The sequence below is a fragment of the Diadema setosum genome, chromosome 6 (genome assembly GCF_964275005.1).
Source record: "Diadema setosum chromosome 6, eeDiaSeto1, whole genome shotgun sequence".
In the NCBI taxonomy this organism is placed as follows: Eukaryota; Metazoa; Echinodermata; class Echinoidea; order Diadematoida; family Diadematidae; genus Diadema; species Diadema setosum.
The window spans coordinates 23,509,685-23,653,863 of NC_092690.1; the positions used below are offsets into that span (position 1 = coordinate 23,509,685).

Here is a 144,179-nt window from a genome sequence, read left to right on the forward strand (position 1 = left end):
TATAATTGGGGAGATTTATCGACCACCCAGCTCAAACCCTGCTGAATTCTTAGAGTCATTTTGCGGCCTTATTTCAAGCAGTTATTTTGATAGTAAGACATGTTTTGTCATGGGTGACTTTAACCTCAATCTTCTTAATTACAACGATAATCTTATGTGCGCAGATTTTCTGAACCTTATGTTGTCGAAATCATTCATTCCCCTTATAAAAAAACCGACTCGAATAACCGATGATGTATCTACTCTTATTGATAACATTTTTGTAAATGACTTATTTTCTGACATCACATCTGGCATAATAGTTTCTGACGTCACTGATCATTTTCCAATCTATGCCCTTGTGTCAAATTTTATGACTGCTAATGTTTCTCACACCCACAATCCGGGTATTCGTGTAATGTCTGAGTCTAACCTTAATAAACTTAGGGAGAAATTAAGTTCAGAAGATTGGTCCACTGTATACTCTCAAAGCGATACTGATTTAGCATTTGAAAATTTTATGAATATTTTGACCACTAACTATGAATCTAGTGTTCCTCTTCAAAGACCTCACCATTCAAATTATAAAAAAGTACCTCGACAACCATGGGTAACAAAATCTCTACTCAGGTCCATTAACCGCAAGAATAGTCTTTTTTCATAAATATCGCAAAGATCCATGCCCTCAAAATAAATCAAGATATACTCGATATCGGAATATATTGACATCCTTAATACGTGTTGCTAAGCGGAATTATTTTTCGCGACAGTTTGTTAAATATAAACACGATGTGAAGAGTACGTGGAAGGTGATTAACGATACACTCAAATACAAAACCAATACTGATCTTCCCAAATATATTTCGGCGGACGGCCGGCAGATTAACGATCCGGTTAGCATGGCGGAATCTTTTAATAATTATTTCGCAAGTCTTGGTCCACATCTTGCCAGTAAAATCCCGAAATCCCCAACTGAATATCATAGATATTTAGGTAATAGGAATCCTCAATCAGTATTTTTTGAACCTATTGTTGAAGAAGAAATTGTTGATATCGTCAAGAATCTAAACGATAAAAAAAGTTCAGGATATGATGGAATTACAAATTTTCTTTTAAAAAATGTTTTGAATCAAATCATTTCTCCTTTAACATACATTTTTAATCAATCTCTAGTTAATGGTAAAGTCCCCAATAAAATGAAAGTTGCAAAAGTCGTCCCTATCTTTAAGAAGGGAAAGAAAGATTTGGTGAATAATTACCGACCAATTTCTCTATTGACTTCGATCTCTAAAATCCTTGAAAGGTTAGTTTACACGCGATTATTGAAATTTCTCACAAATCATAATATTTTATCAGATTCTCAGTTTGGTTTCAGAAAACATTATAATACAACCCATGCTTTACTCACTTTTATAGACAAGGTAGCTCATGCTATAGATAATTTTGAGCATACAATTGGAGTTTTTCTTGATTTCTCTAAAGCTTTTGATACGATAGATCACGAAATTTTATTTTCTAAACTGTATCATTATGGAATTCGCGGGCCACCTCTCGAATGGTTTAAGAGTTACTTAACTGATAGAAAGCAATTTGTTAACATTAACGGCTATGATTCGCAGTTAAAACTTATTTCATGTGGAGTCCCACAGGGCTCCCTCTTGGGCCCACTTTTATTTATTTTATACATAAATGACCTTCAAAAATCATCGCCAATTTTATCATTTATTTGTTTTGCTGATGACACAAGTTTGTTTTGTTCTCATCGAGACCCTAATACATTAATTGATATGATGAATACTGAGCTTAGGTCTGTGCAATCCTGGATTTATGCCAACAAATTATCCCTGAATATAGAAAAAACTTATTATATGGTATTCAGTAATTCTTTGAATGTTGTCCCACATGAGATCAAAATAAATGATATATGTTTAACGCAGGTCAATAACGCAAAGTTTTTAGGGCTTTGGATTGACCGAGAATTATCCTGGAAAACTCATATTAATTTTGTAAGTAAAATTTTGTCCAGAAATATTGGAATTTTAAACAAGCTTAAACATTTGTTCCCTGTTTATATTTTGCAGAGGATATATTCTTCTTTAATATCTCCACACTTTAATTATGGAATTTTGGCGTGGGGAAATGCAATCAATTTACTATTAGATTCCCTTCTTCGTAGTCAAAAGCGTGCAATAAGAATTATAAACCACGCCGGATATTTTGCTCATACCAACTGTTTTTTTCATCAAAACAGAATTCTGAAAATTCCAGACCTATTTCAGTATAATCTTGGAATTTTCATGTATAAACTAACAACTAATGAGTTACCACCCGTTTTTATTCACATGTTCAAAAGAAATCGCTCTATTCATTGCTACCCCACTCGTTAGAGTGACGCTTATCACCTTCCCCGTACTCGCACTATTTTTGCAAAGAAAACAATTATGTTTACTGGACCCAGATACTGGAATGACCTCCCTCAAGATATTACTTCTTCCTTATCCTTATTCACCTTCAAACGCAAACTAAAAAGGCTATTACTTAGTGGATACACACTACCCGGCTCTTAGCAACATTTTTTTTTTTAATACCCCCAGTCTTTTGTCTTTGTCTGCAGCTCCAAGTTATTTGACGATACCGTTATAGCACTTTTTGTGTGAGTGTGTGTGTGTAAACACGGCGAAATATGTACAGTCTCGTTTAAGCGATACTAAAGTATTCATGTGGTTCGATAGTTCGTTTTTAATACTGATTTTGCACTGGTACAATTTAAGTTGGTCGAGATAAACATGTCCGTTCTCCGTATAATTTCACGCCTATAAACTCGGGAACCTACAGTTTTTACGAGCATCTTTGCTTTTATGTAGGCCCCATCATATTTCTGACATTTATTTGTGATATCCTCAGATGAAAATGACCATTTATATTTGTGTGTAATGTTTGTTTGTCTTTTTTTTTCTTCAAACATAAGATATGGTTGTATATGTTTTGTACTTTTGTTTTATTGTCAATCATTTTGTAATCCCATCACTTAGAAATGGAAATATGAAATAAACTTGAAATTTGAAAAGGAAATACAAACTCTCATTAGTGTTTATCATTCAGTTTTTGCATTCACAGGATATTTTACTTAGGTTTAGGGGTGCTATTGTGATTCATCAGCTAATGAGAATACTCGGAAAGAAGGGAACACTCCCAATGAATAATTAGTAATTCACAGTCAGTGTTTAGGTGTCAAAATGTAGAATAAGGGAAAGTGACATGTTTGTAAAAAGAAAATGCAATACCCCACCATATTGCCTACACACAAAATGCATGTTTGAAGATCAATGATCAAGTACCTTAACATTCAAAAGAAACAACCTTTATGGCTTGCAATCAATTTTATTTTGTTTCAAACTACGCAGCAACTATAAGGCTTGCAGGGAATTAGATCAAAGACCACATTCCAGATCAAAGCACAGTATTAACTTCGATTATAAAATCGTCAAGAGCTTTTAGCGTTGTTTAGTGTCATTCATTTACATACATTTGAAATTCAATCCGGGATAATAGGTATACACCGCAGTGAATTGTTAACTTTTGAACAAAAGTTAAGTTTCTCCTTTTCTTTCAGCCAAAATGCTTGTTACATGTTTGTTAGTTCAGTCGTCTGCGACTTGATCAGCTGAAACGTGTTGACTGGTCTGTTTGATTAAACGGACATACTCTATAAATAACCACATGATCTAAAGAGTGTTGATGCAAAAACCGACAAGACAGATATCTCCATTTTTATCAGTTTGAGATGTTGGAGATTTAAGTTAAGGAAAACACAACAACAACAACAATAACAACAACAAAACGTGAAAAACATTAGTGTATAATAATTTCAATAATATCTTACAGAATCTTTCTCGCCATGTGACGAGTGTCGTAATTATTTTAAAGACTTGATTTTCTCTTTTTGGTGATGACCCTGTTTAAAAAAAAAATGCGTTTTTGCATCCAAACTCTTTAAATATGATATATATATATATATATATATATATATATATATATATACATACATCTTTCTCATATCTCTTATATTTACACACACACACATACACACACACATATATATATATATATATAATTCATATATATAATATTATATTGATGTATACGTATGCATTCATTTTCATATATGTGTGTGATACAATTTATGTGAAATTCATGCAAAATTTACTTGTGGTGTTTTTGATTAGATACTCATAAGTTTTAATCAAGTAGTTATGTCGCCTGTGCATTAGGTTGGCTCACCCCCTATATAAAGATAGTACACAGATGCGTACAAGCAGCTATGTGTGCTGACATGATGATATGTATCTGTGTCGTCGACCCAGGATGTCACGTGACCTACTAAATTTCCAATGGCGATGACGAACCTTCAAACCTTGATCATGGCACGGATGCCGGAACATTCTCTCTCTCGAAATAGGAAGAAATGCGAAAATATGCCCATTGTTTTCAGGAATGTACCGGGATCACAATATCACAAACAGCGTATTGTGTGGAGAATAATTATATTGTTAAGAAGTGTTTTTGTCTTAATTTCATCTTATAATAAGAGGCAAGTAATGCTTTACTATTGAATTCAGCTTATAAAGTGACATTACCTAAACGCTTACATGTCCATTGAATACACTAACAATGATAATAACAAAGGATGATGGTAACAATGTAATGAAAATAGTTAAGAATTGTAGCATTGTCCATTTCAAATGGAGACAGGGGCGCCAAGATGTCGTAAGATATGGCATTTTCAGACACGAATAAGACATTGACAAACACTTATTGTGATGATACAGTAGTGAGATACAATGTGTCTTTGTATTCTTACATGATCAACTTTGATCATTGCTGGTTGTTCCGCCCAGCACTCCAAGGGTTAAGATCCGTGCTATCACGTCGTCAACGTAGAGCCATTTAAGACACTGCAGCGGGCCGTGCGTGACTCCGGCACGTTCGCGGCATGCAGCGCCCCAGTCGCTTTCCCCCGCGTGTCGCCACGAAACGCCGATAAATACTTGATAACTAACTGCTGCTAAATTATTGATGCGCTTAACGCTCGCAGACTAAGGCGAGAAGCTTCGGGATCAGCCTCCGTTGGATCAAGAAGCTTCGGCTGTGCGTGGGTTCCCCTTTTTTCCCTGCATGACCTTTGATACAGGACTCAACACAGATGATTAATTACTGCTCAGATCACTTCACAAATGAAAGTAATGACACTAGAAGGGATCTTAAGGCCGAGGGATGTTATAAAGCTATCATGGTTGCTTATGAGCCATCGTCATGAGCAGATTAAGAAAAAGCCCTGCCGTTATCTCTTTGGTGTCAATGTAAAGGTTTGCTAATTGCTTTCACTTTCTTTTTTTTTTTTTTGGTAAAATATGTTCATGTATTGTATACTTTTTGTTTCATTTTCTTCGATTTTTTTATCTGCAAGATTTTACCACCGTGAAATGAGCAACCATCACTTCATATCAAATGGGTTAGTCAAATACCGGTTAGTGATTGGCTAAACACAGTCACGTGATGGAGGAACATTGGTTACGTTCGCCCATGGGAGAACATTTTTGTAATGTTCTCCCATATGGGGAAACATTTTCACATAACAAATGACAGAAGGACCTGCGCACAGTGAATTTGGCTCTGCGCGAGCGATCAAGTGTGCTGTGCTGTTGGTTGACGTTGACGTATTTGACGTATTTGACTCACCCATATAATATAACAGATGATGACTTTTGTTGTCGGGAACATGTACCAAACGTTCCACCCTCAGGGTTTGAAATGCCATTTCGGAAGGCTATAAGTCCCTCGACTTCGTCTCGGGACTTATAACCTCCCTCAATAGCATTTCAAAAACTTCGGGTGGAACATTCGGTATGTTCCCTCCCCCGCCAGTCATCGTCTATATAATGTTTATTGAGTTGAAAGATCGATGTGCCAAGGGTAGTTTTGGATTCAGTTGGTTTTAGTGTATAAGTTACTGCCCCAAAGTAGAATGTATTATGTGCGTAACACCATCTGGTGAACACACACACACACACAAAATAATATATAGACTCTTGTGTCATAAGATTTTATTTTCTTAATATCTTTAAGAAAATAATGCCTTACATAACGTTAGCCATAGTTTTGATTATGATAGACATCGAGAAAAAATTAATGAGCAAGTGAATGGAGGCTACGAGAGCCTGAGCTGACATTGACAACGAAAAACTAAACCTTTGTCAAAAATCAGTCTTCAATCAGCTGTCAATATTCTTTTTGCGTCTCTCTGTGTGTGCATTATAAACAGAATCCACCCAGATGAAATCGACAAGACGTTCTTATTTTTACTTGTTCTGGTTTGTTATGAGTTCCAGGAATTCTGGTCAGAGAGAGTGAATTTAAATGAGATAGAGAACAACAACAACAACAAAAGAAATCAATCTGTGAATAGATACGTGAACCAAACACAGACGAATATAGACATAGGTTATTAGTTTTATGTACATGCATGCAAACCGAAATGCAGAAAAGGATATATGAACGGAATGATAACAGTAAAGCAAAAAATCATAATATTAGTCTCATATATTCACATCTGCAATCCTCCTGAGATGGTTCAGTGGATATATTTCCTAGAAGATTACGTCTGAAAAATGACGGAATATCCTACTTCCTCGAATTCATACATAAAATTCATCTAAAATAGAAATACAATCACAATGCCGAAACAAGTGAAAGAACAACAACAAAAACATTTTACTTGTGTTTCTGATATGTCATGAAAACTGACTTACTGATCAAAATGAGATCTTGAAAAGTTAACTGTACAAAATACCTTGATAAAAAGCAACTCACCAAGTATCATCCCTACCTCCTATATCATTTCCCAAAAGCGCATAACATGACGGGCCAATTTCAAACAACAAAACGCTTGTGATTAGTATAGGTATTGTGTATAATTTCCGTTTAAAAAAAAACAAACAAACCTCAAAATTGCAAACTAAACGTGAACTCGAGGGAAGGTAGCAATGATGCTGAAACAGATACGTCCGGGGGATTGTAAAACGCAGCTTTGAGAAAACGGATTTGACACGATTTATAACAAACATACTGAAGTGAAACTGACAAATTCAATCAAATTCTCTTATTTTACCAAAAACAAAGGACCTTTTTTTTTTCTTTTTCTTTTTTTAAGACGCACTCCTGCACGTCACGTGTAGGAATCCCACACATTTAACATGCACTCGCACACATCACCATGTCTGGGATAAACTCAATGTATACGGCATGACTCATACATGCACTCTTTCCAGGAAACATTTACGGAATATTAACAAACTAAGTGGAAATCCGAAGTTGTCCTCAACCTTTGAACACTCACAGGTGGCCTATCTGTATTTTAAGTTAAGAGCAAAAAAAAAAAAAAAAAAAAGAAAAGAAAAGAAAACGAAAACGAAAAGAAAACAAACAAACAAAACAAAACAAAACAAAGCAAAACAAAACAAAACGAAACAAAACAAAACAAACAAAACAAAACAAACAAAAACAAAAGAATGCAAAACAAAAGAAAACAAAACCCCCAAATGTGCAGTACTGCGTGGGGAAGTGTCTTGGTCGTGGAGATGTCGTAGGTCTTGGTCGAAACGTGGTCTGGAGTATTGCATCCTTCGCTCTCAAACTGAGAGTCCAGGGTTCGAGTCACGCCAAGATACTTGGGCCCTGGAAAAACTTTTAAAGAAGAAATCCACTTCAAATTGTATCAATTTCATAAGAAAGAGGGAAAATCCCTTCGGAACCATGCAAAAGTGATCTAAATTAGAAAAGAAATAAGGAAGTTATGATATTTTGAAATTTCTTTTTTTTTTTCGGAAAACACTTCTTGACCAGTCGTTATGAATATTCAAATCAGCAAGTTGATGACATCATGCTTTCACAATTTCTAATTCATTATGTTCATATACAGAAATGACAAAAAATCATATATCAGCTGTATAAAAGCAAAACTTGTCTTAAAAAAAAAAAATCCGAGTTTCATAATATGATATGAAAAATTGTGAGGGCATGACATCATCAACTCACTCATTTGAATATTCATAAGGACAGGTCAAGAAATGTTTTCCGAAGAAATGTAGAGTTTCAAAATGTTATATCTTTCTTATTCCTTATCCTATTTTGTAATTTTTGGAACTTTCTGTTGGGAATTTCTTCTCTTTCTTGAAGAGTTTCGTTTGTTTGTTTGTTTGTTTGTTTGTTTGTTTGTTTGTTTGTTTGTTTGTTTGTTTGTTGTTGTTGTTGTTGTTGTTTTTTGGGGGGTGGATTTCCTCTTTAAGTCTCTGGAGACACAAAAGGTAGCGTAATCGTCATCAAGTTTAAGAGCACTTAGTTTCTTAGTTATTTAAGGGGGAGGTAATATGGCCATTTGAATCCCAATAACCAAAAACCTGACTTGCAGTCAAAATCACATTGAAACTGCAATCAATTAATCACATCAAGATAAGTGGCTATAAAGTGTTTTTGGCTGCAACTTATGACTGTCTTTTCTTTCACGCTTTAAATAATGCACTTATATATATATATACTCAAAACATTAAGAGGTTTTCAATTATCAAGCACCTACTGAGCATTATGAGTAGAATTCCATCTCACAAGGTGTAACCATAGTTCATTACGACATCATAGTCACGAGTCAATTTGAACGCTCCTTCATTGCTTACATAATGCTGGCAAACTATCACGTACACATCGTTTTGAATTTATTCATTTCCCCCCAAGACCCATTCCCCAAGTAAGTGATTTTGTCAAAATGTCACATTTATCATATACATCATATATCATTTTGATTTCACATATTTATTATTCCCTTATGTCTCAGTTGAAAGGGTAAGATGGTTTTCTTTCTCGGAATTACCTTTGACCGATGTCCAAAACAGCGTTGTCAGATAATGGTGTGCAATATTTCTATTCTATACTTTTGTCTGTTATTCAGTAGTCTGAAGTGCCAGTGTTATTCATGCAGGCGCAAAGGTACCCCTGAGTCCTTGTGATGAAACCCCACAGTTGCTTGAATGCAGTTTCAATGTCAGGTATTCTGGACAGAGGCGTCGAAGTAATATTCTCTGTCTCTAACCGCATCATCTAAGATGCCTCTCTTGTGTGCGCATCCGTCAGCTCCTTAGTTTCTTCCTTTCTGTAACCTTGCCCATTAGTCTCGCTCGCAGTCGACTCGTACGCCCGATTCCAACTGACGTGTCAAGCGCGCGTACGCTGGCTGCAGATTGGTGTCTACCTGCGCACGTTTCGCTGCGCAGTCGACCTACCCGCTCTTGTTTATCATCACTTTGCCGTAGCGCGCAAGAGGAAGAAACATAAACGAACTGCTACAAAGTGACATGTGGTCAAGCGGCAAACGATAACCGGCTTTTAATGAGACTAGCCTCTGGTGGTATCAATTCGTTCCCCCTTGGAGATACACGCTCACGCTAGTCCTTCTTCTGCTCCGTCCTTCTCGATACAGCCAACCGATAAACTCTGCTTACGAGGTTTGCATTTTGCCTCTCCCGGTAGTAGTTGGCTAAACTGGCTTTCCATCACGGTCAATCCTCCGATCATAACAATAAGCTACGTGTAACCTTGGCGTAAAGCGATGGGAGGAAAGCTCCCTTGAATTCGTTGTGTGCCTGAGAAGGATCTTTTGGAGGACTCTTTCTTTAGTGAGCTCCTAACATTGAAGACATTTAGTTTGGCACCGGTGAACTAACGTTGGAGTTGAAAAATCGGGAGCGCTTCGCAGGTGCATCGGAGAAGTAAGTGGTACATTTGTATTTCGATAGAACTTAGCTATCAAAAAACAACAAAACAAACGAAACTAAAAATAACGATTCTTGTCTTTTTAATCACTTTTGTACCGTCAAGTATTTGTCCTACAATACTCAGTCTACACAAACAGAAATGCGGGACCTGATAGTGCATCGGTCCTCGTCATTACTTTGAAGGATATCTAACTTTTTTTTTTGGTAGATTCTTATTACTATGTGCTATTTCCTCTATATTGAGGGTGATGAACAGGAACACACGTGTTGTCAGATTCGTAAGTTCCTTTTTTTTTTTTTGGTTGTTGCCATGGTAACGAATAATGATTAAAAAGAAAAATAGTATATGTTTCCGATTATACAGTATAGAAATTTGATTAAAATGACTAAATTTATGATTCAGAGTTGCCCGTTCTATTGGATTCTAATTCCTAGTCATACGAGGTCGCGGTGATATACTCAGAAATGATCATTGCCATGGTAACGCTTGCATATCATCCAGAAACTAACATGTATTAAAAATGATACAACGTGAAAACACAATAGTAGAGTCTGAGTTTGTCTGTTTTTAAGTTAAAACTTTGTTTGCCAACAAAATCCTGGTTAGGAATGTCATCAAGCCATGACCTATCATCTCAGAACACGGTTGTTGCTTTGGCAACGACTTCTTATAAATTGTATTGTGGGGAAAATTTTGAGCATTACTGTATCAAAACAAAACATCAACGACTAGGTACACAAAGTTCTGAACTGACGCTTTACAATAATATCCTAGAAGTATGTTTTTAAGGTCGCGATCATATCTCTAAAGCACCTGTATATTTCAAAGTCATAGTTGAAACTTATAAGTAGGTATATGCTTGGTTTGCGAAATCCATATTAACTGCATGTGCTACTGTAGTTCTAATGTACCCCATCCTCTTTGACACAATATCATCCAATATGTTCTCTTTTTGTTTTCAGTTCGCTATTCCGATAATTCATTATTCCGAAGGTTTGTTAATCCCAAAATGAATTCAAATTCGTCATTCCGGCAAATCGTCTATCCAAAAATGAAATATGGTTCGTTTGTACAAATCTTTATTTTTTTTTCATTTCTAACGAGCCATCGGAAAGCGAACATCATCCATTCTTTTTAACTAGGTGGTTGTGCTATCCTAATCTGTCCGTTTACTGTAAAACTTTGGGGGTATATTAGTATATATCTCAAAGATGTTGCCATTGCAGCAAATCCATTTAAGTAATGGAATTCTTCAAAGCAAGAAGGAAACAAATGTGTTTGTGTGAAATTTAGCAACACGAAAGCATACTGTTACTTGCGATGTTTAAACACAGTAAGTCTCCAATTTTATTTCTTTCAATTTAAGCAACGCGTCTGATTGCAATAAAAAATCTCATGTATGAAGAATCATGGTTACACTCGAAATTGGTAGCTGCCTTAGTGATATCTCAATTCTCAGAAAATAAGGTGTAATGATTTTGTCAAGCCGAAACAAAAATGAAATAGCAGTGTCTAGATATTTCTATTTCATTCTGAGAGCTTGATCTCCTGCTTGTTTAAAGTCCGATTTTGTTGTAGAAATTTTACTTTGCTATGTTTTTGAAACAATGGACAGGGATAGTACACTTTTGCATTTCCCCAACAGACACCTGCATACCTACGTGACTGAAGTTTAAGAAGAAGAAGGAAAACGACAACTTTGAAACGAAGCAACGCTAAAAAACAAAAAAAGAGAATCAGACAAAATGAATGTGTGGATTCTAGATTGGGCATACCTCTGTCTGTGTCTCGCATTTTATCGCGCTGTTGCAGGTAAGTTGATACATGCATTCATTATAAAAACACTAACCACCTTTTTGCATAATACTGATTCATGCAACGCATCATTTGTATAATACCCAGTCGTTCATTCATTCATTTTATTTTCATTTTCATTTCCATGGAACATGCATGGATGTACAATAGAATATTTAATATAACTTTGTATCACAAATAGGGAACGATTTCGAGTCATATACGCTAATCATGGGGTACATTGATTAAAGCTCCCCTTAACCTTATGTTATGCAAAACATTGATACAAATGTATTATGAGAATTCGATGTTAAATAAGAAACTTAACAATGAGAGAATATTGTCTTATGTCACAAAATTTGATGATGTTTGTAAGCATTCTACAATACGAGTATAGGTCCTACGAGTATAGTACAGCTGCAAGAAAGACGGATTCTGAATGGTAATCGGTAGCTGGTGTTTTTAATAGTCACATGTTCTTTACTATCATTTCCACAGCACGGCGTACCGATTAATTAATCAGCAATGAGTTTAATTCGTTGTTGATTTTTTTCTTCTTCTTCCATTCCCTGTTAAGCTAGTTTGCAATTTCAAAATGAACCGTAAATTTCCATGTAAAGCACAACGTCAATAACCACACAAAAGTGATCAATAAGTATCATGTTACGTATATATGTTATGCATTTAAATTTTGAATGCTCTGTTACAGGTACAGAACTTGATTATGATTCATATTATGTGATGATTATGCATCTTTATGTTTTTGATAATAGTCTATGATGTTACCAATTAATTACGCGTTATGAAGTCCACTTAGTTTTAGTGACTATTCTTGCCGAAACGGGAAACTCTTATACCAGATGTGCTGAATGCAAGATAATGCACATTGTTTTCATTAAGTCTATAAGATTATTTGCTAAAATCTGAAGCTTGCCATAATTTTGTTGTGTGTGAATACCAAAGTCGAAAAGTTGCTGTTTAAAGCTTTGAATACTTTTGTTCTCTTTTAATGAATTTACTGTACAGTATGGTATAGGCAAAACGGTCATGGCTAAATTCGAAAGGTTGAAACAGGTTTACCTTGATATTATGAAATCATAAGTTAGTATCATAACTTGGTATACTCTCTTTCATCAAAGAAGTAATCATGTCATTGCAATTATTTTCCCCATTCATCCTGATTAAAGCGTAGGATGTATAAACGAAGTTAGAGATATGAGAGTACAATCATTTAACCTAAACTTGTCGTAAACAAAATATTGCACTTTGAAGGGCTTTTTTTTTTTGCGTCTAATCCTGCTTTGTCACTGTTCATCAATCCGAAATAGATATGATTTCTTTTTTTTTTTGTGATCAGACACCGTAACCATCACTAACATGACAAAGTGATGCCCCTTTAGTTGATTTACAGGTAATCATTTATAGTGTTGTTTTCAATGCGCACTATAAAAGATACGCTATATCGTGGCTATAGGTACAGTGTAGGCCCTATTAACCAAATGTTATTCATAATAGACACATAAGGAAATACACAGCGCAAACTTCGTATGTACATGACACCACACACATAGACACACACACACACACACACACACACACACACACACACACAAACAAACAAACAAACAAGCATTCACCTGAATGTAAATACTGTTGTATTTATTTACCCCATCGGCCATTGGTTTCTTTCCGTTTCACTTCACTGTAAGTAACATTCATTCTGTTACATGATCTTCATATTTAGGTGATGTTGTTAGAAGCGGTCGAGTCCCATTCCGATCGAGTGCGACCTGATTGAGGTTAGCTTGAAATATATTCAAAACGTTGATGTTTTTACCTCTGAATGTATGTTTCTCTTTCCTAGGTAACCGCGCAGAGAAGGCAATTTAGATAGGATATACATAGTGTTCACATCCTTATCGATGGTAAAATTGGACAAAGACATGGTCCTAAAATGTAATAAAACACTCATTTGGTGCTTAAAACCTCCCACCCTTTCGGCAGAATACCCGGCGGCATTATGACACTGTATCATCCCGTGCAATCACCAAATCCTTCCTTGACACAGACATAGCAATAGACAGGAACACGCGGGAAAGACACTGAAAGGGGGGATAGCTACGGAAGAGAGAATATGCAAAAGACGCTACTGTCTATTACCATAATGCAGCCACGGGGATTTGGAGGGATAAAAGGAGCACGGATAATGTTACTAGACCTGATGGCAGATGATTCCATGCCCAATCCTGTGTCTCTCCTCTTCCTGTAGTATCTACTGTGAATATAGCCATAAAGACTGACACATTTTTTTTCTAGGGGGGGGGGGGGTAATTTGAAGGGTAACTTTACCGCGATGAAGGCAGGAAATATTTAAATCGAGGAAATATCTACCCCCTTTAAATCTGAAAGGATGATTTGGTCCACTCTTATAAAGGACATTGCTTCCTTCTCCCCTCCCTGACTAATAAATAGAAAGTAAACATAACTGTCATTAAAGGGATGATATAGTATTGGTGGAGATGAGGATTGAACTTTTAACCTTTTGCGAGATACCAAGAAACCACTTATGAAATAATATGAAGCATATACCATTCTAAGAGGAATTCAAAGTTTATTAGATGAAAATCGGTTTTGGAATAGTGAGACATCCAAAAACAAAGTAAAACAAAACAATCGTAATAAAAAATGGATCCCACCTTTATTAAGATTACTCTGTTTTGGGTATCTCAGCCATTTCAAAACACATTTTCATTAAATAAATGTTGAATTGCTCTTGGAGTTACACGGTCTTTCATATTTCACAAGAGCTTTTTCATTGTCTTACCAAAAAAGGAAAAAAATGAAGTTACGTCTTAACCAAACTATTCGATCCCTTTAATTTACTGAAGAAATTGACTCATCATTGTAATGCGAAACTGTCTCCTATCTAATGGGGCTTCTTTACGTGCCAAACGAAAAACGTGTTTGTAGCATACTTGTGATTTTCAATCATTATATCAATAAGAATGATAAAAATGATTTCTATCTCGAGGACATCGTAAAGTAGTGGTTATAACATCGCGATCTTGGTTTATTACACACAAGAAGTTAGAATGCAGGTAGGTATTTCTCCAGAAAGGAACTTTCTAATCCTGCCTGGTATGCTTGTGTTGAACTTAACAACTGAATCCATTCAATACCCATGTTCAATTAATTAAGTAATTTGATTTCATTTTTGTTAATTAAGAATGTGTGAAAGTGAACATTAGTACAAGTATCAACGAACAAAATATTAACGGAGCATAGTAAAAACAAACTTGAATAATCTCAATTTTCATGTGCTTCAAAAATTTATATTGTTTCAAAAGTTAGCAGAGCAATGGGGTGATCTGGGTGAATTTATATTCCTAGAATATGATTCAGCTTGCAATCTTTGAAATAACAAGACATGAATCCGTTACACGTGCAGACACTGGCATGTATGCATATTTAATCTCGTTACCATCTTTCATTCAACAACAATTCATGAATTCTTTATGAAAACATGCGCAAGAAATTAGGTTAGATAGATGGACATGATACTAAATGCATTTTTGAAAGCATTCCAATATATCGTAGTTATGGGAGACTTTGTCATTATGACAAATTATTAAAAATTATAACAAATGAACTGTGCAGCAGCAGTTCACTGACATTTTATTTTCTATTATCTGATATGGTAATCTAGGCATTTCACTTCTTCGCGTATTTATAGAAAAATATCTTGACAACTTAACAATAACAGATTTTTTAAAGATTTTGGAAACAAAATGCACTGAATGCGCATTTTCGGGTGACGTGGAGGGGGGGGGGGGGGCTTTTTTTCTCTCTCTCTCCTAGAAAGACTCTGCTGAGGAGAAAATAAACAGCAGATTTTGTGTTACGTACGGTTTAATGCAAAATTGAGGACAGCTAGGGACGTCATGATAGCTTAACACCGCTATTTTGAGATGATGATCAAGCACCATAATGCATTATGATGTTGACCTTTAGATGTCCATTATGTTTATAAAGGCTATGTTCTTACATGTTCTTGAATGGCCATTAACTATCTTGTTTCCCCTTGAGTCATTCAAGAATTTGATTATTTTTGTTATCACCGTTGAAATAATGATAATCAAAAAAGTCTCTTGGATTTACAAAGCATATTCAAGAAGGACCAAGCAGATACATCCCGAATATTCAAATAATATAGTATAAAGAGAGAGAGAGAGAGAGAGATAGATATAGATATAGATATAGATATAGATATAGATATAGATATAGATATAGATATAGATATAGATAATATAGATATAGATACAGATATAACATATTATGTCGTCGCACGTAAATAAGAAATTTTGTTCAATGAAACATGTAATAAGAAAATGTAAGAAAGAAAAGTGACTATACCTGGAGAATTACTGTGACAAAAAAAAAAAATACATTACGAAATAACATCAGCGCATCAAAGCAGCGAATTCCAATTATTTTGACAGTTTGCATTTGACACTTTTTCCGAGCAAATTAATTGCCCGATGAAATAGGTGAGACCATAGTGTCACCAGGGGAAATCAGAAATCACGAGTTGAATTTCTTGTAAAATCCCCTGCGTGTCACATTTTGACTTTTTGTCCATATATAGGTATACATTGTGTGTGAATTTTTGGGCATGTTTAACTCCTTGGTACAGAAATGGTTAATCGAGCTGACAGCATGTTTTAAGTCAGCAAACAGTCTGTAAAAAGGTCATGAAAGGTTGTGTCCGATTTCCATTTAAACCCTATGTAGCAATGAAGGTACAGTCATTAGATCACGCTGAAAAGATGAACAGAAGAGATGCAATTGCGAAACCTGCAGGGCAATTGGTATAAGCCTTTGTTTGGGGTGTTTTTACCTTTTTAGGAAATGGGAGCGGGTAGTCATGTAGCTTTCATAATGTATCATAATCATAAGGTTAGATATCGACGTTTCACCCAAATTGACTCTGGTGATTGCGTCGAATTGGACTTTTTTTTTCCGTCGAGCAACTGTCAAAACAGAGTTCGTAAACACAACGGTCCACGACGGAATTTGTTTATTCACCATGAATTGGCGCCGTGGATATTGTTCTACTGGTATTCATCAGCAAAGAGGAATATGGCGTACATTGGGACTTTTGACTCATTATTAGTAATGAAAATAGTGACAGTGTGTTTCCTTGAGGAAAAGAAAATATCTGGCACAGCTTTCCTCTCTGATAACATACACTTTTACCTATAATTACAGGTGTCTTTCTCAATATGGTTAATAACCTGAAAGAGCCGGCAATGATTTGTTATTGTAATGTAGTATCGCTGAAAGGATGGTGATTATTGCCAATGAGGGTGTGATGCATCAGTAAAACGTTTTGCGTCCTCTATGAAAATGTTTTCACGATATGGTCATTTGTGAAATTAACCATTTTATTGTGTGGCCACTAAAAGAGAGGAAGAGAAAGGGAAACAGATATATGATTCAGACAAAAAAGCGAACAAATGGAATGAAAGGAGTGTAGTCCCTAGATATATTTCTTTCTTTTTTTTCTAGATGCTTATACTTTGCTATGTGTATAATCCATTGAATGGTTATGTAACTCTGTTTTACATTTTTATTTTGATTGTACAAATACTCTTAAATTTTGTAGAAATCCTCAGATGGTACAGCTGATACAATGCAAAACTCAAGATGTGATATTGGTGCATTCATTTTGCGGTGTCTATGTACAAATTATACGTTTTGTGAAAGTTCCTCAGGAAATGCAGGACTTTGTCCTCGTAAACAGAGCTTTTACTTTACCTGGGAGTGGGGCACCCTTAACTTCCGTAATTCCATTCTTTTTTAAGGCAATAAAGTGAGGTATAATGCATTCTGAAATAATTACCATTGACACTTTGCCTTTACAACTCTCCTTAAACACGCAGTAACTGCAAAACGCAACTCACTTTAGGAGAATAATATACCGCCTTTTTGGCCAGAAAATTGCAGGAAGTTCTGCACATGCGCAAAGCATATTTACCTGGCGAGCTCGTTGGCACGGAACTTATAACCGTGTACCCCTTTTTTTGCCACCTGCAAGAAACCAGTGGTATTCTGAGGATTCTTCCGCGGTCTCGGCAGCGTCACTCGGGCAATTTTAACAATTCATAGAATACCTTTACGTGTTGACCAGGGGTGATATGCTCGTGAGCCAAAGTTGTCATCGAGGTAAAGAATTCTCCATCATCCACACGGCCGAGGGGCGACCATGGGGATGCTGGGAGGGAAAAATAAGATCTTCCAAATTCTTAACTCATTGCCTTCAGGAAACTGGCATGCAGTGCCTACAGTTTACTGCTGCTGATAGGAAATGACCACATCTCGGAAGAGATGGGTTAAAGCTTTACACCTGCAGACGGAGAACTGACAACGTACCTCTAACGATATACTGTCACATCTATAATGCTGACTTTTCTCATGACGTATTCTCTCACAATATCTGTCTTCTCAGCCACATAACTCACTTTTAAACGTGGGCAATGAATGTGAAGCAATCAGTTCACATTATCAGCGCCCCGAAGAAAAATGAAACTTGGCATTCCTTTAATGCCAAGTTAATTTTCTTAATTTTCATAATTTTCATAATTTTCATAATTTTCTTAAATTAATTTTCTTAATTTTCATAATGTTTTTACAAATTCTCAATTTGGGTTTCGTCAGAAACACAGTACCATTCATGCCCTTTTGAAGTTTATTGACCACGCCGCGCATACTATTGATAATCATTCTCATCTTATTGGTATCTTCCTGGACTTCTCCAAGGCCTTCGATACGATAAATCATGAAATTTTATTATATAAATTGTCTCATTATGGAATACGGGGGAAGGCCTTGGAGTGGTTCAGGAGTTACCTACAAAATCGAAAACAATATGTATCTCTGAACGGGAATGACTCAAATCTAGAATTTATTAAATGTGGCGTCCCACAGGGTAGCTTATTAGGACCTTTACTTTTTATCACTTATATTAATGACTTTTGTAGATCATCTTGATATACTCTCATTTATACTTTTTGCTGATGATTCCAACGTTTTCTTTTCTCACCGAAATCCAGATACTCTCGTACGCATTGTTAATTCCGAATTGAAAAAAGTTACTCAGTGGATAAGAGCTAATAAATTATCACTTAATCTCCAGAAAACTAAGTATATGCTTTTTAGCAATTCCGTAGAAGCTTTGCGCACAAATATCATTTTTGATGACACTCTGCTGGAACGTGTATCTCATATAAAATTCCTTGGTATCACAGTGGACAATAAACTTTCATGGAGACCGCACATTATTAACATTAGTACCATAATTTCTCGTAATATTGGTATCATAAATAGACTCAAGTCTCATATTCCAATGTCCTCTTTGTTGACCTTGTATTTTTCTCTAATTTTACCGTATCTTAATTACGGACTCCTAGCATGGGGTAGTGCCCATCAAACTTTACTAGATAAATTACTGTTACTGCAAAAAAAGGCACTTCGTATTATTTGTGGCGTCCCACCACGTTCCCATTCAGAGCCACTGTTTAATAAATATAAGATTTTGAAAATTAAAGATTTGTATTTTTTACAGCTTGGTCAGTTTATGTTTAATTACAATGCAAATGCACTTCCCAGTATTTTCAATTCAATGTTTCCACAGAACCAGTTTTTTCATAATTATCCCACTAGGCAATCTAATGAGTTTCATTTGCCCCTCCTGAGAACTTTATTAGCCCAGAGTACATTTATATACACCGGTCCTAGATTTTGGAATTCATTAAGCTGTGAAATAAAAAAATCCCCTTCTTTGCATTTTTTTAAGCGCAAGTTGAAATCATTTCTCTTAAATCCTCTCTGATATATTCTTTATTAGTTAGATCTCATCAACCTCAGGGTTCATCATCCATCCACCAATCTTTCGATCACTGGCTTCATTATTGCGTAATTGATTACGTGTTTTATTATGTAATAGCCATCAAATCCTTGCACAGCTGCGTCCAGTACCAGCCCTCTGAAGCACATTTTCAATCACCCCCTGTTCCATTTCCCTAGTTCAGCGTGTAGGCATTCTCTCTTTTTTCTTTTCCTTTCTCTCTCTCCATTCTTTCCGTCTTTTTTGTCAAGTCGTGTCATGTCTTTTGTATTTCTCCTGTCTTGTTCTGTTCTGTCGTAGTGTGATAAGTATTTGTAAATAAGTAATTCATAAGTTTGTTCATTTTTTGAGTGGTTCACAACATACAAGCTTGCTTTTTAGTGGACCTCTCAGTTCTTTTTTTTTTCTCAACTGAAGCATAACTTTGTACTTTTTTCCAGTATGTGTTCTTTCGTTTATCTGTATCATTTATCTTTTGCAAAGTCGAATGTTTATGTTTATGATGTAATTCCAAATTTATTATGTGTTATGTTTTGTTGGAAAAAGAAGAATGAAAAATAAATGAATTGAATTGAAAAAAAAAATGATATATTTCAAAATAACGTGGTAAGTCTTCCAACTCGGAATTAGAGCACGTTATTACAAGATTACCTATCTGTCTATCTATCTATCTATCTATCTATCTATCTTTCTATCTCTCTTGTCCTCCATTGAAATAATAATTATTCTTTAATTCCCAAGGAGAACTGGCTATGCAATTGAATAATGTATTCATTAAAGCTACGCATCGGCACTCCTTTTTTTTAACGTATATTGAGTCTTCCGATTTGGAATTAGAGCACGTTATTAAAAGATTAAAGATTACTACACATCGATCTATCTATCTATCTGTCTATTTGTCTGTCTACCTATCTCTCTCTCCCTCTTGTCCTACACTGAAATAATTCTTTACCTCCCAAGGAGAACAGGCACTGCAATTAGATAATGTATTCATTAAAGCTACACATCGGTATACTCGCCACTATTAGATAAGCAGTTTTCAGCAGCTATTTTTTTTGATACACTCTTTTTTATCAATCACGTACATCAAAAAAGCAAGGTTAACAAGGAAAACATTACTTTTTTGCTTTTGTATACAAGGTTGACTCTTAGATTTAAAAACGAGAACAAAAATTGAAACAACCAATTAAATGTTAAATTAAATTAAAAGAGGAGGAATGGGAGTTGCAACAAGAAAAACAAGATAAAATACACTCTTTTTTATCAATCACGTACATCAAAAAAGCAAGGTTAACAAGGAAAACATTACTTTTTTGCTTTTGTATACAAGGTTGACTCTTAGATTTAAAAACGAGAACAAAAATTGAAACAACCATGATAGTGGTGCTGTGCAGCAGTGAACATGGTTTTCATTTTGGGCTCTTGACAGATGTGTTTTAGTGCTCAAGATTTTACTCTTTCTTGGAAGAATTGAACATTTCAGTGGATATTCAGGGGTTTTCAGTACCTAGACAACCAGGATTGAGGAAAATTTATGCAGGATGACCAGTTGTTCAGCTTGATTTTATTGGATACTTTTCAACAACCTGTATGTATAATTGGCTATGCTGCTGTTACTACAGTCCCAGTCATTCCATTTTGTGTGAGGGTTGTGACTCCAACTGCCTAGCATGCAATGTGCTCTGGTGACTTGGTGTTTAATGTTGTGACCAGCTTTGTTATTGTTTGAATCATTATATGCATGGCTTATTGTATTGTATTTTGAGCTGACGTGTTGAATTCTTGGTTAGTTTTCAGCCATATTTGGTGGTGATTTTTGGCTGAATTTTGGGGCATTTAGGATCTACTGTCACAGTGTCAGTCAGTCTAGTCTCTCTGCTTCTGATTTGTGCTTGACCGAAGAAGTTTATTCAAGTTTCAATTAAGGATTGAGTAATAATTTGGTGATCAAATATGTCATCAGCTAAGGATGATTTGCGATATAGACCGCAAACGAGATCCTTATCAAGTAGTGCTGTTAATTCAGAGACTCAACCCAAAATCCTGAAAAGACCTGCTGACATGAAGGATGCTTCAACTGCTAGGACTTCGGGATCTTGCACGGATGCGGATAAGCCTGGCTTTTCTGGAAGTCCGGGTTCTATGTGTGGGGGAGCCTGTGAATTACAGCTCATCGGTGGGAATGACAGTATTGAATGTGAGCGATGTGAAAAATGGTTCTGTTTAAAGTGCAGTGCCCTGTCCTCTCAGGAATTTGGGTTATTCACTAAGGTGAATGCGGCTCACTGGTTCTGCCCATCATGCGAATCTAGGGCCCTGGAAGCCGTCAAAACGGACCAGATTGTTGAGGAACGGTGCAAGAAATTCCTTGGAGAAACACAGAGGAGACTTGAAAGACTGGAACAAATGAGTAGTGGTTGGTCTAAGGTGGAAGAGTTATGCAAGCGTCTGGAATCCGATATCAAAGAAATGAAGGTTGCACTGAAAGACAAGCAGAGAATGGAACCCAGTGATATTGCTCATGATGTCCTGGCCTCATCTGTCCAGTCAATCTTCCAAGATTGTGCTAAGGAAGAACGCGAAAAGGAAAAAAGAAAACATAACATAGTTGTGTATGGATTGGCAGAGTTTGAGTCAGAGGACGGTAAAGAGAGGCAGTACTACGACACAGCCTCTATCCGAGGGATGCTGGATTATCTTGAAATCGAAGAAGATGCAAAACGTGTTGCTAGGTTGGGAAGAAGGCAACTGGATTCGAGTAATACCAGTCCAAGACCAAGACCAGTGCTTGTGGAATTCTCAAACCCAGATTCCAGTGCTGAAGCAAGGAAGAAAGCTAGTAAGCTTCGTTTTGGACCAACTGACTACAAAGATCTCTATATCCAAGCTGACCTCACAAAGAAAGAACGTGCAGTAAGGAACGAACTTGTCAAGGAAATGAAAAGAAGGAAGAGCGAGGCTGACAACAACTGGATGATTCGTGGTGACAGATTGGTGAAGAGAAAGGATCCCTCAAATCAGCTAAACAAAAAAGGTAATCAGAAAGGCCCTCAGCCCTTTCAGGATGCCTAACATAGAAATCGACTCTGGAAACTCTTTACATGTAAATAGTAGTATTCGTGGAGGGCATTTGACTTGTATGTATAGCAATGTAGACTCTTTACCAAACAAGAAGTTAGAATTAGAAGCAAGAATTGCTGTACTAAACCCAGATGTCATTGCTCTAGTGGAGATACGTCCAAAGAACTTACTTCATTCAGTGGATGAATGTGAACTTATTATTAATGGATACAACATGTTTATGCCAGCAGAAAGTCAGAGAGGTGTTATATTGTACTGCAAAAAGAACTTACAGTCAAAACAAGTAGTTTTCAAAGACAGTGACTTCATGGAAAGCGTATGGTGTGTTATTTCATCAGGTTCAGAGTGTATTCTCTTTGGATGTGTTTACAGAAGCCCAAATAGTTCGGATGCAAACAATGAGGCTCTGTTGAAACTATTTTACGAGATAGAAAATTCATCTTATACTAACGTATTCATTGTTGGAGACTTTAATTTACCGAATGTAGATTGGAATATTCTATCCGTATCTGGAACTGGAAACAAATTTGCCAGGGACTTTGTGGAAGTTCTGCAGAATCTTTTTCTTTCGCAGCTAGTGGAAGAGCCCACTAGGATGAGAGACGGGCAGAAGTCCAACGTTCTAGATCTTGTCATAACGAACCAAGAGGATATGGTAGACTGTTTAGCAATATCACCACCGATTGGTAAAAGTGACCACATGGTGCTAGATTTTAGACTGCTTCTGCCTGGTGGTGTAACAAGCATCCCCGTAAAAGAACGCTTTGCATTCTTCAAAGAAGATTATGAGCGTATGAGGAAACATGTGAAAGATAATGATACATTTTCCGCAATGGTGCAGGACGATGATATCAACAGTGAAAATGATATTCTTGTTCATTGCTTGGAAGAGTTAACAGCTAAGTTTGTACCAAAGGTCAAAGCCAGGAATAATCAGCAACCACTATGGATGAATAACACTGTACGCCAAACAATCAAATGCAAGCATAAATCTTGGAACCGTTTTCAGAAGTCGAGAAGCGAGTCTGACAGAGCGTTATACAATAAAGCGAGAAATGAAGCAACTGAGAAAGTGAACCTTGCGAAGAAGTCATTTGAACATAAGTTGACCTCGCAAATAAAATCCAATCCGAAAAGTTTTTGGAGATATGTTCAGAGTAAAAACAAATTTCGGCACGGTATTGGTGACTTGGAGAAGCTGGACGGAACCATTGCTACCGTTGATGCTGATAAAGCAGAAACACTGAGCTCATTCTTTGCATCAGTCTTTACCAAGGAGGATGTAAGTTTTGTTCCATCCCTTGAACCTAGGATTTGTGACATGCAACTAGACACAGTCTGTTTGACTTACGAAAATGTCAAAAATGCTATCTTGAAATTGGACCAATCTAAATCTCCGGGACCTGACAATATTCACAATCGTATACTTCAAGAATTGGTGAATGAAATTTCCCAGCCACTTGCTCATCTGTTTAACAAATCTATGTTGGGTGGTGTGGTATGTGACTCGTGGAAGGAAGCCAACGTTACTCCAATTTTTTAAGAAAGGAGACAAAAAGAAGCCAGGAAATTATCGTCCAGTCAGCCTAACCAGTTCCCTTTCTAAGTTAATGGAGACCATTGTACGTGATGAAATTATCAAATACTTGAATGCGAACTCTCTCCTTACGGATGAGCAGTATGGATTTAGAGGAAGTAGATCGTGTGCAACACAGCTACTTAATGTGACTGAAACCTGGATGAAGGAGTTGGACATCCAGGGTAATATCGACTGCATCTACTTAGATTACAGCAAAGCCTTTGACAGTGTGCCACATGCTAGACTTCTGAACAAAGTAGAGGCGTACGGCATAACAGGGAATCTACATAAATGGATCAAATCTTTCCTGACTGGAAGAACCCAGCGGGTAGTTGTAAATGGTACCCCATCAAGTGCATCAGACGTTGTTAGCGGTGTACCTCAAGGAAGTGTATTGGGGCCAACATTGTTCTTGTTATATATAAATGACATTCCTGATATTATTTGTAACACTTCATCAGAAGTCAAGCTATTTGCAGATGATACGAAAATTTTCTCGCCAATTCGCTCTCCATTGGATGGTGAAAATCTACAAGCCGATCTGGCAAGACTCTTAAAATGGTCCCAACAGTGGCAACTACCATTTAATCAAGAGAAGTGCAAGGTCATCCACTATGGTCGAAGTAATCCTCGTTATAATTACTACATGTCAGACGAGAATACACCTATTCCTGCCGTCGAAATTGAGACAGACCTTGGCGTAATATTTGACAAACAATTGAAGTTTTCATATCATGTGGATAGTGTATGTGCTGCTGCAAATCGAAAGCTTGGGATCATCAATAGGACTTTTTTTCTAATTTGGACAGAACAGGCTTTATGCACTTATACAAAGCAATCGTCAGACCCGGGCTTGAGTACTGTTCAACTGTGTGGCATCCAGTGTTGAAAAAAGACATTACACAAATAGAAAAAGTGCAGCGTAGAGCAGCTCGCCAAATACAGATGCTACAACACCTGAGTTATGAGAAGAGATTACAACATCTCAAATTGCCATCTCTTGCCTACAGACGCCATAGAGCTGATATGATTCAGATGTACAAAATAATGCATGGCCTAGATGACCTTGATCCGGCACACTTCTTTGACCATCCAACTGATAGTAGAACCCGTGGCCATCGATATAGGATTGCCAAGAAGAGAGTTTACTCAAAGCTTAGACATGGATCCTTTTCTCAGAGATGTATTAACGAATGGAACAACCTCCCATCTGCTGTGGTGGAGAGTACATCAATTAACACTTTCAAGTCCAACTTGTCGAAATTCTGGTTGTTAAGAAAAGACCAATTTGACCCAGAAGAGTCCTTTGCCTGTCCATGTTCATCAACTGCTGTAGAGCGCCACTAGACTTGTGTCCTAATCTGGATTCTTCGTCCTGATGATAACGTCAACGAGAGGCAAATAAGTTATTAACTTTAAATGCCTACTTCCAAGGTATATTTCCAAGGTATAACCAATTAAATGTTAAATTAAATTAAAAGAGGAGGAATGGGAGTTGCAACAAGAGAAACAAGATAAAATGTCTACAACAAAGAAATATTAGAGAAGGGGTCATTGTTCTTTTAGTGTGATTGTTTATATTGCGTAGGAGTTGACTGCTAAACGAACACTTCTTGGGGTTTTTTTCCCAAGAATTATCAATTATGCACTTTCACTGAAAAAGGCTTACAAAGCTTCCTGCCGACAGACTTTATCGTTCCGCTGTTCCCATGGTAGTTGTTTTCTGCGCCTTATGACATTTTATCCTAATGATTTTTTTTTAATGATACTAATAAATCATGGTGTTCCGTTACTAACAGAGTAACAGTGCATTATACCGTTGTATTATTGAGATAATGTACACACTTACATTATCATTATTATGCTGTCAAGCGGCCATCTTTTGTATACAGCCACTTCCCATTATACTTGGGAAGAAATGATGTGTTTAATATCATGCATCATACCATGCATGGCAACGACTGTGTTGACCCTATGGGCAATTTTTCACTGCGTATTCCGGTCAGTGTAAACACTGACTGCCTGCATTTTAATCGTTACTACTCATTCTACAAGAGTTCGCATCTCGCATAACGGCTTCTGCAAAACGAAATTGATATTCCGAATTAAAACCCGAAATAAAAGAGGATATTGATATTCCGAATTAAAACCCGAAATAAAAGAGGACTACAGTGCATTGTGATAGCATTCATTCCTCGTGCATGACTGCATGTGCACTGCAAATGAAACCAATGAATGAAAATGTAATTTGCTGTCATGACACGTCAATTAAATACAAAACCTATCGATTGCAAATAATTTCCCATAATGTGTCAATAAATGATTATGTATCGTTATTATTAATATCTCTATTGATACCAATATCATGATTTTCATTATTTGATTTATTATGTGTGTGTGTGTGTCTGTCTGTCTGTGTGTACGTGAAGAGAAGAACAAAGCATAGAGAATACAGGGGGCTAAACAAGACTACGGTCTTCCTGAATCTAGGATAGGATTTTATGTCAATGCCTCTTTTTCATAAATATTCTTTGACGTTAGCCGAACAGAGTGCCTGTGGCATGGATTTTACTGATTTGTGCTGCAGTGTAGATGAAGAGAAATCGCAAAATTACATGACCAAAAATCTTCCGGCCTGTGTAAGGTGAGGCACCGACAGTGATGAGAAAATGCAATCATTTCTTTAAATTGTCAACCATTTGCTGAAAGGTTTCACAAAAAGAAAACTCATACAATAAATTATAGAGTGTCACGTTTGTTTATTTGATCTTACTTGGTCGAATTTTGCAAGGGACAAGAAGTTCTCGACAGGTACTTTACCATGTGAGTTCTCTCTGGGTAGAAGTGCGTGTATGTGTGTATGTTTGTGTGTGTTCGCGCGCGCGCATGTGCGTGTGCGTGTGTGTGTGTGTGTGTGTGTGTGTGTGTGTGTGTGTATGTATGTATGTACGTGAGGTTGTATTGGAAGTATTTTCTGATCGGACTAGCATCATAAAGTTCTTTGTACTTTAATGTTATCTGTCACGAATAAATGACTCGGTTGCTCAAAACATAGGCTAGAACTGTTTGAGGAAATCTTTTGGTGAAACTCCCGTGAACTTGTCCGTTTTCTCACTAAAGTGCAAAGGGAATACGCGGTATGTTTTCATACGCAAACAATTATTGCATGAGATGAAGTACTTTTTTTTTGTCGCTGATGGAAACATCGAAGGATAACGCTGCGTATACCATGTCCTTGTTTGATGCAAATTCCAGACATCGATTAATCAACACATTATGTTGTCTTTCCACAACCTGAACCTCGACTCATTCCCTGCAAACCGATCCCGTTATACCGTTTTCGACCCCATCTGTCACGTCTTTTATCCACCCCACCCCTACTTTGATAACCCCTCCCCCTTTCTATTGAATTCCTTTTAACCCAACCACCGTCACCACCCCCCCCCCCCCCGCATACACTTGATTCTCCCATCTCCCTCCCAACTTTGTCAGACCAGTTTAAGGGACGAATCATTATCGGCTCCACGGCTTTTACCGAGCCGATAAGCAACAGCAAGTGCGCCAATGTGGTCGCGATCTCCGACACCAACATGCCGGGATCGATGTACAGAAACTGTACGAACGCCCCGAAGTCTACGCCTCCAGGTAGGTACCAGCAGATCGCCCGATTCTCCGGCGGTCGTCCCCCAATGCAAACCCCCTTAACCCCTAGTCTGGTTTTTCACGATTTATTCTAATGAGAGTGACATTAAATCAGAAACTGTGGGAACTATACTAGAGACAAATAGATGCACAAAACAAACCGACAAAGATGAGTAAAGAAAGCCATTAACATGATACACCTTTAGATAATGCAGCTATAATGGTAATATAAAAATCGAGGTTCTTTTCTAAGAAGAAAAATGAAAGCTAATAATATGACAAGCCCTATCCACTTCATTCTCGATTTCTCTGAAATGTATACCGTGGGGAAAAAATATCATCGAAACCTAAAAGCATTCTAAAATTCAAAGAATTCATGAGAATGTCTCAAACATTCCGTAATTATATGTATGTTTATTGTTCTGTTTTATGTTTGTGTACTAGCATGTGGTTACTATTTGGCTGACAATGAAAACAAAGGCATGTAGAATAGTGCATCTATGCAACTAAAATATTCTTGTCGCTCTTGCAGAGGTGCATATTTCCTCCTTTGAAGTGACAAAAAGGAGGCTGCGACTACATCCCCCAATTTACATATCCGGCGTGTGCTGTCTTTGTGCTGTGTGGGGTGAACTCTTAGATGCTTAGATAATCAAATACGAACTCTTGCATATTGCACGCAAACAGACAAAAAAAAAAAAACTTTTTATTTTTTGGCATCATAAAAATAGAGAGACCATCGTCGTGTTTTATTTGTTATTGAGTGAGTTTTGGATCGTTAGCTCTTGTCAAGTGTGTGCATTTTATAACTACGAAGGGCATGTTTATGAAACCATATATATATATATATATATATATATATATATATATATATATATAGTGTGTGTGTGTGTGTGTGTGTGTGTGATATTTTTGTTTTTGTTTTCACGTACCATAGAAGGACATCGGTTGCAGTAACGCAGTGCATGTTCATGATTGTCTTTATTTCTTTTCTTTTTTTTATAAATGACAGCATAACAATTTAGCAAATGCTATCTATGACCGAGGTTTTTCATTTCGGTTTTTTTTTTGTGTGTGCTCAAGTGTGCTTTAGCACTGTTTAGAATACTTTCCACTGATGAACAAGAGCTTGTCTTTCATGTTTTAGTAACTATGGTCATGATGATTCAGTCGACAAAATCTTTTATTGTATCTTTCCACCCATTCGAGCACATAAAACGCTTTGTTTTGATTCAAACTTGTCAGTGATAAAAGGAGACAAAAATGCCGTAACTATGAAATTTTTACTCACAATCCGTTTGAAATTTATTTCTCACTACTTAAACACCATCCATCAAAATATCATCAATATAACTTTCGGATCTATTCAAGGATCATTATCATTTTGAATAGATTTTGAATCTTTGAACAGATTTTTAGATTTTTTTTTTTTCAATTCCGAAAGAATCTTTCAACTTTCAACTTTATTTTTTTTTTCGTTTCCATTAAATAAACAGCGAAAATTATATACAGTGTATTAACAGAACATATTTGTAATAATTTCAAAAACGTAAATTAACGAAATCTTGAAGAGCATTCCTACTTTTGCAAAGTATACATGGTCCTTCTGTTGTCTCATTCTTTAACAAACTTTCATTTTGAGGTGTATGAGGAGATAAATTGGAATTGTTCATCACACAAACAAATAAGCTAAATGAAAAAGAAACATCTGGTCATTTAGAATCTGTCACCACATTGATTGGGGTTTGAGGTTGCAAACTTCTTTTCAAGGTGAATCTTATCGTAGGTGATTATTGCGAGATCCGGTAATGAATTTTAAATTGCATAAACAGATACATTGTGAGAAACAATTAAATGCGAACATCATTTCCGACCTCTAGGTCAAGGGCAAGTTCCGCTGTTATACATCACACAAACAACAACGTATTTGTACGTCATAACTTTCTTTTGATAATATTGAAATACCTGATATATGAAATTTTGATAGAAAAAAAAAGAATTTACACATTTTCCTTTAACTTTGTTCAGCAAAGATGGTTAAAATCATACAAGTTTCATAATATGTTTATATAGATATAATTATGTATTCTGTATTTTTTTTTTAAAGAAGGTCTCTGAAACTTACCGCATAACCGTTATGGCAAAACAACTAATTTAACTGTTATCTTTCATAACTTTCTTTCGATGATATGAAAATGCGCGATATATGAATTTTTGGTAGAAAAGTACTTCTACAGATTTTTTTTTTTTTAAACTCCGCCCAGCAAAGATGAAAAAAAAAAGATAAAAGTTTCATATGTCTATATAGATATGTATCATATAATTATATTCTATAAAGAAGGTTTCTGAAAATTGCCGCATAACCGTTGTGGCAAAACAATTTAACTGTTTACCTATCGTAACTTTCTTTTTTATGATATTAAAATGTCTGATATAATTATATTAATGTTTGATAGAAAAACATAGAAAATTTAAGTTCTCTCAGCGAAGATGATCGATATTATGTAAGTTTTATATGTACTATGTATATATATGTTGTATATAAATATAATTGATATATCTTATAAAGAATGTTTCTGAACCTGGCCGCATAAATATTATGGCAAAACAATTAATTGTACCGTTCATCTATCATAACTTTCTTTTTCTGATATTAAAATGTTCGATATTTATGAATTTTTTATTTCAAAAAAATCACAGAAATGTTCTTTAACTTTGCTCAGCACATGTGATTAAAATCATATAAGTTTCATGATATGTTTTTATGGACATAATGTATTATATATTCTATTTTATAAAGGAGGTTTCTGAAACAGGCCACATGGCCGCTATGGCAAAACAATTAACTTAACCGTGCCTCTCAGTGTTGTTCGCTGCTCTGTATCCATGTGTTTGTTCGATATGTTAAACAGGAAACCATTATACCGGGAATGGTTACCCCTTGGGGGTCTTCAATTGTCGATTAGATCGAATGGAAGGCGCCACCAACACGCCCGTTACAAATGATCCTCTCTCAAACATTGATGACTCACTTAAAGTCATCGTATGTAAACAAATTTGAAGATATTCAAATTTAACCGTAAAACTAGCTCAAAAAGAGGATTCAACAAACAGATAATGCCAGTCTTCATATGCCTTGGCCAGACACTGTAATCTAAGTTGATCGTATAATGAGAGTACCAAGTAATTGAGAGGAATATGGCAAAGGTGTCCTACTAGTATGTCCTGGCTTTCAGTACACAGGAACGGAAGCACTGCCTGACTGTATTTTGCAACGAAGGCCAAGGAAAGGAAAGATACACTTAAATTTTGGAGTGTCCCCGGAGTGCTATAGCGGGCCCAGTTTCCCATACATTGTTAACTCCCGCCACCATTTTCCATAGTTACTAAACATGACGGAAAAAGAGAGAAGGTTAGAGAGAGGGGGATGGAGGAAAAAGGGAGATAACTCTCTCTGGAGTTAGCCGTGCATCTTTCGCCCCACACCGGATCTTCACCTTCAAGAGCCTGTGAATTATGCATGCGAAGAGGTTAATACGTTTGACGGTTCTTGCACTTTCGCCGCGGAAGCGTCAAATTCATTACGTCGAGTTGCGTCTGTAATTAATGCTTCGGGTGAAGAAGTAGAAAATGTGTTGCCTAGTTAACTGACAAAAATGTTTTACTTACTTTTGAATGATATCAACGCCAAACTCAGCAATGCAGAAATACGATTATATATGCCAGGCACGTCTTTGTCAGAGAATGATGCAAATGTAGCGATATTTTGTGACACCTGACTTTCGAAATTTGTCATAAAACCTTGGTACATGCATTTGAAATTTCTTAATACCATAATTTTTTTAATTCATTTCTTATAATTTTTGTGTCCTACTTGAACACTGAAGCAACCTCATAACTTAGTAGCAGTAGTTTTACTTTTTTACATAATTATTTGATTTAATTTGACATGTGAATTTGATATTCTGTTCCACAGCACCATAAATATTTTTTTTTTTTTTGGTAGAATAAGCGCTTCACGTGAGTCTACCTTTTATTATAATTTTTATTATCATCATCATTTTTAGAATAACTATTATTATTATTATTATTATTATTATTATTATCATCATTATTATTATTATTATTATTATTATTATTATTATTATTATTATTATCATTATTACTTAATGACGCATATTATTAGAATATATTTGAACTGACCCGTGACAATACCATTTCGGATGTGTATATGTCTTACATTGTTTCAATAGCTCTTCTTCGCTCCAGTGAATATGAAAGAAAAAGTTGACAAAACTCAACTTTACCATTAAAAGGAGCTTCAGGTTCCCACTTTGTGCCCTTGCCCTTACCGCGAGGGGCAATTCTAATGAAGGCGATGATTGTTTCTTAACAAACTCAAACAAACTGGCAGGTCTCATGGTCACAGATGGAAATGAGCACCCTCCTCTTCCTACGTCAATACGTGACCGGTGATTTTTTTATTTTTAATTATTATTTCAATCCCCCTTTCCAGATACATGGAGGGCATGATAAAAATGCGAATAATAATGACTTTGACTTGGACATTTTTGCTTCGATGGTTTTTGTTTAGAATATTTTGTTAAGCTTCCTCCACGACGGTTTGGGGGAAGTTATATGATTTCTGTGAACATCCTTCCTCGTTGCAACATCCAAGGTAATTAATCTGCAATGGATTGCGAAGACAGAATACGGATACTTCAGGGGAAAGGGTCCCCAAATAAAAACGTGGCTTGAGTGAATACATTGTACAACTATATTTGTAGACCACATCAATAAGAATTTTGGGAAAATTTGATAATCCATTCCAAAGTTATGACTTTTTAAAGTTTTAGTGCCGCTACAGCTGGATGAGAAGGCTACAACAGTTTGTGACAGTTTGTAGAACGGCGATATAGAAAAGATATTAAGAAATTTTTACAAAAATTAGATTTTTTTTTTAATGAAAAGTATTTATTCCTTTGACTTGTTGTTGACATAATGTATTAAGGGTAATATCATTCCACCTGCTTTCTAAAAGAGGTAAGACAATTGCTCTTTTGGTATACAGGGTGGAAAAATGAACTTTTGTAAAATTCTCTTTATATTTTCTTTATGTCGTTCTGCAGTACTGTCATCATCTGTTGTAGTATCCTTTAGAATTAATTTTGAGCCGATTTTCCAATTTTCCTTAAAATTTTGCTGATGTGCTCTGCTGATATTGCTGCATTCACTTAATCCACGTATTTATTTGTGTAATGTAATGACATTGTGTAATGTCATTTGGGCAAAACATGGCCACTCGGAAATCTGCTCAGCAATACTACACCGAAGGACGAATACTTTCACTTTTCGTCATTGAAACTGGATCTCTTTGTGGGGGAAAATGTCATGGTAATGGATATTTTGCCTACATAACGTAACTTTGCCCAAGGTTTGCCATTGTAACTGATATAGTTTATAAGTAGAGTTTATTTTCAGGTTTATTCCGGTTCCTGTGCCGGTTCACGGTCTCAGTTACGAGCACTCAAACAATAAGTACGGATAATGCAACGGTATCATTTAGAGTACGCACCATACATCTCAATAACTACAAGTATCACTGAAAGTTTAGAAATTGTGTGATAAGGAAAGCACGAGATATTACATTTTGAAGGTTGTCGAAAGCGCAGGTGTTTGGTAATGATAAGATCTTGTCGTCAAACTTGTGCAAAGCGCGTATACACGTATCAACTAAGTAGGCCCTACGGGTGCACGTCACGAGATCGATACCCACGAGGGACGAGTCATACAGCCCACGAGTCGTACAGAGCATGAGTCATACAGCCCGCGAGTTATACAGCCAACGAGTCATACAGCCCATGAGTTTGACGCTAAGCAAACATGGCCCACGAGGGGGTAAATCTCGAACTCGTCGGCTGCTGGATGTGTTACCTATAAAAAAAATGTTGAACTCGTGGGCGCTATTTGCGTCGTGTCAAATCGTGGGCTGTTTGATTCGTGGGCTGAATGACTCCTGGGTGTCGGTCTCGTGGGATGACCCCGGTCCTACGAATGGCAATACAATTATGGTCGCCTGATCTTGAATATAAATAGCTGAATGTAAAACGGTTGCATCATGAATTTGTAAGAGGGAATGAAAACGAGTAGGAGAAAATCGATGAAAAAGGGCAAAATGTGCTATGTATACGAGAGAGGAAGCATTTTTTTATTTGAGTTGCATGATATTCATACGAATATCGTCTTGCTGGGCGTTGAGATTGTTGTTATTCAAGATGATATTCCAGTACTCCCTTGTGGACCATATATTCTTGGCAACATTAGATACCCGCCTGCAAAACAACATGTTTACAATTCGGTGTATATCAGTGATAATAGGCTACCCGTTAATCTGTTGATATGACTTACACAGTGACCAAAAAACAAATGTTCTGATTCTTTGATCGCCCATCAGGGTATACTTGTTGTCATGCCATAATTATGTGTTTAAGCAACAAACAAATGTGAGTCAATGCTGATGAACCACGCCATTCATTCACATAAGAGCAGGAAATGAAACGAAACCAATATCCTGTCTGTATATACCTTCCGGGCACTTCCGGGGCAGCACTGTACAGTGGATCTACTTATGGGTTCTTATATTTTCAGCGCCGTTTAAGTAATTGCAAATGATAATACACCCTTGCTTACTGACTATATTAATGTCCAGCCCTAGATTGTTTGCATGACAAGAATACCAACAACCCCGAAAAAGAAGGGGTTTTGTTTATGTTAGATTAAACGCAATGATGATCTCCCTGAAATTATAGATAATTGAATGTGGGCGTTGTTTATAGGAAGGACACATTTTCTTTTGATAAAGGGACAGTGTTACCGACGTCGTATCTTCCAAGAAAGAGGTGCTGGTAGTTGGATGATAGGAACGCAGCATAACAGTTGCAGCATGACAGGTGCCCCTTAATGATGTCATTTTGGGCGCTGTTCATCTTGAATGTGGACGTTACTTACTGCGTTCATTATTTTTCTCAGCACCAAATATCATGAGCATGATTGCATAACACTGACCAGATCAACTCCAACCAAAAACTGCCAGTATTACTTCTCCAAGAAAGTGATCTTGAAGATGCAATACTGGAATAATGTGATTTAATTACTTAAAAAAAAAAAAAAATCACTGTAAAAGTTTTGAAGTGACACAAGGTGTACTAATTATAAGAATAATAAAAGACCCAATAGTTTTTTCGAAGAGATAAAAACAAAATCAACTTTTTGTGTAATTCGTGAAAGAGATAATAGTTTTGCAGGTTTTGATTTCTTTTCTTTTTTCATAACTCTTTTGAATTACCCTTGAAGGGCACGTACCCTGTAAGGGAAGGATTTTACCATAACTACATTTATTTAAACTAATTGACAGTCTTTTTACATATTTTGGTAAGTGTGTCCAAAGGGAGATATGCATTACCTATACTTGCAGCACTTTTTATATATGAATTGTTAAATTTTGTTAAGAGAATCTTTTGATGATTTCTTCTTCCGACTCGAGGTTTATCGTGTTTGTTACTTTTATACAAGATTTATTGCTTCAGAAATAAAAATATGACGACTTTTCAAATTTGTGAAAACATAGCTCTCCTCACGCAAAAAACAATGCACAAATTTCACCGAGAAATCCAACTGACCGCCCAGCAAATTGGTATTACGTCGAGACCACATTGTGAGTACAATCTCCGCTACTTCTATTGACGCGATAGAGACGCTTTTGGCTTTTTTTCCCTACCTGATCTTCTGTCTTTCCATCTTTTCGAACAGAGTCGAAATTGATTTCCTTTATACAAGTCGAGAAATAAATCTTATACTGACACTGAAAAAGATACGTTAAAGGCAAATAATTTGACTAACGAAAGCAATTGAATGGCAATATGTTCAAACCTCATTCATTTTTTATTTGTTCTTTTTTATTGTTTAGTTAATTTTCTTTTGCATGCTTGGTGTTTGTGTGCTCTCATTTCCCTTTCCTTTGCGTTTCTGAAGTGATTTCGAAGAAGACAAAAAAAAACCTCTTTTCGCTCTGCATGAAAAACACATTTTAAAATCTGATTATCTGCACGATAAGTTTGCTGTTTATATTTGAATTCTGAACTTCACCAGAATTTTCAATATTTGATCATTACCTCTTTGTTTTGCACCTTTTACCCCCTCAAACACTTGTCAAAACACATAAATCTCCACAGCCCCAATAATTCGTCGTTACTCGGGTAAGATGTCCATAAACTTCAAAGAAGTGTCTTATTATGAGTTACTGACGTACAACGTGTTGACCGTGCCTCATTTTACTCTCGCATATCTTCTGCTCGGACGCAATTTTGTTCAAAATGCCTCTTTCTTATCAAATTTGCATTCTTTGACGTGTATGCAAGAAGATGTTGTATTACATTGTGAATTAGACTGAAATATAACTGTGATTTTAAAAAGAGGATTTAGGTTAGCCGTTAAGCGTGAATTAGACCTCTAGATTCCGCAGACTAAAGCATCTCCAACTGCATTCCTCAGCAAGCTCTTTATCTTTTTTTTTCTTTCTCTCTCTCTCTCACATTGCAACTGTAATTTGTTTAGGAATCACAGGTTGTGCTCTAAGTTATTTAGCATGAAAACTATTACAATCTTCAGTATTCAGTATGATGTTTTGCATTATACAGAAATGCTATATTTTGTAGCATAGTCTCTATTTGCAGTAGTCTGAATGATTTTCTATATACACTCTGCATGCAGTGAATTGCAATGTCTTTCTTAGGTAAGGGTAGATTAAGTTAAAGCGTACAATAGTAATAATAATAGTAATGATACTAAAATAATACAATACTTGTATTTTTTTTCCAAATCCATTCTTGAGTACATTTAAACAACGTGAAAGTAAATCCTTTCAAAATGCCCATCTGGACAACACGGGTTTTATAAATAGCTGAAGTTGATTTGGCACTGATCTAAAAATGATTCATCTAAAATCACCTCTAATAAAATAAACTAGTCTCAAATATCGGTGAATTCCTGGTAAGTATCACAAAAGACTCATTTTATAATGTATGCAGAAGTTGGTCCCCTAATCTTTACTTATTCTGGTTTCTTGTTCATCTTCGATCGGAACATATCATTCGAACTACCGTTGCTGTTGTGTCATGGAATAGTACTCCTTTTCTTTTAAAGCACGATCTCGTCCCAAAGTTAGAAGTAATCGACTTTGTAATAGGTACTGTATAGAACATTTACTTTCTGAGCCGCCACTTTGTGATATCTAGGTGAATACTCAATGGAAGAGAAGTGATTACAAACGGAAAGTTACAAAAAGAAATGAGTATTGATATCCGCAAAAAGAGAAAAGAATATATATATATCGGTGAATTAGGTTTCTGGATGTATGATAAGAGTAACAGCATCAATCATCTTGACAGAAAAGGAGACATGACGAAAAAAAAAATCAATTTTATTTTTGATTTGTTGTCACTCTGGTCCACACTATGTGGTAATGAAATTTATCTAAGACTGTCAACGACTGTTGCACAGTTGCATCCGACAAACTCTGTCTCTTTGTGTTGCTCCAAAGTCTTAAAAGACTTACCCCATATATTTGGAACATAAAATCCCGTTTAGGTAGATTAAGATGACCCTGGCGTCCTGATGTGACATGTGCGTTTATGAGTGTAAATGCGTTTAGAATAGCCATACATTGGTTTACAAATACCGAGATCAGAGATACAAAAATTACTGCGCTCTTTGATATGTAGTTTGTGCGTGTAGAATGTGTCAATATCAGCAACATAAAAGGAACATTATACGCAGAGAAATTTCTGATACATTTTCGCGACTATCTCCAATTCTCTGCTTTCATACGTAACCAGGACACCATTTTGAAAGTGTAACAAGCTCAAAATACCGGTTCGCTTTCAAAGGTTTGTTAATGGCAAGCGGTGATCAATAATTTGATACATACGACCAATCAACGGCTAGGTGACAAGATATCAGAGGTGATAAATATAGATACAGCACAGGGGACCAACGGTAGACTCTGCGACGCCATGGCCTAACGCTAGAAAAGTGTGCATCCCCCCTTTTTTTCCCCTCCCTACTTTTTTTTTTCCCGCAGCTCCCGGAATGCCGTACTTCATCACGCACAACGTCCAGGTCATGATACGGGTCAACGAAGGGGCCAACGCCCTCCTGAAGTGCCGAGTAGCCGACGTGGGGGATAATCCTGTAATTTGGTACAAGCACAACAAAGGAAGAAGTAAGACAGTTGGCATAATATGCGTACTTTCTTCATCATATTATAGGCAATTCCATATCTCTCCCAGTTTTTCTGTCTGTTCGTCTGTTTTTGTCTGTCTGTCTTTCTCTCTGCTCAACTTTTTTTTTTTCACAAGGCAGTGTAATCAATCAAACTTTAGGAAATGTTTCCATCAGAGCGATTCGTCAATCGCAATGTTAGATACAGGCTTTTGTGGACATTACAGATTCATAATGATTATCTTTCTCGAGGAAGTGATCATGGCCTTTAACTTCCATAATGTTTTATAATCCATCGGACCCTTCATAACCTATCCCATACTCACACCCTACCGTGACAACAAAGAAGAACATGTACAACCTATATAACACAATTGTACCTGTTTGAGCGGATATCTGTAAAAGGCGTGTGGCCTTGCTTTCCTTCTTTTCCTCTTAAGAGAGGCATTTTGTGTTCTTCGGCTGCCCTTATTTCTTCCCCAAAGAGAAGAAGATAAAAAGTATCTCAACACAAAAAAGATAAAATGTGAAAACTCAATCATTTTACGACCACAAGAGGTACAATCCCGATTTCCTCATGTCATATCGATTTGACGATATAATAAAGAGAATCTTTATAATCAACGTGCAGCATTTCCATGTATTTTTTCCGTAATACTTCGCATTGTGTTTTAGTTATGTTTTTTGACGTCAAATATATAAGTGAACTATATTTGTTATACTTCTTTGTTTATGCTGTATTTCTTTTAAAGATGGGGTTAAACTTGAATTGAATTGAATTGAATTGAATTGAATTGAATTGAATTGAATTGAATTGAATTGAATTGAATTGAATTGAATTGAATTGTATTGAACTGAATTGAATCTTGGGACAGTAGGCATATCCATATTAAGAAAGGTAACATCAGAAAAATTATTGGGATATTACAATCTCCTTTGAAGCTATTTAGTCTCAAGTTGATGATGTGATCACGACTTAAACAACTTCTGCTTTTTCTTGATATCTAACAATCTTAATGGAAGAGGACAGTATTAAGGAAGAACTGCCTGTAAACTGCAGTATTCAGCGTATTTCGCATGTTCGTAATACAGCCTATGACCATTCCTGATAAAAATCTAGGTCAGTGTTTGTTATGGCGCCCAAATCAAACACTTAAATCAGTCAATGGTAATGTCTTGTATTTATTATCGACAATGTGTTTGATGTACTTCCGCATACTTTCAGGAAGAGTTCTTTCAGTGGGGGATCAGCTGCTCGACCCATCCGGGCGAATTTTCAAAGATGGAGACTTCTTCAACTCGAGCTTCGATCTGAGGCTAATCAACGTGCAGCGATCGGATGAGGACATGTACACGTGCACAATCAACACAAGTCCAAGCCCGACAGAGCTGAACTTCACGCTCAATGTATCGTGTAAGTGCACGCTCGCATAATATTCATAACCCGACTCTCGTTACGCATGATTTGGCCAACCGGCACGGACTCGTGAGGTGAAGGTAGGGCGGACTGGGTGTGAATGTTTGCATGCGTAGCTGTCCGCCGCATGTTTTATTGTGTGCGCGATATCTGTAAGTGATATTTCTGTTTGGTCCAATGTATATTCATTGACTTCGTAATAGATATCTGAGCGGTTTGCAAGTGTTGATAGACCCAAATATAAATCTTCTAGTGAAGTGTGGCGCCTTCGGGAAAACACTGGTTTCATATCTACCTTAGATGAAGTCATGTCTATACTACACGCAACGTATAGCATATAGGGGATATTGCCTCCGCCCACAGACAAAAGACAAAACAATCGTGTCCTTATTTTCTGGATGAATTATTCGTGACAATCGTGTAGTCACAGCGTATATCGAGATTTAAATAATGGGTGCAGTTTGACAGACATTTTAAACATTTTAGATCGCTACTCACAATGAATATGGCGAACATTGATGGCTTAAGAAGTGCCAGTGCTATCACAAGTTACCAAGGTATAAACGGAGTGTTGTGAGGCCCACCAAAACCCACCACAATCCCATTGCTCTCAACTGGCTGACGACTATTGTATGTTATAATTTCAGTGTATAAAAGTGACCATCTATATCTGAGAAAAAAAAAACAGACTCAAACGCATTTAATTACATAAGTGTGTATTATGACAATATACATTGTGTATACAGTATTTTGTATATGCATGATTACGCATTAGCTGGTTCAGGAAATACAGTAATGCATGCAACACGATACTGTATTATTACATAAACGTTTGATATATCATATATACAGTATGTGTAACAACTGCATATATAAACACTATTTATATAGAAGATAGCAGAAAGATAGAGGGAGAGCGAGGTAAAAAACCCCCCTGCGAATCATAATTTACCCTCGTTGCATACTTTATGTACGCTGACAACAAACGACATGCGGCGTGTGGGTATAAAGCTGACGTCACAAAGTCGCCCCCGTCTCAGTTGCCTCGTTCGGGGCAGGCCTTTAATGAACTTCACCCTTAACACCTCCGTGGGGACTACTTTTTGTCAGGGATGCCCCATTTGATGCTAGAACCGATACCCAGTGAATATCACCTTTGTGAAACCATCTCAGATAAGTCAGCCTAATACTGACAGCCTCGGTGAAATCTGCAGAAAGGTAGTTGTGTGACCGCTGCTATATGGCAAGAAAAAACGGAAGCAAAAGAAGGCAAGTTACATGGGCGAAAATCATTGTATTTATTGCTAATATTCTGTCAAATCTGTCAAAGTCATCATTTGAAGACTAAACAAACAAAAAGAATATTCATGATTATAATTTCGGTGAAGTGATCTAGTCCAAGCTCCAGTATAGAATGTAATTCCAATTCATGCGAGAAAAAAAAATACACATAATATTTAATCCAGACCTGAAAACTAATGATGATGAAATATATCAGGTTATGAACATCATTGTATATTACAAATTCGTCGGCTTTTCAAATTCACTGAATTGCGTTAAATGTCCATGGTAAACAAGTAAATGAGACAGAAAACTGCTACCTTCAGACGTTTTAATATCATAGAAAAATGTTAACGACAGAAGCATTCCAATGGCAATTTCACCAGATAAAAACCACTAAAAAAAAAAGATAAATGAATGAAGTTGACCTCCTGAGTGAACCTCCGGGCGTTTTTGTTTTCCAAATCGCAGGGTCTATTAGTGTGATGCCTCCATCGTAGCTGTAATTGGTATATCCATATAGGCAAAAGAACGTCAAACAAAAGGCACGTACTTTCCCTATGATACCCCCCCCCCACCCACCCACCTTTCAAAGGCAAATTCACGTTCGTTGCGTGCCAAGTGTTCTGGAACGGACTTCTGATTATATTGATATCTCCAAGGCTGACCGTTGTCTTTCGTCAGTCAGTGAATGAGCCCTGCGTATGAGAAGGTTGTTATAGTAGACTAATGCTAATTGCACGCCCCGGCTGATCTTGGTTGAGTTCCACTGACGCTTAATAGTAATTACGCAAAAGCACAAAAACTGTATTATAGTACTTCATACGACGTAATGGTAATCAACAATTAGAGGCTTGTGTAGATTGTAAGTATATACATTTATATATGTTTACATTATACGTATTATGTATATAATAGCCAATAAAGGCATATACCCAATTATATATAATAGAGAGAGAGAGAGAGGGAGAGAGATTGACCAACTATATCCCATACAGGCCTTCACACGAGAATCATTCTTCACAGGTTGAGTTTAACGCTCGAAATGACAGTATCCTTTACATGATTCCGTTTAAACGCACATTTACTTTCTATTCCATTCAAACCCATTATAACGTATTGAAATAAGAAGTGCGATCTTTAAAAGCTCATTATGCTTGTGATATTGTATAGGATAGGAAATCCTACACACACACACACACACACACACATACCCACACACAGAGAGAGAGAGAGAGAGAGAGAGAGAGAGAGAGAGACAGGTTTAAGAGGCGATTTTCCTGTAGGGCTTGTGATGTGATTGATCAGGTCAACTCTACAACACTTTGGTGCTCCCGATGTCTTCTCACAGATGCCAGCTTTCTTTATAAATTGGATATTTGGAAGGATAAAGTCAGGTATGATAAGTATCAGATTCTATTAAGTTGGTCTTTTTTTAGACTATCTAATGCTGTCACAAGTTTGTGTTCTCGGATCTCCATCCACGAGGCATTTTAGAAAGCGTGCTTGAAAACCTTGAAAGTACTATTTTTTGCCAATAGAATTTGCATCTTGCATTTTAAGCACGTTAAGTGTGATGGGTTATGAACATTCAATTTTACATGAGTTCAAGAATTCTCACCTTCACTACAAGCATTAGAATTAAATGCAGTCTTTTTGTGCGGTTTATGATGTCAGCTATCATTGTACGAAATCATATAATAATAGGGGTGTTTATGATGCAATTTACCACTCAGTCTGAGTGCTCAAATGGCATCATCACGATTATACGCAGGGCTCGACACTAACGGTGGCCCGGGGCCACCAAAAATAAAAGTTAGTGTGGAACCCTGTTATACGTATATATATATATATATATATATATATATATATATATATATACGATGAAGACAAACAAATTGACATAATGCATTAGAATCCAACTTCATTTATTTGTAAACCAAATTTTCGACCCTTGCACGGATCTTCCTCAGGGACTTCATTTATTTGTAAACCAAATTTTCGACCCTTGCACGGATCTTCCTCAGGGTAACCCTGAGGAAGATCCGTGCAAGGGTCGAAAATTTGGTTTACAAATAAATGAAGTTGGATTCTAATGCATTATGTCAATTTGTTTGTCTTCATCGTCTTCATGCTCTTATTCCAACACGCGGATAATAATACCATTATATATATATATATATATATATATATATATATATATATACATATATAATATACATACATAATAACATAATGATTATATGATTATATGTATGTTGATTATAAAATGCGTGTGTGTGTACAAATATTCCCAATAAAAGTTAAATGTATTATGATAAACATAATATATGTAATAACATATGTAGTATATGTTGTATATATATATATATATATGTATATATATATATATATATATATATATATACATATATATATATATATATATGCGTAGGTGTTCTGTACAAAAACGTAAACAAACAAGAAAAAGCAAGGAGAAAACGAAGCGGAAAATTGTGGAGAGTCTAGAGTTGAATGAGAAGAACTGACAGGCAGAAGCAGCCTAATATGGCGCCGTCAATATCTATCCCTGTTGGTTACACCTGCCGTACCTATCCAGCGTCAACAAAACACGACGTGCTGTATCTAGGACAATTACGCTCTTGTTGTCTCTTTACGAGCGTCATGCATTTGGTCTCGACGTGCTTTTAGCTCCTCGCGCATCCATTACAGTATTATGCAACTCTCTTGGTACAAAATAAAACTAAAAAGAATAAAGGTATAAGAAACGAGAGAATTATAACCGAGGGAGTACGCTCTACAACGAGTAATTTAATCGTTTATGATCTCTTCAAGGGTTGGGAGACGCACTTGGCGTTGGTTCTTTTGATCTTATATTAAAGCATTACATCCAAAGTGATCTAGTAATAGTGAAAGCGGGCACAACTTTTAAGTTAAGTTCGTTGTAACGCTATATCTATAGCCTGTATACATCAACTTCTTGCCAACGTTAGATATATTGTATGTAACACACGCGCCTTTGTTTCTTTAACTAGTAGATGTTTAATATGTGCATGTAAATATGCATAAATAAATGGATAAAACACAGCCCTGATTACCCAGAATAAAACTTGCATCCGTACTTGTCCTCCGTATTCTCTACATGTGTATTGCCCATAAATGATTATCTGCCCAATGATAATTTATGTATAATTTGTGTTGGATATCAAAATTAATTATCAAAATGTGCATAGCGTCATGGAAAATCGTGTTTCATGCCTCAGTTAAGTATATATTAAATGCGTTAGACTTCAGTGAACTTAGATACAGTCCGCGCCATTTTAAGCCCGTGAACATACCTGCAAATTTTTACGTAATTATCAAGGCTTAACTTCATTCTAATGTTTTATCAAATCATTTCATTTCCCTTATGTTTTGTTTTCTTACTTTTAAGTCACAGTATATACGTGGTATTTGACACTCTTTGTTGAACCTTCGAACTTTTACATAATCATCATGATTTGATTTTATTATCGATGTTTTATCAAATGATTGAATTTCCTATGCTTTTCTTTATTTTCATCAGGCCACCAAACTTCATTATCGGGCCACTAAAAAAAAAGGAAGAAAAAAAATCAATTTGATGATTTGGGTAGTCCGAACGGGCCACCGAACGAAAAAGTTAATGTCGCGTCTTGTCGTAAAAAAAAAAAAAAAAAATATATATATATATATATATATATATATATATATATATATATATATATTGTGTGTGTGTGTGTGTGTGTGGGTGTGTGTGTTTTTAAATGACTGGCATTGACAATCATACGGATTCATATGAATTATCAACATATTACGTGTATGCGATAATGGCATTGCAAAACATGCTGTTGTGTAGAAGTCTGGAATTTATATCTAATTTAATCTAGTTTAGTCGGAATCTAGCCTAAATCTAGTGTAAATAATTAAGTGTATATATTTCCTTGCGGTTCAGATCCGGCACTGGTCAGCAGCATTCTTCCCGATCAAGCCCCCTTCCGGCTGCCGGCGGAGCCGAACAAGGTCTTCTTCAACGAGTCGTCAAACGCCACACTGACCTGCCGAAGCAACGGGTCGCCACGCCCCACTGTCACTTGGTGGAAAAGGGACAGACCTACCAGGAACTCCAGAGTTTCCTCGCTTGTCAGGGCGATCGGTGAGTCATCTATCCGACTCCTGCTTAATTTCAGCAGTTTAATTCAATTCAATTATTTTTCTAATATCAATTAGAAGTCATTCAATTCAGTTCATTTATTTTCATTCGGCATAAATCAGAAATCACATCATAGGCATACATTCAACTGTACAAAGGATAAATGATAGTTTAACAAATGAAGATAATACATGCTTACCGGCAAAATACAAAGTTAAGTTTTGAGAAAAAAAAAGAAAAAAAAAAGCATGCTTGTATACTGTGAACCACTCACTTATGTAACATCTTACAATCCACAGTTATTATATTTTGTGATATCTCGTTCAAAGCATGTGTACCCATCCGTACTTCTATTTTAGTCATCAACCTTCATTCGTGCTTTGTATCATTAATCCACCAGTCGTTTAATTATGTTAATTGTTTTAACTGTTATGTTTTAATACTTATGAACATTTTTTTTTGCAGTATAATGTATATAATGTACTATGCATAATCACATCTGCAATACAGTAATGTTATAACATTTTACTTAAAGAATTTATTAAGTCATTGTAAGTAGAGGAACTATGTATAAAAGCCAAAAGCCACAATTTTTAAAATGCAAACTTATAAGATGCAGTCCATCTAGGGTTTGACCTTTGACAGGCCAATGGCCTTTTGTCATTCCCACACATCTGCTGCAGTTATTACTGTTTTACTGTGTTTATACCTCACTGTAACTGTCCTTGTACTGTTTATGCCTTGTTTTGTGTATATTTCTGTGTTCTGTTCTGTACATTTTATACATACATGTATGTCTATCATTGTTTGTTTTTTGAAAGATGTGAAATAAATTGAATTGAATTGAATTGAATGTTACGTTTTTCCCCGCATTTCAAGAATATAGATTTTCATCAATATGTTAGTCAAATAAAAAACATATACGCTTAGTCCCATGTATGTACCTGTCGTGGATGGCAATGTGTGCAAAAGCCAAATCATCTCTCCCTCTAACCACCCCCGCCCCTTACCCTCTTATCTCTGGTCATCCAAAATTAAAGAGGCAATGAAGGGGAAGGGAAGTGCTGATAGGAAGATAGAGATAACGAGAGAAAACAGAGGGGTAGATATAGAGAGATAGAGAGAGCATATAAAGTAAGAGAGAGAAAGCATATAAAGTAAGAGAGAGAGAGAAGTATATAAAGTAAGAGAGAGAAGCATATAAAGTAAGAGAGAGAAAGCATATAAAGTAAGAGAGAGAGAGAAGTATATAAAGTAAGAGAGAGAAGCATATGAAGTAAGAGAGAGAGAGAAGTATATAAAGTCAGAGAGAGAAGCATATAAAGTAAGAGAGAGAGAAGTATATAAAGTCAGAGAGAGAAGCATATGAAGTAAGAGAGAGAGAGAAGTATATAAAGTAAGAGAGAGAAGCATATGAAGTAAGAGAGAGAAGTATATAAAGTAAGAGAGAGAAGCATATAAAGTAAGAGAGAGAGAGAAGTATATAAAGTAAGAGAGAGAAAGCATATAAAGTAAGAGAGAGAGAGAGAAGTATATAAAGTCAGAGAGAGAAGCATATAAAGTAAGAGAGAGAGAGAAGTATATAAAGTCAGAGAGAGAAGCATATGAAGTAAGAGAGAGAGAGAAGTGCATAAAGTCAGAGAGAGAGAAGCATATAAAGTAAGAGAGAGAGAGAGAGAAGTATATAAAGTCAGAGAGAGAAGCAAATGAAGTAAGAGAGAGAGAGAGAAGTGCATAAAGTCAGAGAGAGAGAAGCATATAAAGTAAGAGAGAGAGAGAGAGAAGTATATAAAGTCAGAGAGAGAAGCATATGAAGTAAGAGAGAGAGAGAGAAGTATATAAAATAAGACAGATAAACACAGTGTGTGTCAAGGGAAGTATATAGCCGCGGGGAAGTCTTGAAAGTTAATGATACGGAGAGATTGGGAATCTCATCTGAAGCAAAGCATGAAAGATGGACCATTTATTTCAGGCAAAACCCTCTGTCACCATTAAATACCATAATTATCATGTTTTATGAACCTTTTCAGCCTCACGAAACTATGAAGAGGTGTAGAATAAAACCTGCTTTCATCGCAGAAAATAAGCGACAGCTTTTCTTACCACGGGAATATCAAGTCGAGATGCAACTTTTCTGTCATGTCAGTGCGTAACTTGAATTTGATTCTTAAAATGCTTGATGAAGGGTTTAAATGCAAAAAAAAAAAAAATAAATAAATAAATAACCCGACAAATCCATTTCTATCAGTATGATAAATCTGAGATTGAAGATGCCGAAAACAAAGTAAAGAATGAAATATGGTAATTTTGATATCTTCAAAAATCTTCCTTGTAATGCGATGAGTGTACTATGATTGAAAGTATCATTGATTTTATTTTCTCTATAATCAAATAGAGAAAAATTAAATCAGTGATAGGTAAAAGTAAGAATATGATCAAATTTTGATGATAAGATTTGAAAATGGAGTTTATATGTTTTTGAATTTATCAGCTACTTAAATACATGAGAGCTAGTCATATACATGAATGCACGTAAGAAATATTTTTTTTTGGCACAACTCTTTCTTGCATCCGTCTTCTTTTAATTAAGTGTATCGAAGTAAAGTTTTTCATCTCTCTTTTTAGTCCAAGGTTCATATTTTTTCTTAAACGGGATTACTTTTTCTTTTATCCAGTCTGAAATATAGTTCCACATGGTGTAAAACTAAAATGGTAGTAACGAAAGATAAATTGTCAAAATATGGCATTTATGATTTCTAGACGATTATAATCAGTCTGTAAAATCAAGCGTTCAAATCATTCGTTTAGTGATAGAAGCTCATTGTTTTAAGCCTGCACTGAGATCTTCATGTGGCATTAATGAGCAGCTGATGAATATATCATGGAGAATTCTTTGTGGGGGATGAACTTTTGCTAGAAGTTTTTTTTTTTTTTTTCATACATGTCGCTAAACATGTTGGACGCCTCATTAATCATCAATAAATCTTAAATAAAGATTCGCAGAAAATCTGAAGTATGAATATGGCCTTTCCGTTCTCACGTTATCACGTTGACACCCTCTTAATCGCAATAATGAGTCATCGGGCCTAACCTCCCACGTCCACCTCTCACCCCATTAAAGGGATGGTATAGTATTAATTGAGATGAGGATTCAGCTTTTGATGTTTACGAGATGCTCAGAAACCACTTTGTGAAATGTTAAAGAGCATACATTTCTGGGAGGAATTCAAAATTTATTTCATGAAAATCAAACCAAAGCGATCCTAATAAAAGATGGGTCGCATCTTTTGTAAGGATCGATTTGTTTTGGATATTTCAGCCACTTCAAAACTAAATTTCATCAAATAAACTTTGAATTCCTCTTAGAGATGTATGCTTTCCAATGATATTTCATAAAAGGGTTTTCATTTTGTCAAAGAAATCATCATAAAACAGTTGACAACCTGAAGCTCCATCTCAACCAAAACTGTATCATCCCTTTGAACTCCCACGCTCTGGATTATTCGCGTCAATGCTTAGCTTTCTCAAAACAAGAGCGGAAGAGGCAGGGAAACTAACACTTTAATTCTCCCTATACCCCCGATAGCTTGAAACTTTCGTCGAGGTTTTGACCTTTGACCCTTTACATTTTGGCGATACCATCGGCTTTTCGATATGCCATATCGGATATCAGGAACTTAGGGAGAATTCTGCGATTAGAAGTCCTTCATTTTCCCCTATTTACATATACAAAGACAATTTGACTATCCAGTCAATGATATAGAAACACGAAGTCTTTGCATGGGTTAATTGAATCAGACGCACATTAGGTCTATTAAAGAGCTTATAGAACTTCACTGATATATGATTTTTTTTTTTTTTTTGGATGTAAGACCCACAGCTAGAATCATTGATAAAGAATGATGTAAGCCAGTTAGGAAATTGATCATCGCTATGGCGTTATCGGGACAAAGCAAATATCTGTGATAAGAAGAAGGCGTTGGAGGCGCCCGTAGCCATCACACATGTCAAAAGTGCGACACTATTATAATCCGATGCCGCCAAAAATGAACGTGATGCGGGGGAAAAACATCTCAAAGCGGTTCCCGTCAGCCGCCCTTTTTCGTCACTATTCCTGGCACGTCGACGACTGAAACATAAGTTACCCCATCGCAGGCTCTCACCGCCGAGTCGGCTGTCTGGCCCCGGCGCGATAAATACTGATCCCGTGAAGATATCTCGCTCAGTTTTCTCTTGCGTTGATACGGTATAGAATATTCTAAGAACTTTATAGAGAAATATCATAACAACAAAGAGAACCCGGGCACAGAAAATGTACATTTAGAAAAAAATTGAAATTATAGGCTGTCAGAGGTCCCTGATGTTTTTAGGGCGGAAGAAATGAGGGGAGATCAAGATCAACAAGTGATATCAAATATCAAATTGGGAGACATAGGTAACACAAGGATAGCAATCCTCACAGGCATATTACACATACACACACACACACACACACACACACACACACACACACACACACACACACACAAAGACAGATCCAAGTAAAGTGCCAATTAAGCAATAATAGTAAATTATGTTGTATATGTAGAAGTGTTTAAGGAAGACAAAAATTCACCCCCACAAAAAACAACAACAACCAAATATATAGATAATAAAGCACACGCACATGCAAATATATAATTATATATATATATACATATATACATACATATATATATATATATATATATATATATATATATATATATATATATACAAGTCGTTATACAAATGCACTTCAGCGAAGCCAATTTCTGTCAGTGTTGGTGCGTTAATGTCAGAATTTAAACGGAACAAATATGGGGAGATAAGTTTAATTCTCCATTTATACCACTATGTATGCTTGTATGTGAGTTTGACTTCAGTTACACTACTGGTATATGAAGAGTTTTATCGCAAAGCGAATTAACTCCATTTCTGTCAAATTGAGATATTTGCAATAGAACCTGCTAAATACAGAATTAGACAGGAAAATATTTGAGATGTGAATTTTCTTCATTTTGTCTCCCTCTACTTAATTCTCTTGCTCTCAAGAAAATGTTTTATATAATTCTAATCACAATTTCAAGAAAATTACTTGTGATGTAATAAGTGAAGTATCATGGAGAAGATTCTATTTTGTCCTATGATAAATGATAAAGTTACTTTTTAAATGGTCAAATTTGGCGCTTAAGCCGTTCTTCGATCAAACTCATCATTTATCGGTAATCATCCAAACTTAATATGACTATCTTGCATCTCAATCTATCTCATTTCTTACATCGCTTATCCATCCTTGGGAAATAAACGCGCTCCCCTTTCTCATAACCACACCATCATCTACAGTGTAGTGCAAGTGCCAAAAGCAATTTGTGACGTCACCAAGGTCTCGTAGGTGTGAAATAGCGTTCAAGAAGGTTAGGTCATTTTTGCAATAAACAGCGTGTACGGGGGTGTAGGCCCTCCTTCATACACATAGCTGTTGATGTTCGATCACTGTATATCGCGTACACTATACTCTCATTATTACGTCATCACGGCACATTATCTACCGATTTTCTCCTGACGACTTTAAGAGCAAACTAAACGCCTGAAGAAAAAAAGAAAAGAAACGAAGTGTATCTACAAAACAGAACGAAAACTTCTTTAATGCACATTAGCAGCATACAGGTTTGACTATTAATGATCATGCAAACGGACACACATGGTATTGGAATTCGAGAGGAGTGAGAAAATATAGATATGACTACGTCAGTGGAAGACTTTGAAATGAGAGACACATTCTGCGTATCGTCATAACCGCAACGGGGAGTATATCATCGGCTATATACTATTCCAAGGTCACGGTCGAAGTGAGTGTGTGTCTTAACTTATTGCTATGTCTCGCAGCGAAAGGGGCATCTCCCTGAGGGCGCCTTTTACTTCACATATCGGTTTGAATAATGGATGAGAGATGGCAACTAGATGACTATGATTACTCCCTTAACAGAGGTCTGCAATTATCCTTAAAGGCGTTAGCCGTCTATTGGCAAATCCCCGGTCATCTTACGAATGACTGCACTATAATAATAACCAAAAAGAACGCTTGTGAGGTGTAAGATGGAATAGCCTGCCGGATAATGGAAGTTAAAGTCTTGTATTCAGTTTAGATAAATAAATGTATTTTTACCCTCGCAGAGTTACCATGGCTACAAATTACAACGAGAAACAGGACAGAAAAATATAAAACGCTGAGTACTTACTGGCATGTCGAAGTGTTGGTATCATAAAATGCTGGCGTAATGATTATATAGTTCTTACAACTACTATACAATGGCCGAATTCGACGCTAAGACATTAACGTATGTATTCTGTCCCAGTGTGTGTATTCTATTGTATAATTATGTGCCATTCGTCACTGCTGTACTTGAGCATCCATCTCAAATCAACTGTTGCAAAGAATAATGTTATATTAACGATGAAGTCATCATTCTGTGTGCAATAACGTGAGTTGATCCTTTCGCCAGAATCCGTCGTGACTTCATAAGGCAGGCTGCCCCCTTTAACGGACGATCCCTGGCTCTATCAAGGCAAGGAATCTTAAATTGAGGATAATATCGGCAGAATGTAGGAGGAGAAAAAATAGTTACCGCATCCCATGCATAATTTGGCGTGTAATCCACCCCGCCCGCTCAGGGGAAAACGCTCCTGCATTTTAAGTTCGCGACGCACTACTACTGGGAACAACATGTTATATAGTGAGCTTTTGTCAGACATAGTCCCATATTCAATGTCAAAAGGAGCTTACGACGTTTAAATGAAGTGTGAAGGGATGTAAAATGTATGCATACTGTTCACGCTGTGTGTTGGCATTGCGATTATCTTGACATCGTTAACACCCTCCGCTATGTGCCTAGGTCACGTTGTTACACTTATACTTTACCCCAAAGGTTACCAGACAAATTGCTTTAACATACATAAGTGTGTATACAGAGGTCAACAAACCTCATACGGTTAGTTTACCACACATAGGAGAATAATGTGACATTGATATTGATAGGAGGGGAGGGGAGGCGATACAGCTAGGTAAGGAATTACTCGGGTATAATTCGGACAACGATGTTAAAGAACGAAACCACAATATAAGAAACCAAAGACCAACAGATAGATTATGTACGTAGATGGGCAGACAACTCAATAGACAATCCAGGCAGCTCGGGAAAGATAATTGAAGAATGCACAGTCAAACCTGTCTATAGCGGCCACACAAGGGAGATGAAAAAATGGCCTTTATAGACAGGTGGTCATTGTAGAGACGTTTTTATTAAATGCTTTTCTTCTTTCGGAGGGAAATGTTTATAACGGTCGTATACGAGAGGTGGCCGCTATAGACAGGTGGTCGCTAAGACAGGTTTAACTGTAAAAGGAAACAAACGCCTGAAGAACTGTAGAGGAAAGGTACGAAAATAAAGTGAGACAGGAAGTGAGAAAAATAAGAAGAAGATTGAGGCCGCGGCGCTCAAAAATACTGCTGAGCTCACTTCGTACAAAAGAAATTGGAACGCTCAGGCTACATAACAGTTAATTACTTTTTTTTTCAGCAGTTGGAGGGAGGGGGCGGGGGTGTGTGAGGAGGAGGTCTAGGTCATTAACACGATTCCAGCAACTCTTCATTGAAATCCACCTTTTGCCGTGTAATTGCTCCCATCGCCATGCAGATATTCATCGTCGAAACTGGTCACTTCTTTTCCAGCTTAGGGTAATGATATGATGTGAGTTAGCGTGTCTATGTTTGCATAAATCCTGCTCGGAGTGTTGCGCGTCACACGATTAATAAAAGCAATGCAGGATATATCTCGCATTGTATTCAAGTGGTTTTCCATTGTATTAGACATCTTACTTAGATGAGCCAGAGCGCTGCCCAATAGTACGCCCCCTCTTTGGTAGTTAAAGACCTTGTCCTCGTTACATGAAGACGACCAACCCGGACAAAAAGGCGCCTTGTTTGGCACAAGACCAAATGACGTGAAAACGCGCCCAGCCCCAAGCTAAAAAGTACAAGTAGTAATTAAGTTTCAATCAAGGTCGCAACTGCTATAAAACAGAGTTCAAGGTTTACAGATGAAGGGCAAAGTCACGTGCCTTTCATGGGCTGAAATAGAATGCTTCCGGCAATGCATGAAGCATTACCGCCATTAAAATGACACACAACAAAGGCGATTCTGCCGTAAAAGAATAATTGTTGAGAAAATGCAAACCGGGTTCACACTGCTCATTCCGCGTGCAGCTCTGGCGTCGACGTACTGTAGAAAGCTATCGTGATAGATCATCGCGTATAGGCGAATATGTATGTAGACAGATTGATGGATATATAAGGAGATTTGTAGGTATAACGGTGGACAGAGACAAATGGGCGGATGAATGGAAATGGACACAAGGTAATAATAGGAAGAACGGTGACGAGATGGGATAGGATAATAAAACCCGGAAAATAGCAGTATGGAGAGTGGCACGTGGCACAGACAGAGGAAAACAGATGGACGTAGAGGGCGTTTCCTAGACAAAAGAGACCAGGTGGTAATGCGCAGGGAGGCTTCAAATAATGAAAAGAAAGACAACAACAACAACAACAAAATAATAGTGACAAGACAAAGTGCACAAGTACAGAGTATTGAAGTTGATAGAAGTATGGAAGGGGGAGGGCAATATCAGACTATCGGTCAGGAAAGCACTGTTTTAAAGTGGTTTACTATAGTGACGATTTTAATCAGTTGTCAATCTGGTAAAGTCTTGATTGATAGAAAAGCGCGCGAGCGCAGCAGGTTTCTTTGAAATTAAATTGTTTAATGAGACATTTCACCAGGTTACATCCGAAATGAGAATAAAGATCAAAGGTAATTAAAGGCGGTATTTAATTCACCCGTGTATAAGTATTCAGCGTACGTACTGGCATGTCGACACAACTCAGGAACAAGTTACGTGATTGCTAGATCACCGGAAGAAAATCGTCATATTCTTGGCTCTTTACTGTGACTCTATAACATTTGCAAAAAAAAAAATAATAATGAATAAAAAATAAAAAATAAAAAAATGTTGTTGTCTTATTCCGAAATATCTGTATGCGTTTATAAAGGTTATCAGTTTTTGCCTTTTTTTTATTATTATTATTATTCTTCGTCGGGGGGAAAGTCGTGTCCTGTGAACTTATTGAGGGCAGGTGCAATTTCTAGCGTTGGTGCATGGAATTAGCCCGTGTCACTGCTAAGTGGCGTACTCGAAGCACCCCTTTAATTCATAATGAGTCCAGATGCTTCCACGTTGGTTCTGACGGAGAATAGAAATTAAAAGCAGGCTCTGTGCACGCTTGTGGTTGCTGGGAGAAAAAGGCGCCTCCAGAACACAATGAATAAATGATCATCGATGGTGACACGTGTGAGTAGCGCAGACCTCCCAGCGCGCCGATCCCGTACTGCCGGGCGCGTCTCCCCTGGTGCGTGGCGAAGCGATGCCTCGTTTATCAGTGAGCCAATGTCAGAGTGTGTAGCCGTATAAAGGAAGCGAGCGAATCTAAGTGGTAAATAAATGAAGTCACTCCAATTTTTGTTGAGTCTCTTTTCCTCCCTGTCAACAGATTGAGATTTTTGCTTGTGATAAACAGTAAAGCTCCCAATACGCCCGTGAGCAAAACCAAACTGGGGTCAGATAATATATATTGGGGTAAACAGCTTCGAAATTTATGAGAGGCGTATTCTGAATACGTAATGCTATCAAACTGATTCTATGTTTTCTGTAGTCTTATATAAAAACTGTCATACTGGATTGTTTCAATTTGCAAGGCATTATGACATTAAATCATCGGTTGAGAATGATAAGGATGTTAAGTTGCCACTAAACCCATAGTGTTCAAGACAGCTTAACGCCCTTCTCATTCTCAACAGACGAAATAACTTATGGTCATATTTATCATCATCATTATTGTCATTGCTTGCATCGAGTTAAACTAGTATCATAACTGTTATTTAAGCTATCAAATTGTTATACAATTTCATTATTCAAATGTGACTGAATACTAGACATCATGGGCGTAAATCTCGGGGGGATGGGGGATGAATCCCCCCCCCCCCAAATGGAGGAGGGGGGGGGGGATGGCCTGTACAATCACCCCCCTGAAATTTGAGGGGAAAAATGGGGGAAGCAGAAATGTGATTGTATATCAATTCTGGCATATTGCATGACGTTCGTACGCCAGTATTAGCTTCGATCGCTGGCGAAGAAAGTAATATCGACATAAAGTATGGTCTAGATGTTGACAACGTCAAATAGTATAGGCCTACATTAAACATGCTATGACGCGAGCAACTCGGGACCATCTGCAAATTATGTACGAAAACAAACAACAATAACAAAAAATAAACCGTATTTCCTCATATTTTATCAAAGAGTGTGCAGTAGATCTTTCACTTTCAAAAGCTCCCTCATATGCAGAGGCGTCGATGGGGGGGGGGGGGGAACTTATCATTTTGATCCCCAATGATTCCCGAAATGAGGAAAATTTTTGTACGTTTTTTGATAGAAAACTGTCCAAATATCTTATCCAAAGTGTGCACAAGATTGCAGAATTTAAATTCTGAAAATGCAAAAAAAAATAAAATAAAATAAATAAATAAACAAAAGATCTCTCGCTTGGGAGGGGGATACCCCCTCCCTCTTTCTGTCCTTTTCCTTTTCCTTTTTTCTTTTTTTAGAAAAGTCCACTGACTCGTGACCGGAAATCGTGTACGCTGCTTCCGGGTTGCCAATATGTATTACGTTTACTGCGTATCCGGGCAATTACCCCCCGAGGGCAATTACCCCCCCCCCCCCCCCCCGGCTAAATACTGGTTAGTGGTAAGGTTAGAGTTAGGATTAGGGTTAGGGTTGGGTTTAGTGTTAGGAGTTTGGGTTATGGTTAGGATTAGTTTCAGGATTAGGATTAGGATTAGGGACAGGGGAAGGGTCCGGGGTAATTGCCCAAGGGGTAATTGCCCTAGACCCCGTTTACTGCTGTATACTGTTGCCACCGGCGCGCTGTGTATTACGCATCGCAAGCACTGGTGTTAATAATATTTTATACACTGCTGTCACTGTTCGCTGTTCGGCAAAACCAAGGAGGTATCTCCTTGGTAAACATCCCAGTGAACTCTTTGACCTAGCAAACGGCATGATTAAATCTCGAGAAACAGCAAAATAGACCGGCGCAGTGCGTGTATTATCAGATGCCGATGACTGCTTGAATTTCGCGAGTAACGTATAACAGCGTAACTGAAAACTGTCACTGAATTTTCGCGCTGGTGGGAAGGACAGCAGGCTGATTGGGAGGGGGGCGATAGTTCTGGTCTCGCACGTAACCTTGGGTGGTCGAGAATGGCAGTATAAAACGACTTGTTTACATGCTGGATAGATATTCATACCTAATTGTTACAAAGAATAAGCATAAATAACGTCATCGCCAGTCAATATGTCAATAAAGCCATCATGGTTCTCCTGTCCTCGCGTCAAAATCATTCTCATTAATTCTCAATTCTCTCGTTCATATCGCCATAACAACGAGAGATCTTTTTCTCCAGGTTTATGCATAAAAGAAAAAGACCGATGGTCTGTAGATTGTCCACTCCAGATTCTGACGTTTCTACCACACCTCCCCCATTATTTTACGAAAGAAAGTGTAATTTCTGTTTGCTTTCGTTGTTTGTTGTTGTTGTTTTCTAAATCAGAACTATGACTGGTAGTTCGTTAGCTTAATTTGCGCATTGCTCTGTGCTCCATTGCAATCGGCTACATTAAAATGACAAACGGTTCCTGCGATGTTGTATCACGTTATGATCGGACGCGAATGGCCACTATTTCCTTTCAAATTGCCTCAGCTTATCATGATGGATCTTTAATTAAGATGTACCATTTATAAAGGAACTGTATAATGCGAATTCATGTTGACTTCTGCTGATTCATAGCCCCTTCAACATCACTTTTATGGCCAAAAAGAAAAAATCTAAATACGTGCCATTATTAACAAAATACATGAAAATTATCCGGAGGTCTCCTTTGAATATTCTTCTGGCCACATAATCATGAACAGGGTATTACGAAGGAGTCCAAGTCAATGTGCATTTACACTGTATAGCTCCTTTAACAATACTATACTTTATGCGTTTTTGGAATCTATTACTTAACCACAACCTCACTTACAACGTTTCATAATGAATCACCTATCCAAAGTCATTGCCGGCCTATTGCAATAGCGGATAATGATATTATCTTCATGTATCACCGCGATTAATTTTATTTTCATCTTGTATGCAATTTGTTCATAATTGATTATCGGCGTGAGTTTAATATCCAGACGGCGTGACAGGTGCTATTGTGACCAATGTTGTCACTACTACGGTCGTGGACTACATACAATTACCACCCTTTCAAGCATGCATGCAGATGCCTCCAGTATTATGGAAATTTTGAATAGGGCTAGTATAGACCGAGCAACCATGACAACAGGTTATGTTATTGAAATCGTCATTAATGGAAATAGTGGGGGCAGCATTATCACTACCAGTAGCAGAATATAACAGGTAGATTATAGTATTTTACCTAAATGACAAGTGCACCTTAATATTATGTAGATTGGAATGTAGCAATATCAGTACAGCACATTAGAAAAAGTTTGAGGAAAATCGAACAACCGTTTAAAATCTATGAATTTTTAGTTTCTGCGCAGTTACTGCTGGATGAGGAGACTATACTGCAGTTTATGATGTCACACGTCTAGAACGATATAAGGAAAATAATATACAGAGAATTCCACAAAATTTCATTTCTTTTTGAAAAAAGAAAGTACACATTCCTTCGACTTGTTACTGATAAAATTCTGTTAAGGGTAATCTTATTTTCCTTGCCTTCTGAAAGAGGCAAGTCAGGTGTTCTTTGATTATGCGAGAAAAGTTTAGATAATAGGTTGAGTTATCTTTATAGTTTCGTATTGTTGTAAGCATGTGACATCACAAGCTGTAATAGTCTTCTCATTTAGCGACTGCGATACTGAAGCTTCAAATATCCATACCGTTTAAAAGGATTTCTGATTTTCTTCAAACTTTCATTGATGTATTCTACCAATATTGCTGCATTTTCTCAATCCTTATTATTAAGGTGAACTTGTCCTTTTATATAATAATATTCAAAGGTGAATGAGACAAATTTCCCAAATGGCCTGGTCATCAGTGTTAAACCCTGCTGGAAAGAACACAGTGTCCCTCAGTGTGAGAAACACAGTGTGAACAAAACGTGAACACAATGTGAACACACTGTGAACACACTGTGAACACACTGTGAAATCTCTTCACACTGTTAACAGTGTGAACACAGTGTGAGTCATCAATTCACACTGTGACACAGAATATTACCAACACTCTGTGAAAACCAAACCACAGTGTGAAATCATCTCTTCCATACTGTCAAATTCGAGCGCTTTCACATAGTTGACTACGTGACCACACTGTAAACACACTGCGAGACACTGTGTTATTCCCAGTAGGAAATGAATAACGGTGGCTGGAGTAAACTTTCAAAAAAAGAAAAGAAAAGTGAATGTTTCTCATCCAATTATAATAGCTGAGATCCTTCAAAGTGAGAAAAAGAGCCGTGGTCATTACACGGCCCGACGTTTGACGTTTAAAATATAAAAAAAGCGGTATCACATTCTAAAGTAAACTGCGTATTCGGTTCTGACTGGTGTCTTTTCTGTCCAAAACATGTATGATATTATAGAATTGACTTCATTTCTTTGTCTGATTTCAATTTAACTAACACGTTCACTCTGTTTTTGGGTTGATATCCCACCAGCTTTACTATAGTCTACATAAACGAAAAGTGGAGTTTTCCCTTCCAGCTTTAACCTGCCCCTCTTCCGACTGGCGAATCAAACGGGCAGCTGTCCCATCCCGCATGATTTACCACCATGAGGAGGTCTTGGGAGCAATACATCTAAGCCGGGAAGGAAAGAATTATTCAACGTCCGTGGCCGGGGAGCGATGAGCGGGGAAACGCCATCAATAATCTTCGAGCTATATGATACCGCCCCCACTCGACTAACCTTATGCCATTTGCAATCATGATCTGGTTTTCAGTAGACTTGTAATGTTATACAGCTGTACACACGTTTACGGTATAGACCTTTATTTCGGATTTAAAACACAGGAAGTGATGTAGGCCATAATGGGGGGGGGGGGGGCTGCTGAAATGAAAAGAAAAGATGATTCCCTTGCCTATGAAATGAATGAGGTGCATTGACATGTCAGTGTACAAATCAACTATTGTTATGCAAAGTAAAGCACCCCACCCCGTTACAGCTGAAATGTACATTATCAACATAAACAACAGCGTCCAAACCGAACAGGTCTGTAACTTACTTCTGTTATGTTCCTGATACAGGTTGTGTATTGCCTCCCACCCCCCTTTCATGTACTATATTCTATAACTTATTTCCACCCTTTTTATTCAGGTGAAAATTTGACGTTTGTGAACATATCACGTGATCAAAGTGGGGTGTACGTCTGTGACGCAGAAAATGGAATCACCGGACGAGACCCCCCGGACAGTCGCACAGTGGAAGTGGTCGTACAGTGTGAGTTATGGCTGCCAAAAGACTACTTTCTAGTGCTCTTTGTTTTGTTTTGTTTTGTTTGTTTTTTTTTGGTTTCTTTAAAGAACTTTCTTTCTCCACCTCCCCCCCCCCCCCATCAGATTAGTGTAGAGTTGTAGTAACTGAATAAGAAATTATTGGAGAGGGGATATATAGTAGTGGCCAGATTATCGACAGCAGTGACATGCATTATGATTATGATTACGATTACGATTGTGATTGTGATTGTGAAATTCTCAGAGTCAGATTAATGTTATATTTTACAGAGACATCACTTTCTTATCCGTCTGCTTGTACTCATCTCCCTCCGCCTTCTCCTGCTTTCTCTCGTACTGTCTGTATTCATTTCACATTCTTCCTATTTTATATCTAGCACGCGCCATCAATAATTGTTTAATCGAGATAACATGGACGCCGTTAAAATTGACAATACTATGACAGATTATTCGTTGACTTGGCTAGTGTTATGACTATGAGATAGATGAACATGCACAACAACTTGCACAGCAACTATGTTTTAAAAGTCCATGCGATTTTGAAATAGGACTCTAGATTCATTTCAGGCATTTCAAATAATATTCTTTATGTTATAGTACTCATGGGTATTTATAATTAGCCGAGTTGTTAGCCTAATTTTCTGTTGCTGCTGCTGTCATTGTTGCTGTTGTTGTTGTTGTTGTTGTTGTTGTTGTACCGCTTCTCTTCTCTGCCTTTACAGATCCACCGGAAGTGACGCCTACGTTCACGGACAAACGCGTCGGCCCCGGGAAGTACATCTTGTTGCAGTGTGACGTCAGCGCCGTACCCCCAGCCAGCTTCTACTGGATGAAGGACTATGTCAACGCCACGCAGGATTCGCAAGTATTGCAGAACAGGTAGCAGCACGCGCGGGGTGCATGCTTTAAAAATATTGCCTACCAGTGCAATACACTTGTTCCTTTGTACACCTGTAAAGACGATTATATCCGTATGTATGTGGAGACACCTAATTTGTGCTACTTTTCTGTTCTCCTACGCAATGACGTGTACACATTGTACACGACGAACGACGAACGTCAATATTACTCATTTTGAAATGCTTTGCCTTCATCAGGTTGTCGTTCAAAGAGTGTCCTCTATTTCTATTCGTGTGGAAATCAAATTGCAATCTAAACACATTGTTTCCGTCCACATTATCGACAACATGATTTTACAGTATGATATTGACGTATTTTTCTTTCCAGCGAAATGGCAATTAACGACGTAAGAGGTTATACTTACGCGGGATCATTGGGATTGCAATTGTCAATTCAGACATATCTATCATCATTAGGTTGTGAGCTAACGATGACATGGTCGATGTTATTTAATGTCTTCTTAATCCGTTGAAGAATGAAATCTTTGGGTGACTGCATACATTCTTGTGTGCCAGTAGCTAACGTGAATACCAAATAAGGGAGGAGAGAATGTGGTATTAATTAGTTAGTGACCCAACTTTCCTATTGTTTTCGTTCCGTGTTGTTTCCTTTTATTTTTTGTTCTGTTTTGTTGTTGAGATTATTTCTCTTTTCTTTTTATTATTTACCTTCTACCTCCTTCCGTTTATAATCTAGACTGGTCTTTACGGAAATCAAGTGAAGCATTATCGTCGAAATTCTGATATTGCAATAGATTACTCATTTACGTCCAAGGGTTACAATGCAAAGAATTGATGAAGCCGAGTTAGCTTATACATCTTTCTTATAATTTGATATGAATATTCTTAGTTTCGATTTTGGCTATTGTTACTTTTTTTTTTCTTCTTTGCACCAAGATATACGCTTAAAGAACATTGTTAGTGAGATGTGAATTTTCCTCAATTTATCTCCATCTACAAATGAGATTTTTATAAGATCGCAACTGCTGATCTGTAAAAACATCTCATCCTTCACCCCTCTGATTTATTCTCTTGCTAACGTTGTGAGTATTACGTTGTAACTTCCATTCAAATAACGCGCCAAGAACGAAGGAATAATGAAGTTTGATTCCAAAAGATGATATGCTGATATCTCTCCTTTCAAATACGAAGACGCTATCGATGACGAATAATTTGTCAATCATTAATTTTGCAAGTCTTAATCTATTTGGTCAGATCAATGATAATTCATGGGTAGGTAATAGGGCCTAGTAGGCCTATATAGTACAACTTTTCTCCTTTAATCATAAGTGAATAATAGACGGTTATTGAGTCACAGTTTATCCATTGCAACTTAACAAAAAAAAAGAGTCCTCATGTTTTTCTTCTTGTTGTAAACCTTTTTCCTCTCGTGAAACGATCCTTTGAAACAAATTGAAAACACGACAAAAAGTCGCCATACTTTCAATCCCTTGTTATTTTTTTATATAATTTCAGAAGAATTAAAGACTCGTGATCTATCTCTCTCGCTATCTTTCTCCTCGCATGGGCTGTTAAACATCTGGCGTCGTTCATACTAACACGTTCTCTTTCCATGCTGTTATGTTGTTTTTTGTATGTTGGTTTGTGTGATACTAACCCCATTTCTCCACTACCTCCGTCTCCAATTCTTCGCTCTCCCCGATTCTACTAACACGCACTCCCGTGGTAAAGGATCCCCTTGCTATGTTTTGACAGCTATACTAGGCAAGTAACATGATTTCTATGGACCGATCCGACCTATAAGCAGCAAAATCCACTATGACTGCGATGTCCCATGCGCGCACGCATATGTGAATGCATGATTATTATAGGATATTGCCACCGGCTCGCACCCGCCGCAATAGACTGCATATCATACGTTCAGCATACGCTTGCGCGCTTGGAACACCGCAGTAATGGCGGATTTTCTTCCAGGATGGATCGGTCTATAAGATCACATCACGACCCCTACGCGCATGCCTTTCTCTCTCTCCAAGAAATTGCACAATCTCAGCATATCCTCCTCTTTTATTTTCTTTTTTTTTCTGACTTAATCCCACATCATCAATCATTTGCCTGTCCAGCAAAACACGCGTAGTCAGTTACTTTAAGGCATGTTTCAAGTCTGAAGAGAGCAATTATACATGGATGCATTTTCATCATGTTATATAATTTCTCTTTGATGTTTAACGACATTAATCTTCCTTTGTTCCCTAGTCGGTTCTTATTTCCAGTCCTAAACTTTTTCGTCTTTTTTCTTTCAGTTCAATTGAAACACGCTATCGAGTTACTGAATCGTAGTAAAGTAGCAGCAAAGGAATATAATTCTAGATTTTTGTAAGAGCAAATCATCGTACAGTCATGACCATACCTTGGTCATGACAGTGTATCGATATTTTCAAACAACATTGAAAGTGCCACGAACATAGTAGAAAACGTGCAACTATTAAGATTTTTTTTTTCATCCTCTCTACGTTTTTGATAACGTTATCGTTAAAATATAAGCGCCGATCTATATCAAATAAGACTCCCTTTGTCTTCTATTAAAAACATGATAAAACCTTGCCTATCGTGTACATAGCCTACTCATTGCGTTTCTTTCATCCACAAAACGTCTCTGCGTCTCTGCATTGTCCCCTTCGCACGGTTTATTTCTTTCTTTTTTATTTGGCGGTAGACAGAAATGTAACTCTTCCTTAGGGTTCCTTTTTTATATTTAGACAGAAATGTAACTCTTCCTTAGGGTTCCTTTTTTATATTTACTCTACGAATTCGTCGTCAGAGAGTGTAAAGACTCACACACTGCATGTACGCAACGACATGCGGTATTTTCTTCTTATTTTTTTTTTTAAAGGAACATGGTTATTTACCAATGAACTTTCAAACCACGTAATGCACGAATAAAGAACGCTTGCGCCATTTTGTATGTTTTGGGGGTGTTTCTTTTTACCGTTGTAATACCTGTGGTCATTTTGTCACGCATGATGTAAGCATGAATTCAACTTTATGTCTCCCTCACCGCTACCTTGCATCTTGAACTAACACAATAATCTCTTAATGGGACTAAGCATTTCATATAATGTGACGAATGGTAGGGAGACGCTCATGCAGGACAAAACATTTATTAAAAACCTTGTATTGGACAGGCTTGTGATCATTTCGCTGAACCCAAGGCGAGATTATGGGAACTACACATGCGTTGCCTCCAATGGATTGGGAACAGCCAACGCCACCATAGAAATCAGTGGTGAGTCACCTGAAAAAAAAAAAAGTCACTTGTTTTAGTTTTTGTTTGAATAATTTGTATCTTTTTTTCAGTCAATTTTCAGGAGCTCGAAAGTACTAACCATTAACCTTGATAACAGCGTGGTCAATGGGGAATAAAATTTATCGGTTTTAATGTTACGATCGTATTCATGCAGAATTTACATTTCCCCTTTTTGTTTTGTGGACAAGTAATCACTTTTAGACCTGTTGATTAAGAATAGGCCTACCATCAAAGCTGTGTTGATGATATCGCCAGTGTTAAATGAACTAATTTATCTTTCTCTCTCTCTGTCTGTCTTTTATCTCCTGTTATTTGTTTTTACGCAATTTTTTTTTTATTGTTATGTATAAATACACACCCATACAGTACACAATAATTTGTTTTTAGAGGCCACGAACAACTTAAGGCAATAGCTCAGATGAAGGTCTCTAGTAACTTTTTTTTTAAAAACACTTTTTCATATTTGCTTCCTCTTCATGTTCCATAGATGCATAACTTTGTGATGATAAATATGTCCATGTGCAATCACGTAGGCTTGTTATTGTCTGTGTACATTCGATGTTTTAACATTTCGTTTATTTGTTTTAATCAAATCGTCAAATTTATGTCTAATCAAGGTAGATCATGTCAAATATGTTTTTCTTTCGCCTCCATGTCATTAGGGCGCCCATATCCGCCTAAGGTGACGAGCAGCCAGCTCAGCACGCGCCGTCACACGTACACCCTGCGGTGGACGCCGGGACAAAACCAACAGGAGGCGCTGCAAGATTCCATCAGCATCGTCGTCTACGATATACGCTATCAAAAGACGTGGATAGAGGTATGACATGAGCATGTGTGGAAAAGATGGAAGTGTTTTCCAGAAGCTTCAGGTGGGACCGATCCAACCTGGCAGATAATCCGCCATGACTGAGTAGCTTTGGTCCAATCTTTAATCGCGCGTATGCTAAATGCATGATATACTCCCAGCGGGCGCGAGCCGGTCGCGATATTCATCTGCATAATATGCATGCGCGCATGGGACCCTGCAGTAAATCCGAATTCTCTAATAAAATGGTGTGGCGCTGGCCTAATATAAGGTGGGACCCATCCTTCAGTTGGACCACATTGTGTTACTTTGTTTTTGGCTCAGTCATTTCAAAACCGATTTTCATCAAATAAGGTTTGAATTCCTCTTAGAATCTTATGATCTGTAATAGTCATGAATCCACCATCTCAACCGAAACAGTACCATTGGAGCATAGGCCTATAGCTATGCCAACATTGAAAAAAAAATAGCTGGCAATATCATCAGGTATGCTACTCTACAACCATGCAACGACAAAACATAAATCCGCAACATGTTCATGGATTACAAAGAAGAGACTGGGTGATGCAATTGAGGTTAATTCTGAAAAAAAAGAAGAAGCAATAACAATGGGCTCTTTAGTTTAGTGCACGTCAAGGACAAGTCAGCTGTTATTGATTTTTATCATTGTCCTTATGTTATCACTTATCATCTTCCTGCTTCCCCCTCTCCTAATCCCCATCTCCTAATCCACCTCTCCTAATCCCCTCTCCTAAGATGGAAGAAGGGACCAGGCGGGTCATGTACTACCCATCCGAGCCTCTACTCGAGTCGGTTTATCCCATGCAGCGGGGTATGCCGCAGAGTTTCGTCCTACGCGACCTCTCCCCGAACAGTACGTACTCGGGTACGATCTCCGCGAGGAACGAGTACGGCAGCAGTCAACAAACGGCATTCCGCTTTCAGACGAGACTCGGTACGTTGTTGCTGGAGAGTAAAAACCCCGGCACACGTCGATCACAGTAACAGCAACGGTCCGGGTTTTTGCTATGGTGCACCAAAAGGGACAAGTCTGGTTTTTCAAATTCATGAAATTCTTCCGTCGAGATGTTTTCACTGCAACTGATTGACAAATTCCCCTACATCGACGTAAATTTACGTCTATGTAGGGCAATTTGTCAATCAGTAGCAATGTCTAGTTTTGTTACGATATCACTTCCTCGGTAATAATTTTGTTACAAACTTAATCTTTCACTGGTGATTTTGTTGCTCTTGATCTTGAAATAAGAATAGCATTTTGGATGATTTTTGTACCAAATTAATGATTGTTTTAACAGAACCAGACATGATTCCATTTGGCACACCGTAGCGAAAAGGCGGACCGTTGCCGTTACCGTGCTCTGTGTGTCGAGGCCTTCAAGCTAACCAGGGACCTGTTTCACCAACACGGGATCTATATTGAGCGAAACAGTGAACCCAAAGTTTGGACAGATTCAGATCAGGGCTGGTCTAGTTGTAAGGATTAGGATACACATATATTCAGGACTTATTCTAGATTGTGGTAGGGTGCGTGTAAAGATGTTGTTCCCAAATAGCTCAGTGAAATAGTTCCTAACTTCTTAAGATTGATTAATCCCAAAATTGTTCCTATGATTCGTTGAATTGAACTTAGGATCGCCCCCTGGACTAGATAGGCCAGTGCATGACGCCACTACTTCTGGTAATTGTGTCATACAAGCTACCGCTGGCCTTCATTGCTGGACCAACAGGACATGTGAAACACTGTTTTAATGTCTATGGAGAGGGACGTACATGAATCATGAAAACAGACCTTTTGAGACGTTTGGAGTTGGCAAATTTTCCGTGCGATCAAAAACACTGAGCTAACTTAAAAAAGAAATGACGTGAAATCGTAATAAGACTGTAACGAATTTGTTAATAAAATCGGACGGGCATTAAAAAAAAAGTAATGAAATATTGCATGTCTTTGATGATAACGCCAACATCTGAACTAATTTGCATCTAAAGTACAACCACTGTGCACTAACAGTGTTGGCTGGTGTTTGATAAAAACAAGGGAACTTAGAAATCCCCAGCTTTATGGGCGAGGGTGGTGTTGTCCTATTTCGATGGAAGTTACACTATTGAAAATCACACTGTAGCTATCCTAATACAGTGAACATTTGTCGCTGTTTGTAGTGGAACTAGACTTTACTTCCAGCGTCCAGAGGGGACCGACCCAAGTCCATCGTGGACGACAGAACGGGAGAATAAAACTAAAGCCCACCTCACGCTGTGCGGTTTCTTGCGATACAATGTCGCATCGCAGAAGACTTCCAAAGTAGCCCACAGTGTGAGCTCTGCGAGCTCTGTTTCCCAGACACCACCCAGTGGCGGTGGCTGATGGGGGTCGGGTTAGAGGGTTTAACCTACACTCACCTTAGCAAAAAAAAAAAAAAAAAAAAAAAAAAATAGATGCTAGAGCTCACTCACCTTCAGTTTATATTTTTTTTAACGAGAAAATTAGAGATCTTGATTTTGGCAACTAAATTAGTTATTTGTCTAAGCTCTAGACTTTTTGAAATTGTACAAAGACCATGACATATATTTCGTTTATCATTTATAAACGCCAAGACTTTCTGAATTAATGAGATACTTTCGTCAGATTTCGGAGTATACTCCAAGGAGGTTTAGAAGAAGGAGGAGGAGGAGAAGAAGAAGATGATGATGATGCTGATGATGATGAAGATGAAGAAGATGTTGGAGGAAGAAGAAGAAAAAGAAGAAGAAGATGATGATGATGGTGATGATGATGATGATGATGATGAAGATGAAGAAGAGGAGGGGGAAGAAGAAGAAGATGGTGGTGATGATGATGATGATGATGATAATGAAGAAGAAGAGGAAGAAGAAGAAGAAGAAGAAGACGAAGATGAGGAGGAGGAGGAGGAAGAAGAAGAATGATGATAGCTTATCTTATTTGCTGGATCACGTTCTTCTCCACACTCTCGTTTCTCTACAGAAAACGTGAAAACTACAGTGGCTCCCGAGGTTCGGCGCCAAACAACGGAGTCAGGTAAGAGACAATGGATTCTTCTCTGGCTGACGGTCTTTGCTAATCTAGTGCACTCCCGTTATAACGAACACAGTTATAAAGAAAGTCCGGTTACAACTAAGTAAAATTTCAGATCATAACATTATCGCCTGTACATGTATGTATTTTCATTGTTTGTTTGTTCGGTTCGAACGAAATTTCGATATAACGAAAGAAAACTGCTGGTCCCGAGGACTTCGTCAAAAAGGGGAGTCCACTGCAGTAGTCATGAGTATATTAACAACGTGTTACTGGTATGATTTTGTTTATTCTTTGAAGAGCTTGATGCCAAAACGCTGTAAGCGCCATTTTTAGATATTTCAAAGTAACTCCATCGTCAGATAAAACGAAATAAAACCTTTCCAGTGATACCTCGCTTTGTAATTAATAAGGAATATTCTTGAAGTTTTGATTTCAAAAAAAAAGATCATATTTCCACATCATTTTCTTTGCATTTTGAAAGTTTTAATCGCACATATCTTTAATTAAAAAATGGAGTCAACTTTATTTGCAATTGAAATCTTCATTTGTTCATTATCAAAATTATTATTATTATTATTATCATTACTATTATTATTATTATTATCATTAGTAGTAGAAGTAGTAGTAGTAGCAGTAGTAGTAGTAGTAGTAGTGGTAGTAGTAATAATAATAATAAGAAGAAGAATATTGTTATTTATTATTATTGTTATTATTATTATCATTATTATTATTACTTACTTACTACTATTATCATCATTATAACTACTACTCGTTCTATTCTTGGCATGGTTAGTGCAATCATCTTCAGCATCATTTCTCTTCAACTTTGAATATTGCTTCGAATCCCTTTCACTGCAGATCACCAATTTTCTTTGGTTACTGGATATTAATTAGGTTCCTCGAATAGAGTAAAGGATCCATATCACAATGGTCCCATATTTGACTATTTGATATGTATCCCTGAAAATACGACAACATCGCAAAAGAGAGAGAGAAAAAAAAAACATATCTACGCATATCCTTCTCCCCTGGCATTAGAATTATAGCAACTTCAATTGGTGTAAAGTTTATCGACGTACTCTGAAATTTTGTTCCGATTCATGCTCTTCAAGCAAAAATTATAATTATATAAAAAGACAATATAAAAACACAAGATATATTATAAAAAGACTTTATCAAAGGGAAATTATTATATTTGTTTTATCGAACAAAATACGGAAGAAGCTGATAGTCGAGCATAGAAACAAAGTTTGGACTAAAAAAAAAAAAAAAATGATTTCACTCGTTTTCACGAGACGGTGTCATTGGTTACTCACTCATATTACTAATTATTGATTACTTTGACATGTCCCCAGAAATGTTTCATGCATCAATAGGCCGCCCTCAATTAGTAAAAAAGAAAAAAAAAGAAAAAAAAATATAACCTCATTTTCTTTCACTTTGCTAATCCTTTTGCCAGTTTGATCCTACTTCAATTTGTGATGTGGTGAATACATAATGTGTTCTGAAACAAGAGACATTTAGGGGAGCGGCCATAAAGTAGGGCGAATTGATGAACCGCAGCGCTTTTTCAAGAAAGATTAGCTTTAATTTTTATTAATTCTTTCATTCTTTCAAAGCTTAGATTGTTTTAAAATGTCAGAAAATGTTATAATCATATTATTTAAGATTTCTGTCAAAATATGCTGAAGATAATAATCGTTTTGTACTTTTTATTCTTTGTAAGATAACAAGCCGGGAACATGGATTAGGGCTGAACAAGCTCCGGTCCGTGGATGGGCCGGCAAAGGAACGCCCTCTATCGCCGTCGTGATTACAGTTCTTATCATTTCCATCCTTCATTTTCTGCATTGATACTTTGAGAGAAGTAAATTTGTTCAAACGGAACAGACAGGACCCGAGCTTTAATTTGATTGGATACTGGAACGCATGCTTCTTCTGCTTGGGATATAGACATTTCAAAGATGTTTTACACAGAAGCAGTGCGAGATTATGAACAGGAAATTAGCGCCTTTCGCATCAGAGTCATACGTCCGTGTGCGTGCGTTTCGATTTTCTTTGCCAATAAAAAAGGAGTACCGAAGTGACAATGGACTACGTATGTCGTGACGTCTTTGTTTTTATGTCAGTCACGTGGTTAAGACTTGTGGAAAAGGAAATAATCATCATCGCATGACGTTGACAGCCACTCAGCTAGTGAATAATGCGCAGTGTGTGAACGTAAGCTCCAATGACGGATTGCGTTGAACTTCTTCCTTGGTCGAGCAGACAGCATAAGCTCAATAAGTGTTCTGATGACGTTGGAGGTGGGAGACAGGCTGATCTCTACGTGCCACATAAGTGCGCATGTAGCATTAACCACGTGTGTACATAAGTTGTATATTTCATGAAAGATAATACACGTGATATATTTTGTCCCCGCTTGATGTCACTACGTGTCTTAATACACCCCTTTTCCTTTCTCGTTTGTCATTGTTGTCGGATCTTGGGAATGATGACTTTTGTTTTATTTTGCTGAGGATATCTTCATGCATTCTCTGTAGAGAGATCCAAGGTGAGAATGTGAAGCGCTTATTGAAGACAAGATGTCGTGGTCTAGTGGACGATGCGCTTGGCACACAGGGTTTACAACGAGGACCGAATTCGAGCCTTGCCTCGACACTCGACTCCCCTTGTGAGCTGGATAACACCTCGTCTCTAGCTAAAGCTCTCTTCAACCTCTGGTGTATGTAGATGAGTGATATGTTTGAATTTTGTAGGTGAAATAACAGTCTTCTTGGAATGCTCCCAGACAAGTAGAGAGATTCGGCAGACGACAGCCGATCGAATTTCATTGACGAGTGTATGATGTATGAGGCTTTATATAAACGCAGCAACGTGGTGGAAAGCCGCAGTGTAATTAACAAGTTATACTCATTGTTACTCTTTTTTCCCTCACTGTCATCACTCTCGAACTCGTTTTTATGATAAAATAGATACTGTACCTTGTCATGCTGGTAGTAGAAAAAGAAATAGATTAATGCAAACACAACACCTGAAAGCGGCACATTTCGGTAGTAGGATAGTCCTAGTATTAGGTTGATTTTGTGTTTGCTGATATATATATTATATATATATATATATATATATATATATATATATATATATATATATCGTTTCTGTGATAATTGTTAAGAATATTTTCACATGGAACTCGTCATCCCCGCTTGTTTGATATTAAGAATGACAAAGTATCTGTACATTCGAATAAAACCTCTTTATTTACGCATGCCCTTATTTGAGTGTGTTTTGAGGTATCATCACGTTGAGCACGATATAATGCAATATTGTGCAACTCTACTAATCCTGATCTTTACTCGTCAGAATGTACAGGTGGCTTACCGTGTCTACTGAGGAAAACTTGGGCGTATCAACCAAATATACACGAAATACTGTGAAGAATAAAAATGTCATATACACTGTGAAAAAGAATGAATACATAAATGTCTGTAAAGCTTACACTTTTTTGTTTTAATGAATATAGTTTATATATCAGATTTGGTATCAGATTGTAACATTGTATCTTTTACATCGAAAGTTTTATGTTATTGAAGCGAAAAGTATCTATTTACATCTGTCTTGTATCTAATGTCATATACTATCTAATGTTGAATATTTTGAACATGATTTTATTACATTCTTATTTTGATGTGTCTCAAAATGTTCGTGTGTAGAAACAATTTTATATAAAAAACACACACAAGTTACAAGCAGGACATAATTATTAATAGCTAGAGGCCTTTATTGCACTGCACTAATGTTCTTTCCTTTGAGAATGCTCTCCTGTGTCTGTTTAAAGATCACTGATGCAACCCAGAAAAGAAAAAAACAAAAACAAAAACGTGAACCCGAATTCATTTAAAGATGATGTGATATTTCTTTACATTTCTTGACTTCAAAATGAACTTGATGTTCCCCAGATGTGAAAACTTTTAAGTAGATTTAATAAATGACACGCACTGGTGTAGTGAATACGAATGGTCAGCCATGACAATCAGAATTTAACATGTTGGGAAGTTGACGCTGGCCATTAGTATAAGGAGATGAAGATCTTTATCTGTAACCATGAAGTCTGCGCTTATATATTGTGATGTATATCCTCATGCCTTTTGCCAAGAATACAAGTGGTGTACCTGCACTATATGCTGTATGCTGATTACATATGATCGATGTTAGAACGTTTAGATATCATTAATATAGCACAGATCAAATTTCCCATACGCGTCGTGACAAGTCATGCGATTGATAATGGTGTATACTAGTAAAATGAGCACTTCTCTTTCTTTTTTTTTTCTTTCTTTCTCTCTTTCTTTCACGCGTACAGAGAAAGTCCCTACACACACACACACACACACACACACACACACACACTCTCTCTCTCTCTCTCTCTCTTAGTCTCTTTCCGGGAAGGACAATATTAGGTAGTTGTGAGAGAGCCCTTATGTGATTTTACATTGTCTCTAATACTGTAAACTCTATTCGTTCCGTTTGAAATATATTTATCTGTGGCGTTCGGTATTTTTCTTCATTTTGAAAATTTTATATTGTAATATTGTGAGCAAACACTACTTAGCGTTTTCAATGTTTGTAGATTCAGTGATTGTGAGACAGTTGGTCAGTCTTCTGATATAGGAATTTTATAATGTTGGGTTCTCACATCTTGCCCTCAATCTAGAAATAGTGAAGATCTACTTTAATTTTTTTTTTCAAATATTTTTATCTGATGGCAATTACTATTCTAATCTGTCATATTTTCTACCTCCCCGCAAACTATATCAGTTGAAGGGATTATATAGTGTTGGCTGAGGTGAAGATTCGGCTTTTAACACTTTGCGAGATACTCAGAAACCTCTCTATATCAACTGTTAAGAAGCATATCATTCTATCAGAGGAATTCAGAGTTTATTCGGTAAAAATCGGTTTTGAAATGGCTGAAATATCGTAAAGCAAAGTAAAACAAAGCGATCCTAATAAAAGGTAAGTCACACCTTTTTATTAAGTTAGCTTTATTTTGGATTTCTCAGCCATATCAAAATCTATTTTCATCAAAACTTTTAATTACTGTTAGAATTATATGCTCTTTCATATTTCGTAAGAGATTTCTTATTATCTCAAAAAATCATCATAAAAAAGATGGAAACCTGGAGACCTATCTCAACCGAAAGTGTACCAGTCCTTTAAACGATTAACCTTTGACACTTTGGGATGCTTCAACATCCAATACCTTCTATACCAGATATGGAAGCTAGGCGTCAACTCTACTCTTACAACTTTCAATTGCATATATCCGATATTGCCTGGCAACCTTAGCTGCGCTCTTCTATGATTTGCTGTATCATACCAGGAAAATTGCTCACTGGGTTTCCAAGTATAGGAGATACGTCTTTTATATTCCTCTTACTAGTGATGTTTTTCCAGGCGTTTGTTCGCAAATCTATATGAGGTTCTCTTTCTCTATAACGACATATCTAATTTGTTTGTAATAGTCGACATCGACCTTGCTCAAAATTGACTTAGTTGAAGAAAGATTCTACCCGGATTGATATAAACATGTCCCATGTTGAGTGAGTCGAAATTCCGGCAAGTCGAAAGAAATTTTTCTCAGGTCTCTTTGGATGCGACTGCAAGGCTGATCGCACGAATGATGCGAGGTGATTCTGTTCTCGATCAGAAGTTATGTATAGACAGTGCAGCATTTTGTGCTGTGAAGTCCAATCACATAATACAGTGCACTCTCGTTGTAACGAACACGGTTGTAACGAAATTCCAGTTTCAACGAAGGAAAAATTCAGGCCGTAAAATTATCCACTCTATGTTTTTTTTTTTAATTGTTTATTGTTTTGTTCGGTTTTAACGAAATTCCGATATAAGGAAAAAACTGGCGGTCCCGAGGACTTCGTTATAACGGGAGTCCACTGTGTGTGCTTTCAGTGAACTTAAGAAATTACGAAAATATCTGATAATACTATACTGGTGTTTCCCCCTTTTTTTTTTTCATTGCACGAAATTACAATGGCCTTATTATCATTATACACGAAGTGGAGCTACGCTAGCATTCAGAGTAGATGTTCTGTATAGTTCGAAAAGATGTTGAAATTGATATTGTAGCTAAAACAGCATCAGCAATACCAAAGCATAGTGAGTATGTTAATGTGATATTGTTCTTACACCTACTTTTTTTCTCATAGATAGAAGCCTTGAAGGGGTACAAAGTTGCGCGCTTACCCCTTTCCTTACGAGCTGTATATAGTCTAACTTTAAAGAATATGGCTATCCTGTGACATAGTATTATGTATTTATACTGTGGAAGGCCTGATCACGTTTGATTTGTTGGGCCATTTCTGGCAATTTCTCCTGGCTTTAAAATTCATTGATGACTCGGCATGAAATAAAATAGAAAAAAGATAACGATCGGTCTGACACAGAGTGGCGCCATCTACCAAGATATATATTTATGTATATATATATATATATGAAGGGTTTGTTTTCAAAAACCGATAAGTCCATTTTCGAAGATTTTGAAGTACGATCTCTGTCATAAAGTACAAAATAATACCTTTTAAATGATATATTGGTCACTACATATAATGGAATATTTATGAAGTTATGGTCAAAAGAAGCAACAATTTTCTTATTATTCTCTTTATTTTTCTTGACCTTTAATCGCAAATATCTCCATTTGGCAAATATGGGCTTATCGGTTTTTGCAAACAAACTCTTCATATATATATATATATATATATATATATATATATATATGTATATATGACACCCTTGACAGAAAACATATGCATTGATATATATCAACAAGAATGTACTCAACAAACTTGGGTAGTTATAGCCTTTACATCAATCAAATGATTTTCGAATCAAAGTGCTCCAAAGTAATTTAATAGCTCATTATTCTTGCTCACTCAAAATGATCTACGAATGATTAGAAATTCCAGTACTTCGCCGTAAAGATTAATTACATAATATATAATATGCTAGTCCGTTGGTAGGCTCGAAAACGAAATTGTACTATAGTCCCTTTAAATTCAAACCCATGCCCTTGTTCAAGATATTTTCTTCTTTCTTTTTGTCCTAGGAGATAACATAAGAATAATTTTCACTTTTGATTTTAAAGTGTTAATATGACACCAAAATAATAATTGTACCTGGCTCAAGCATTCGTTTACTTACCATAAACAGCAGAGCATGAATTGAGTACGTGACTAGTAACATGTGATTATATTAAATGGGTTAGTCAAATACCGGTCAGTGATTGGCTAAACACAGTCACGTGATGGAGGTACATTCGTTATGTTTACCCATGGGCGATCATTCTTGTAATGTTCTCCCATGGGAAAACATTTTCACGTAACAAATGACAGAAGGCCTAAGACCGCGCGCGCACAGTGAATTTGGCTCTGCGCGAGCGAGTGATTGAGTGCGTTGTGCTGGTCAGAGCCTTGCTAGAAGCTTGAAGAGGCTCTGGTGCTGTTGTCGTTGACGTATTTGACGTATTTGACTAACCCATATAATATAACAGATGATGGCTTTTGTTGTCGGGAACATGTACCAAACGTTCCACCCTCAGGGTTTGAAATGCATTTCGGGAGACTATAAGTTCCTCGACTTCGTCTCGGGACTTATAACCTCCCTCAATAGCATTTCAAACCCTTCGGGTGGAACATTCGGTATGTTCCCTTCCCCCCCCCCCCCCAGTCATCATCTATATAATGTTCAATGTAAACATTTTTTTTTTTTTTTTGCATGTATCAACATGCTTCTTCTTTTAGTTTTCAACGGTGTAGCTTCACACTGATTTTGTCAACTGGTTATTCATTCAGCATTTGGATGTATTGTTTTTCTACTGTATGCTAGTCGTTCGAGATTTAACAATAAATTCATATTATACACAGTGATATTTTGCAGAGTGTGAACTAGTGTATATTTGTAGTGATTTAATGCAATATACTGTATGAATGTCTTTCGCCCATTATCAAGAGCAAAGTAGAGAAAAGAGCAAAGAGTGAATTTTATGACTGTAGTCCTTGAAGAGAAGCACAGAGGGAAAAGGGGGAGGTAGACCCACGGACGGACAGACAGATTGATATTTCAGTATTTCAGACAAGAATAAACAAATACAATATTTCTGATTTTTTTTTCTTTAGATTAGAAATGACCTTGTTATTGATAGGATATCTGTATTATAGTTACTGTAACTACAAATGATTTTTCTTATGTACCAGGTTCATCCAGTCAAAATATACGTACAGTAAACAGACACGCAAAAATACACATTGAAAAAAACATCATAATGTGTAATGAAAAAGCAATCATGCCACTTATTCTGAACTACCATAGTAACGTTGTTGAATATTACAATCAAGAAATTTCTGTTAGCCAAATTTGAAGAATAGGCTATAGTCACAATGGTGTGAATATGTATTTGCGTGTTTTCTTCGTCCCATATTCTATAAATCTTCACCGAAGTGATATTTTACGCCCCTATTGATAGTGAGGCCTATAAATTAATCTCAGTCTTACATACTTATTGAAGTATAAAATGCGCGTCCTTCAACCTGTGTCCATCGCGAATTCGTTGAACACATATAATATTGAAAATCATTCTATTCTTGTCATGTGCAATCATCCATCCTTATATGAACAAAATTTCACTTTTTGAACGCTTTTAATTCCAATACATACATTGTACATTTGCTTACAATAGAAAAATAACCTAATTGTGAATAATGGCGTTAATGGCGCATATCAAAAATTAATACAATGACGATACAGTGTATCAAAAACAAATATCACATATATATCTGTCTACTATATAAATTGGCGGAGTCCCACTGTAACATTCCAGATGCCGTATCAATTCACAAACATTATTCGTGTCTTGTTTATATAGATAGAAATAGTATTTCGTGTACACCGGTTTAGATCCCCTTCTAAATAAATTGTCTTCTAGTCGAATAATACCACTCTAAGCGTTCTCTAGAGAACGATGGCTTCTTAGTGAAAACAGTATTTTGATTGCACCTTAAAGTATTCTTTTCCACAGAGAGTTTAATCTCAAATACCCACTTTGTCAATCAACGTATCCAACACGTATCATTTCGACATGAAATTATAGAACAGACGCATGTTTTTGACGAAAATGCATATGGACATAATGTTTTACACTTGAAAACCACTATTCAGCATCAAAGCTAAACATCAAGTTAGTGTTCCTTTTCTCCCTTTGTTTTGTTTGGTTCTTTTGTAAGCATTGTAAAGGAAATCTTGGTGACAGAGACGATCATGGCGTAACACTGACGTAACTGTTGATATACATGCTTACAAGTTACTACAGTGTGTTTGTGTCGGTAAACTCGAATATACATAGGTGTACATTAACAATAAAAGAAACCCACAGAGACAGGCACAGAAATTAAAACTTGGGATACCAATTTTCACGGAGATATACAGTTAAGTGGTAAAAGTAATGGTAAAAAGGTTCAAACTTGCTACATAGAAAAGGTGTATATTTGATATACCCTGTCTTAAACTTCGTCTTTTATCATATAGCATCATGTGTAACGTATTGCAGTACAAAATATCTAATTTTTCTAAACAGTGACGTACCTTTCTACTCTTATACTTATCCCTCATTATTGCTTTATCAAAGTCATCGAAAAATCGTTCATATCACATTTACAGCACTACTATAGAAAAATACACAATCAGTTCACTCCTAAAATTTTAGATCCTCCGCGTTTGATCGAAGAAAAAAAAAATCAGTATTCGATTCTTTCAAAGTGTCTTGCATGAAAGCACAGTATCTAAGAAATCCCATCGGAACAATATCAGAAAAGCAACACCCGAGTCTAAATTGTTAACGATCAAATTATGTTTTTTGGTTTAAAAAGGGTGGAAGGGAACATAGTGTTGATACTACAGAATGCTAACATCCATCTTAGCAGCTCTTACTGATTTTGTCGATTATTTTTTGATCTTTTTTCCATCTTGCTCATAGTGGTCCATGATTATGTCAAACAAACCGTTTATTGCATTAGTATATCACAATTAGCATTAGTTTATTGCACAGTTCCACAAAGGAATAAGAAAGAAAGCAGAATTAAAGGGATCGTATAGTTTTGGTTGAGACCTAATTTCAGGTTTATAACATTTTTTGGTGAGATAATGAGGAACATCTTATGAAATATGAAAGAGCATGTAATTCCATGAGGAATTCGACGTTTATTTGATGAAAATTGGTTTTGAAATGGCTGAGATATCCAAAACAGAGCGATTCTAGTAAAGTGTGGGACCCACACTTTATTACGATCGCTTTGTTTTACTTTGTTTTTGGATGTTTCAGTCATTCCAAACCCGATTTTCATCAAATGAATTTTGAATTCCTCTTAAAATGGCATGCTCTGTACTATATCTTATGTGTTTTCTTGGTATCTCACAAAAGTTAAAAGCCCAATTCTCATCTCCACCAATACTGTACCATCCCTTTAAGGCGCAACCTACGTCATAAGGGTCTCAATAAAATGACAAGCTCATTTTTTCTTAACTTTTTTTTAAATCAAAACAGTATTCATGTATGTTAATCCACTAATAAATATTATTCATTTCTAGTCAGTTTTTCTGTTTGCGTTTGTTACATACTCAGAAAGCTGCATCACTTCGGCGATCTCTCTCATTTATCCCCAAGTTGAATTACTTCGGGTTTATGCCAAGTTCAAGTGTGTACTTGTGTGTCACACACACAAACTTCATTTCGTGTTATGTTTGCCGAAAAGAAAGTAAGAATGAAATAAATAAATGAACTTGCTGTTATAGCTTCTGACCATTCGAGCATTGGGAATTTAGGGTTTCTGGGACGAACACTGAACTAGGGCTTTCTATAGCTCAGTCGGTAGAGCACCGGGCTAGAATCCGGAGGTTTGAATCCCGATGGAATCCTATTCTTTTTGCTCAATTTTCCAATAATAAATATTGATTATTTCATTGTTACAATGAAGACAATAAATGTCGCATGATGACATCAGCTTTGTTGTAGGAGCTTTCGACCCTAGCTCTTCCTCAACTTCTTTGTCTGCTTAAAGGAAACCAAAACAAAAGCCCGATGGGGCCACCAAAATCCTAAATTTCAAATTTTTGGTGGCCCGAGAGAAAAACTTGGTGTCCCGAAAAAAACCCAATAAAAACATTAAAAGTCCTTTTTTTTTTTTTAATGAGTCAAATATTTAAGATTTATGATAGTAAGAATTAGAAGTTGGACGTATATCTGCTCATAAATAAACTTAAACAAACTTGCAACACTCTCTCTCAGGCATTCATTCAGTCCTTTTCATCCATCCTTTGAACAAATTTAACTGCTAATTTTCGGCGCAAAAAGTTACGAATTTATTGACATACTTTCCATTAAAAATTTGGTGGCCCGAGGCGGGCCACCAAATTTGCCCTTTTTTGAAATTTGGTGGCCCAACTTTCATTTTTGGTGGCCCCGGGCCACCGGGCCACCGTTAGTGTCGAGCCCTGTATATATATATATATATATATATATATATATATATACCCATTTGTCAAGAAAAAGTTCACATTATTATCGCTTGTATTACACGTAACGGTACATTTACGTTACGTCGTCAAATATGTGTAATACTCCAGGTTTAGTTTGTATCGTCTACGTTACAATGTTTGGTCCTTACATTGGTATCGCGACATTAAAAGACAAAATACACATTGTATTACATATTGAAATACCACGGAATAAAAAAAAGGAAAGAAATCTGCTTTGCTGAAATATGCAGTCTCATTTGTAAACCTTGGCCTACTGGGTCCCATTTCATAAAGAGATGATAATGATAGCAAATCCTGCTGGAATGACAATTTTCATGGTAACGACAAGAATCCAGCTTCCTGACTGGCTGCTGCTACAAGGGAAGTTACCATTCCGGCAAGAGTTGCTATCCTAACATCTTTTATGAAATGGGGGCCCTGGTCTGTCGATATAACAAACACCAAAGAATTAAGACTCCAGTAGAGTAAAGAGTATTTCAGCACGAAGTAAAATAATTGTAAGGCAATGGGTGACGTCACGGCTGCTGTGACATTGTTACAAGGTCCTTGTCACCTCCGCTTTAAATAACTTTTCCGAATGGATAACATCTAGCGCCGACGACGAGGTTATAGCGGCATTCCCTGCTTGGAAGAGAGACCCAGATTGTGGTACCTCCTTGGTTTGACTTTTGTTTTGTCCATGGTTCATCCGTCGCTGGAATCCATCAGCGTGTTACTCGACAGACGGGATGCCAGCAGGCACCCGAGGAGCAGGGAGACCAGAGGATGCGGACAGTGGCCTGATCCCTTGCTGGAGAACCATGGTTGCTGTTCTCCCGTACTATCTGAGCTGGTGAGTGAGCCTAGTAAAAGAGCACGATGGGAAATCTTGATGATCGATTCTGAGCTCTGCAGCTCGTGAGTGCTTTAATTAGTCGCCGACAATAACCAAGTACTGTATTCATTTAAGTCTCTACTGCAATTTCCGCAAAAGTAAAATTTTGAAGCTCGCGGGTCAAGAGTAATGCATGGATGATATACACGAGTATTATTTGAATCATTCAATTTAACTCAATTCAATTCAAATCCGAATTCAAATTCAAATTCAAACATAAATTCAAATTCAAATTTAAATTCTCACAAAACGGACAAAATAAGAACTTACCGAACTCTCTTGTAGTTGTCGACGACGTTGTTGTAATGTCCTCTACAAAATGCACACACATGATTCAGGGCAAAAGTTTAATGAGACAGCATGGCATGTAAGGCGTAGGATAGAAAAGTCATTCACTATAATACTAGGAATTTATTTCTATAGAAAATGAAGCAGATAACAACTTCGCTTGTAATCACAGCAAGCGCTCAATGACGAGAATAATATTGCCTATCATTTACAATATTAATACCAGAATGATGTTTATGCATTTTATTCTTTTGTGAGAAGTGCTTTAGGATTGCTTTGTGATGTTTAAGGAAAGATGATAGATTGATGATAATAATAATAATAATAACAATGATGATGATAATAATAATAATAATAATAATAATAATAATAATCATGTCTTCTTTACACAGGGTAGAGTCTTTCCAGTGTTGCCACAGCACCCCCTCAAAATATGACTTTTGGGGTAACTTTTCCATCTGCACTAGATAAGACGGCTGGTCAACCTTTATTCAGCTGCACTATCATAGGGCAGTTGGTCTTCCATGGGGACCAGAAGTATGAATAATTTTGTTTGTACTTAGGGCTGACCATGCACTTCCCTGGGATATGCACCCTGCTTTTTTAGATGAATGAATGAATGAAGGGGGATATTTTGGGTTGTGACTCTTCCGCACACGGGATCTGTCCATTATTTATGTCCTACATCCGACAGAGTGTTTTGGCTCTGATAGAGGGGACGGTATGATAACACACGACATTGCTCAGGAAGAGTCACGACCCCGCACCCGAACCCGAGCAATGCGGTTGCAAGGCAGATATGGAACTGAATGAGCCACCTCGTTGCCCTTGTGCATTTTGTGCCCTTGTGTTGTTAATGCGACGCAGGTCTCTGGTTTAGCTACACATTAAATAGCTGAATGCATGTGTAAGAATGACCCAACTCCCTTTGAGATAATTTTGAAAAAAAAAAATCCAAATATATTTATCTATTCTTGTATAGGATTTGTATATGCAAATTGTGGTAAATCAGTTTTACGAATGATTATTATTTACAAAACTTATCCGTCGCAAGAAATCTCCAAAGATGAGAGCTCAATTTGTATTTCGGCATGATATTCTTGTATCCATTTATTAAATTCAACATAATGATAGTAATAGGAAACAATACGATAATGGTATGACGTAGGCCCTACATGGATCAAAATTAGCCAGAAGATATTTCCAGTTGCACTGAAATCGAATCGGCACGGGCAGAAAAAGAGAGAAAACATCTAAAAAGTGACATCAATTTATACTCTCTCAAAGCACTACAAAGCCTCCATTGATTGTGAAACAATTCTATACCATACAATAAATTATTCAATAATTACATTTGCATCGAGCTCTCACAACAATATAATCATTTCACAATGCTTTTATACAGACATCATCATCTATAGCACAGCTGCTACTATAGTATATTATATTGGTTTGGTTTGGTTTGGTTTGGTTTGGTTAGGTTGGATTTCATTTTATTTCTGCATTTTTTTTTCTCCAAATACAATAACAAATGAAGGCAAAATGATAAATAGTATGCCAAAAAAAGGATAGTAAAACATACAAATCAATAAATATAATATTGTCAATTTCGTAATAACATCCTCTCCAATAACATAGGAATTAAAACAACATCTTAAGACAGACTGTATTCGTATGTAAACAAAGAGAAATCAATACAGGGGACCGTCATCATAAGCACAGTAACTGCGTGTTTTAAGAAAGAAAAAGCGACAACAACAACAACGCAGCACCATTGAATACTGATGAATAGAAGTGTAGGTGTGTGCAAGTGACAGTGTGCCGTGTGTTCAGGTGACAGTGCATGTAATCTGGTACTTACGTCTACCTGATTTCTCTTTAATTGTATACTAGAGCAAGGAACAAGGCAAGTATGAAACTCTTACCAGCGGCAGTGAGAAAAGTAGATGTTACGCAGTCCCCTTTGCCATAGCCGTTAATCGGACATACTTCTGCGCAGTACGTGCTGTTTCGACGCAGATTTCTCATTGTGTAACTCGTGACGTCACCGCCGACAATTGCTTCCATCCTTTCTCTTCGGTTCTTGACGGAACAGTCCTTGCGCAACTGTAAGAAAATTGAAGAGATTCATGGCAAAATGTGCTAAGCGCCATTTTAAAACATTCTAACGCAAGTCCAATATTAGATGAAAAAATAATAAAACTTTTCCAGTGAGTCGTTACCAGTAACATACAAGGAATATATGTATATGTAATATGATCTGTTAGTAGATCCTGATGAAGGCCTGATGACAGGCCGAAAGCTCGATTAAAAGGGAGAACAACATCGGAAGCTTCGTGACATACATAATATACATATCATATATACATATATATTTCTTATATTACTAGTTTTTCTTCATGTTTTTTCTAATCGCAGACATCTTAACTTAACAAGAGTTGAGTTCGTTTTGAGATAAAACTCTAAAAGTGCATGAGAGGATGTTAACAATGACCACGTGTGGTACGTTTCGCAAATCAGATTTTTTTTCCCACATTTTTTTCACTTAGATTTCGAAGCTAAACTTGCATTAGTATCATTGCCATTCTAAAACAAACGAACGAACGAACGAACAGACAATTTCGTCTTCTTACATAAATAACATGAAAACATTGTGCTATCTTTAAAAGAAAAGTTGTAATCGGAATGGCGGTGTCTACCAAAAGTGTTTGTAAAACGTTTTTCTCTTTTTTTTTCCACGAAATCTAATATTCTACGCACGGAGGATCACAATAATATAACAAATTCTCCAGGATCCTTTTCATGTTTTCTTTGTGTGAGTGAGTGTGTGTGTGTGTGTGTGTGTGTGTGTGTGGTTTTAAAGCTATTCGAAGATCGTTGCGCTGTACTTTCAGGTCAGTTGCAGCATTGCATACATTTTTTATTTTTTATTTTTTTTACATTTAGGAGAAAAATCTGAAATATCCTCTGTGGTGTAATCATACAAAATCAATGTAATAATGGATCTATTGATATCTCTTTCAATCTCATTAAAATCCCAATTATTTTTCTTGAGCTGTGTATTGCTTGCCCTGAAGATATCGAAGCATATCGAAGCATTATCATCAAGACGCCACCAAGCAATCAAGCAATCAACAAACACTAGGAGAACATATGAACAGCGCCCCCTCCCCTGAAATGATAGTACACTGTAATAATTTCAATAGTTGAGGTAAAAACGAGCGAAAAAAAGAGGAAAGAAATGAAAAACAGATTGCAATGTGAGTGTTGCATGTGATACTAACCTCCCAGTACGAGACTTCGTATGATTCAACCGTTATCGAGTCGCGCGAGATACTTTTCTCTGATGACCAACGCAATTTGAAACGACGACTTGACGTTCCATTTCTTTTCGAAGTGATGACCGGCTTAAGAGGGCGCCCTGTATGAAAACGAGAAAGGCATGATGACGATATCTAGACAAATATTATTCAGGAAGGCGCCTGTATAGTATTACCTGTTTTGCAGTTCAAAGCACCGCGAGAAAATAGGCGCATTAATACTAGCGATTACACTCTGCGGTTTTTTGTTGTTTTTTTTACGAAGTTTCGATGAAGGTTGCCTGGCAACTTTGCAAAATCGAGCCCGAGAAAAATTGCAAACCGCAGTGCGAATTTTCTAACTTCGCGAAATACCAAGTTTCGTGCCAAAGTGTAAATTGCTCACCGCAGAAACTTCTCAAAGTTTCTCTTTATAATACTAAGCTGCCTTACAAAACGCCATGCCAAAAGTGTTACAGGCCCGTAAGAAAAATTTCGAAGTTTCTGCGGTGAGAAAAATCTGCACACAAAACTTCGCACCAAACTTCGCAATTTTCTCGAGATCGATTTTGTAAGGTTTCTAACAAACTTTCATCGCGAAGTTAGGAAAAGACAGCGAAGTTTCATCGCCAGCGTGAATTGAAGGACCAAAATTCGCGATTTCGAAAATCGCAAAAATTTGGCAATGTACACGAACAGTAAATATTGAAAATTTCAGGAAAGTAATAGCAGGCCTGTATTGCCAACCTTAGATTAGATTTCATTGGTCACGATTTTGTTTTGTTTTGTTTTCCTTCTTTTTAAACTGGAATACAAATATATCACGTGTATGAATGAATAAAGCAGTAATACTCACTGCTGTTCACAGACGGATATATATATATATATATATATATATATATATATTTCTGGAGCTACTTCCGAGTTTAATCAGCCGACAAGAAAAAAAAATACAAACAAACAAACAAGCACGCGGGGGTTGGGGGGAGCACTTCTGGTGAACAAAATTAAATGGGGGGGAGGGGGCAAACGCCCATTTTCAGTTATTCCTTTTTTATTTCTTTAAAGGGACTGACGCGCGACCGATGGGCTCCCCCTCCCCCCCCCCCCCATTCGCCACTGCGCACACCATTTCCCTTTCTTTGCCAGGCAAACTTACCAGAAATTACGAACGTTACATTCACTGATCCAAGGGCGTTACTTGCGACGCAGGTGTAATTACCGTAATTTTTTTCAGGATCCAGGTCAATTATAACAAGCCTGTGGTAAATAATGAATACAACGCATAAAAGAAAGGGGAAAAACATAAATATTTCGAGTTTAAAGTATAAGGAATAATGGTGGTAAATTGATACTTTGAGAAATCATCGAAGTGAATACGCCTGAAAACGTGCTAAGACATACCTCAATTTCTGTAGATTTCCCCATATCATAAAAAGACTCAAACATTATGTGGAGCTGTACAAGATTATTGTTGTCTCAACAATCGTCTTCTGAGATAGACAGAGTAACAACACAAACTTTTTTTTCTTTTTTCTTCTTTTTTCCTTCCTAATTTGATCTCAAGTCAGTTTCCATTGGCTCCTTTGATTTTGTTCTATATCTGTTTGTATTTTCATTAATTAAATAATCGATCTCTTAAATATTTTCTGAGGGTCCCATATCGTGCAAGCTTTGCTTTTTAGTGGGACCCTCTATTCCCATTCCCATGCTTATTCAATACTTTGTACTATGCATGATTATGTATATGTCAAAAAAACAAATACAATTATATCTTCTTCATTTTGTTACTCATCCTTACATGTATTTTGTTGATTTACACTTTTGCAATTATTACAAATATGTTCTGCTTATAAATTGTATATAATTTTCTCTGTTTATTCGATAGAAATGAAATGAATTTAAACTTCGAAACTACAAATCAGAAGTCCTCCTAAAGATATCGACTGAAGGATTTGACCAGAGCTGCACTTCGATACCCCCCCCCCCCGCCCCTGAATGAAACAGACTTCGATCAAAGATATCCTATTTCTCTCCTTGACTCTTTCATAAATTAAAAACATGCTATATGCTGCAGTCAATTCTGTCTATAGCGGCCACCCAAGGGAGGCGAAAAATGGCCGTTCTATGCAGGTGCCTGCTATATAGAGGTTCTTAAACAAGATATTTCTCTCAGATGGAATTGTTTTTATAGTGGTTGTATACGGCAGGTACTGTACTTTACAAGGACAAAACTACATAGTCTTACGATTTTCCCGATTCCAGTGTCGGCTGAGAGTCTTTTAACCACATGAACGACGACGGATTTGGATTGGCGCGAACAAACTTGTCGCATTCCAGCCGTAGATATCTCCTCTTTGAAGCACGCTTATCAATGGTACTATTCGTTGTCGTCGGTGGAACTATACACATGGAAGAAACAACACGAAAAATAATAATTCTAATTTCTGATTCATTATTTTTCCTCCGTATACATACGTGGCTCTCTTCCCAAATACAACCTCACACGAAGTCTATACGTTCATCGTCAGATGCACTGTTACTCCAAACACCCAGAGTAAAACATGGATTGGGGGGGGGGGGTATTGATTTCTCCGTTATGGGACCAAAATTGTGGAATCAGTTACCTAGTCAGTTAAGGCAACTGTCATCTACAGAAACATTCAAATCCAAACTTATTTAACGTATCTGTTCCTCTCACACTGATGACTATAATATTGTAAGCTATAATGTTCGGAACAATTGTATTCTTTATCTGGTATGTGTTTTTTTTGTTGTTTGCCATTTTTTTATCTGTTGTCATGTTTAAACATGTATATATATTCATCTCATTTTTTTTTTGAAGCGCCATGAGCACCGAAAGGTGGACCTGTGCGCTATTTTAGTAGCCACTATAATTATTATCATTATTATTATATCTTCAAGTGCGTAAATTTTTGTAGTTTTTTTTTTTTTTTTTTTTTTTTTTTTTTTTTTTTTTTTTGCTTAGGTTTCGTTTTGTTTTCGTTTTGTTTTATTTTGTTTTGTTTTGCGCTACACGTCATAGACCACCAAGATTAAAAAGCCAGATCGGGATTACCTCGTGTGCACATGTTCACAAATGACCTTTCTTTTCTTTTTTTTCTCTCAGTTGGTGAGGCACTTCCCTTGCTTTCAAGGCGACAGACAAGATCCATGACCTTACCCTACGTATGACTGATGTAGAATCCATCAGTCAATATCAGTCAATGTTCAAACAAAGAATGAAATTGCGTAGCCCAGATGAGCAGAATGGACGTCAATTAACACTTGGGAAGCATCCATTTCATCAATTTGCATTAAATCTATTACACAATCTTTTTCTACAGATATTGCCATATTGCTGTTAGATGGATGTGCCGAGAATCACCACTTACAAGGATTAAGTGAATAATCCAGCTAGATCACAGATACTCATCTCAGCGAATTCAAAAACCAGCATGCCCTGTTCGTATAAATGACCTTTTTTCTGCACATGCGTAAAGTAGAACCCAGAACTTGCTTATATCAACTCGAAATACGCCACCAAGCATGACCCAAGGACAACTATGTGCAGCACATGCAACACTCCGGGGAATAGTTGAATCTCGTACTTCAGTGCCGTTTCGGGATGCAAGGGTATGAAATTATGCCACATGCAGGGTCAATGTTTATATTTGTAATTATTATTAATTTTAATCACGGTCTGTGGAAAATTCATCATCGTTTCAAATAGTTTTGGGGCATTATTTTCTCAAGTGGCGGTCCAGCTCAGTTCAGTAATGGCGTCCGCCCCTCTAAGATCCGTCGCAAAGTAAACGAATAAATAGATAGAGAAACAAACACATTCCATAAAACAAAATATAGAATGTTCAAGACAGTCCGCTCCAACAGATCTGATATTCATTTTGGGGACTTACATTGCAGTAGCTCACTTATTTTTGTTCTAAATTATCTTGGGTTTTCAAACATCTTTCGTTCTCTTACTTGTTTTTTTTTTCCTTCTGCTCATACAATTTCTACAGCCAGTTTTACTTCACGATGTGGTGCACGTCACGAGACCGACCCCACGAGTCATACAGCCCATGAGTTCGACACTAAGCTAACAAGGCCCACGACACATTAAGCCCTGTGTTGTATCTGTCGAACTCGTGGGCTGTATGACCCGTGGGTGTCGGTTTTGTGGTATGACCCCACTATCACAACATCACTGATAAAATATTTCATTGCTTTAATCCATACCTATTATTATTATTATTATTATTACTACTACTACTACTACTACTACTACTACTACTATTATCATTATTATTATTGTTATATTCATTATCATTATTACTATTACTTTTACTACTTCTAATACTAATACTACTACTTTACTATGTACTATTACTATTACTATTACTATTACTATTACTATTACAACTACAACACTATTGCTTCTGTCGTTGTATATGAAACTTACATTGAACATTCACACGAACAGTTCGGGACGCATTTCTTATGGAAAGTTTGTTGCTTGCCGCGCACTTGTACCAGCCACTCTTATGCCGAGTAATATTCGGGAGGCGGAGGACGTTGGGGCGGCTTGAATTGTCTGCCGGGAGAAAAGTTCAAAGTTCAACTTCAAATTTATTTAATTTCCATAAAAAACAGAGAAAATTCTATACAATGTATAAGCAGAATATATCTGTAATACTTGCAAAAACGTAAATTAACAGAATACAATAATACAAATGATAATGAGCAATGAGTAACAAAATGGAGAAAATATAATTTATTTTTTTTTAAATATACTTTTATATGCATAGTAGTAAAAATTAAATAAGGGTGGGAATGGAAATGGAGAGTCCCGCTAAAAAAGATACAAAAGATACAATGCGGTGGAGAATGCGCAAGGGAAAGAGAGAGATGATGAAAAGATGAAAGTAAATGGGCAATTCTACGAAAAATGAAACTTTTCCTAAAAATCATAAATCAGTTATGAGTCGAAGAAAAATATGTGAGATACACGGACAAATTTAGTATCAAATGCCAGAACTTGTCAAGTTCTTTCATTCGAGTGGTATTTTGATAGAACTGAAGTACATTTAGACACTCTTTTTGTTTAAATGGGGGCAATATTTTTGATATTTGTGGTTAAAAAAAAACGCGCTAATTTTTTACCCTCATTATTCCATCAACACTTCAGAATTCTTAGCCTTGTCTTGGACAAGAAATGCTTTGACGTAATAAATTGATGAATATCAGGACTTCAAAAAGTGGACATAGTTGTAATGCCCGTAACGCTGCATCTGTGAACCTGTAAAGTAAATGCTGAAGCTGTTCTCCATAATGATATACGACTTAATAGGACTCAGCACTAATGTCAGATTTTTTTTAATTTGATACTCAAAATAATTCATAAAATTCCCAACATGTCCACAAAGAGGTAAATAATTATGTCCAAAAAAATGTAATGTCCGTAACGGCAAGTTTAGTACTTTGTGTAATATCTACTAACTGATTTATTGTAACTATCAAAACTCAGATTGTAAACACTTTAGGATGACCGCTTTAAAATGAACTATAAATGGGTTTAGAATGAACATGCTGAGTTGTTGAAATAGCCCACAAAGTCACACACACACACACCAAAAAAAAAAATTGGTTTGGATTAAAATCTAAATCCGTGTTACTACTGTATTTCAGTTTGTACATTGTTTTGAGAAAAAAATCAGAAATAGATAAGTAAAAAAAAAAAAAAAAGAATAGCTGTTACACTCATTTCAGCGCATATGCACGTAAAACAAAGGGTCACAATGTCTTCTTCCGAAATTGAAAATAAGGTTTGTTAACCCGACAAAGAAAATCAGGTGCGTACTAACGATCCTCCCGAATATAAACGAACCTTATTTCCTTTTTCGTTTCACGAACCTTCGGAATTACGATTTACATCACCCGAACAAAGCTAACTATACCAACCAGTTTTGAGACGTCTGTTGGGTCTCGTGATTCCGTGATACCAGGAAACTGTGGGGAAGGGTTCCCCCGTAACTTTACACTCGAGACTCACGTCGTCCGTTTCGTTGAAGACCAGGACGTTGGGCGACATCGAGGAATAGTGTGGTGGTCTTTGCGGACCAATGCCCCCTATCCTTGCGGCATCTAAAATCGATCATTGCAAAACAATTCCAATTTATCAGTCTTCGTACTACGACTCCTGAACGAATACAATTTCTTACTTGATCACCTTTTTGTTTTCAGTCTTTCTGGGTGAGTTATTGTCATTTTACTGTAACTTATTTAATTAGACTTTATTTTGTCTGATTGTTTTATAATATAGTTATATAAATTTCACTTCGGTTTATATATTGTTAAAGTCATGTCATTCATTTGTTTATTTCATCTTACATTTCACACGCGGCTTCCATAATATGTACAATAACAAATAATTTTTGGCATAAACCTTTACAAAACCCGGGAACATTATTATCTAACATCTGTACTTTTCGTCACAGTAATAATCGTGCTTGGCAAAAGTTCACATCAAACTTTGTGTTTTCCCCATTTCAGCTAAAAGAAAATATCCTCAATCATAGTAGAATTACTGATAAACTATACATTAAGGAGACACTAGACGTTATAAGGAGACAAATTTGTGTCTCCTTAACGTTTTTAACTCTACGACCGGTACACGTATACGTCAGTCAATCCATGCTTTACTGCCGACAACGCTTACTATGCATTATCCATACTCTCTCTCCCATAAGCCGGAACCAGAGTTTATATAGTTTGTATATATATATATATATTATATATATATATATATATATATATATATATATAGATATACAAAATGTATGTACCATATACAATCAATTATGCTGCACCATGATTTTAATGTATATACGCATATACATTCCTGAAAGAAAGAAAAAAAAATCATTATATCAGAAACTATGAAGACCTGACACAGTCATTGACAGGAAGAACAAGTTCAGTGGTATAATAGACTCGTGACAAAACCTAGTGGACTATCAAAGATCACCTGAACCCAATGGAAGAGCAGAATCATTGTAATAATGAATGTGAAAATAGGCAATCTATCCATTTTGTAATCTTTCTTTGATTTATGTAAATTTTATGTACATTGTTCAGAGTACTTTTTTAATGTGAAATGGAAAAGTAGATAAACAAACAAACAAACAAACAAACAAAAGACCATTCTCTACGAATGTAGAGTTCAGGGAGAGAAGGAGAAAGACGGGCAGACAGAGAAAAAGAGGGGTCATCCCACGAGACCGACACCCACGAGTCATACAGTCCACGAGTTCGACATTGAAAAAAAAAATGGTCCATGAGTGATACAGCCCAAGAGTCACACAGCCCATGAGTTCGACAGTAGGCAAATAAACTCATGAGTTCGACTCTAGGTAAAAACAGCCCACGAGTCCGACAGGTAGAACACTGCGCTTAATGAGTCGGTCTCGTGGGCCTTGTTTGCTTCCATGGGCTATGTCGTGAGCTGTATGACTCATGGGCTGTATGACTCGTGGGTGTCGCTCTCGTGACGTGCAACCGAAAAATAGGGACGAATAGCAATCCCGAATGGACATCAGGGAAAAGACCCTCGGTAATGACCGCCATGAAGGTGAAGACGGATGGTGAATGAGATCGACAGTGCAGTGCCCCTACGACCAAAGCAAGGCAAGGCATACATTGGTACATAGGCCTACATACATACTTACGTACATACATACATACATACATACAGAGGAAAACAATTTGTTTTTGACAACAGAAACAAACCTCATGAAATAAACAAAAGGAAAGTATCATATTAACACAAAAGACATTTTTATCATACATGTAGTGGCTTTTCTCGAATGTGTGTACATGGGAGTTAGTCGAAACCTAGACACCTTCAATGTGAGCGTCCCTCCCCCCCCCCCCCCCCGGGTCTCTATTGTTGTTATGGGTGTGTATTTACTTTTTTTTTTTCTGAAGGCTTATGTAATGAGAGTGGAGTGTTTGTTTTTTTCTCGCCAATCTCTCGAGACAACAGAATTACACACGTTATGCACATAATAGCACGTTCAAAGATCAGCATTACGGCTTCAGCTTCGCCGACTCTAAATTTCAGGAAATATTCAGATATTGTCAACAAGAAGCAGATTTATTTCGTCTAGACTAGTGAAAGAAAAAATGTATAGAAAAACAAACCAATAGAACAAAACAAAACTAAAACAAAGATGGTGATATAAGACTGATTACTGAACGCAAACTAGGAATATGGTCAAGGTCAAAGGCTGTAGAATGCGAATGACCAATCACGGAATCTTAACATAGGGGTAGACGAAAGGGAGGAGAGAATGGGGGTTGCCCTGAAGCAGGGAGGTGGGAAGAGATGTCTCTTCCCACCTCCCTGCCTGAAGCGTGGGGATATCTTGGAGTAGGAAGGCTGGCCGGCTTGGATTCATTCGAGAATCGCATTTAACATGTGTATTGCATGCAGTAGGCTAATAAACATGAAGGCAAGTAGATATATGATAATTATCATTGATTTTAGAGGTAGAGGTTGTGGTTGTCTTGGTAGAAGTATAACATTCCTATACATGATTGTAGGACATAACAGATCATGATGTCGAATAGGATGGGGGATTGTGGTTCTGGAAAGACGAAGATCAAAATTCCACGGGCAGGGACAAGTTTAAATCGCAAGGATAAGTGCGTCTTGTTTGGGACCGTCCCAACCCGAGGAAGAATTTAGGTGGTGCACCGCAACACCAGCGTTTAGTCTCTCACCTCTCGCCTTACAAATCACATTAAAGGAGATCTGCAATGCGAATGCATGTTGACTTGTATCTCTTACGTATGTGGCCAATCAATGTATTTACGTGTCATTTATCTTAAGATGGGTTTCTTTCTTATTTTGTATTAAAAAAAAACAGTTTTCACTTTATGCACACAATAAACTTCCCAACCAATAAAGATTCAGCCAGTGATATCATCTGTCAATCATTGGTGAAGACCTAAAAAAAAGGGCACTGGAATGCACCTTCCTTTATATAGATCGAACATAACCTGCATGCTTGCCTGATATGTCTTTTGTTACGACCAAAATCACTCTGAGAATGATCGCACAAAAGAAACCATCAACTAATGTTCAGGCTGTTTATTAACAGTGATATTGTGGGTACAGACTCGTAATCAGTTTTCACATCAGTACAATAATGATCAATAGAAACAATTACAAATCGGTAATGGAATCACTTACATATTTTGTTCTCAAGTAGTCCTTTGAAAATGTTCAGATACGATGTTCGATGCACCGATGAATGATCCTTGACGCACCGATGAATGATTCCTCCGACGTAACTCCAGAGGCACTGGTTGCAATAATCCACGTTATAAATCCAGGGTAAAGTCCACGATATATATGTCCACAGCAAAACGTGCAGAATCCAAATGTTATGACGATCACGTCCAGTTGATGCATTGAATGATGATTCGCTCTATAATGTCCAGCAAGGAATCCAGCCCGTCACAGCTTTGCCGTAACAATGTCTGTTGACACTAAAATATGGAGTCTATCTCCAATGTAGGCAAATTAATTCTCTGCAGGCAAAATGTCTCCCAGGCCTTATCTCCACAAACACACTTTGTATAGCAGGTCAGCAGGTAACACAGGACTGACTATAACAAGTCGCTTCAGAGCCAGAAGTGACGTAACTCTCAGAGCAGAGGTGTTGGGTACTCTGCCTACCTCAGAATTTCTCCTGCTTATATACTATCCATTCACCCCTTTCTAGTACATTCTGTAATTTTCTCCAACCTGGGGCCACATACCTGAACATACTAGCAAGTCCAAGTTCCAGGAATCCTGGATGACTCACTGCCTAATATGTGCATAACATCATTGCCAAAATTAACTACCAATCACATTGGGCTACAGGGACAGTGCCTCACTCAGCCAAATATGTAAGCACTTCCTAGAATTTTCTGGAATGGGCTAAATCATTCTAGATTGAATGAGCTATAATGTATTTCCTGTCACATGCATACATGTACTGTAGCTACATTATATACCACGTAGAAAATTCTCCACTGATCTGGTCAGCCTGTATGTACTATATCTATATCATATAGAATGTTCTCCATTATTCTGGTCCACCTGTGTACATACACATTAAAACAACCATGCATACAGCCTTTATACATGTACATAACTACTTGTGTGTACATTTGTGACAACATGTACTGTAGCTACATTATATACCACGTAGAAAATTCTCCACTGATCTGGTCAGCCTGTATGTACTATGTCTATATCATATAGAATGTTCTCCATTATTCTGGTCCACCTGTGTACATACACATTAAAACCACCATGCATACAGCCTTGATACATGTACATAACTACTTGTGTGTACATTTGTGACACTTTTGTCAATCATAATTATTAGTAAGAAAGAAAGCAGGAGATAGAGAGAAAGACGTTTTATCCTAGCATATGGTGGTTGTGAGACTTAATGGCTATAGCCATGACTATACGTGCCGCTAGTGTTTTTTCCTTGTCGCCAAAAACGAGTCCTTTACCGACCTGACCGTACGGTGCTGGTATTTCCTTACTGCCCTCCTCGGATCTCTCCTTGCCCTGTGCACAGCAATGACGGTGTCACTCCGCGCGCTCTCACAACAATAGTGTAGGGTATATCAGGAGTAGCAATCAAGTGGGCCCTATAGCTAGTAGCATATAAAATTTGGGGTCATCCCACAAGACCGACACCCACGAGTCATACAGCCCACGAGTTCGACGTTGAAATGAGATCCATGAGTCATACAGCTCACGAGTCATACAGCCCACGAGTTCGACATTGAAAACAGGTCCATGAGTCATACAGCTCACGAGTTTTACAGCCCATGAGTTCGACAATAAGTAAATAAAGCCCATGAGACCGACACTATAGGTAAAAACAGCCCACGAGTTCGACAGATAAAACACGGGGCTTAATGTGTCGGTCTCGTGGGCCTTGTTTGCTTAGTGTCGAACTCATGGGCTGTATGACTGATGGGCTGTATGACTCGTGAGCTCTATGATTCGTGGGCTCTATGACTCGTTGGTGTCGGTCTCGTGACGTGCACCCTATTTTTTTTTTTTTTTTTACTTACAACAAACTTGATCATCATAACAGTTAGACTAATGTCGCCTTCACGGGAACCTACTAGTAAATCTGTCCATCCCCTTCTATCATTGTCGCCATGCAAATATCCTATAGGGCCTATGTTGCCATGACTATTGCATGAACTCAGTTTGTCATTCACGGTTTTCTACTGATTTCAATTTAACTTTTTCAATATTCCATATTATGCTGTATCTATTTCGTATATCATCAACTACTCATTACAATGATCATCATACTGATAAAGTGTGTGATATTTCTATACGGGCTTGACTTGAAGAATGCGTTCTTGGATTTAGTATCAATGTGTGCAAAGCAATATAAAATCATATTTAATTTATCTTAACTATGTTATCCTTAAATTGAAATTTATAGACTTCTGGTATACATTGCAAAAAGTCCGATGTTAAATATGAAACACCGAGCTGGTGTTAAATGTTCGGTGCTCATTTGTGGTGTTAGATCAACACCTCCGGTGTCACTTTAAAATATGGAATTGTTTTTTTTTTTAATAGTTTCTTAGCTACTGTTTTTCCTGTTGATTTTGAACTTCAACAAGACCATCACGCATTTTTCTATGAAGTACTTGGGTTTTTTTTTAAAGGTGTGAACACATTTTTTTTTAAAAGGTGTGAACACATTTACACCACAGTAACACCAGTTGGTGTGGTCTCCTATTGAAGCTGGGCGGGTGTTATACCATTGACATTAACACCAGCAATATCAAATCAACACCATGCGGTGTCATTGTTGAATTAACACCAGCGAAGTGTCAAAAATATCACCAGCTGCAGTGTCAAATTAACACCATGAAGTGCCAGGTGAACACTTTTCAACACCATCACAACATACTTTCTACACCTGTGGGTGTGGTCCTCTATTGACACTTGATCAGTGTTAGATTTAACTCTTCTGGTGTTAAATCTAACACCGATGTTTTTGTAGTGTAGTTTAACAGATAACAAAATTACTACAGACGGCTCTCCTTCTTCACGATGTTGAAATGACTTGGCCCGCTTTGCAATGGGTTGATGTTTTAGACAATAAACACGCCTTACCCTGCTGGAAAGAACACAGTGTTCCACAGTGTGCAACACAATGTGACACACAGTGTGAACACAATGTGAACACAGTGTGAAATCTCTTCTCACTATAATATTCGAGCGTTTAAACAATGTAAACACACTGTGCATCATCCATTCAGAGTGTGAAGCAGGTTATCACTATGTAATCTCTCTGTAAAAAACAAACAAACCACAGTGTGAAATCATCTTCACACTGATAAATTCGAGCGTTTTCGCATGGGCGACTATGTGATCACATTGTGAACACACTGTGAGACACAGTGTTCTTTCCAGCAGGGATGATAACATGTGTATTATACATATAAATCATTTTCTTGTCATTCAACGCCATGTTTTTCCTGGATAACTCCTTATCATAGCTACTGACAAAAGCTAACACAGTGTATAACCTCATTTCATACTTATTTTTAGGAAAGACGAAGATATAGTTAACTTACTCCGCACGTTATCCGTTAATAATTAACTAGCGTGCCGTGTCAAAAACACCTCCTACTTTGTCCCCCGTCTTACGGTACATGATCAGCGCTCAAAATATCCCTTGCAAAGCTTTGAAAGCCAAGTCAAAAAGAAAAAGGGAAAAGATGGTCATTTGAATCATTTATAATAATGAGAGATGGGGTAATCCAGTTCAAGCTTGTCGCATGGGGTCTGAATTCAATATCAGTTTCTTAGAGGATGACAATGAGAAATTATGGTTGTGGTTACACTCGTCTACCCTTTTGTAAATCTTCAGCCGCGACATGCGTTGTGACAACTCGGGAGCAGTGATACAACTGGGACGTAGTTCAGTCAAACTCCAGCCAAACCCAATGGGACAGATGGAGAGAAACAATTCATTATGATGTCATGTCTGACGAGTAGAACACGGCGGTAAGAATAAATTGCCCTTGATGCATTACGGAATGCGATATAGCTGCATGTTTACGCTGGCGTCAAACACTTTTTTTTTCCCAAATCCTAACCCTGCTTTCTGGTATTCTCAATTTCCATTCATTCCAAAAATGAAATGGTGAATCACACATTGAATTGTCACTCCTCCAACTTTTTTGTACAGGTTAGATTTAACAATATTAGAATAGTGGATTTCCCATTAAACATTTTGAGTGCTAAATTTAACATTTTGAGTGTTGAATTTAACATTTTACAAAAGGTTTAAGGGGTGGCAACACTAAAAATGTTGATTTCATTTTACCATTTCACTTTCTAAAGACAAACATGACGAGTGAACTATTTGGTCATACTTTAGTATAATACCACTCCTGATCATGATACAAGGGGAAAGAAAGAAGGTGTGCCAAAAAAAAATAAATAAAAGGAGAAGACGAAAAAAGTGACACGTGGACCTGATGCACGCTGAAGACAGAATGGCATGAACAAGCGTAATCTTTGCAAGGATAACACTGAATGGGGTGTGTGAAAGCAGAAAATGTATCTGTAATGCGTTTACTTTGTGCTCGTCAAAAGTATTGCGTGCGTGTGTGTGTGTGTGTGTGTGTGTATGTATGTGTGTGTGTGTGCGCGCGCGTACATATATATTTATATATATTGTGTGGATGGGATGGGTGCATGTGTGTGTGTGTGAGTGTGTTTGTGTTTGTTAAATGAAATACGTGCAATCTCCTTAAAACTAGATGAAGATTAATAATAAATGCCAAGACTCCAAAATTTGGTCTCCCCCTGACATCTTTACAATTACGTCACGTTTCTCCATAATTTATACTATTACAACTAGACGCTTCGACTGAGTCATGACTCCAGAAGAATCTGTTGTAGTTGCTGTTGTAGCATTCTTATTAGAATATTTATATGACCAAAAAATAGAATATCAAGTAAAACATTGAATCCCGAAACACGGAGACATGTGCAAAATGCAAGGCCATCCTGCTAAACGAGGTCATAACACCTCTCCAAATGTTTCCGACATTTGTCTCGCCGCCAACCATCCCAACTATTACCCAATATCTCCCCACTCCTCCCCCCTACCTTCCCACTCTGTTAATACGGAATGAATACGTATGCACCTCCTTCTCATTTGCGTGCACGTTCTCCATGGAGTTTCAGACGCCATAGAGACGTGCATCGCAATCTTAAATCCTGAATGTCCCCCACTGGCAATTTCAACGAAAGCAGTCACTGCTCCAGAAAAGTTTGGCCCTCGACAGTTTATAAACTTGGTAATAAAATCGTGACATCCTAACATGCGAACAACATGGAAGACTAGAACGAAATCTTTAGAGATTCCCTCACATACACCCCGCAAATACAAACAGCATACGCAATCGCTGTCGGGTATTTCAAGGAAAATTTTTACTTAAAACTAACTTCCTGAGCCACTCCCCGTTTTCCACGTATATATGCACCATAACATTCCGGTGTCTGCCTTCTCTTATTTTGTTATGCTTTGTTTTGTTTTCCAGGTAGGTTGCCTTATAATCTATGAAAACGAAAGAACTGTAGAAATTTCAATGCAGGAAGTGTATGATGTTAATTCCGCGCTTTAAAATCACATTAGAACACACCATTAAATGACGTCATCAAGATAAATGAACTTTGAAGTGAGCATCCTTCGCGGGTCATTGAATAATCATGGGAACAGTAGCTCCTTCAGAAGGAATAGGTAGATTGGTGTGAAATCAAAAGGGCACCGCCCCTTCCTTACAATTCCATCCATTTACGCTTCCTCGACTTTATAGACAAAAACTGGGTTCTGCGGAAACCGCCGACGAACAAGTTTAGTTATAGCCCCGCCTAAATAGAATTTGCGGCTGATTAGCGGTACTGGCAAGCTAGGTGTCTGCTACATGTTCGGAGCAAAGGCCATGAATTATGGAGCGTCTCGCGTGCTGCATACATTTTAAATGATATTGCTTGTAAAATAAGACATTGATATTTTTGCAGGGGCTAGCTGTTTATTTTTCACCTCATTGTAACGCAAGTTAATAAGCTAATCATTTTACGTGTCAATCTATTCTGCAGGGAGCGAGTGTCACCTTCTTCAATTTTCTTTTCCCCTTTTCATACTCTTTTGCTTCCATGACTTCCGAAATGAACGTGAGGGCTTAGTTACAGTGTGGATAGCCCACAGCGCACTGGAAATTGAGAGAAAGAAATAGAGATAAAGGAGTTCATGTGCTTTGGATGCGTGCTATACACGTATATAGCGAAGGTACCCGTATGTACAATTGACACTCCCACACATGAAACAAACTTCCATGTTACATGCACGCGGCTGCAATTAATAGATAAACAAAGAATAATCCAATCCATTTCTTTAATCTTTCATCGGAGCTACACACACGCCCACACACACCCATACATACACAAAATAAAGAGTATGATTTAAAACAATCTAAGATCTATAAAACATAGGTTTTCCCGGCCAATTTCGCGCTTTTGTGAGTCCAATTCCCTATTGCTGCATTCAATTTAGCAAAATTGAGCGTAGATGACATGTTCGGTATTTCAATTTTATGATCTCTTCATTCAAATTCATTTTGGAGCATTCAAATTACCTTTAACCTCATTCTAATTAACACTTTTTCGATTTGAATTCGTAAAACAAGCATCATTTCGTTATTCGTTCATTCAATTTAGATGAGTTGTGGCTGGACGACTCAATGAGCTGTCACAAATGTATACACTAGTAGTTATGTACATGTATAATGGACTGCATGCATGGTTGTTTTAATGTGTATGTACACAGGGTGACCAGATTAATGGAGAACATTCTATATGATATAGGTATGGTACATACAGGCTGACCAGATCAGTGGAGAATTTTCTACGTGGTATACAATGTAGCTACAGTACATGTATGCATGTGACAGGAAATACATTATAGCTCACTCAATCTAGAATGATTTAACCCATTCCAGAAAATTCAAGGAAGTGCTTACATATTTGGCTGAGTGAGGCACTGTCCCTGTAGCCCAATGTGATTGGTAGTTAATTTTGGCAATGATGTTATGCACATAATTAGGCAGTGAGTCATCCAGGATTCCTAGAACTTGGACTTGCTAGTATGTTCAGGTATGTGGCCCCAGGTTGGAGAAAGTTACAGAATGTTAAAGAAAGGGGTGAATGGATAGTATATAAGCCGGAGAAATTCTGAGGTAGGCAGAGTACCCAACACCTCTGCTCTGAGAGTTACGTCACTTCTGGCTCTGAAGCGACTTGTTATAGTCCGTCCTGTGTTACCTGCTGACCTGCTATACAAACTGTTTTTGTGGAGATAAGGCCTGGGAGACATTTTGCCTGCAGAGAATTAATTTGCCTACGTTGGAGATAGACTCCATATTTTAATGTCAACGGACATTGTTACGACAAAGCTGTGACAGGCTGGATTCCTCGCTGGACATTATAAAGTGAATCATCATTCAACGCATCAACTGGACGTGGGACCTCGTCATAACGTTTGGATTCTGCATGTTTCGCTGTGAACATTATACCGTGGACATATATCGCGGATTTTACCCCGGATTTATACTGTGGATTAATGCAACCTGTGCCTCTGGAATTACGTCGGAGGAATCATTCATTGGTGCGTCACGGATCACTCATCTGTGCATCGAACATCATATCTGGATATATTCAAAGGATTACTTAATACGTGTAAGTGATTCCACTGCCGATTTATAACTGTTATTCTACTGATGTGAAAACCGATTACGAGTTTGTACCCACAATATCACTGTTAATAAACCGCCTGAACATTAGTTGATTGTTTCTTTTGTGCGATCATTCTCAGAGTGATTTTGGTCGTAACAAAATTGGGGGCTTGTGTCCGGGAAGTAAATTTAAAGCCAAAACTTGGAATTTGGAACGTTCCGGAATCCAGAATATTGGTACAGACAAAATACAAGTTGAGTTGATTGTTCATTGTGTGTAATACATGTGACAATGTCAATCAGTACAATGGATGTTCAGGCATTTGTTCAGAGGACAGATTTGTCCCTCAAATATTTGCAAAGGTTACTCAAATGTGATTTGACTGCTATCGCACAGCATTTGAATGTTGATGTTCCACAAGGTGTAAGGAAGGCAGAGATTCTTGACTTAGTAGCTGGTCACATGGAGCTCAAAGAAGAAATCAACATTCCAGATCAAGCTCAAATTTCAGTTCAAACACGGCTTGAGCTTGCTAAAATGGAAATGGAAATGAAGAAAGAGAAGATGAGATTAGAAATGGAGAGAGAGAGGGAAAGAGAACAAGGAGAAATGGAAATGAAGGAAAGGGAAAGGGCTAGAGAAGTGGAAAAAGAAATTGAAATGAAGAAACTTGAAGTGGAGCAACAACTGAAATTGCGAGAGATGGAATTGGCTCATGCACAGACTGTTGGAAATCGTGAATGATCTCCCTCTGAATTTGGTTTGGCCAGGAACATTCGATTGGTGCCAAAATTTGAAGAAAACAGAGTCGATGCATATTTTGTGTCATTTGAGAAGGTGGCTGACAGTTTGAACTGGCCAAGGGAATTTTGGCCCATGCTCCTTCAAAGTGTGTTTGTCGGCAAAGCAGCCGATGTTTACTCATCTCTTTCCAAAGAGCAATCACGTGACTATACTACAGTCAGGAAGGCAGTGTTGAATGAGTTGATGCCAGAGGCTCACAGACATAAGTTCAGAAATTCGTACCGCAAACCAGGCCAGACACATGTTGAGTTTGCTCGTGAAAAAGAAATGACGTTCGATAGGTGGTACGGATCCCTGAAAGTGGATCAGGATTTTGATAACCTACGTGAGGTTGTTCTCTTGGAAGAATTCAAAAAGCGTGTTGCTTTCAGTGTGAGGTTGCATTTGGATGATCACAAAGTAACAAGTTTGCATAAAGCAGCCTTGATGGCTGATGAGTATGAGCTGACCCACAGAAATGACAACAGACCACCTTTCAGGAATTTTTTTGGAAACAAGAGAGACAAAAATCAATCGAGCAATCCAAAGAATGCTGGTCCTGAAAAAGGCACGAGTTCTGAAACTTCATCGGCACCACAGCCTCAATCTGACAAAGGGTCCAGTACAAGTGCAAATGTCATCAGATGTTTTCATTGTCACAAGAAAGGGCACATAAAGTTGCAATGTTGGAAGTTGCAAAATGGTGCAACGAAGGAGGTGGGATTTGTCATGTCAAAAAGTGTCCTACCCGAAAATAGTGTCCCGTTCAGTGAAACACAGGCCATTGAAAGTCGATCTCCCAAATTCAAAGATAGGCTGAAGCAGGTGGATGAGAGCTATCGTAGCTTTTTGTTTGATGGTGAGGTGACCCCATGTACTTCTGGTGAGGCAGGTAAGCCAGTAGTCATCCTGCGGGATACGGGGGCCTCTCAGTCGGTGATGGTGGATGGTGGTATGACTTTTCCACCAGATAGTGCAGTGAATGCAAAAGTCTTGATTCAGACTGTTGATGGCAATTATATGTCAGTACCGCTGTATAGAGTGGATTTGAAGTGTGACCTAGTTTCTGGTCCTGTTACTGTTGGAGTTGTTCCTGAGTTGCCCATGGCAGGCATTGACTTCCTGTTGGGGAATGACTTGGCTGGGGATAAGGTGGTTGTGTCTCCAGTTGTTTCGGATAAACCAGTGGTGGTTGCTGAAACTGAGCAGTTGCAGGAGGAGTTCCCTGGGATTTTCCCAGATTGTGTTGTGACTAGGTCTCAGGCTCGTAGAGCTGTTCAAGATGATGCGGATTCTGTTGATGTGGAAGAGAATTCCGGTGTTTGGTTGGCAGAAACCTTTTTCAAGGATTTGAATGATGGGGTTGCTGTATTAGGCTCCGAGGCTAACAGTGATGGGCTGTTTAGCAAGTCTTCCTTGGTTGAAGCACAGCAGGCAGACTCTGAGTTGAAAGGCTTGTCTCAGACGGCGTGTTCTGAGGCTGAGGCTGAAAAGGTCCCTGAGTGCTACTATGTCAAAGATGGCATTTTGATGAGGAAGTGGAGACCTCCCCATAGGTCAGCTGATGAGGATTGGACGGTGGTCCGTCAAGTTGTTGTCCCTCCCAGTTACCGCGGTGAGATCTTGAGGATTGCTCACGAGTTACCTGTTGAGGGCCATTTAGGCGTCAGAAAGACAAAGGATCGGATCATGAGGCATTTCTATTGGCCAGGGTTGAATGTGGATGTGGCTGAGTTTTGCAAGACTTGTCACACATGTCAGGTGGCTGGTAAACCACAGCATTCAGTGAAGCCGGCGTCATTGACTCCGATACCTGCGTTTGAAGAACCATTCAGTCGGGTTCTAGTTGACTGTGTTAGACCTTTGCCTAGGAATAGGTCGGGTCATAAGTACCTCTTGACAATCATGGATATGTCTACACGGTTTCCAGAGGCTATCCCATTGCGAAATATCACTGCCAAGACTGTGGTAGATGCTCTAGTGCAGTTTTTCACTAGGTATGGGTTGCCCAAGGAAGTGCAGACTGACCAAGGGTCAAATTTCATGTCAGGCATATTTCAAGAGGTGATGTATCGTTTGGGTGTGAAGCAGCTGAAGTCGTCAACTTATCATCCCCAATCCCAAGGTGCGTTGGACGCTACCACCAGACCCTAAAGACAATGATTAGGGCATTTTGTGAGGAGTATCCCGAGGGTTGGGATAAGGGCATCCCTTTCCTGCTGTTCGCAACGAGGGACTCCCCAAATGAGTCGACGGGTTTCAGCCCATTTGAGTTGGTGTACGGTCATGAAGTTAGGCCCACTGAAGCTCATCAAAGAGAAATTCATGACTGAGGATGATGAGGTCCACCTACTTGACTATGTGTCAAAGTTTCGTGAAAGGCTTTCAAAGGCTTGTGAGGTAGCTAGGGAACACTTGAAAGTGTCACAAGACTCAATGAAGAGAAAGGCAGACAAAAATGCCACAGCCCGAACCTTTAAATCAGGTGACAAAGTTCTTGTACTGCTGCCCATACAAGGTGAACCACTGAAAGCCAAATTCAGTGGCCCATGCTGTGTCAAAAAGAAACTCAATGATGTGAACTATGTGATCAGTACGCCAGGCAGACGAAAAGATCAGAGGATGTGTCATGTAAACATGCTGAAAGAATACTATGAGAGAAAGGCTAGTCAGCCTGTAGGCGTAGATCAGGTGGTAGAAGAGGAAGTAGATGAACAGGGAGAAGCTCAAGATGAGAATGGAAGTGAGCCCTCTAGTGCCAGGTTGTCTAACTCAGAGATGTTAGGGAAAGTAGATGAGGCATTGAACTACCTACCTGAAGATCACAGGAAAGGTGTGACTAGTCTGTTACATGAGTACAAAGAATTGTGTAAAGACAAACCAGGCTGCACCCCTCTGGCTGTACATGATGTTGATGTAGGAGATGCTGACCCTATCAAGCAAAATCCTTACAGATTAAACCCGAGCAAACTGCAAAAAGTAAGGGAAGAGGTTCAGTACATGCTAGACAATGACATAATAGAACCGAGTAAAAGCAGTTGGAGTTCCCCAATAGTCATGGTGCCCAAACCGGATGGGTCTCAAAGATTCTGTATAGATTACCGAAAGGTAAACGCCGTGACGAAAACAGATTCTTTCCCCATTCCCAGACTAGAAGACTGCATTGACAGGGTCGGAAATTCTGCATATGTCAGTAAAATAGACCTTCTAAAGGGATACTGGCAAGTGCCCTTGACCGACAAAGCCAGGGAGATTTCTGCCTTTGCTACACCAGATGGCTTGTTCCAATACAAAGTAATGCAATTTGGCATGAAAAATGCTCCGGCCACCTTCCAACGGCTAACAAACCAAATCATTGCCGGACTTGACAACTGTGTAGTATACATTGATGACATCCAAGTGTGTGGTGACAAGTGGGAAGAGCACATTACACATTTGCGGCAACTCTTTGATCGACTCAAGGAGGCCGGATTGGTGATTAATCTGGCAAAGAGTGAAATTGCAAAGGCCAAAGTGGTGTATCTCGGGCATGTAGTCGGTCAGGGAAAGGTATTGCCAAGAGAAGCCAAGGTAGAAGCTATACTAGGCTTTCCCATCCCCCAATCCAAGAAGGAGTTGCTCAGATTTCTGGGCATGGCTGGTTTCTACAGGAAATTTGTACCTAATTTCAGCACTGTAGTCACCCCCCTAACAAACCTGCTGAAGGGCAAGGCAAAGTACACCTGGACTGATGAGTGTCAAAGAGCCTTCGAGAAACTAAAAGCAGTCCTTGCTAATGAGCCTGTTCTGGCAGTTCCTGACTTCCAAAAGCCATTCAAGGTGGCAATAGATGCTAGCGATGTAGGAGTGGGAGCAGTTTTGCTCCATGAAGATGACGAGGGCACTGAACGACCGGTTAGCTACTTTTCCAAAAAGTTGAATGCATACCAGAAGAAGTACTCCACAATCGAGAAGGAGACTCTCAGTCTCATCCTTGCCCTCCAGCAATATGACGTGTACTTGACAAATAGCAAAGGGGAGATCACGGTCTATACTGACCACAACCCCTTGGTCTTTTTAGACCGGTTCAAAATGAAGAACAACAGATTGTTCAGATGGAGCATGATGACGCAGCCATATGCGCTCAAAATCAAACATGTGGCAGGCAAAAATAATGTAATTGCTGACGCTTTGTCAAGAGTGTAACATGAAGAGAGTATCAAAGGTGAAAAGTTTTCACCGCACATCACTTACAGTGTATGTGTTTAGCATATCCATTAATGTATGCAAAACAGTTTGACATGATTGTATAAGTTCCGAGAATCCAAGCAATATCATTGTAAATGGTGTCCATGAAAAGAGAACGTGGAATTAATGCAGCTATTCAAAAGGCATGTGATAATATGTGATTATTGTTGCTTGACTTGGATTTTACCTCACATTCATTGTAAATAATAATGAGAAATTGTGAAGGTAAAAGAAACCCTTGCTACGGCAAGGCTTTCTTTTTCCCATGGGGGACAGTGTCACAAAATGTATACACTAGTAGTTATGTACATGTATAATGTACTGCATGCATGGTTGTTTTAATGTGTATGTACACAGGGTGACCAGATTAATGGAGAACATTCTATATGATGTAGATATGGTACATACAGGCTGACCAGACCAGTGGAGAATTTTTTTACGTGGTATACAATGTAGCTACAGTACATGTATGCATGTGACAGGAAATACATTATAGCTCACTCAATCTAGAATGATTTAACCCATTCCAGAAAATTCTAGGAAGTGCTTACATATTTGGCTGAGTGAGGCACTGTCCCTGTAGCCCAATGTGATTGGTAGTTAATTTTGGTAATGATGTTATGCACATAGTTAGGCAGTGAGTCATCCAGAATTCCTAGAACTTGGACTTGCTAGTATGTTCAGGTATGTGGCTCCAGGTTGGAGAAAGTTACAGAATGTTCAAGAAAGGGGTGAATGGATATTATGAAAGCCGGAGAAATTCTGAGGTAGGCAGAGTACCCAACACCTCTGCTCTGAGAGTTACGTCACTTCTGGCTCTGAAGCGACTTGTTATAGTCCGTCCTGTGTTACCTGCTGACCTGCTATACAAACTGTTTTTGTGGAGATAAGGCCTGGGAGACATTTTGCCTGCAGAGAATTAATTTGCCTACGTTGGAGATAGACTCCATATTTTAATGTCAACGGACATTGTTACGACAAAGCTGTGACGGGCTGGATTCCTCGCTGGACATTATAAAGTGAATCATCATTCAACGCATCAACCTGACGTGGTCGTCATAAGGTTTGGATTCTGCACGTTTCGCTGTGAACATTATACCGTGGACATATATCGCGGATTTTACCCCGGATTTATACTGTGGATTAATGCAACCTGTGCCTCTGGAATTACGTCGGAGGAATCATTCATTGGTGCGTCACGGATCATTCATCTGTGCATCGAACATCATATCTGGATATATTCAAAGGATTACTTAATACGTGTAAGTGATTCCACTACCGATTTATAACAGTTTTAGTGATCATTATTGTACTGATGTGAAAACCGATTACGAGTCTGTACCCACAATATCACTGTTAATAAACCGAATGAATATTAGTTGATTGTTTCTTTTTTGCGATCATTCTCAGAGTGATTTTGGTCGTAACAGAGCATATTGAAGGAAAAAAAAAACTGCTGCCAAAATGTCTAGAATAGATACGAAAATATGAAATGTAATGACGCTTGCAAAACAATAACTATGTTTAAAAAAATAAAGAAAAAACCAAAGCATAAACGTACGTGCTAAATTGACAGCAAAAGATGTTAAATTCGATTCACAAAAAATGAATTCAAATGAACAAGTGCGGCATGTCCGTGATCACGTGACTATGTCATTTTAATTGAATGAACGAATAACGAAATGGTGCTTGTTTTACGAATTGAAAAAGTGTTAATTAGAATGAGGCTAAAGGTATCTGTCTACCTTGATATCACTCATATGTGACTCCACGTGCATTCTATAACGTCTTCAAATGTATTCGATTTTTTTTTTTTTTTTGGGGGGGGGGTTGGGGTTTGGGCTAACACTTTATAATTATTTCTACCATGTAAAATCAGCCAATAAAAGTGCGTTTTGGAAACATAAGGCGTTCTACAGTTCAAAAAATAAAGAAAATGTGTATTTATCATACCATGCAAATTATGATATCAACCGAAACTGACTACTGACTTCTTTCATTGTTGTCCTTCACGTACCATGTGGAAAGAAAAAAAAATGAACGCCTGGACATAGACTTTGCACATACGCCTGTACAAAATACTCGCTCTCATACCCAGCATAAGCGCAAATCAAGAAAGCACATAATGAGAATGGGATACTATAGTAATGAGATCATAATGATGGGTCACATCTATAACATCATGCAACATCAAAATCGTTTAGCGTCTAACAGGGTTTTCATCGGCGGATGAACTATTTTATCGGTAACAGGCCAAATTACAGTAATCTTCGTCTTACATTGGGTTATATTGTACCATTGCATATCAACTCTGCGGGCTTCTTATTTCTCTTTCTTTAGGAAAAAAAGGACAAAAGTCACACATTAGAAAAAGAAAATAAAATATTGTAAAACATTAGGAAAGAAAATAATGTATAGTCACTTTTGGCAAGATATATCAAGAGAAAATTGTCGGCTGTATACTGTATGATGCCATGTGTAGTGAGATAACTGGATTCAGTTCAATTCAATTCAATTTTATCGTACATTTGTTGAAATTTGTTTTGTTTGCGTCCATACACATTACATCGGTACAGACATCGAATGAATACAAACATAATGCCATATATAAGCGACAAATTCACATGAGGAACGTGTTAAAAACTGAAATTGCTAATGAGAACAAATCATCTACGTCGATTACTCATAGTAGAACTATGAGAAAATGCATAAATATACCGGTATACGAATAATTTTTGGTCAATACCCTGCATTGCTCAAGAAACATTTCTAAATTACGAAATACAATTCCCCCACTTACACACAAACAAACACACCTTAAGAAAAGAGATGTATGCTTTCGAAGTAATATGAGCTTTTCTTAGAATGCCAAAGAGTGCAGTGAGACTTGACAATAGACCAGTCACGTTCAGATAAAGAAAGGGAGCATAAAAACCAGCTGAGCTGGTACTCATTTCAATTCAGCATATGACGCGGTTATCATTTAGCATTCCACCCCTTAACCTAACACGATCTCTCTTCAGCTTGTAACTCGCGTGCTATTATTAACATTATTTTGTTTTTTGTTGTTTTTTTTTTGCTTCTTCTTGCTAGTGCGAGCTTCTCTGCATGCAACGAATTTAAAAACAGATTTCTTTCATCGCACTGAAATTTATCCACTCTCTTGGGAAAGAATTCTCTCATGAGTACGACAAACCTTCTTCAACAACACTTATCACATGGATTTTTGTCAACTTGTCGTGCTAGATCACGCTCGATAGCCAGTATTTAACAAAATAAGGTGTGCATTTTTAAGACATCGACTTAAAGGAGACCTCCGGATGATTTTAGGATTTTTACATTTGAACAACTCTAAATTAGTTATACTGAAGACAGAGTTTTAGAATATATGATAATTGGGATGAAGAATAAGAATATTTTCGAAATTTATAACAAATTGCAATGAACAAGGATGATGACATGGCAGGGTGACCATAAGAATGTATGGGTTGGGGCTCAAGGAAGCAGAACAAACAAACATGCATAGATTATAAACAGGTGAACTCGCAAGCAAGAGGTATTGTAACGGAATTACACTGCTACATTTCTGAAATATGTGAGCCTCCTATGTCATCATCCTTGTTCAGTGTAATTTATTTAAGGTTTTTTCAAAGTATTGTTTCTCTGCTCAAGAACCAAAATAAATTCCACTAATCTATACATGGAGCTGTTGATTATGTACTATGATGTGAAATTATGAAAATCGTCTGGAATGCCCCTTTAACGAAACCCATAGAATAGGTGCCTTGTAGGACGTGGGAGCGCGCGAATGCACCTGTCCTGCTATGCATGATTTGAGGAATGGCCTCGTACGATTATGGTCCATAGAACGATGAAGCATTCCATAAACCCATGCATAAGCTTAGTTCATTAACATTCAATGCATCCTTCATGGGCGTTTATTTCTTTATTCTTTAATTCCTCAACAACGATAAATTTGTTTGTGGTACTTTTGTCGACCCAGCAAGAAATACTGTTTCATCACAATGAACTTCAGGTGAAGAATGGAAACACATATGAATTGTGCTGAATTGCTGTATATGCGAAAGAGACTACACCTACTCTATATTTTATCTTCTTTATGTTTGGGGAGGGGGGGCTTAAAATAGAAAGCACAAAATGAATTTAGTGAATTGTTGTAGCTCATGACTTCGCATTTTGGAATTACTCCACTAGCTCATGGAAATATTCAATACCTCATACTTCAATTATTGTTACAGTATAAGGTACCTCTACCTTTTTTTCAAACATACTTTGTCGTTAATGGATATTAGTTCGGGTCGTAGTCGCAATGGGCAAGGAATTCTTTGGAACATGGTGAGACAATCGAGGCTTTTGCTGATTCGAGATTTTATCTCGTATTGTGTTCTGCGGGGAAACGAACCATGATGTAGCGATCTTATAACTCCATGGCGATCGTCTCGCCTCGTTGAATTGCTGGAAACAGACTTCGACTAGAAATAGAATACAATCACCCAAATCCCTGCTCGTGCCGCAAAACCACACGCTTACCGAAAATCATGCTGGGCACAGTCGGTACTTTAAAGGGAAAACTGCAGTGCTCATTTTGCATGTTCGAGTTATAACGTTTAAATCAGTGAAACCAAAAGAACGGCAAAGTTTCTCTGAAATCGAATACGATGTAACTAAGTTTTTAAAGTTCCTTACGTTTGCATAGAACACTGTTCACAATAGTAATAAAATAGTAATAAGTATGGTAAAACGATGATGTCACTGCATGACATACAAGCATTACAATGATTTGGAAACACAACATTGTTGGGAAACATTCTCTTTTTTGCCAGTGATTTAGCAACTATAGTGCAACTTTAAATGGGAGACAAAACAGGAATTTAGCATGATTATTAACTCATATTTCTATTCTTCAAACACATTTCATAATTCATATATGCATATATAAAGAGTTTCGTCACAAATTGGGTTAAACACGATTTCAAAATATTTTGAAGTAAATCCATCATCGGTAGAACAAAATAAAACCTTCCTAGTTGAATCTCACTGGTTGCATAACGAGAAGTAAGTCTTAAAGTTATAATTGAAAATATACCATATGTTCTTATTTTTTTTCTCTTTTTTTTTGCAGGTTTAATAGAAACTATGTCAAATTGTCAAGAAGGGAATTAACTCACATTGCGATCAAATTCTTTATATATGATAGATATATACATATATTCTGCATATATATGTAATATATATTATATGATATAATATGTATATAAATATATGTGTATATATTTGCCCGATTGTAATAAAACTTTTGGTTGGTTTGTTTGTTTGGTTTGATTCAATGAAATAGAGTCACTTTAAACAAAAAGACCGGAGATGCACTTTAAACATTATGCTCTGATATTCCTCGGGCGAATATGATACCGCGTGGACATGGACATGCACTTTTGAGGTTATCATGAGGCGTGGCTCAAGATTGTGGTGGGAGTTCTGTAATCCTTGACACGCTTTTCGTCAACCTGTCGTCATCCTGCAGTCTAGTATTGTCCGGATGAACATAAATATATATATATATATATATATATATATATATATATATATATATATATATATATAATGTGTGTGTGTGTGCGTGTGTGTGTGTGTGTCATTGTCTTGATTGTCTTGCTATTACTTGCTATTATTACTATCATTTTTGTTATCATTATCATTATTATCATCATTATCATAAATATTATACGTATTGTGATCCGAAGATAAAACATAGTTTCAATGATAGAAATAATAATTGTTTTCTGATTTGTTGTTTTTACTTACAAAAAGGAGAAAAATCCAAGAATAGAGGAACAAACAAAACCAAAGGAGAATAAAAGAGAAGAGAGAAGAATTCAAGAATATCATCCCCTCTTTTTGTACCCGTGAAAAGTGGCATGATTATTTGGCTCAGCTTCGAGCAAACCACGACATAGAAAAAGTGTGAGTTTCAAGGTTAGTACAAACTGAATAGATGCCGAGGTACGGCATTCTTATCACTCCTTTACTCTCGGCTGCGGAAACTAGTTCTGCATACAAATAGACAAACATACATGGTACATAGGCTTGCATACATACATACACACATGCATTTTCACTCAACACTTAAATATGTATTCACATTACCATTACACATATATGTGTTTGTTTGTGTGTGTGTAAGTGTGTGTGTGTGAGTGTGTGTGTGTGTGTACATAATATAAACGAGTTTGATAGTCAAACCTGTCTATAGCGGCCAACCAAGGGAGACAAAAAAGTGGACGTTATAGACATGTGGCCGCTGTAACAGGGTCTTTAACATGGCATTTTGCTCAGAGGGGAATTAGTTTTAGTAGCTGTATATAATGTATACGCCAGGTGGCCGATATAGACAGGTGGCCGCCGAGGCAGGTTTGACTGTACATTTATATGTGATCGCACATATTGATTATAATGTAGGCCTATATATACTCACATTGTACGTTGACATTGTAGAACAGGTCCGGGTCCTTGATGAATATACCAGAAGAGGATTTGATGGAGCAAGCGTACCTTGCTGCTTGGTCCCTCCTAATGGAAGAGAACCGCAGATCTGCCCGTAGGGTGTAGTTCCCCGTTCGTTCCACCAAAACGCTCATGTTTGGGGATGCGTACATATCACCATTGGAGTAAATCAATTCTGTTGAGGGAATGATTTTTTTTTCCATGGAAATTACTTTTGTTTCAAACATAAGAACCTCTTCTCCCCCCCCCCCCCAACATGTTAAAATTTTACCTACTGAGCAGGTGATTTCCTTATTTCTGATCTTAAAGAATGATTTACACTTTAACCTCATTTTCTGTAGAAAGGTTTAAGCATATAAATGTACGATGGAAAAAAATAATCTTAAATTATTCAGCGCAATAAGAAAATCAATCGTGTTAGTTTCCATCCTCCTTCACATGCTTAGCTTTGAACCGCATGGACCATTCCATTAATTGATAGGGATGTACGACATGACCCCCTCCTTTATAGTTTTCTTTGTCAGATGCAAATCTCGCTTCAATAGAGCTTTTGTACATGAAGGACAATCCTAAACTAATCGCAACTACAAAACACCCTGTTCATTGATAGTAGATTCCTTGTAGATCTGCCTGCAAATCATTGTTTAACGACCCACAAGTGAGACGAAAGTGATGTGGACGTTTGTGGAGATCTGCACAATCGCTACGACAGTACAAGCGATCTTAATACCTGTTAATGTATCATCCGTAGCTGGGATCGTCCAGATAATACCGTGCGACTTATTCGCGTTGATAATCCGGCAGGGGAGCAGTACATTTGTACCCTCCCGAACAGTAAGGAAGTTTTCCAGTGTCGTTGTGTTGAAATACGGCTGAGATATATTGGCTGCGCGGTTGAGGAAAAGAAAAAAAACAACACACGGTGTAAAATCGAAGGCACTTATATTACGGTAAAGCCTCCACCGAAAACTAGCTTTAGTTCTTGAGCTCTAAAATGTGAGTTAGGAATAGAAACAACCAATGTAGAAATTTGGATCAGTATGATAAATGTTAAGAATTGTTGAATATACAAAATGTGAACAATAGTTATGTAAAAAGGTTTCCTGACTAAACCGTCTACAGTTATAGTTTAGTAAGAAAAGATAGTGATGTCTCCATATATTTTAGGCTTCAATGCAAAATTTTCATGTGAGACGATGTTTTCCGATACAACTGATCTACACATAATAAAATATGCATCAAAATAACACAATGTAATATATCTGAATATTATTAAATCGCTGCTCCCAATGGTAAACAGTACCTTTAACAAACATGCTCAACATGCTTAAGGTCAATAAAGCCTCATGCTATGGCTGACTTTGGTATTGAGTAGACAAATAGAAATAGTTCACTTTGTAGCATAATAATTCGAACAGACGGGACAAAGGAACAGGTCCCTGAAACTAAATCGACTGGACATACTGATTATACGATGGACGAAGAATTCGTTCTGAAATAAATAATTAATTGCAGCCATGTTAACCTATATTAGGATTAATGCATTTCTTTCTACAAGTTTGTATTCAAGCTCTTCCTTTCTCCCCAAGATTATTTCCATTTACAATGCAAAGAAGGTGATTCCAAATTAGTAACCAAGTACAGGCCTCACATACCATGTACAAAATAGTCTTAATTCTTGAGAAATAACAGCACGTAATTAAATCTGTTCGACTGGCCTTACACGCGAAATATACGGAGAGTATTCACTTGATGTATGATTTGTCCGAGTCATTTCTTCAGCTCTGACTGGCTGGCGAGCATTCAACCGTCAAGTAAGTCCAGTCGAAGAGATTTATTTTAATTACGCGTTGTTATCATACTACCTGAATACATCAAAGTGTACATCGATATCGTGAGAAAATGGCTTTACAAGGTTTACATCGAGCTTTTGAAACCGACAATCGATATATTATTATGTACAAAAAAGGATGCTGAAGCTAACACCAACAGACAATACAATTGTCTCCATTTGTTTACAAAACAAATGAACTTTTCCAGAAAACGAACACATTACGCAATGTCACAGGCATATAGACTTGTCGAATGCATCCTACACTTGACCATGAAATTGATACATAATACTTTGGAGAAATACAGTAGTTAAAAGCACAAACTCTGTTTTGGAACAAAACTCATGTACCATGTCTACAAATCAGCCAACATCACGTGACTTTTTCTTTTGGTGAGTCTCATAAACTTGGCAATAAGATATACCGTCAGGTCGTATTTGGGCCTTTATTATGTAATATATACGCAACTGATACTATAAAATCGCCCCTTTTCTTTATACTTTGCTGACAATACATGCACTATACCTTCATAATTATTATGATATATCACTTTGCATTGTGAAATATCTAAAGTATAGCAATGACTGGAATTCAATAAATCATCTTTTGATCTAAGAATTTTAAAACTTACTCGATTTGATTGAGCTCGCGTATAGAACGAACGTATATCCTGCTCACAAGAAATTATTATATAAAGAAACAGCGACATGCTTTTCAAATTGAACGATCTCTTATCTGAGTTATCCCTGGTTATATTTTACAATTCTTAAATACCCCACCACATATTATCATTGGACAATAAACTTCACTGAATTCATTGTTATTACTTCAAAACGACTTATTTGTCTATCAGATAATTATGTTTACTTAACAAGGTACATCATTATTGGTAGAAAGCAGTTTGCATGGTCAAAATGATTTTCCAATTCTACTAATGTCATTTGTTTGTACTAGTTACCTAGTAGGCCAGGTGTGGTGGAATTTATCACAATGCTATTAAACCAGATATGCTGAGTCGTATTCACAAAACCTATATAATATCTTTACGGGATCTTTCCCAGTTTCCCGCAAAATTGCAGTTGATCGTGCTTGCGAAATACTGTAATATATTGCTACGTTATTATCACACTATGATACATCTGCAACACAACAAGGAATATTCGTGAAGTTATCATTACAAATATATATAATTCTTTTTTTTTTTTAGGTGCATGTCTTATTACCATTGCTGTTTCACCTATATAATGCATTTTACTCGTATTAATGGCACAAAATGGCACAATCACTGTCTATTATCTATTGTATGCGTACATAACTGCAAATAAATGTATACACACACATGAAGCCAAACCGTATACATGCATATCAATTTACATATACATGTACATCAAATTGAATTAATAATATACTAATTATTTATAAATATATGTACATACATGCATTACGTCATATATAATGTGTAGATACACATATTTTAATTCCATTCAATGCAGTTTAATTCAATCGGATTCAAGTTTCATGTCATTTTTTGACAATTCTAAATTTTAATTTCTTATGTTACAGTATAATTTAAGCAAAACAATGTGAAATAAACAAAGAATATAACCATACTATATAAATAAATGGATATACAGTGTATAAAAATATATATATATATCCCATGTTCTCATATAGTTACTGTGTCCCACTAGGTTGATGACTAGATATACATGCTCAGACACATGCACAAACAAACATAAAAAGAAACAAACAACAAAACCAGGCGGCAGGCTTTTCGGGATTTCTTCAATCTTACGCGATTCTGTCGGAAAGCCGTAGAGGCGACAGTGCAGCAGCACTTGCCCCGGCGTTTTACTGTCCCCCGGCAGGCTGTTGATGCAGGCTTTTGGTACGCACGGAAACGCCGTGGAACCAGCTATAACACCTTCGTATCCCTCCGATTCACCTTGAAAACAATAGGGGAAATATACTTCCAGCATTTTGCTAATAGAGAATATTCACCTCTCCGCAATAGCAGGTGTTCGATCATGAACGCTGGTATGACAGGAAATAAATTACCCTGTCAGACAATAATACTACATTTGTATATAATACTCGAAAGTAAACATGGTAAAATCGATATAGACGTATATATATTTATATTTTGTACACATATACACCATAGGTGCTAATTATATATCCATATATACATACGTATTATGGGTATGTCCACAATGTTACGTGTGTATGTGTGTGTATGTATGTCTAGTACCTATTCTATTTTTTTTTTCAAAACTATAATATACAAACCTAGGTTTTCCTATAACATCATAACAATTGTTTCCAGGGTACCACTGTTACAAAAGTAGCTTCTAAGATAACTTCAGAAAGTGTACACTCTTTTAGATACAGTGATACATGGTGTACTCATCATGTGTATTTGTCATTTTATTCCTTTCGCTGATGTGTAATCTCTCACTCTATTACATGCTGGAAGGGAAGAGAGGACATTTAGACATTAGATCAATAGAATGTGCGTCCTCTTCAGCTAAAGCGTACACCATGAATGAAATATATATATATATATATATATATATATATATATATATATGTATATATGTATATATATATGTGTGTGTGTATATATATTGAAGAGTTTGTTCGCAAAAACCGATAAGTCCATATTTGCCAAATAGAGATATTTGCGATTAAAGGTCAAGAAAAATAAAGAGAATAATAAGAACATTTTTGCTTCTTTTGACCATAACTTCAAAAATGTACCTTTATATGTAGTGACCAATATATCATTTAAAAGGTATCACTTTGTACTTTATGACAGAGACCGTACTTCAAAATCTTCAAAAATGGACTTATCGGTTTTTGCAAACAAACTCTTCCATATATATATATATATATATATATATATATATATATGAAGAGCTTGCAACCAAAAGGCGCTAAATCCATTGAAAAATGATGACTTTAGCTCCTTTTGGAAGCAAGCTCTTCATATATAGAAATGTAAGTTTGTTGCCATCATTCAATGAAGGGAGTATACAAGTTACAAGCACACCGCACCAGTGTTATTCAGACTGGACGTCCACTACTTCCAGCCCTCTGAATGCCACATTAACTTCCTCCACATAGGTTTTTGTGTGACATTCGTGCACATTACATTCACTGGGAAAGGAAACTATTATTCACTATTCGCAATGGGGATGTCAGTATGAGGAGAGGGGATGATATCATTATCTCACTTACTGCCCGCTGGCTTGCAGCAAGTAGCTGAAAAAATTGTGCTAAAAAAGGATGTATCCGTTTTTAACATTTATACAAAAACAAACAAAATAGGCGTCTGTGTAACCTACTTATTGTTGACTAATGAGAGGTAAGCCTCTTTTTCATCCCCATCTACTAATTAAGTTCACAGTTCAAATTTCAAATTTATTTTCATTTCCATCGAATAAACAGAAAAAATTATATATAATGTATAAGCAGAACATTTTTGTAATAATTGCAAAAACGTAAATTACCAAAATACATGTGATAATGAGTAACAAAATGAAGAAAACATAATTGTGTTTTTTGATTATACCTAATGCATAGTACAAATTGAATTGAAGGATGTACAACATAATGTAATGTAGAGGATAGTACAATTAAATTAAAGAGTGGGAATTAAAATGGAAATAAGTAGCAGCATTGCATCCTGGTACCGTTGAGACCGTCAAAATGTTGGAAATTTTACCATGGCGAGCTGCAGCTCGAATCGTCAGTAAAGAATACTCATGGGGGGGGGGGGGGCAGTATCACACTCGTGATGTCAGACCTTGGCTATACATCCCTCGAGTGCCTAAGGAATAACCTACACTTTACCATGCAGTTTTTACAAAGTTATATATTGAGAACTTGCCTTAAACTTACATGAATACTCCTCAAGTCTAAAGTAAGCAGACATCACAGCATTCACGACGACCAACACCAGAAACATTTCCACTGCCCAATTGGCAAGCTCACTTTTACCGAATATCATTTCCCTCCGGAAAATATTCCTGCGTAGAATATACTTAAAGGAGCCTTCCGAACGATTTTCAGACTTTTACACATGAACAACTATGAATTGGTTATACTGGGTACAGAGTTTCAGAATTTATAGTGATTGGGATGAGGAGGAAGAATGTTTTCAAAATGTATTACAAATCACAATGAACAAGGATGATGACACGGCAACCTCACTATAAGAATACATAATTATGGGCTCAAGGAAGCAGAACAAAAGAATAAAGCATGCACAAATTCTACACAGGTGAACTTGTTAAGCACGTGGTATTGTAATGGTGTTACATTGCTACATTTCTGAAATATATGAGGCTCCTATGTCATTATCCTTGTTCAGTGTTTATTTGTTTTAGCTGTTTTTAGAGTATTGATTTCTTCCCTCAAGGACCACAATAAATTTCACAAATCTATACATGGAACTGTTGATTTATGTACTCCATGATGTGAAAATATGAAAATCGTCTGGAATGCACCTTTAAGTCGCAAGACACCAATGTATTCAAATCAAAAATCAAAATTAAGAGTTCTTCTGTATTGGATTTAAGAATGAGACGATTTTGTTTGTATTGCTTTTTGGATCTTTCCTTCAAATGTCGTTGCCCCCCCCCCCCCTTTTTTTTTTCCTTTAATGTTGCTCAAATAAAGAGTGATGTAGGATCGTCCCCTCATCGTCGGAGGAAAGTGAGGATTAATTTAAATGATACGTCCTTGCCCTGAGAAGACAGCAGCAGCCGAAGCGAGAGAAGAAAGACAAGTGGCTAGCTAGAAGCGACATTTAATTGCCGGTGAACTGGGAATGAGCTCGATCTGACGGTGGAGAGCCCCCAGCTGACGTTTGTTGAAAACAAAAAAATGGCGGACTTTCGAAATAAGTCACGTGGTACTCAGGCAAGCCCTTTCGGCAGACATTTTGACAAACACCCGCCATGCATTCGACTCGCCCGAAATGTATCGGCATAGCTAAACACGCAAGCATATAAACTCATGTAGAATATATAGGGACCTACTTAGGTATCCTGACCTCAGAGTTGTTTTGCGAATCAATGTAAATATACATGAGTTGACTTGTTTTATTTAGATATATCTCAAAATCCTCAAGAATGCAAAAGTTGCATCATCTAGATTCGGATTCGCCACCCTTTTGAACAAGGCAAAAATTCATTTTTCACAACTGATAAGGAAATGTACGGGAATTTTAGATTTATGGCGGCCATTTTGAATATCTCAAAACCCTCAAGAATGCAATTGTTGCATCAGATTCGGACTCGAAATAGGATAAAATCATCCAAAAAAAAATGGGTTGAAATTAAAACAAGGTTCAGACTCTGGCACCCAAACTATTTGCACAGATCGTTAATAAAAACAATACATGATGCAAAAGGTTGATGAGCAATAGTATGTTTAAACTAATTGTAAATCAATTCAACCTAATTCCATGTCGATTTCGGTTTACCTTAGTTTCAGTTTCAGTTTCAGTAAATTTTATTTCTCCACTTGTAGAGAACAAAATTAGGCATGACAATATCATGTCATGGACATATAAACAGGAGTTATCAGTGCATAATCATGTAAATACAGGTTTTCCCATCCATTTTCGCACTTTTGTCATTCAATTTCAAAAATTTATTATTCAATTTCGTCCCGAGAAGCAGGTGGAACGCAAATCCTAACTTCAATTTCGTCAATTGTCATTGTAATTCGTTTTTCGTCAAACATTTTCGAAGACATGGCATTCAGAATCGTCAATTTTCATTCAAATTCATCCCTCCCGCTCACGGATCGCAGAATGTGAAGATTAAATTCGTCTTTGTTCACACAATTTCATGGATTTTTCATTCAAATTAGTCAGATGTTGCCGATTCTTTATTTTGATGGTGAACCAACCTTAAGCCGACATATTTTTACTTTCTCTCGTGAATTGTATCGTTACACATTATTCCCTAACCATTTGCTTTAACAATACACACGAAAAACAAGACTGCCAAGCAAAATTGATTGAAGGATAAACGACAGTCAAAAGTCATAACCCAGGACAGTATGTCAGTGTCACATTTTGAACTTTAACTCGTAATGTTCAGGTTTTCGCATCATAATGCATAGAGCAAACTTTCAATTTTGTACTCTGGAAAACAGCAAACATAATTATGTTATGAATTGGACGTGTCAATGTACAATCTGTATCAAACTGTAGGAATCTGGGAGTTTATTTTGACCCTGAAATGTCAATGGCCACACACATTACAAACACATGTCGATCTGTATATTTGCAACTACGCAATATTCACAGTATCAGAAAATCCTTATCAAACAAAGTTGCAGCCTCTGTTATTCATTCGTATGTTTTGTCTCGTATTGATTATGGAAATGCATTATTGTTCAAGGCTTCATCTTACCAACTGGCCAAACTACAGCGTGCTCAGAACTCTGCTGCTCGGGTCCTCAGTGGAACATCAGATTCTCGCTTCTCCAGCATTACCCCAGTTCTAAAAAAATCTTCACTGGCTACCAGTATCCAAGAGGATAGAGTTTAAAATTCTTCTTCATACATGGAAAGCAGTACATTCTTCAGCTCCAAAATATTTGCAAAACCTTGTTTCAGAATACGTCCCTGGCAGAAATCTCCGTTCATGTAATAGTAAACAATTAACAGTTAGAAGAACGATCTCGACTCTCGGAGAAAAGTCTTTGTTTCTACAGCCCCATCTCTCTGGAACGCTCTTCCACTGAGGATCCGATCAGCAGAGACCATTGAAACATTTAAAAAGCTTCTGAAATCACATATGTTTGCATCTTGTTTTGATTGAATTTTCAACGAATTGTTCATTTGGGTATATCTCTATCTATCTCCTTCTTCTTTTTCAACCTTCTTATGTACACGCTACGATGTATGCTATTCTTTTTATAATTACGTCCCTCTGCGCCTCAGAATAGGATACTAGATCGAAGGCGCATTACAAATGCTGTACTTATTATAATTATTATTATTATCCATTCTTTGACATTAAACAGGCGACAATTCTACACTTAAATTTTGTCTTTAATCATGTTTGCCTAGAAATCGTTTGTCCGTGTTTTCGTTTGCAAGACGGTACGTCTGTTTATATCAGTGTGTACTCGGATTGCTTGCGTGTGTGTGTCTGTATCTGTGGTTCTGTGTGACCGTGTGTGTGTGGGGGGGGGCACTTGTGTGTGTAGTTTAACTCCTGAATGTAAAATGTGAACGGTTACAGAAAAAGAAAAAAACAATACATGAATGACTGGAAAATCACACCGGGTAGATATATGAGACGAATATGAATGAAAATTTTAACGAAAATGATTGACAAAAGACGAAATCGATCCTGCTGTTTTGAGTGCTGCGAGTGAGACTGACGAATTTGAACTGTAAATGACGAAAATGTATGCCAAATGACTAATTGAATGGACTTTATTCGAAAATGAACGACGAAAGAAAGATTGGCCTACTCCCGACATTCCACGACGAAATTGAAGTACAAATTTGTGAAATTGAATGAAAAAAGTTTGAAAATGAATGGGAAAACCTATAATACATAATATTTCATGACGACAAATCTTTAAGTATACAGATGGAGGAGACCGTTTGTCCATAAGCAAATCGCTTGACTTGGACAACGGCTTCGAACCAGCATTACGGCTTGGAACAATATATATATATATATATATATATATATATATATATATATTTTTTTTTTTTTTTTTTTTTTTTTTTTTTTTTACTGAAGGAACAGAACACATACACATATAGAATAAATAACGTAAACAACACTAAAAAAAAAACTTATACATCAGAACATAAGGGAGTTAGATCTGTATTTAGCATCAGAAGCCCCATAGCTCGGTAAAATTGCGTTGGCACAATCTTGGGAACAGATTATAAAACATTTGACAACGTGTTGAAAGCTATAAGTGCCGTATTTTCTTACAATTTGTCATTTATTATTTCAGTGCACTCTCGTTATAATGAACACGGTTATAACAAAATTCCGGATACAACCAACTACGAAGTAAAAAATTCAGGCCACAACATTACCCCATCTATATTTTTTTGTTGTTGTTTATATGTTCGGTTATAACAAATTTTGATATCACGAAAGAAAACTACCGGTACCGTTATAACGGGAGTCCACTGTAGCACGTTTTAGCGGTCTACGCCCCCTGACATGCAGAATACAGTACAAACCACCAGCACAGTGTGTGCTCAATTGTGACGATATATCTTTGCGTTTGCTAGATATACATTTTTTTTCTTCAGGGGGAATCCTTTAAAAATAAAAAATAAACTCCTATTCACATACTCATACTGAAGGATCTTAAGGCATTTTAGAAATGAAAATTATTATGATATATGACAGAAATAAGGTAAAAGAAATGGGACCGACACAAACATATAGACCACAATATACAAGTTCAACTCAGTTAACTTAATACATATGACTGCGATGATTAGATTCATACACACGTGCAGATATAAAAGGAGATAAAGCAAAACACACTAACCCTCCCTCATCCGTGAGCACACTTCCTCGAACACACACAGTCTCAATTATTATTCATACGCTACTCATTCTGTCACCTGCATCAACCTCTTCCCCAGGATATTTTTGAAAGCGCCACAGACTTTGCCCAAAGGACCTACAAGCTTCCCCCAGTCGATGTACAAGTGTTACTACGGGGGAAGAGATGAAGACGGAGAAAGACAGAAAAAGGGGCGAAGACAATTTTTACAAAGAAAGCGATCGGACTTACATTCTCGTCGCGCCAGTACGACAGTGAAGGCAGAAAGGCAGATGAGAAGAAAAGCTGACAGATTCATCTTGACGAATGCAACCTGGAGGAAAGAGGTCAATGAAAACGCCAAAGAGACACATCCACATCAATCGTAAATAAAATGATATATCCTTTTGTCTTTGGCAACGTTTTATTGAAGATCCTACACGAATATATGAGGATCTTTCTCTCCCATCCCCCGCCCCTATCTCTCTGGAGATCGATGGAAAAAAATCTATAAGATTGAGAGAACAAACGGATAATATGTCATTTTTATCTCTCGAGTTGACCCGGACGGTTTGATTGTGCCCTGTTCACCCCCATCCGATCTGCACGACAGGTCAATGGTATTTAACCGAAGTCGTCCTGTGAGGGCTATACGCCGAATAGGCATGATCACAAGAGGAACGCCCACACGACCGTGGCTGGCATCATACCCTAATACCTACATCTCCGTGTCCTGGGTGTCATACCATTCATATGTCATGATCATCATGTCTCTTCGTACGTGAAATGTCACTAATTTCACATCGATTAAGGTCTACTCAAGAGAGAATCCTGCTTAATATTCTGTACATGAAGACATCATTTTCTTTCACATCCTCGGGTACATATTTGTGTGTGTGGGGGGGGGGGCTGACACATTTCTTTACCCTTACGATTTTCGTTCCTTGTAAATGTTCTTGAACCATAATACAACTGCTGAAATAATCCTTGTTTTCGTGTTATATTTTATTTGATTTATTTCTTGAATACGCAGCTTTACTTGTAACCAAAATGCAGGAAATTGAATGTAGGATTTTATGAATACTTGTCAGGTTTAGAGTTATTCATATTTGTTATTATCAATATCAATATTATTATTATTATCATCATTATTATCATCACTACCATCATTGTTATTTAAATGTTTTCTGAAGTTTTTGGGGGGCGGGGGGGGGGGGCTTGTGACTTCAAGAAAATTTGATAAATTTGTGGTCAATCAGCCCTTCCATGACGAATGTATACCCTATAGCCAGGAATGACAACATTATGGGGAAAATGATCTCATATGGTTACAAAGAATGATATGATGACTTGAAAAAGAAATATGAAGGAAGTCTTGCATTCTGACAAGCAGCAAATAAGTTCACACTCCAAACATAAGGAAGATGAAGTTCACATTTAAATATGGATTTACTTATATTTTCTATAACAGTATATTTTGTATAACATGAACTACACCCAGAAGAAGTACTCTTTATAAGTGCGTTATAAGAAGAAAAAAATGTTTATACGTATTTAAGACATAATGCTGCACAAGTAGGACAACCTTGCACTGAGGTTGTCCATACAGAGTACCTTTGAATTTTCTTGTCTTTGTCACGTTAGGATAGTCAGAATAAGAAATATCAGGTGGTTATTACTACATTAGGGCTGGTCCTTTTGATGTTAGCAAAGGATAAGCCCCACCTCCATTTCTTTTCTCATTCATTTCGGCATCTCCTTGCCATCTTCAGGCATTCACCCACGCACATTAATCACCGCCCAGACAAATTTCCCTCAATCCTTATTACTTCCATTTGATTTCCTCCTCTGACCGTCTTTCCCCCAGTGGTATCCAAACAGCGTGAACATTGCCACGAGAATTATAATTGCGAATGCGAAGCGATAACAATATTCGTGCCATGTACAGAATTAAACCCTGCAGCGCTTACTAACAGTGAGATGAATATAATCCAAACATCCAATAAGAAAAAAAAACAAAGATGGAGGCATCTCCATGAAAATGTAAAAGGAAGAAGGGAAAGGTTAGAGATTGAGGTGGAAGATCAAAGGAAGTTCATCCGAGTCAAGAACCACGTCAGAGTTGTAGAGCGCCACGCCCGGCCTCCCATCACGATGATTGTATCGAACCATGCACGTATAACTATGACTTAACCCTCTGTGTGCTACATTTATTTCCTGTGTATGAATGTGTGTGTGTGTGTGTGTGTGTGTGTGTGTGTGTGAAATTTGTGCATACACTCATGGCACAGAAAGGGTTAAAGCGTGAACACTGACGGTGAAATGACACCTGATAAGGGCGTAACTTTACATAGAGTTACCCGGTTTTCAAAACATAAAGAAATGTGATTCGTTCTTGCATGATACACAATGGATTTGGGGTATAACTCCATGCATTAAGTACCCAGTCAATTCAATTCAGGATGTGAGATGTCAGTTTTATGTGTGCTACTCTATCTAATAAGAGTATAATCATAATTATATAGTATATATAAGTATAATTTTTAGATTATCACTTCCAGAAGGAACCTGTTGCCTTCGTGTAATCCATTGTTAAAATATAAATCTAAATCTAAATGTAAAATCTAATGTAAACGTAGATATAAATATAAACATGAATACAAATTAAAATGTAAACATGGGTATAAAATGAATATAAATTACAATATAGATAAGGAAAAATAGAAGCACATAGGCTTACTCATGTTCACATATATTCATTCATATATAAAAGCACACATGTACACATTACTCTTACATTGGTTTCCATTGTTTATCAATGTTCTGTGTAATATTGACAACGCCATAATGATAGCAATTTAATTGTAAAGAATTTTCCGAATACTACTACTTTATTCCCAAGCCACATATAATGATGCTCTCCCAGCAACTGCCGACTCTAAGAATTGCCGACTTATCCTGCAGGTGGGATCACAGCGACCTTTCAGGACCTTTATTTCCTAATCACGTGTCCATTTCCATCATTTTCACCCTGTTGAGCAAATGAATATCGTTCGTAACAGTTGCAGAGTTCCTTTCCCAGAACGATCTCGACGTGTCACTATACGGCGCGGCAACGCGGAAGCAACGCACGTCAGTCGCGGTGGCAGCTTTAGCTTTAGACCTGTAATTGCACTGAACGTCGACTTTAATAGAATACAAAAAGGGAGACAGCGAAAGGGGAAAGGCGCACTTAAGCGTAAATTCCAAACGCCTGCAAGCGTCAGCAGTTGATAACAAGATGCGATATTGAATCATTGCTAAAACACAACCCAATGAGATTTCCATTGAAAGCAAAAGATATACACGATTCTAATCTGGCGTAAAAGATTACACACTTGATACATCAGAGGGTTCATTTAACCTTCCCAAAGCTATTGTTTCAAAATGCTGTTGGCATCCTGCATGAGAGTGATTATCGGTGGTATTGACAGAGGTCAAAGTTCTTCGGTTAGTTGAGTCCATTCGGCCTGTGTTTCTCATCAACATTCTGCACAGCGGATGTCAGAACGAGATCAGCGAAAGGTGATATAGCGCCATTGTGACGTCACATCGCTTGAGACCGAACGGTTTAAAGCAGGAGAGACTAAAGGGACTGGACAGTACTGCATGGTTGAGGTTGGGATTCAGATTTATAACATCCCTAAGTGAGATAATGAGAAACCTCTTATGAAATATGTAACTACACTAAAAGCCGATTTCACAAAGCCATACTAATCTATATGGTTCGGCATTTAAAAATCCAAACGCATATACTGTGTATATATAACACAATATCATTATAGTGTCTAAAGATTGTACAGTGTAAATGGAAGTAGAAGTATAAGAATTCGTATGTTTGCATGATACATATTAAGTAGAAATAAGCTTGAGAAACACACAGGAAGTTTTGTGATCTGTACACCTTTCAGCTTTCCCAAGCTTTCAGATTTCCCAAGAAGCTTCAAACACAAGCTCCTTGAATTTCCGAAGCCATTGAGATCACGCGTTCACTCGAACATTCACCTTCCAATAAAAGCACAAAGTAAAACACCCGCAACAGAAATGTTTAATAGATGTATAGCCCAAACGTCTTTTTCAGGGCGCAACGTGTAGGAAGCCCGTATCTAGATAATGCGGTTGTCGATTTATTAGTCCCCAAAGGCTCTATGATATTCATTCACAACGACTAAACGAGTATTCATCCGCGAAACCCATCGCAGTTTCAGGCGACAGTCGACCCGGGGGTACAGGCGTTTCGTTTATTTAACGCCCTCTTTCGGCTGCAGCAACACAAATAAACAGAAGAATAAAGACACGTGCTTCCACCACACACACACACACACACGCACACACACACACACACACACACACACACACACACTTGTGAGGTACGAAGTCATGATCCAAACCCCTATGCTATATCCACATTCATAAAAGCGTTACATTGCTATATAGATTCAACGTGAATAATGTCTAAATCCAGTACAGCATGATATTGTCTTACCATGGAGTTAACGCGAAGCACACGTTGAAGTCGATCCACTGGTTACAACAGCCAAAGAAACAATGCATAGCAGCACTACACATCATAATTCTAAGTGATATTTTTGGCTATCCGTTTATATACACTGGGAAACAATATTTAGTACATTACACACAAATCTACTACACGAACATTATAATAACACATATCCATCACGAACATGATACATAAACATATAATTGGATTTGTCTTATCAATGCAATAGTGGAATATCATTTATAATTAGCTGAAAGAGAATGTTTTGCGTATTGTTATATCGTCAATATCACTTCAGTCAATTTTCATGACAACGTATTTGTAACTCCAAGGTTCCACAATTATATTTTCTCAATTTACTGTGTTTTGATTATGCAACCTTATTTTCTGTTACCAAAGAAAGTGAAATGTTTATGTTCTTTTCAAAATATGAAATAAAGTTTAAATTGAATTGAATTAAATCGAATGATTTGATATAGATTATATTAATTTCCTTTACTATGCAGCTGTGTCGTTAAGTATTTCCAGTTACAAAATCATACATCCGAAATATATGCCATGCAAGACATAGCATATAACTGCGCTAAGTTTGTGTTTCTATTATTTATGTGTCAAACACTAAAAATGAAACAATACAGTGTGTGAAAGGGGCAGTGCAGTACAGCGTGTCCCAGAAAAAAAAAACGAAACCGAGTTTTATTGCAATTCTTTGCAATCATAATTATATATTTGCTGTATGAGTTGTACATGGATTGAAAGATATACTTCTCTTCTTTCATTTGATGTACAACACGTTGTTGATAATTCATGCATGACTGAGTTAGAACAATAGACAGTGGTACTACTAAATTTTCATTTGCACGAGCAAATGGCGACTTTGAACATGTTGAATGAATTTTTCAGTCTTTTTCAGCAATCTTTTGCAAAAAATAAAATCATAGCTTTAATATCCATTCTTTTTCCCTTCATATGATATCCCATGCCTAAAAAATGACCAACGCCTGCTCGAGAAAACTTATATTTGAAAATATCCTTACATTTTACCTAAATAGATAGGTAGTAAAAAAGAGCAGTTAGATTTCCCGACGCCTGCCCGACTTGTCAGATAACAATGGCCTTCATGCTTCAATGAATTTACACAAACATGAAGGGAGGGGGTAAAAGGGAATGTTACAGATGGTTCGGTTGTGAATAGGGTCGTAAATTAGCACGTGATCATGAGCTTGCCTGACCATGCAGCTAACTACAGAGCAAAGGGTGCTCATCAGCGGAATGTTTGGGAAGGTGGGGTGAGAGTAACGGACCGAAATAAAACCTTGCGAACCCCCCCCCCCCCAAAAAAAAAAGACGACTTTCTGCCCTGCACTTTCACCTTTGAAATGGCAGAAGCGCAAGTTCAGTGATAGATACAGTGATGTACCCTCTCTTTCTGCTTCGCCTCCCCCTTCAAAAACTTCAAAACCCTGTCAGTGATGAAGGACTAACCACGCGTGAGTGATATAGAGAGGAATAAAAACTGTGAAATTAATTTGAGGCATGAAATCATCAAAATGTGTATCATTGTTGTAATGTTGATATTCCGTAGCCATTGGACTGCATGCAGCCTGAGAATACTCACGATAATAGTCTTCAATTATTGGTTATGTCTCATAGCTTATTCTAAATAAATGACAACAAAGGGCTGTCCGTCTCATACAGCATTCTCTGTAAACCCCCCCCCCCCCGAACAGCATTCACTGTAGCACTGCGGTTGTTTTGTGTGAATTCAATGGTGCAGATGAGCTATTGTCTAATGCTACGTCAGGAGAGCTGAATGCTTGTTTTCTTCGACTATACGTACAATTGGTAGAAATGAAGCATGCTTTCATACAAATTTTTCTTAAGCATGCGTTATTCATATTTGACGTGTAAGGTCTCATATGAAAGAAGAAAATATGAATATTTGAGTTATAAACTTTGTTTTTCGAAAACGTAACGTTAAAAGTCTGAAAAATTAACTTAAAGTCACCATTTGTGCGTGCAAATGAAAATTTGGTAGCACCACTTTTCATTGTTCTAACTCAGTCATGCATGAACAATGAACATTAAGTTGTACATCAAATGAAAGAAGAAAAGTTTATCTTTCCATTGATGTATACCTCATAAAGAAAATGTATGATTTCGATAGTAAAAAGTTGCATGGAAACCCGATTTCGTTTTTTCTGGGACACGCTGTATATAATAGTTATAAAATAATGGTTTATGATGATTTTCCTTAGTACACCACCTGCTTTAATTCGAGATGTAAATACTGTCTAATTAATTCTTCTTTTACTATAAAATGAACATATTCCAATCCTAAAAGCTGATCACATTTTTTTTTTCACTTAAGGATTAGATTTCCAACAGGGGAACTATTAAAATAGGAGCATAAGGCAGCATAGATTCCACTCGCGAACAACTTTCAAAATGTTTATGTTCATTTCAAAATGTTTCTATTGGTCCTGCTCTTGCACGTAGGTGGGTACGAATATATTCTTCATCTCATTTTCATTTCATTTTCATTTTTTATTTTCTCCATAGCAACATAATCAATAACATATATGCATGTACCGTGTACGTGAAATTAAAGAATTTAAACATAAGCAATCAATATTAAAACGAAGGAGGTATGCATTTTACTTTAGAAGGGGGCTCATGCAATTCAGCATTATAGTGATACATTAATTAGAGGATGGAGATGGGGGACCCACTGAAAAGCGAAACTTTTAATATTGAATTGGGAAGTACATGGATTTATGAGAGAAAAAAAAAACACAAATCAATGTAGAGAGAGATCAATGATAAATGAACAGTTTTGAGAATGGTAAGAGGATAATCAGGAGAGAGAGGACATGGGGGGGGGGACAGAAACAAAGAGACAGACGGACATACAAACTGACACCAATAAACAGGAGAGGAGATAGTTACAATGTTGTTGTTGTTTTTTATTCTCAGGTCTTAACATCTCTCTATCAGGCATCAGGACTGTGAAAGGCGTATTGCTATCCAAAAATACAACAATTTACCGAAGTGAACTTGCGTTCGGCAGGATAATGACAATCATAGCGATTAGTATATTAGTAGTTAATTATTCATTTTCTAGTATCTCCCATTATCTCGCCTCATTCAGGGAATTTAATTCCGTAATGGCCCTGTTTTCCGGAATGCCAATGCAATATTTTTCCAGTTATACATGTTTGATGCGGGTATTGATATTGCATCCATTTCTCGCTTCCTTTTTTGAGTGTTCATATATATACATTATTAACATAATCATATACAACACTGTATTATATACATAATTATATAGATATTATATCTGTCCTTCAATTCGATATATTTTCTCATATTTTTCAAAATGGGTTTCTTTGTATATATATATATATATATCTGCCGTCTCTGCCTCTATCACAGTCGTTATTATTTTCACTATTGCTTTGATCATCATTATTTTTTGTATATGATATTCATGTTTTGTATTTTGTCCGATTTGTCCTCAGTCTTGACAAAGGGCAGAAAGCCCGAAAGCTTGAAGTAAAATCACTTGTGAGGATTCAAAGCAACGTCTACCGCCTCCTTACTCTCGTTATATATATATATATATATATATATATATATATATGGTATATGTATATATATATATATAAATATATATATATAAATATATATATATAAATATATATATATATAAATATATATATGTATATATATATATATATATATATATATAAACTATTTTATTTTTTCCAATGCCAAAATAGAAAGCAAAAATCCGACTATGATAGTAAGATAGTAGTCATGATGATAACCCGTCAATATCAGAATTACTTTTAAGGTTGTATACTATTGGAGAAATATGACGTAGGCTATGTACATAAAGGCATATTTGTTAAAATGTAAGCAATTGTGAATTTCAGACAAATCCGGATATCAAATAATACCAATAGATAGAAGGGAAAAAAGATATATCATGATTATAATCATATATAAATAGATACAATGCAGAAACAGGGATATCCAATTTGTCCTTCTGAGATATTTGTCATTTAAACTATTGGTAAACATAGGAAATAATCATTATATATGTGATGATGTTTTGAAAATACCATCAGAGATTATTATTATGTATGGATTGAAGCATCATTTAATGTTTTTCTATTTCACGATGACTTTTTAAAAAGTCATCAATTCACATGACGTTTATCTGTTTTCGCATTTAAACTCCTTATTGTACTTACATACTAAGAGGTGGTTGTTGCTTTTCAAAATAAAAGAATATGAAATGATTTTATCTATTAGTCTATAAGTTAATATTTGCGAGAACTGGATAATAAACATAACCAAAGTACCATTTGTATACACTGTACCATTGTTCTCGACACTTCTCTATAAGGCATTCCATTTCGGTGATACGAGAACTCATTGCTCGCTCATGTGACGTTTATCTCTTTTTGCATTTAAACTCTTATACTTACTAATAGGTGTTTGTTGTTTGTCAAAATAAAATATGAAATGATTCTATTAGTCTATAAGTTAATAGCTATAAGAATTGGATAATAAACATAATCAAAGTATACATTGTATGGGCCATACACTGTATACTTTGAACCGTTCTCGACACTTCTCTGTAAGACGTTCCATTTCGGTGATACGAGAACTCACTGCTCGCTCTGTTCGAATAGTAAGTCGTATATGTATGACATTTTGTGAACTTAAGAGTGAGGTGTTAGACTCCGGAATACTTTCTCAAGGGAAGTGGTCCCTCGACGTGCCCTCGCATCTATTTTACTTATGTTTTATAACATGTACTACGACACCTGTCAAAACGATGATATTTTGTGTCTGTCTGCATTCGATAAAGCCACATTAAAACCATAATTTACGGTATTCACAAAGCCTTCTGTGTGGGACATGCCCAATGCATGAATTTGGCTGACAATTGCAGCTTCCAATTCATATGATGTTTGATGTTATATAGACCATCCTTATGAACCTATTTCGCAATCGATGTTTGATGTTGTTTGACAAAGAAAGGAAAGAATTTCTGTCTTTTCCGATTTGAAAGAATTTGAAATTTAATCATACAGCAAAAAGAAATAATTCAATGGCTGCCATAGCTGGTTGTTACGAAATAAGATACCATTTCGCTATTTACACACTTGTTTCAGACTTACACTTTACGGAACTTTATCTTCAGTTGCGAGTTGGTGTATTATGATACAACTATACAGAGGGAATCATTTTACGTTTGAGGATCTTGGTTTCCATAATCATGAAAAACCAAGATCATATATTCCATGAATTTATGTTTTACAAATTACATTTATATTTTAGGTGAATGCGAGTTTTAGGGTGTTTGGTGGGTGCTTTATTCGCAGAGAACACTATAGTCTCTAATATAGGACAAAGCTCCACATATTTTGATCTGCTTCAGTAAAGGAAATGGACAAGAAATTTGATCAGCTTCAATAACACGAGTCGAGAAGTACTTTTATAGTCCGTATTAGTACTTGAACTGTGCGGTATATAATATGAAATCTGAGGGATGAAGGGGGGGGGGGAGATGTTGATCAGCCTCGATGCCATAGTGTTTAATTTTCAGTTTTTGCCTTAAATAGAAATTATTGAAGACTTAAATTTCATTGCATATGAGCATTGTAATGATTGCGATGCACGATATTATCCATCTGTTTCCTCGGGCAGATGTTATGAATGTAAGTGTATATGTTTTTTTCTTTAATGGCTACTAATGATTAGTTTGGTATTTCTCTTATTCTAATACTCATTCCTTATTGAGAATGTGTCTTTTTAATTGTACCTTGTTAAACGGAAACGATATAACAACTTGAACAAACTGACAATAGAACTTTTTCCGCGGTACGGACCTTTATCAATGTATACTCCTGTTTGAGAAAGTTTATTCATTTTTTGAAGTACCGGTGGCAAAATAAAGCAGTGCAACTGTTTTACGGTAACCTTTGACAGACAGAATATGTTTAATCCTTTTCAAATCTCAAGAATATTAATATATATTCAATTCATCAAGTGGTGTTGTAAAATCTTCTGTAACATACTCGACGCATTAAATAATTTCAAGCCATTATTTCTCCATTACAATTTAATTGTTGCATTTTGCTATTTCGTATCATGATAGTTTTTAACATGCTTTAAGTTGGAATGTGTTATATCTATTCCTTGAAAGTACTCTTTGACTGCTTTTCTTATACATTGATGAGAACTTTGTCGAATTGTCATAATGACTTCATTTGTACAAGACAAAAAAAAATCAAACAAATTGAATCTGAAACTGAATGCAATTCTAGATTGGCCATTAAGTCCATTATAATCCAGCCTGTTCTAGATAAGTAAACGTTGACGTGGTACAATTAACTTTATAAGGGTATGATCTTATTTAGTTGGGTTTTTTATTCTTTCTTTAACTTACAGCTCATAATGGTTATATGTCGTCTCATCTAAACTAAAGTTCAGTAAAATATTTTCATCATTTACATCAGAAACATGTGAAACAGGACTTACAAAAAGGTCTTCACAAACTAAATTAACGTTGGATAGGAAATTTCCACAGTGACGGTTACGACAACAATGTTACGGTGGCGCCACCCTGAGAAAACACCCAAGGCAGTGAAAGTTATGAGTAATTGTGTGATAATTTAAATATAATGTATTTAGACATCCTCTATGATATCGCCACACCTTAAGAAATAACTGAATATCAGTACTACAGATGCATCTCTGTACCAATCATCTCAGAGACCGTAAATATTATATTCCCTCTTCATTACACTGATTGTACAGCCTTATAAAAACTCTTTGTACACAGTCAGTGGACAGTGACAGAGGGATCTTACCAATGAATCTCAAGGAAACTACATATCTTATTGATAGATGCATTAGCTTAGGTGAGGGAATGAATTAAAGGGGAAGGCTAGTAACTGATCAGTGGGAATCAGTGGAAATGCTGGGAGATGATTGTTCCAATCCTTATGGGATTCATTCAAGAGTCCATTGTATATCTATTGTTGTGTGAAAATTATTTGCTTCAGAACGGTCTCATATTCAAGTAATGTGCAGATTAATGCTCCGTCACTGACCAGGGACGCTAACCTGGAAGCATTAAACTGCAAATTACTTGAATATGAGACCATTCTGAAGCAAAGCATTTTCACACAACATTAGATATACAATGAACTCTTGAATGAATCCCATAAGGATTGGAACAATCATCTCCCAGCATTTCCACTGATTCCCACTGATCAGTTACTAGCCTTCCCCTTTAAATTTGCTGAACAATTGCAAAACATTTAATTCAAGCAGAATTGTATTACATTAACTTATTGCATTCATGAACCTTGTGGATATTTGACACGATCAGTGGGATTGTTTCTCATCCTTTTGTCTTGTTTGTGGACTGGTCGAGGAAAGGCTAATAATAATTAATAAATCTTATCTAATTTTGTAAACATGTGTTTCTTTATTACTATAATCACAGCACATTTAGAAAGCAAACAACCAAACAAAGGCGGTGTCATCTGTCACGACCGAAAAGTGTGGTTCATTGTGAAGCCGATGAAAAAAAAAAATATCTTTCCATCTGTTACAGATAAATTTAAAGGGATGGCATAGTTTTGCTTCAGATAGGGATGCAGGTTTCCAACTTGTGTGTGTACTTGTGTTTGTGAGATAATGAGAAGCCTCTTATGAAATACGAAAGAACATGCAATTCAGAGGGGAATTCACAGTGTATTTGATAAAAATTGGCCTTGAAATGCCTGAGATATCCAAAAGAGCAATCCTGATAAAATGTGACAGGCCACGACTTTTATTAGGGTACCTCTGTATTATCTTATTTTTGGATATCTCAGTCATTTCAAAATCGATTTTCATCAAATAAAATTTCAATTCCCCTAAGAATTGTATGCTCTTTAGCATTTCATAGAGTGGTTTCTGAATATCTTTACAAAACATTCACAGCTAAACTCTCACCTCAAACAATACTATACAGCCACTTTAAAACCTGAAACATATACCGCATGTATACAGGCATGTATGAATATACATATACATATATATGAATATATATATATAATATATATATATATATATATATATATATATATATATATATATATATATATATATATATATATATATAGTGTGTGTGTGATGATGCTGATATTCCTACCGCACGCCTCTGTCATCTTAAGTGAAATTATAGTTGAGACAATGTAGATAACAGAAGATGTCGCATGAAACCCCTGCTCCTGCCTGACAGGCACCACCGCACACAAACCTTCTCCCAATATCACATGACCTCTCACATCCCGCCACAAGACAGCCACAAGACATCCAGGCAACGCAAACGTCTGCTTAGCAGGTAATTATATTATTTAGTTTATTTATGATATATGTTTGATAATTTTTATTGTATGATATGTTTGTATGCTACATATACTCACTATACACTCATTTACAGTTATACATTGTTGAATGTGTTGCAAAGTGCCAAAAAATATTGCCAAGTATGTCATGTAACTATTAACTCATGCTCAACTTATATTTAATATATTGCGTTTATGAGTTCTGATTTGTTATGCTCAAAAACATATATTTCGTTTCACAAACAGATATTAAAGCTGAGGAAGACCACGGTCGAAAGCATCACAACTCTGCCGGTTTCATGCGACATCTTCTGTTATCTACATTGTCTCAACTACATATATATATATATATATATATACATATATATATATATATATATATATATATATATATATATATTATATATATATGAATATATATATATATATATATATATATATATATATGAATATATGTATATATATATATATATATCGATATAGATATAGATATAGATATAGATATATGAATATATATATATATATATATATATATATATATATATATATATATAGGTGAGAGTAAAGAAGAGGCGGTAGACGTAGCTTTTGAATCCTCGCAATTTGATTTTACTTCTCGAGCTTTCGGGCCATGCCCTTTATCAAGACTGAGGACAAATCAGACAAATATATATCATGGATATTATGTACAAAAAATAATAATGATGGTCAAGACAATAGTGAAATGATAACGACAATTATAGAGGCAGAGATAGCAGAAAATAACAACACTAATATGAGTGTATATATGCGTCAATCTTACATAATATAATATACCCACATACAATCACAAACAAGCATACATATAAACACGTACAAACACGTATAACTAAACATCTGCGCACACACATGTACATATAGATACAATTATGTACGCAGATACACACTTGCAAATCTCCACACACAGCCATATTATAAACAATAACGGCAATTAATAAAATCATAATAGTAATAGAACTGAGGAGTGTATGTATGAATAAACTGAACATAGGCACAAAAAAAGAAGAGAGCACATACATAGCATTCTTAACCATAATAACCTGTCATTGTCGTTATTATTTTTACTATTGTCTTGACCATCATTATTTTTTTTTGTATATAATATCCATGTTATGTATTTGTCCGATTTGTCCTCAGTGTTGATAAAGGGCAGAGCCCGAAAGCTCGAGAAGTAAAATCAAATTGTGAGGATTCAAAAGCTACGTCTACCGCCTCTTCTTTACTCTCACCTACACACTACTAAGATGAGACGGACAAGGGGTTAAGCAACTGAAAACTCACCTTTCACACTCAATATATATATATATATATATATATATATATATATATATATATATATATATATATATATATATATCCAGGGGTATCTCTAGTGCAAAACCATAATGACCACTCTATTTCTGGCTTTAAAGATCACGGCTCGAGCTGCCTATCAGTCATACGACTTCATAAAACCCTATGAGGATATATACTTATCTCTTTTGCTGTCTCTATCTCTCTCTCTCTTCCTAAATATATCCTACCCTGGGAGGCTTCCTCTCGTCAAATCAAAAATTGATATCACTATACTCAGAAAAGGGACCAGTGATGATGGTTCCACCATCCTCGGGCAGCCATATCGGAATGACCATAGTCTGCCGAATGACAAGCCGTCTCAATACACCTTTAGCTTTACAGTTTCTTTCCTGTCTCTTTTATTTTAAAGGTCATCCCTTTTGCATGCAAATTGTTGAAAATTTGGTGAGAACACTTAGATATTAAAGGAAACACTATTTGGAAACCTCCTGGAAATTTTGAACTCAAGAGGGTCTTTATTTGCTGAATTAAACTGACCGTTAAGATTCGAATAATTATTTCGTATTACGAAAATGAAATACAAATCTAACCTACAAGTCTAGTTTTACAGACCTGTGTGATGCACTTATGTAGTTCATGTAAGTGGTGTGTTGTTATTTGCAACAGATAATACTAAAAGAAGCTAATGAATTCTTCCTTTCTGACAGCTTTAACATGCATATCTTTTGTTCGAAATATAAGTATCACGTTACAACCACAGGAGGATTAGTATATGCAGCTGTGCCTCGTACACAGAATACGTTAAGGTGAGCATTTGGTGCATTATTTGAATTCTAACGGCAAACAACCTTCAAATATCACAGAAATGTTAAAGCTTTACGATAGTCTTGTCATTCTGGTGGAATGTATCATGTTCTGTGCTATTTTGGAAGGAATGCAAAAGGGATGGCCCATCTTTAAATTGCATGCTGGAAGCGGTATCATATATTGAGAAAGAGAGGTATGTTATAAGTACCTGATAGTGACTTTGTAAGCTCCGTGTTCATCGGCTCACATCGCTTACACTAAAACGATGGACGTTTGATACATTTATACACTGTACTGTTACACACACACATACACACACACACACACACACACACACACACTATATATATATATATATATATATATATATATATATATATATATATATATATATATATACATATATACATCTCTCTCTCTTTCTACACACACACACACACAATATATATATATATATAATATATATATATATATATATATATATATATACATACATATGTGTGTGTGTGTGTGTGTGTGTGTGTAGAAAGAGAGAGAGAGAGAGAGGGGGGGGGGGCTACATATAGACTGATATACCGAGCAAAATTTTAACGAATGATTCGCCTCTGCAAAGTTCCATTTCGAAACAATTTGGAAACTTTTAATCCCCACTTGGAATATCTCTAGTCACAAAGCAAGAAGTCTTCTTTTTCGAATGTGCGATCTGCAACTCATTTCTATCATAAGCATATTAAACTAGTATCAGTCTGTCACTTGCGATCTTATATTGCCAGTCATGATCCGTTTTGGTCAGTGCTATATATGACCCCTCCCCCAACAAAAACATCAACATTAATCATACCTATTTCCACAAGCCAGTAATAGAGTTGCCAGGTAGTAAAAGTCATACACGCAGCCACCACTGCCTCGTCTGCTCAATCCCTCACTTGACGCTGAATTATGTGCGTGTACAAGGATGATACTTTGGTTCGCTATCTGCATATAGTGCAATGCCCAGTTAGGAGAGCGTATAGTAATAACGTATACACACGACAGAAGATGACTGAAACAGTCAATCAGTACTTTGTTCCTACTTCGAGTTTCACGCACCAGTTGGGGTGCAATCATCAGGCAACTGGTTCTATCCTGTAATATCAGTTTGCCTGATGATCGCACCCTAACCGGTGCGTGAAACTCGGAGTAGCAATAAAGTATTGATGAACCGTAAATCAATTTCTTGTTGATATATACGTGTATATATATGTATGTATATATACTTATGTCGTATACTTTTTGTATAACAACACAAGCAGACGCGTTTAAATCTTGGACAAAGGTCGAATATATAAGGTGTTACTCAGATCTCCCAAGAGAACAAAATGCAAACATTTCACATTGATAGTTCGTGTGAAACTAGATAGCGGGAAACGTTAAACATCCGTTAAGTTCATGTTGCGCTAGAGCCCAACAACAAACCTTATAAAGAGAGACGATTCTAGTCTCTAGTCTTTCAGTTGAGTTATCATTCATCAGTGTATTGATCATGAAATGGGTCACTAAACTGCTCTGATTTAGCAGTTGAGGTGACAACGAGTATCAATTGATTTTCGTCCCTATTTATATTGTGTTTAATTCCGTAACTGTCGAAAAAGTAAGATTTCCTTTATTATATGCGTGTTATCTTCTTCTTCTTCTTCTTCTACTACTTCTTCTTATTCTTCTTCTTTCCAGGAGGCACAAATTTGTGGGTACGTCTAAGCAACTTCTGCTGAAATATCTCGTGTAAACCCCCACTTAATAGAAAGGAAATCATTTTTGATAGGAATTACTTTGAGTGTAACTAGGAAACAAACCAACAAACAATATATCCAATCTTCAAAATAAGAAAAGATTTCATAGGTTTTTTACTCCTTTTCGTCACAATCAAAGTAAGTAATTATGTTTAAAAGAAAGAAGTGTGTGTATGGGTTTGAGCAGCAGAGCATCTTACAGACAAGGTATTACGATAACAAGGTCAACGCTTACCTTCGTGGTTTTCGTCCGGTAGGTTTCCTCGCGCTTTATGGTATTACTCGCTAACAATCCTCGTCCGAGATGCGGTTCAAATGATCCTCCCCCTCTGCACTACCGGGTCGGATACAGAGTCGACTGAACCCTCCCTCCCTGCAGTATTAATGCGAATAAATCGACGATATTGCGCGAGTAGGATGGGAATACCGCGACGCTGTCATCAATGCGCGCCCGCTGTCTCCCGCCTGTTGGATTATTCTATTGGACGTATAGGTGATGTAAGATCTGCGAGCGCGCATCAATAATACAACACAGTCGAGAGAGAGAGGGAGAGAGCACTACCATTACCCTCATTCGTGTAGGTACACGACCTCAACACAGGCCAGCTGATGAGGAAGCTTCATGAACAGGAAATTTCTTCCAAACCACACATTAAAATTTAATGATCCCTGCTAGAACATTAGTACACAACACAAGACAAAGAGACTTAAAAGCATAGTTCTCATCCCCGTATGACAAGGTATGTACATACACTGCTTGGCACTATAACTTTGTTCTCTTGTGGCCACTACAATAATCAAAGTATGGAATTTGAAATGTTGGTGGCTCGAAAAAGAAATCTAATGGCACTAAATAAAGGGAACACAGCAGTCTATTTTTAATCCATAGTTGCCCAATCGGGCCACCACAATAACATTACACGTTTGGTGGACCGATATCAAGATTTAGTGGACTCCGGCTACGGCCAATGATGAGCCCTGATATAAAATACGTAAAAACACATGTAATGATGCATCCATGACTCATACTTTATTTACAATAGTTAATGAACCGTACAGAAAGAGTTATATAAGGAATAAATAAGAACACATGTTATCCTTAGGGGAAACATTCACACTTATCGCTATGAAGAGACTTCTCAATTTGAAATCTACTTGTCGAAATGTAAGACACATGTCGTGGAAATTGTAATAGCATATAACGCCATGTACATGAAAAGTCAAATGTGATGTGATAATAAATGACGAATATTCTCGAAATTGTGATAGGAACACAATGGTATTGTTTAAACTGTAAAAGAAACCATACATTCTTATTTCAGAAATACGATGTAAAACATTGTATATTATGGTTAGGCTGCTATGAGTAATGGAAATGTATATGGAATGAAAATGCTATGGTATGAAATGATACGACATTATGTCGTGTGATTTCATGTCAGGTAATGTAATGTAACGAGAGATGGAGTTATGTAATGAAGTGTGATGTAATTTGATACACTCCAAGAAAAATAGGTTCAGCTTTGCACCTTTTGTTACACTGGAAGCACCTTGACGGGTGCAATTTGCACCTTCCAAATCAGAAAGGTGTAAAGTCGCACCTTTAAGGTTGTGAACTGGTCTGAAAAGTGTGATAAAGTTACACCCGTAAATCTACTCCAAGGGTGACACTGGTAAAGGCGGAAAACTGAACCTATTTCTCCAAGAGTGTAGGGTGTGTTCTGATGTTATTACATTTTTGAATATTTGTATTGTATTTCAGAACGATTGTTATTACTTAATAAACGTATAAGTTGAATTGAATTGAATGTGATGTGCTGTTGATATATTGTGATGTTACGTGGTCTGTTGTGATGTGATTTTATAAGATGTGATATGATGTGATGTCATATTATGATGGGATACAATGTAATGTGGTGTGATGTGATGGGATAGTAGTGTGTTATGTCATGTGTGATGTCATGTCATGCGATGTGATGTGATGTGATGTGATGTGATGTGATGTGATGTGATGTGATGTGATGTGATGTGGTGTGGTGTGGTGTGGTGTGATGTGTTGTGATGTGCTGTGTTGTGATGTGATGTGATGTGATGTGATGTGATGTGAGGTGAGGTGATGTACGTGATGTGATATGATGTGATGAGATGTGATGTGATGTGACGTGACGTGACGTGACGTGACGTGACGTGACGTGATGTGATATTATGTTATGTGGTATGATGTGATGTGATGTGATGTGATGTGATGTGATGTGATGTGACGTGTTGTGATGTGATGTGTTGTGATGTGATGTGATGTGATGTGACGTGTTGTGATGTGATGTGATGTGATGTGATGTGATGTGATGTGACGTGTTGTGATGTGATGTGTTGTGATGTGATGTGATGTAATGTTATGTCATGTGGTATGATGTGATGTGGTATGATGTGATGTGATATGATGTGATGTGAAGTGAAGTAAGTCATCAATAAGCAGATCAATTAATCACTTCAATCACTTCAATAAATGTATAAGTTAAATTGAATTGAATTGGAAGTGATGTGATGTGATGTTGTGCTTTGATGCGATGTTATGTTATGTTATGTGATGAAATCGTATATGTTGTGATGCCATATCATGTCATGCCATTTGAAGTCATGTGATGTGATGTGATGCGATGTGATGTGATGTGATGCGATGCGATGTGATGTTATGTGATGTTGATATGATGTGATGTTATGTGGTATAACGTGATGATGTCATGTCATGTCATGTTATGATTTGATGTGATGTGATGACATATGTGTGAAAGTGGGGGAGTAAGTCCTCAATAAGCAGTGTGCTTGACTGGGTTGACTAGGATTAGGGTTATACTTTCGCGGGTAGAGTTTGTGTTTGACTTAATGTGCGGATATTTCATGGGAGTATATTCTTTCGCAGCGTGAGCAAATGTCATGGAACCATATCATTTAAAGCCTCGCCTTTTTTCAAATATTTTGCTCTTTACCTTAATCAACCGCCTTCTCTTGTAATTAGGTATGAAGGTTCATGAAGCAATTCATTTCTTCTATTCTCTCGAACATACAAGCTTGAAATACACTCGACGATTTTGTCAGCTGCAATATGCTGTCAGTTAAAACCAGTGACAAAGACGAGGAGAACGTAAAGTATTGGATGTTATTCTCCTTTCTATGTGCACGGTCTTCATAATCATCACTTTCTGCGCAAAGTCATATAATTCTGGTTACCGCATGGAACACACCATGCACCTGACTTACGCTCGATTTCATACAGAGTGTATAAAAAAGGGTGCCTCCACTTGATCGTGTATTCATAACGATGTATAGAGCTTGTCCGCTTACATGAAGGTAAAATGGAACAGCTTAATTTGGTCGTAATTTGCGTACGTGACGCCATTACTAGCGGGCGCTTTGGGTGCTGCAAGTTTGGTTTAGGACGGTTCATGAGAAGCTATCCGCGTTTTGGTCACATGCCTTGATTGATAGTTCATGCGTTGAGGAATATTGGTATGAACCTTTTCACATGACCCCTTTTTCTATCAATATGCAAAATGATGCATGTTTATAGACTTGTTACAGGTGCAGGCTTTGTTATCTGAAATGGAGCCGAGGCATCCTCTATTTTCCACGAAATCGCCGTCATCTGTCATTTTATACTTACCATTTTCATATTTGGCATATCATTGGATTTTTTTTTAACATAATTTTTATGGAGGGATAATGGTCTACTTCTTCTTTGATTCTGCTGTGTTATAATGGCATAGAAATAAAGATTATTGCAGAACCTCTTCAGCAAACATTGGAGAAAACAAAAGAAATAATGTGTGATCTCAAAGTTTGTAACGTCTATTCATGCTTTCAAATTTTAATACTGGATTCCAGAGTGAGGATGGCTTTGGAGAGAGATCAGGTGGATTGCCATCACCCTCCCCCCCCCCCCCCCGGCATTGATTCCTTAAAGAGGAAATCCAGTCCAAATATAAGTTAGTCTGATAGAAAGGAGTAAAATATTACGAGTTCACTCGTATAATATTAATAGATATCGGATGAAAAATAAGGAAGTTATAACAATTTTAAGTTTCGCTATTTTTGGGGGAAACGGTTCTTGAACAGTTATTATGAATATGCAAATGACAAAGTGAGCATGAAATTTTGAAATTTCCAGTTTTTCATTCAAACGCAATTATGCCCGAGGCTGAAATCCTCGTATATCTAACTGATCACTATTCTGAAGTTATTCAACCAGGAATAACATTATGCTTAAAACTTCAATGACAGAACAATTGAATTTTCGTCATTTTTTTTTTTTTGGGGGGGGGGGGTACGCGATCAATGGATAATTGTGAGGGTATGACATCGTTAGCTCACTCATTTGCATATTCTTATCCACTGTAAAAGAACTGTTATGCGGAAATTAGCAAAATATCAAAATGTCATTATTTCCTTGCTTTTCATCCGATTTCAGTCCAATTTTTACAATTGAACTCGAAAGATTTTACTTTTTTTTTTCAATCAGACTAAAATATATTTGGACTGGATTTCCCCTTTAAAGGGTGTGTACAGTTCTGGTCGAGGTGAAGATTTAGCTTTTAACGATTTGTGAGATATTCAGAAACCACTCTATGGGATGTCAAAGAGCATGCGGTTCTTAGGGGTATCAAAAGTTTATTCGATGAAAATTGGTTTTGAAATGGCTGAGATATCCCAAAACAAGGTGAAACAAAGAGATACTAATAAAGTTGGGGCATGTCGCCTTTTTTTATTAGCACTTTTTTGGATATCTCAGCCATTTGAAAACCAATTTTCATCAAATAAACGTTG

The 144,179-nt window shown here is 37.0% G+C and overlaps 1 protein-coding gene across 1 annotated transcript; it reads left to right on the forward strand.

Annotated features, from left to right (window-relative positions):
* Nucleotides 1–21,457: 21,457 nt before the first annotated feature.
* Nucleotides 21,458–69,546, forward strand: LOC140229652 (uncharacterized). The gene is made up of 14 exons (XM_072309895.1): nt 21,458–22,498; nt 23,160–23,376; nt 27,657–27,809; nt 36,038–36,061; nt 37,945–38,085; nt 39,310–39,498; nt 44,756–44,956; nt 59,481–59,603; nt 60,340–60,496; nt 63,663–63,763; nt 64,447–64,604; nt 65,349–65,547; nt 67,594–67,647; nt 69,374–69,546. The coding sequence occupies exons 1-14, from the start codon at nt 21,458–21,460 to the stop codon at nt 69,499–69,501; spliced, it is 2,886 nt and encodes a 961-aa protein (XP_072165996.1). The 3' UTR covers nt 69,502–69,546.
* Nucleotides 69,547–144,179: the final 74,633 nt, after the last annotated feature.

Excerpts from the sequence above, each read along its gene's own strand:
- LOC140229652 (XM_072309895.1), top strand. The coding sequence starts at position 21,458 with ATGTCATCAGCTAAGGATGATTTGCGATATAGACCGCAAACGAGATCC. Across the intron at positions 22,499-23,159 it reads TGATTCGTGGTGACAGATTG|CTAGTGGAAGAGCCCACTAG; the intron begins GTGAAGAGAAAG and ends TTTCTTTCGCAG. Across the intron at positions 63,764-64,446 it reads CGCCACCATAGAAATCAGTG|GGCGCCCATATCCGCCTAAG; the intron begins GTGAGTCACCTG and ends CCATGTCATTAG.